General features: G+C 40.4%; 1 protein-coding gene across 3 annotated transcripts; it reads right to left on the reverse strand.

Annotated features, from left to right (window-relative positions):
- Nucleotides 1-1,010: 1,010 nt before the first annotated feature.
- On the reverse strand, nt 1,011-98,727 carry SLC25A13 (solute carrier family 25 member 13). 3 transcript variants are annotated; one of them, XM_032181341.1, is made up of 20 exons: nt 98,676-98,727; nt 96,863-96,877; nt 93,101-93,115; nt 76,161-76,214; nt 72,105-72,247; nt 65,218-65,333; nt 50,842-50,981; nt 43,996-44,142; nt 42,070-42,208; nt 41,148-41,241; nt 40,888-40,972; nt 38,571-38,655; nt 37,946-38,104; nt 31,743-31,795; nt 30,749-30,829; nt 18,264-18,404; nt 6,815-6,953; nt 3,207-3,365; nt 3,033-3,123; nt 1,011-2,228 (listed from the first exon to the last, which is right to left on the reverse strand). In XM_032181341.1, exons 1-20 carry the CDS (start codon nt 98,685-98,687, stop codon nt 2,039-2,041), a joined length of 2,058 nt encoding a protein of 685 aa, XP_032037232.1. In that variant the 5' UTR covers nt 98,688-98,727; the 3' UTR covers nt 1,011-2,038. The 3 variants fall into 3 exon arrangements, with proteins under 3 accessions (XP_032037232.1, XP_032037233.1, XP_032037234.1); XM_032181342.1 differs by lacking the exon at nt 93,101-93,115; XM_032181343.1 differs by lacking the exons at nt 93,101-93,115; nt 96,863-96,877 and having other exon boundaries at nt 98,676-98,719.
- Nucleotides 98,728-144,179: the final 45,452 nt, after the last annotated feature.

Genomic DNA, 144,179 nt, shown 5'->3' on the forward strand with positions numbered 1-144,179 from the left:
CCATCCCCTCAGCTGGCCCTGAGGAGAGGTGTAGGACAGACCCACCCCCAGGGGACAGCTAATGGGGGAGGCTGGGGCCTGGTGGGACAGAGCTGTGAGGGGAGAGCTGCTCCCAGGCCTTGTTCCTGGGCTGGGTGGCAGGCACACAGGGCACAGGACCTGCCAGGCCGGGGGAAGAGGGGCAGCACCCAGGGAGAACGTTTAACTTTTATGACAAGATTCAACCAAAACCCCTGATAGTTAATTCTGGAGAGATACAAGAGGCAACTTTTTTTTTTTTAACCCGTTTTTGACAAGGGAGCTGTCAGCTGGGGAGAGGTGGACAGATGGGGCTGAGGCCTTCTCCCTGCACCTCCAGGTATGCCGGTACCGCGGGCTGCTCCTGACACGGCGCCATCTCACCGGTAGCTTCAGAATATAACTTTGTCCAAGAAAATAATTTTTATGATGACTCGAAGACAAACACAGCAATATAGCACTTTCCACATCAGTATTTCAACATATTGCAATACAGTGTGATATCATGCCCCTTATTTTTCTGCAAAGATATTGCATCTAGGTATTCTCTCAGTTTAAAATCAATATTGCAGGCACCAACACCCCCTGACCCTTCTGAAGAAAACAGCATCCTTCTATAAAGGCCCAATCCTGGTCTTCAGAGGGATCACAGAAGACACCCAACATTATCTTCGACTGACTGGGCAGTCAGATTGATTATAACATATTAACAAACAAACAACATAAAAAAGGGGGAAAGGTCAAAAAAAAAACAAAGCTTGCTTCAATCCTGTTTTCTGACTGAAGAAAAATCTCTTTTTTTGTGCAACAACCATACCAATGCATTTCTTTTGTACATGGGGGGATACAGGTAACTTTGTTCTCGAGCTGCAGGTGTTCCTATAGCCTCCTTGTCCCAGTATTAGCTTTAACTTGAAGCTAACTTCATAAATGAAGCCGAGCGAGCCTTTGGATGTACAATGCCATTTGTGTAACAGAATACCATGTGTGCATCTGTTTGAAAGGTTTATTTCTATCTTCATAAATACATCATTTTCTAAACACTGTGCAAGGCACCAAAAAATTAAGTAAAATCTTTTCTTTTAGAGTATTTTAATCTCTGTTGACTCAATGAAGTAAATAAGAATCTGAAACCACCTATTTGCCAATTACAAGCCAGCAGTTAAGGCAGGTACCATTGATACAGTGCATGAATTTTCTATTGCAGTTATTTAAACAAGCAGCGTTTTACTAGAAGTGCATATACAAACTGAATTCCAAACATCAGCAACCCAAGATAGGCACCTAGTTATGAAATTTCCTTGTATGTGTAGTAGAATGCCAAAGTACTGCCATAAAGTGCAAAGACTATGGACAATAACACTTTCTTTTGAGCATTTTGATACCAGTAACATAATACAACGGCTAAACATTTATAAATGTGGTTTCCATTACAAAAACATGTTCCACATAAAAGCTTCATAATACAATCCAGAAACAGAACTTGTGCGTGTACATATTTAAAAAGTTGAAGCTGTCCTGGCAGACTCAGGTACCGGGTCTCTATTCGCTGACCTCTACAGCCACGCACTAAGTTTATAACCAATTTACACGTACAGTCAGAATCATTCCGCTTCGAGCACCGTGATATCCACTGAGTTTTTCCATTTGAGTGACGATGTGTGACATCCGCCCTGGTAATCTGCAACCGAGCATTGCCTGTAAGATGATCTGGTTCACAGCTCTCACCCAACCCTCCCCAATAAATGGAACCTAAAATTAGTGTCTTCCCAACACAAGCACATGTCAGATGTGGACAAATACATTCATGGTCCCAAACTTAAAACAACTGGTAAGAATTTCACAGTGATCTGGTTAAGGAAGCACAAAGACAAATGATTACGTTTAAGATGAAAATTGCTTTAAAACTCAAATGAAGCTAAATTGTTTTATATGATGAGAAGCTAAAGGAACAAAAGTATTAACCAATTAGAAAAGTGGCTCTTTCCCAACTAATAACAAAAAATCTACAGCAATAAACTTAGGGTCCTACTGCTGCAGCAGCCTTTGAGGTAGGTGGTGATGGCTTAAACCGAGGTAGGTAAAGTCCAAACTTATTTTCAATCCCTGCAAAAGTGGCAACTGCCAATTTGTAACCACCAACATGGTCAGGGTTAGGAGCAGGGAGCGTGATCCTAGATTTCGGAACTGGCTCTGATCCGGCTGGTTTTCTGCAAAATAATAATAATAATAATTAATTTCCATAGTGCAAAACGAGCATTCACAAAAATCTCCTCCAAAAATCAATCTGAGTGCACCTCCCAGTGAGTGACTAAATTAAGTGCTGCTATGTACTGACAAATAGCAGCCACGGGCCTTCACCTTCATTGAGACAGGGGATGGTCAAATCCAGATAAAGCTCGTAGTCTGCTAATCAAAACTGCAGCGTGGGGAAGCTGTGCTCCAGCAGCCTCTGCTACAACGTGCAGCCAATCTGGGAACTTAGCAGAGTTTAAATAACTTTTGTGGTGGCTTTCTATCTATTGTCCCCAAAGCTTCCTAAATGTTCTGCAGCTGCTGCTGGTATGTTAAAATAGCAACGTGTGCACCCACATGAACTGCCCACAAAGGAGACACAGCTGAGGCTCCATCAAACAGTATTTGGGCCTGGTAACACCTAGAGACTTTTTTGGGTGTCGAAATGCCCTTTACCACACTAACGAGGATTAATGCAGAGTGTGTCCTGACCTGGTAGGTGTCACGCATCCCTGGCAGCTTTATCCCCACCCCATTATTTAGCCTCTTGCTGTCTCCGTAACCCAGGTCCCCAGCTCAAAATGGTGACATAAAACGTGGTAACGTCTTGCTGTGATGCAGGTCCTGGAACATCCAGCTGTGGTATGGCTTAAATAATATGGGCAAAACCTTTGCGATGTGCCCTACGTGATGGTAAGGTCCTCCCCTGACATATCCAGGACACACAGAACCCAGAGCAGCTGTGGGGCCCCGGGCAGATTCGGACACCACATACTTACACTCCCCCGAAGTCCACGTAGAACCATCTCTGCAGGAGCTCGTAAGTCACCAGAGTTACACCAAACTGAGGAGATGATCGGAACACACGAGCTTGAAAGAAGAGCAAACAGTCTCTAAGTGACAAAAAAACACACAACTAAAGCTCCCTCAGTGATCAGAGCTGTTTCACACACCTCCCGCTCCTTTCCACAGAGCCTTTGGACCTTCCTCTCGAAGGATCTTCACAAAACAATCCACCACGCCGCTGTAGGTGGTCTGCCCTGCCCGCGCTGCCACCTGCAGCCGGGTTTTGATGACATCCGCAGGGGTCACCAGAGAGGCCGCGGGCATACCTAGGAAGAGAAAAACCATCAGGGGGGCACTGCTGGCTTCTCACAGGTGCCACAAACCCCAGGGGCAGACGTCTCCCTTCAGCAGAAGCTGGGAAGGCAAACAAGCAGCAAGAGGCAGCCGTGGCGGCCGCGGCTCCCCTCCGAGAAAGCCTCTCCTGGAGGAACACCCCTCTCACACGCTTCCTGTCGAGCTGGGAGGCACGGGCTGCATTTTTCGGCGCTAACCAGAAACTTGCATAGCTAATGAGCACAAAGTTTTGGGAGGTGAGGTCGGTCTTTCCTTTTCCTTTTCACGCCTCTCTGCGGTTCCTGGCGCTCTGGCCACACGCTGTGCTGGAATAGCCTGCACACACACGTCCCCCTCAGCCTCACACAGCACTGCCACCACAGCCAGATAATGCTCAGCAAGGCGCGAGGGCTAGGGCTTGAAAAAAAGGTTCATTTTCCTCGTTAGGGGTGGCAGATTGCTCAGCTGCAAAGCCACAGCTGACATCCCCAGAAAAACACTTGGAGGAAGATTTAAATTTACCCTGGCAGATCATCAGCCAAAGGCAAAAGCTACCAAATTACCAACAGGCAGGACTTCTAAACTCATTCCTGTCCAAACTGGGGCTGCCCATGTTTAGAATTAAGGAGAAAAAAAAAAAAAAGGCACCAAGACTGCACCCAGAAGACACTGTCTCTTATGGTTTTATTACTTTTCCATCTTGTGTCTGTTCCAAACCAACTTGGTCAGATGTAGATGCATAAATCTCCTCTCCTTTTTTTTTTTTTAGGCTTAATAATTCTGTAACAAGTTTTGTCCAAACCAGCATGGTCTGGCTTCAGGCACCAAAGCACCCTTCTTGCAAACTGCTTCTGAGAGATGTAAATGTGCGAGTGCCACCAAAATCAGAACTCCCCCTCCCCTCCTGGTCCCCCCCAAGGATCACACACATGCTGAACTTGCACAGTGATCAGCCTGGCAGGCAAGCGCTAAAACCCAGCGTAGGTTTCTCAGCTCTAGAAAGGTTGAAATTCCTCTGTGCTTATCCTTACCCACACCAGGATATTGGCTGAGTCTTCAATTTAAATTTGGACTTTTGTCCTTCAAAAGCCAACCAGTGTTTTCAAGGAAAACCAAAGGACGTACTTAGAAACAATTTTGCTTACTACACATTGACTTCCCTCTCCTTATTCCTCATTCCTTATTCCTGAGGATAGTTTGCATTTAAAGTTGTTGGTATTTTTTTTAAATCCTGTTTTCAGAGCTATTTATACAGCACAAAAGACTTCACAGACAAATAAAACTTTACAGGTCGCTGCCCCGAGGAGCTCACAATTGGAACGAGACAAATTACACAGCGGGAGCCGACAATAAAAAAAGAGGAGCGCTGGGAGGAGGAGGAAGTTCGGGGAAGCAATAAGCAGATGGAGCAAATTAGGGAGATATCCTGTAGCTGATATTAGCAGCATCTCTTCAGAACGCGCCGTGGCCCAACAGGTTGAGACATCTGGCGAACAGCACGAACCAGCGGCGGATCCAGCCGGGTGACAGCCGCGTTGCGTGTCCCCAGCAAGAACAAAAGGGAGGAAAACACACACAGCAACGCCTGCTGGCCAGAGAGGCAGGTGAGCAGCTAAGCCCCAGCTTGAACGTCCCAGTACGGAGGGCTGTGGAGAGCTGGTGTCCTTTAGAGCCCCAGCCAGTAGCTGGGAGGTGGCGGGGCTTTGGTTGTGTCCTCCCCTTGGCTTTCTCGTGGCAAACGGAGCTGATGTGTGCGCCCCCCACCACGCTTTTCCTGCATCCAGTCAAGATGTTTCTTGTTTTTGTGCGCAGCATGATGAGTGCTCCATCTTTACTGCCGTAACTTGCTCATGAGAGTTAACTTAGAGTGGATTTCACAGGAAGCCCTGAATAAAATTGGCGTTATAGCCAGTTTGGGAAGCCATATCAGCAACAATAAAGGCTGCTTCTGTGCCTGAACTTCAAAGGGGCAGTTATCTCAGTCTGCAATCACCTGACAATGGCTAGAAAGAGAAAAATAGGAAAATCTAAGAAATGACTTGGCTTAAAAATGCCAGCTTATGTTTCAAGTCTGTAAATATGATCTAAAGTTCAAAAATTGTTTTGTTCCACTAAAATGGGTGAGAAATAAGCTGGATGTAAGCTCCGTCCATGAGGGGCTTGGAGGCTGGCTCTGTTTTGGGCTGGGGGAGGGTAGAGGACAAGGATTTTTAAGCAGCAGCCGTTTGAACACAGCTGTTTTTCCTGGTGCCGGGTTGATTCCTCTGGCCTACGAGCTACTGAATGCAGAGCCAGCACACAGAGCCGAGGCCACGCACTTCTGCAAGGCACACCGACTGATCTGCATTGGCCTCGACCACGGCCAACATCCAGTTACTGCCTGTAAAAGGTCCTTGCTCTTCAGGAGGGACAGCCCCGTGTGTAATCCTGACCGAGAACAGCTTCCCCCCAGGGAGAAGAAACCTTGCAAATCAAACAACAAACCTTATAAATCAACTACGCAGCAGACTGAAACAAGCAAGTGCTCAAGGTAAATACTCAGCACCTCTTTCGTATCTGGATAGTCTAGGAAGCAGCAGCTTGTGGCACACAAGACAAGAAGCTACACCTTTTGCCTTCTTCTGTGCCAAGTCCCTGTTGCAGTGGGAAAGAGAGCAGGACCCAAGCTGATGACCCCTTCTGAAACTGTTTTCCAGCACAACACAGCCAGACAGAAACAAGCACCCATCCATCACGCAGCTTCGTAGTGCAGGCAGAACCTTTCCCAAGCCCTCTACATTTTTACCTTTTGTCATAGTCATGGTTTCAGCTTTATTTTTACATTCCCTCTTCTACGTTATCTTATACCTTCTACTGTCAAGTGAAAGTCTTCTTCTAAATAATCAGAACTATTTTCAAGCTTTCCTGTTCTGATAAGGATGAAGTCCTCACAAAGCCAAGTAAGTGTATCAAATACATGTACCCTGGATAGCAAGTGAGTTTCATCATTTTGTCACATGTTCTGTCTGTGTTCATACAGCTGTACCGCCAGCATGGCTGTTGGATTCCATACAACAAAATTCAAGATTCCTTTGATCACAAGGAATTTCATGACTGCCGTGATTTTAGTTTCAGTGATTTCATTTATGAACCATTTCAACAGGACTTTACCAGTTGGCCAATGAGCCAAAGCCAACAGCACAGTAACTTCACAAGCAACGATTAGAGATGATGACAAAACATCAGAACATAAATCTTTCCGTTCCTTTTACCTCCTGATCATTACGAATAAATCACGAACTTACACGATCTTTATTTTTAACCCCAAGTCATTTCTACAGCATGGTAGAAATGCCATTGGGCACAAGGCTGCAAGTTCTGAGCTTTTCAGAGTTCCCATTGCTGTAACTACTGCTCTGCAGGTGTGACATAATGGCACGCAGAAAGAAGTTGGGGCACTTACCAGCTATAGATCCAGCCAAGAGTAGATTTCCAGGGCTGACCCTCCCATCCTCATTTGCGAATGAAGATTTCAAATGAGCGTAGCAGGGGAAGTAAATAGCAGAGAAGGGAATGTCACGCAAAAAACACGCCTTAGCACCCTGTGTGGAAAAAAAGAACAGGTTTTGAGAATGAACAAATTTAACACGATGAACTGTGAACACCAGAGAATGGAGCAACATCACAATTTTTGTCTTATCACAAAGGGCTTACAGGAAAAGCAATTCCTCCTCTCAAAATTTTGTGAGATACACGTGTTTCACTCTGCTGAGTTGCGTCTGTGCATTGTCTCTTGATTCAGTGATTATTATTGTTATATTTATCTTGTCTGCTTGTTCTCCCTTACTCCCTAGTAGTGTAGTTATTTATTGGTAATACAGGAAATGTCATGTGCTGGCATAAACTCTGAGAGTACCTTTGAGAAGTAGTAAATAGTTGATGCTTTAGCCATGTGCCTGCAAAGGAAGTTCAGGGTATGTCTGAAGAAAAGTCACAGGCCAGGTCCATCCCTTATTGTTCCCACTTACAATAAATACCTCAGAGAAAACAGTGCCTGGTCCATGCATCTCTGCAGACACTGCAATTGATATTGCAACATGTATCAAGGGAGAGGAAGAGGGCCAGAACACCGGCCCTTTCACACAACAGTAACGGGGTGATTTATTTGTGATTTTTGAAGTACAAGTGACCTGGGATACAGCTTGTTTTCAAGCTTCAGCTCCTGATACCCATTTGATTAAATGGTACAAACAGCCAACGTCGTTAGTAGCAGCGCAGAGGGTTTCAAATTGAGAGGGCAGTAAACAGGCAAGGAAAACTTTGGGGTAGCAGCAAGCAAGCAAAGCTTGCTAAGTTTTCTACCAAGAAGAGGAAAAAAAAAAAAAAAAGCCTCTATAGGAGGTCAACCAATGTGTAATACCAAATAATATCCCCGCTCCAACAGCAAAATGGCCTTGCAGCCTGCTTTTGCCCAACACAGAGATCCAGAAGACACCTGAGCCTGGACACACCAGGGCTGAGACAGGCGGGCAGACACAAACAGGAGGTGGATTTAGGAAACGGGTAAGCTCAAGCTTCAGAAAGACACGCTTGGCGGACGAGGCTAAGCCTCCTCTCTTTGAAGCCAGGGTGGAGTTGTGGTGAAACTACTTGAGGTTCATCCTCCAGCCCTCCTGGGATGCCCTCGTTCCTGCACTTGGCTGCACAGTTCCGCCAGGGCATGGCTCGCTGCCAGGCATTTCGCAGGTGACGTGCTAATACGCCCAGAATTTAATTAAACCTAATGATATGCCTGCTCCTATCTGTGAGCTTAGCTTGTACTGTAACAGCAGTGAAAACAGACTGCTGATGCAAGCTGGATGCTGGTTATCCAGCAAACACGCAAGGGTTGCAAGGTGTCAGGAATACTGCAAAGCTTGCAGTGCCTTCCAGAGAGGGCATTATGGTAAAATCAGGTCCTGTAAGCCCGTCCGCAGGAGATGCCAGTATGTGTATATTGAGAACACCTCTGAGAAAATAGAGATTTTATCTAAAAGCAACCACTAAATCTCTGCTAGTCACTAGGAAGCCACTGGGAAGCTTCCTCAGCTTTCTTCTTGTCCTTTTCAGACTGGGAGCTGCCCGTGTTCCCCAACAGTCCATTCCAAAAAAAAAAGAAAACCCAAACCACTGGGGTTTTACCAAGCTCTGTATGAAAAAACAACTTTTTAACGATCAAATGTCTGCACTGTACTTACCTCACAGAAAAATTATGAAATTCACTAATGAAACATTCCCAGCCCAACACAGTTTCTTCCAAGGTTTCTTTTTAGAGCCTACTTTTCCTCGGAGTAAATCTCCTCGCTGCCTTTGCCCTCAGGGCACATTACTTTTATTTTCCTTGCAGTGTTGCCATTAAGCACCGTGCACGCTTTTCCCCCTGAATTTCTTTCATACTCCAAAGTATCTCTACATAGCTAAAATAACTTATGGAAATCAATAAACTCCAACTGCAAGCAACTCTTAGCCAAACCTGGGTTGCTAATATTCCTCCCCCTTCGTTAACAGGCTCTTCTTCAGAGGACAGAAAGAGCACATTGCTGATATCACCAACAACACGCGTTCGGGGACACCGAGAGAGAGGATGTCCATCAACTTAGTTGGCCGAGTGTAAACAAAACCCGGATCAAAACTTGGATCCACTTGAATAATAACCCGGATTGGCTCCGTTCCAGTATCACAACAGTCTAGAGTTTCCCCCCATCGCCCCGCTTAAAGTCTGGGAAAGCGTGTTTAAAAGCAGGCCTCATTTAACTTCAAGTTAATCATCCGCAACCGGCCTAGGCCAATTAGGACGGCTTAGGGAAGTTGGCCGCAGTATCTTGAAAAGCAAAAGCGACATTTATTTTGCCTCTCGCGCCTTTTTGATGTGGACAACGTGCTGAAAGCCATACGGAGTTTTAATCAGTCCCCAGCTAGCCGTAAGGATCGCCTGCCCGGGGTTGCTCTGGCGGCCGAGGCGCAGCCCGGCCAGGCGTGACATGGGTGGGAGATCCTACACGCCTCTTGGCTCCCACCTTCCATCCCTTTAATAACCCTAAAGCTCCTAATCTGGGATACTATCTCACTGAATACACCAATGGAGGGGAAAAAAAAAAAAAAAGAAAGAAAAAAACAAAACAAAACACAACGGATTGCCAAAGATTCTGATAAATAAGCCCAAATCAGTGCTGGGGCAGGTTCTTTAGCATGCTAATTCCTGCTTATACCAGCTCTACCTGCAAAGAAGGTCCTAAACAAACTATTTCTACTACAAGGGGAGGGTAATTATACTGACAAAGGCACCTCTGTGTCGGGTTGGGCACAAGGAGCCGGCAGGTCTGGGAGACGCAGGCTTAACCGAGTCTCCTGCAGTGAATGCACATTGTCTAGTGCAGGGGGAAAAATGCCAGACTGGGGGGACCCAGCAGCATTCAAGACAACAGTGGTGCACCTTGTCTGCGAGGGTTATTTAATGCTTCTGGCACCTGTACTTACAGCCACCCCCTCTTTTTCTCCTTTACAGGTTTAGAATTTATTTGGCATGTATAATTGTTATTTTGATCCTATAGCTACAAACAATAGGCAGCATGTCATTTCTTGATCATTTTGCATTCTTCTTGGGTTTTACTACCCGGTTAACCCTTTGGAACCGGAGCCGTGACAGCACCTAACAGGTTTTGTAGCAGTCGGACAAATATTACTGGCATTTGCTTCCAAGGGCTGTAATTTTTTCTACTGTAAAATGACATTGCCTTAAAAGCCGCTGTAGGTTTTTATTCACACGTGTTTACCCCAACCAGCACACAAAACTGATTTAGCACATCAAGTTGGGGAATAAAGCACTGGTTTCTAACGCTGTGCCAGCAATTCACATTCACTTTGCAGACAAAAATTCTAACACTTAGGCGGAAGGGCTTTTCTTGGAAATAAACTTTCTGAACAGCAGGTTCTCACGTATGAGAACACAGTCACAAACGAGCGTGCTGGATGCAAATTAATATAATTCAAAACTTTTCCTGCTCCGTTTCATATGTTTATCATCTTGCTGCAAACCCACAACTTGAAGAGGCGAAATACCTCGGCTGTTATCAAAAGCTGCCAGGTGGGAGCTCGGTACACATCCTGTCAACTGAGATTACACTTTCCAGGTCAACACACCAGAAGCCTGTTTATGCAGTTGTCAAAGAATCATTGAAGAACAGACTATTGGGAGCTTTTCTCACTCTTTCTGGAAATGCAAGCTCTGTTGGCAGTATCAGCCCAGGCACGAACCTGAGCTAAATACCTTCTAGGAATTGTAATCATGAACATTACCACAACCGATGTATCCTTTCCTCACAGGATCTTTCACTACCATATTAATTCCCATCTTCTCGGGAATCACGGAATAACTTTGTTGCACAAAATTAGGAAGCATCACCGTGTGTTATGCTGCAAAGCATTATCCAGAGTGATTATGTGTAAAAGGAGCAATAATTTATTGCAAAGTTAATGTTATTTTTTTTATATATGTTCATATGGTGTACAAAATAAGTAGGTATACTCACAATGCCAGCATTGAACAGTACGTGAACATTTTAAAGATGTCTTTGGAAACCACTGTGCTATAAATTCAACTGACTTTAATAGGACATTATGCATATTGCTGTAAAAGATAGGCAAAAAACAGATTACCTGATCTTGTACAATCACTTCAATGTTCTATTGTGATCAGAAATTACATGAAATCTATTAAAAACAGTGAAAACCTGAAATGTATCCTTTCTCACTTCTGCCAACATAAATGGTATTTTGCGCTAGGTTAAATGATATTTTCCCTGACTGGGATATTCTGTCTTTATATTTTTAAGAATAGCTGTCATCTACGGAACATCTGCAGCTGAAGAAGGATTTACCACCCATACGCTTCCATGCCCTGGTGCTTTCACAGCAACAATTACTGGCAGAAATAAGACAAATAGAGGCAACAAATTCCTTCTGCAAAAGTGCTGCAATGTGCTCCCCAAAGGAGCAGCTGGGTTTTGAGAAGCACAATGGCCTAAAATTGTATTTACACAAGCAGTTCTGAATTTTAGACAAAGGTAGAAAAAACAATATTTGCTTTCTAGCTTTAAAGAACTACAGGGCTTCAAGCCAGCAGTGGGCCTAATGAGCTGCATGTATCAAGTCTTCTTTCTGCTGGAATTAATTTTATTTCAAACCTGCATATCATTACAGAAATGCTAGTAGCTTAACATCTAAGGTAGAGTGAATCTGGAGGAAGCTTCCATTTTAAATTGTATTTGTGATGAAGGACAATTAAATGACAGGAAAAAAATCTACTTGTCTGTAGTTCTTTGGTGGGGAAGGAAGATGAGAGGAGATCTGAGTGATCTGACCTGGACCTCTGTGCACCATGATAGTGCTTTCCCTCCAAACAAAAACATTGAGGGTTACAAGGGTACGTAAAGATAATACTGGTCTTCAAGGATAACCTCCTGAAAGCACAAGGACGGTCTGCTCTGCTGTGCAGAAAGCTGAGCAGGCGTGTCAGGCCAGCACGGATGGACAGGGAACTCATGAGCGAGCTCCAGTGCTGAAAGGAAAAAGGAAGCAGAGGCTGGGACAAGGTACCCGGGAGAAAGGCAGAAACACTGCTTGGGTGCGCAGCAATGGAGTCAGCTGGAGCTGGATCTAGAGAGATATGCCGAGGGAGAGTAAAAGGGGCTCCTGGAAGCACATCAGCAAAAGGACAACGAAGGAAATTATGAGGCTGTTGCTCAACGGGGCGAGAAACACAGAGGCAAAGAACATGAAAGAGGGTGAAATTACTTCTTTGCCTTGCTTTTTACTAGTAAAATCCGCACTCAGGCTTCTCATCTACATGAGCCTGCTAGAAATGCCTGCAGGAGCACGGCATTACCTCCAGTAGGCAGAGCACTTAAGCCATCTGCACACAGAGTGTGTGAGGCCAGCTGAGACACCTCCGGTGGTGCTGTGATAGCTGGCTGGTGTCACAGGGAGCCTGCTATTACTGCCAAAAGGTCGAGTCAGTCAAAGGGGTTCAGATGACTGGAAAAAAAAAGACAAACATCACACCCACCTTGAAGAGGAGCAAGAAGAAAGATCTGGGAAACTATAAGCTATTTGGACACAGCTTGGTCCCTGGGAGATTTACAAAGCAAATCCTCCTGGAAGCTGTTCCCAAGCACATGAAGGGTGAGGGAGATGTTGGGAACACCCAGTACGGGTGTACCAAACCGTGACTGAACAACCTGACCTCCAGACTTGTGGATAAGGGGACAGCAATGGATGTTGTATACCATCCTCGACTATAGGCAAGGTTTTTGAGATGATCTACCATAGCATCTTCATAGCTACAGCGGTGGAACACGGGCTGCACTCTCAGCAGATTACTGGATGATACTGAATTTGGAAGGAGTAGCTAGCGGGCAAGGCTGCTGTGCAAAGGGACCCTCACAGCATGGAGAGATGGGCTGACAAGAATATCATCAAGTTCCAAACAGCAAATGCAAAGTCCTGCATCTGAACTGGAAAAGCCCCAGGCAGCAGGACAGGCTGGGGCTGAGTAGCCAGAAAGCAAATTTGCAGCACAAGTCCTGGGGGTGCTGGTGGACAAGTTGAGCATGAGCAAGCAATGCCTCTGTGCAGCAAAGACGGCCACACCCTGGGCTGCATTAGCAAGGGTGCAAGGGAAGTGATGTTCCCCTTCCACTCAGCACTGGTGAGACTGCACTGGAGTCCAGTAGCCAGTTCTGGGCTCCCCAGTACACCAAAGACATTGCCACGCTGCCACCAAGGCGGTCAGGTAGCCTGTGGCACATAAGGAGAGGCTGAGGGAACTCTGCCCAGCTCTGACACCTTACTGCTTTCTTCAGCCACCTAAAAGGAGGGTGCAGGGAAGACCCCTCCTGTTGGAAAGTTTTTTTGTTTTGTTTTGTTGTTGTTTAGAAGCACGAACGTGGTCAAACACCGAGTCAGGGTGCCCAGATGAACTCCAGACCAGCTTTCAACACAAATTACTCTAACATTGTAAGTCCAGCAGCGCACAGAGCTGAGATCACAGCAGAGCACTCCCATGAGTTGTTCTGACATGAGCACAGCAGAGCACAATGTTAACACACCAATGAACGGCCCCAAAGAATATTAATTTCCCTATAACAGGGGGGGCATCAAAACCGTGTGACCCAGCTTCCCACTGATCACCAGCTGGCTCTGCACTTGGACTAGAAAACTGGGATAATTGCGACCATAATCAATACAAGATTTGCTCAGTTGGATGCAAAAAAGGTTGACATAACATTTCCTTTGTTAATTTGTTGACATGTGACACAAGATTTATTTGCCCGTGCATTAGTTTTCTCCGTTAATGGACAACGGGAGCACTGAAATTACCCGTATCGGGGTGCGTGGAAGTTTTTTATTTGAAAATCTACAAAAAGCGTTTCACGGTTAGAAATTAATGCAAAATGAACTAATTCAAACAACAAGCAGTAGATCTTGTTAAGACACACAGGCATTCGCCTTGTGAAGCTAGGACTGACGTACCCTCAGTCCTTCTGGCTGCGGGTATAATTAATGGCAGTGCATTCTTCCCTGCTGACTGCTATACTGGACTCCCAGATTTTCACCCAAATTTTAGCAGAAACGTTTCTTAGGAAGTAAGCAGAGCATGCTGGATTGATCTGTTGTGGTCAGAACAGCTTTCAAGTTGATTTATTTCTGAACTGGGAACACAGAACTGTAATGCAGTCTCCCTGCAGTGTGGTAAGTGAAACAGCACCAAAGCACAGACAGAACCAGAAGAGCCAGTGTGCCACGGACTGGATGACCATTCCTGATTTAAGAGCTTTGTAACTTATCAACACCGAAGTAAACTTGCATTGACAAGCAGTGGAAACGCTTCTGCTCTACCATGAGCTGATGGACTGACTGGTAATGTGCTCGTTCATCACAGAAATACAGCTGCTTGAAGATACCTGTGCTTCTGTTTTGAAAAGAATATCATTATGGTAATATTAGTTTCAACATAACATCACAACTTCTGGAGTCCATCTTTCTATTAAGTATGTGATATATCCCCATTTATTTCATCTCTCTAGCAAGTCTAGTTTCTCCACTGGTAGCAGTACAGAAAATCAGTAAGCAGTACAGAAAATGTTTGCTCTCTGTGGCTTTCACCAGCCACCTGCTAGGCTGAGGGAATCCCTTTCCATCCCCTCTCACAGCGAGACCCCTAAGGAGGTTCTGCAGGCAACAGGGGATGGTGTCACTTCACAGCTTCTTCTACCATCCCATGGCCTCCTCCAGACAGTGGCCATCTTCACTTTTTCCTGTAGTGCCATCAGACCTGATGCTAGAATGGAAACTTCACCTGCTGTAGTGTAGGACACAGCACTACGGGCACTGGTTAATGGCCATTTGGGGGTTGGAACCAGCTATCTTTAAGGTCCCTTCCTACCTGAGCCTTTCTATTAATCCAGTCATCAGAAGTGAGTTATTTGGCTGGTCACCTTCTCATGTTCAGATACTGAGCAGTGGTGGAAACCACTGCAGAAAACTGTGGTCGACCCTTCTCAGAGCAGTTTTACAAGAGTTTCTAACAGGTCAAATGGAAAAGAGGGAACATTATGCTCTCGAACCAAAGCTGATAGAACAGTCAATTTTTGTTGGGTTTGCTTTCTCTGGGCCACAAAAGAAAGAAAAAAAAAATCACAATTATTCAGAAAATACTTCATAGCAAAAAGAAAAAAAAATGAAAAAAGTATTGACTACAAAACGAAATATTACATTTAAGTTTTGGACTGTTAAACAATTAAAAAAATAATTAAAGAAAAAACATTTCAAACAAACAATAGAAAAAATCCTGAGAAGTCTAGAATTTTGCTTTCACTTGCAAAATTAAGTGAATCAGTTGGTCCTTAATCATCACTAGCACACAACAGTGTTTAAACATCTGGAATATTTGCATGAAGGCCCATCAAGCCTATAACTTCAAGATTCATAAACAAAAATATTTTCTAAAATAAGTATCTGTTTTTGTTCTTCTGCAGTAGCGTGTATACATCATTATTTAGTTCTACTAAAATAAATACATTTGGGGCATCAGATATATCTTTACGAGGACATGAAAAACAAAGCTAAACCAAAGTGTTAAGATGCAAATGAAAGTCCTGTTCATCTGACCAGCACGACAAGTACTGAGATAGACACAAAATCCTCATTTCTATTTGATAGTTTTATAGCTAATTTGACTAGTTAAGAGTACAACCACTCCAAATTTATCAAGATCAGTTCTCTTCAGTACAGTATTTATTATCTGATATTCAACTGCTCAATACAGCCACTGAATTAATTTACGCGCAGCACCAGCCACGCAGATAGCACCTTCCAAATCTGGTTTAGGCTGAAATTCAGTTTCAACCACTGGTGCCTCTGGGCAGTGCTTTCAGGGGCTGGCGACTTACATGCGATGCACTGAGGTATTAATCCCTGCCTGACCTCGCCAACGCTGACAGCTTCAGCACAGGCCTTCAGATAAATGATGCCGATGCATCTAGCACTGCTGCTTCCAGAAGCACCTCAAGGCACCGTGAAGCTTCTCTGATGCAGAACGATGAGTTCCCCATGATGTGAGGCCACTCTCCTCCCTCTGTGCGGACAGACCATTGTGAGGGACTACACAGCGAGTTTATTGTGTTCACGAAACTAAGCTTTTTTTTTTCAGTTTTAATTAATTTCCCATTCCTGATTATTATGTGGCTGCACCAATGTTCACAGTGGTGTAAGGAATGGACAGCAGATAGGACTGCTCTTTTTTTTTTTTTTTTTTTTGGCTCCAGCACTAAAATATTTGGTGAATAACAGCATGAGCGTGCCCAATGGCAGAGCTAGCAGTGACTAAGGGTGCACTCGGACACGAGCTTTCTGATGTGGGCTGTGCTCTGATGGGTGGATGACCGTCTCCTGGGTTGTTTTCTAGTTTTGCCAAATCTGTCCAGTGTTTGCAGGCAACGAATTCAAGCTGGACTTACAAAAGGATACGAACACAAGGAGCAGGGTCAGGGAGAGAAGAGAAAGGGGCAGAGAGAGAGAAAAAAAGACAGCAGAAGAGTAAAACCAAATTAAAACCCCTTCTTTAGCTTTTTTTTTTTTTTTTTTTTGTGCAGATAAATGGACTTAATGAATGAACCAATGAAACCACATAGCTTGCGATTAAACAACACTGCCTGTCTCAATGCAAAGTAGTGATGTAACAGCTCATGTTCAGGTGTATTCCTTAAAAATATTCTCATAGTATATATGCTAGAAAACACAAATAAGCCATATAATCTCAGGTTGTATTATTTAAAAATGGAAAAAACACAGTGAACACCGTTGGACAACTGATAGCAAGTATTCAGGAAAAAAAAAAAGTAGAAATGCTACCTTGAGTCAACTAGCTTCTCATCCTTTCTCATTTTGTGTTTTATTTTTACCAGTTCATGTAAAAGTCAGGAGCTGCCCTCCATTCCTACACAGCCTCAGGGATGCAGACTGTTTACCATATCCATGTTTTCAGTTGTAAATGTTGACCTGATCGACACCATAATGTCATTTACTAGGAGTTTACACAATGGCATCAGCTTCAGTAAAACACCTAAAAAATTAGCAAGTCGATTTAAAGGGAAAAACAACTCCCCATTAAATCCTATTCAGACCTGCTACTTCTCTCCAGGCCAAAACATACATACATCTACTCCCCGGGCAGGCTTCCTCTTTGTAATGTTAAAAGAACAATTTAAAAGGATTGTGAGCTTTAAAATGTGGATGAAATTTAAATATTGTGGAGGAGGGGGATGGAGCTCATTTGTTTTTTTTGAAGCATCTTCAGTTTACAGTTGCACTGCTGTAAATAAGAAACAGAGGAATCCTATGCACTGCACTAGAAACACTGGGACAAACAGCCAGTGTGAAACCTTTCTCCTGTAGAGTAAGCTGTGAAATTTTAAGAAACACCACATGATGGTCTGCAGTGTATGGCACTCATTACAATTTTTGTTTCAATACCTAGCGTAGTGGCTATCTCAAAGTATTCCAGGACCTTCCATACCCCTCCGTATCTTGTCTACTTCATCTGAAAGTGGAAGGCAGTATGTTTGCCCTTTAAATTATACACCCAAGCATACATCCTGTTAGAATCTACAAAAGATGTTTTTAATCCTGCTGTAGTCTGTGTGTGTGCATGTGTGTTTATTGGTCTAACATTAAACCTAACTTTATTTTCATATAAGTGTATTTATATATATGTATGGAGGATAATGGAGAAAGCACAAGCATAGAGCACATTCATTAAAGCAGCTTTTCCCAAGATTATTTGTTACGAAGTTCTTCTAAACTAGTAAGAGGAAGCTTGCTTTAGGAGTTTACTTTTACGCTGGGCTCCCACTGTCTGTATTTCCTCACTCCTCATTGTGCTGTAATTAATTCCCACCACCAGATTAACAATGACATCTGGGAAAGCTGCTGAATCAAACACAGAAAAGCAAAAGCATTGCTCCACAACTGTAAGCTCTATATCATGAAAGCAGATGAAAATAAGTCTATTTTTACACCAGGCAGAACATCAGGAATCATAAACTAATCCTCAATGAACAATACTTACAGCCAGATCTGCTGAAATGATAAAAGGAATTTTTAGTGAAATTCAAAAGAACCACACAAACACAAGACAGTTCCTTCCCTTAATTAGAAATGAAAAATGAAGATACAATATCACACACACACAAAAAAAAGAATTAAAAAGAAGTACAATTATGTTCATTCATTAAAGTTTGAGGGAGCATTGAAATTATCTTCCGGTTTGAAATATTCATAATTGTCTTTTAACTTTTGTATAAATAAAAAAGTACCTTGTAGAGACCGAAGAAGCCCAAGTCCCGTAGCACAGTAAGGGCACTAACTCGTGGTCCAGTAGTAATTTCTCCAGCTACCTGTAATCGAATCTTGACAATTTCTAGTGGATTGGTAAAGATCACTTGAGAACCTCCAGCCTGAAATTAAAAATAGAAGGCAGCATGTTAACTCATTAAATTATTTCCAACATAATGTCTCGATACATTCGAGAGAAGATATTTTTAATCCTGCTGCAATCAGTTGAGTTATTAGCAGATGTGAGTTTTAATATTAGCTAACAAACTGCATCTCACAAGGCAAGAAACCTACCCCACAGGAGATGAATGGTCAGAAAACAGAGAGGAAGCAGGCCAGCCACTGCAGGACACTGCAGCACATCAACCAAACGCTAGCTCAATTCTTGCTGCAAGGATATATTCACAAACACCAATTTATGCAATACTGACAAGCCAAGAACATTGTAAAGCAAGTAATGAAGCAAAAGAAAGAATTAGTAACTAAGGAAAGAATTTGAGATGAACCTGTCAGTACTTAGAAAGTGAAAACACTATTGAAGAGTAAAACTCTGGCAGAAGCTTTTTCGATTTTGGCAAGAATTCATACAACAAAGCACCCAGGGATTCCAAAGACCAGAACTGCAGATAACTTTTCATTTTTTAAAATCCCAGTGAAACACCACTTTCAGTGTCATTAAGTGCCGTTTGATTCAAGAATCCGAGCTCCACATCGTTATTTGTGCAGCAAGTAAGAGAGAAGGTCTACAATACTGAAGGATGCCATTAATCACGAACTGTTCAATGTTTTTAGAGTGTCAGCCTCCATTTGTTGGTAAGGTATCGTTCAACAGATCTTGAAAGTTAGTCCGATTTAAAACGCAATGGTGGGATGCATTTTAGACTATGAACTAGTTCTAGCAAAGCTCATTTCATTCACAGTATATAGCATAAAACATAACCTTTTTGCTACACCAACAGATCCCCAGTTAAAAATTAGAAAAAATAAAAAAAGGTTACATAACATAGCCTGCATGTATTCAAACCTTCAAGCTCTATCTGGCCAAATTCGTCAGTGTCCTTCTAATTTCTGTTAATTTCTTAATTATAAGGCCTAGCATCTATGCTCTTTCTAGGTTCAGAAGTCACAGACTATCCAAAGGGCAACCTCCACACTCCCCACAACAAAAACGACTAAAATAAAATAAATTCCCCTTAAAAACACTTCCATCCAGCCATGTCTAGTATGCGCACGGTATGTGCACATCTTTTTTAAATTATCCAAATGTTAAAAGAATTAATCACAGCTCAGATTAACTATCATTCAAAATAAAAAATAGGCACAGTAATATGGTTTAAATAATGTGCTGAAGAAATGGCAAATCGCACGAACAACTATTCTTGTCTACCACTTAGACTGAGCATACACGGTGTGGTTACAAATTAAAGTCTTTACATAACCCCCAAAATATCCCAAATGTTTCCTATTTTGACCAGAAAAAGCATGCTCTTGTGTAACTCAACTGGTTTTGACTTTCAAATTGGCATAATTTAATTTAACTGCATTTACCAAACCAGAATCCTGGTACATATAAAATTGCTATTCTTATTGCCATCAGAAATTAGAATGATAAATTATTTGGCACATGTACTGACTTCAGTTTTGCACTTAAAACATATTAAGTAAGCACTCAAAACAAAAAACGAGACAGTTTCTTTTACTTGTCTACTCATCTTGCAAAGTCTCAAAATAATAAAAAAAAAATCTTGGAAAGGATTTTCTGGTGAATTTTAAATTCCTATGTAATAAACAGTATGGTCTATGTATTACAAATATTAAGTGTTCCCACATGCCATCACCCTTTTCTTTTTTATTCCTAAAAGGATAATATCCCAATTGCAAGGTGCTAATATTCATTTGCGAATTTGCTACACCACAGCCATCCCCTAAAATACACTATTTAACGATTCGTATCAACTGATCTAGGTTAGCACAAACAAACTGCTTTCTCTCAGTATGATTCTTGCAGTTCATTGTGCATGACTCCACATGAAGTGGTTCTTTAATACTCACTATGGGAAAACCATATCAAAACTCAAAAGATGACAGCAAAATTGAGTTTAATTTATGATTATTAATGCACCAAAATGTTGAGTAATTTAAAAATCTATAAGATGTTTATAAGTGAATTCCATATTTAGAGAAAGGAAATAGAAACGTACCTGATTTTAAAGGAGAATAAAGGCAAATAATTTCTGAATTTTAACGAATGGGAAGTGTTTAAAGTGCTGGCACACACCAGTGTTTGTGTTTGCATGTCCAACCTGGCTGCGGTGATACTTGGAGCGTCCCGTGCTTGTGGCTCTGGCTACATCACACAAGCCTTTCTCTGTTTCAGCTTGCCGTTTGAAAAATGGGGATGCTATTACTGACCCACCTCACACAAGCAGGCTCGCTGTATTCAAATTTTTAAAGCACTGAGAGCCGTACGCACCAGCCATTACCAAAAACACTGGAACAACTGATGTGAGGACTCCTGGTTTCGTTGCCCACAGAGGACACCTAACAAAAGAGACTGGAAATTTCCAATGGAGTCTTTCTACAAATCCATCTTGGTACTAGCCCAGCACACTGCACAACCTTTGCCATCCCCTGAATTTGACCAAAGGTTTACCCCCAAAATCAAATGATGAGTAATTGAAAGCGATGAGGCAGACGATACCTGACAGAAGGTCTGGGGAGGAGGGTTTCTGCCACCTGCCTACTTGGCGATGGAGACGAAGGCTGGTTTGCCATCAGCCGGTGCATGGGCAGTTCCAGTGGTAACAGGGACAGCTGCCTGGTGGGGAGCTGTTATCACCCTGTTATTTTACCGTCTATGCTGGTAACTGCAGATCCTTACTCTCAAAAGGGAGGGGAAGCAAACTGGAGATGGCTACTATACTCTCTAATGAAATGATTTCTTGCTTGTCTGGTACTGGTAACTCCTATTGTGTTATTCATCATCATAGCATGCAAGTGTCTCTCTCATAAATATTAATGGCCATTTCCTCCCGGTGCTCCTGTGAGGAAAGTACAATGACTCCAGTTTTACAAGCAGGGGATTTAAGGTAAGGAGGTTAATTGTATGCCCAGTGTGTGTGTCCCCCTAGGTTGACTAGTAACAGTCTCCAGATACCCTGATCTCCAGATCAGTAGCTTGAATCACAATAGCATTGTTTCTCCCTTCCGTCTGAGTTTTTACTTAGTGAATGCAATGAAAGAAATCTCATTCATCTATTTTTTTTTTCAGTCTCTTCAAGGTACTGGTATAAACTGTTGTGGAGAAAACAGACAAAACATAACCAACATGTTGTATCATACCGGTCATTTTATTTGGCAAAAAGTTTAACTTTTTATCTGTTAACTTCTGCAGTTAAAAGTTTATCTCCTCATTTTAAACTTCTAAAGTACACTCCCAAAGGTAAGAACTGGGATACTATTTTCTTGGCCAGAATAAACACAGTTTAAAGCTCAGGCAGCTTAAGCTTAATGATTTCTCCATTAAACATCACAAAAATCATTCTGGGATAACTTTTATCAAATGTTTGATGTAGGTAGCTCCCAGTAACACCAATTTTTCTAGACTGAAGTTACAAGCTTGAATACCCCCAACTCTGAATTCCTTATCACCTCTTCCAATGTGTTATTTTTTGTTGGTTTTTTTTTTTTTTTTTTTTTTTTTCCAGCTTTTTAAAGAAACAAACGATCTAATTGGAACAGCAAATCCATTGCTTTTATTATCATGTGATTAAATAAAAACTACAATTTTGGCTTATTTACAGGAGCGAATACCTAGAGCTGGTGCATAATTATCTGAAGGGGCCCACAGAGGGCCCATATTATTTAGAAAGAATTTAACATTTGACCTGATCACAAGCACTTACGGTCTTGTTTGATGTAAAGCAAGAAAACAAAAGAGATACATCCCTCCATCATCCTAGACCTGATACACGTGTTACTAGAAATCTGCATGCCCATAAAATGTTCAGCGTGTTTTAACACGTGGACAGCTAGCATGCATCCATATGTATGTGAATGTTTATAAATATATTTTTTGTCACTTCTGCAGTTCTTTAACTGTGTACTTGGTATGATATCACCCAACACCTCTCGATGGCAGTATAGCCTTGTACAGTAGCACTACTATCTATCACATTCCTCCTTCTACTTTCCTACCCCACAGAACAGAAAGGAGAAGCAGGAATAGTTGAGGTGTTCTGTTGCTTTATTTTTTTGTCCATGGGGAAATACAGCCCACCCTATACTGAAATAATAATTTTTAAAAAGTTTAATAATGACCAGATTAACAACACCCCAGTTTTAAGAAGTCAGAATGTTTTCTTCTCCTTCACATGTCTAAATCACCTTGTAATAAATTTTATTGGTAAATAAACAGGTTTTCACCTGCTTCATTACACTAAGACAAGAAATTTCCATTCTTTTTCATGTAACCACATTTTGTGTCTCTCTGAGTCTAGATAAGAAATCAACACACCAGATCTAACCCTCCTGAAGCTTTCAAATATCCATCTGAAAGCTTCAATGTAGGTTCTGAAAATAACCCAACTTGCAATTCAGGAAGGAAATTCTGTTTTCCATCCCAGAAGAAAGTACTAAGTTCTTTGCCTTTCATTACTATTGCTCATTAACTCTTCTAGCACATCTAATTAACCTTATTTACTACTTTGAGCCCTAGCCTTTTTCTTGTTTTCAGCTAAGAGCATTTAGGGTCAGCCTGGACCTTTCTTCTTTATCCAACTTGTCACATACCATCTTTTAGCGTTCATGGATGAAGAAAGGATTACTACTGCTATGAGAGTGTTAATATTTCCAACAATATCACCCAAGAATGTCAATTATAGCAATTAATGCCAACCATTAAAACACATAAGCAACATATTATACAATTAACCTCTTGAAAAGAAATTGTCTGAAATGTCTTGCTTACTCAGTGGATTTACAAGACGACAGACTGGTGCAAGTTCCTAAATTTCTAGACAACTATTTATCATATCCAGTCATATGGGATATCACACTCGGTTCCAAGCCTTTACTCCTTGCTGCCTGCCAGATGCAACTTGTTTTCTTGTGCAGTTGCTAGCATACATTAATCCTAATTAAAGTCAAGGTTCCTAAAGTACTGAGCATTGTACAGACACAAAATTAAGATTGTTCCATCATAAAAAATAAATAAATCTAAATTAAAAAGGCACTCAAGAGATTCAAGAATCACCATCCTCAATGCTCAACAAAGGGCAACATTACTAAAAATAAATAATCATAAATGATTTAACACAGAATCACTAACTCTAAGGCTTAGAACGGAGATTTACAGAGTGCCATTGCAGTGCTCCAAACTACCTGTAAAAGTCTTGGTGTTTATGTATCAAAAGATACCAAAAGATATCATCAGATGAATTGTGTCGAGCTGCTGCACAGGTGATTTCACTATGGACTTGCCTGTTACCAGAAAAGGTACTGAGTAACAGACATATGTCCAAAGTGACTGTTTTTCTTATATATTTCAAAGGTGGAAACCTTAATTATGTGGCACTCTGTGTCAAAGGTAAATCACACTGGGTTCTCAAAAGGTTGGTTCTGTGTTACCTTTTTTCAGATAAAGCCAGGCTTCAAAAATCCAGACAAGCCATCTTGTGCTATTTTGTGTGCTCTCATCTGCGGTCCTATCTATACAGGATTCTGATAATGCTCTTTAGCAATGGGAGTTCATATAGTAAATACCTTTTCTTCAGACCACGAGGAGATTTCCTGAGCCCTCAATCATCTGCTTTTCACTACCCCGACCAGGCTAGCACAGAAACAGCTTTCATGCTGCTCAGGCAGAACTGTGTTTTTCCCCAGCTAATCTTTCTTGTCTTCCGAGGACAGACTTCTCTTGGTCTGGCAGAGGTTTTAGTCTGAAGCAGCACAAACAGCGAACGCTGCTATAATCACGAACTCTTGTTAATGTCCACATGTACATAAAACGTAAAGCAAGCCTCTTCAAACGTTCCCGTAAATGTGCTCATAAATAGAATTGTAATTAGCCTGAAAAGAAGAACATTCCTGCTACTGCTTCGTACAGATTTGCAAGACTCAGATACAAGTTGTGACAACTTCCCTACAGTAGTTTATTAATAACCGGGCTAAACAGAAACAAACAGGAGTAAGGTTTGTTTATAAGCACTGACCAGCTCCGCGATGGGAAAATAATTTAAAATTGTGGATTTGATATTTTCTATGTTATAGGTAATTCAGTTCTCAGAAGCCCAGCCAAAAAAAATCAAAGTGGAGCCTTCTTGATTGGCATTATAAAAGCAATTAAGCTACAGACCTGTCAAATATGTTAACATTTGGCTCTGTCTGCTCTACTTGTCTATTTTGACTAGTTGTGGAATCGTTTAATGATTTACAGACCTTTCAAGTCTTAAGGCATGGTAGCTGTATTAAAACTGCGACCCATTATTTCTTGGTCACATCATAAATTACTGTGACATCAATAAATATCTTCCTTTTTCTCTTAGAAAGCTAGATTTTAATTCCTGATTTGAACTTGAGGTTTTGTTTTCCTTTTTTTATTTTATTGCTATTTTTGAACTTGCGCTGGTAAACACTACAATATTTTACTGCCTGTAAAAGAAGTAGTAACAGGAGAAAGAGATGGGTAATAAAATATAATTGTCAAAACAATTATGTTTTAAGCTATAATGCATCTTCATATAAACTTTTTCAGTCAATATTTCTAATAAAATAGTAAAAAAAAATAATGGAAAGAATATGAGGTATGTTTGCTGGCAAAAATGCGCTTTTTAATAGTTCTGAACTGCTCAATAATAAGAAATATATCAGCCTACATCTATGCACCCTTTTTTGTTTTACAGTTTGTAAAAATTCCACCCCTAATCTGTGTCTCACTTTTTTTCTTTTCCCTGAGGAAGAAGAGATGTGAAAAGGAAGAGGAGAAGGGAAGGAAAGGGGGAAAGTAAATGTTAGCTGTTATGGGAAAATACATTTAGAAAAAATTAAAATTGAATGAACTAATCTAAAAGGAAAATTCAAAGTAGAGCGATATCATGTTCTGCATAACTTCTGAATGTATTCAGGAAAGTCCAGTTTAAACAGGTATGACCGGGTGAAAGATGCAGCGAACTATTTTTTAAAACATCCAAACCTGCAAGGAAATGTGGGGTGAGGTCAAAGAAAAGCAGGAACCCTACACCAGGAACTTCCCCACCCTTTGGTACAACCTCTGGGAAGGGCTATCATGTTACCCTATGTTGCCTTCCCAAACTTTACTGTAAGGCTTTAAAATAAGATTAGTTGAAAATTTATCCCAGACAATTAAAACAAAGCAGCATTGAAACACAATGGGTTTGCAAACGTGAAGTTAAATTTAAGTCCATATCGAGCTGCTCTTTTTTGTATCAGTTTAAAATTACTTAGAACCAGCATGCTGAAAATAACTACAATTAGTGGTTCAGAGAAGAAAACTATACTTTAAAATATCTAATTAATTACAGTATACTGTTACATTATATTAATTAAATTACATATACTTTTAATCTGATTTATTTAACAAAATCAATTATTTGCAGTAAATACTTTTATTTTCATCAAGAAAAAAAAAAATATTAGGAGCCTTTTGAACCTTTTTTTAAACAAGAAATGTGACTGCTGGGCTTTTATACGTGTATGTAGAACTGCTCTTTAAAGCACTGGAAGTTACAGTCCCTGGCTACAGGGAGAATAGACATCTTACAACAAATCGGTTAAGAGTACAAGAAAAGAAATGTATGCCATTTGCTTTCAAAGCTACTGTGAGTAATTGTAAAGAAGACCATTATTACTTAAGCATCTCAATAAACTGTACCAAGACTTTACTGTGGTAAGAGTTGTTCAGATTTTTTTTCAGATATACACGCAGGGATTCCGTCCCTGCCTTCTTAGTGCTCAGTTTCATTTTTATCCATAGCTCACAATTCCTTGCCAAATAGATCAGAATTTTGTCAGATTTAGGTTTCTGAAAAATGAATACAAGAATAACACCTTCAATATCGTTTAGCCTCCAACTTAGAAATGTCTGAATTTTTCTAAGTTAGAGATCTAGGAAGTGTAGCAGTTGTAGTCCATCTCTCTACCTCAACCACAATGCAAAAGAGAAAATGCAGCTCAGATGTGGACTTATCTTTACTGCTCTCTCAAACATAAAATAAACGTTGTAAGTAGCTTAATAAAACTATTTGCACTGGACTGGCTATTTGGCACAATTCATCTGGAATTTCACATCGTATTCCCTCATAAAAATTAATTCTGGACAGGATTTTGCACTTTCTAGATGAACTCCGTCTTAACCATATCTAATTTTTATGTTCCATGGCAGAGTTGAGGTTGTCCAAGCAGGTCCAATATGTTTCAACTTTATGATGATTACTATAAAGTCTCTAGAAATATGCCTAAAATTGTCTTGACAGCTTAAATAAAAGCAGATCTGTACGGGGTCTGTAATTGTACTGTGCTACATGATTTAAACTAGCTAATAGTGAGCACACACTGAGCAGCTGGGAAGGAAAAGACTGCGTGCACTTGGAAAGAGGAGGGAGAGCAGAAGGAAAGGTTACAAAGCAAAACGTTTCTCCCTTTTCTTGCAGAACATTAGGTCTCCAATTTACCTATATAATTGTATTGCTATAAGCAGACAAGTCCATGTATATTATATCGCTGTTTCTTTTCAGCCGCGCTATAATACTTCTCCTGTTTTTCTTAATGTGTGTATTTTCTGATCGCTCTTTATTTTCAATCTTTGCATTTCTTCCACTGTTAGTTCCAGAAACACGGTGTGTGTTTTTCAATTAAACGTGAAACTGCTTCATATATTTAAGGAAATAAGCAAAATGATTGTCTCATCTAAAACCGTAGTGGTAACTAAGTAGCTAACATTTCAAAACTCCAAAAATAACCTTTATGACACTTTTACAGATAGTTTTAGTTGTTTAATATAACCTGACAACAGGAATAATAACCAGTGCTGTACCAAAAAATATCAGATTATTTTTAAATGAAGCTTTTCAGTAATTAGGTTGAAGAGAGCAACTAAAGCAACTAAAATCAGTTGGAGTAGGGTTTTTTTCTTTTTTTATATATAAATTAAAGACCATAAGAAAAAGACTACAAGATTATTGCCACTGTAAATAAAGAGACTTTAGGTTGCACTTAGAGCTTACCCAAACTCATCCTTTTATCTAAGAATCCCTGAAGGTAAGTTACAGCATCAGCAGAAATCAAGCCTAATGTTTTTTGCACTTTTTCATTCGAGGAAGTTAAGTCAGATTTGTCATTTAGAGGCTTAGCAGATCATAGCCCTACAGTATCATTACACTACGTCTTGGAACCAGAGCTTTTTACTGGTCTAATAATGGTAAGGGCTATATAGGATTCGCATGAGTGATAAGAGTCCTAAATACACAGGAGAGACCAGTGTTCGCGGTGGGCTTCAGTCATCGTACAAATCTTTTCTTATATATTTACATAGGTAACAAGTCCTATAGGCACTAGGAAAAATTCTTACAGAGGAGATGGAAATTTTGAGTCAGCGATTAACATAACAACCCTCCTTAAGATTCTGTATAAAAATATCCAGGCTGTACTTTTAATTGTATTCTTGAGGGTCTCAAAAAAAAAAAAACAAACAACAACAAAAAAAAAACCACCTCAAACTATCACTTTCATCTTCACATAATAAAAAGCTATGAAACAGGCTGTTAACTGAACTAAGTGCCACGAGGTCAGGGAGTAAAGGATCTTTCTATTTTCTTCTTTTCTTCTTTTTTTTTTTTTTTTTTTTTTTTTTTTTTTCAGGAGAGAAAACAGTTTACAAAACAGAAAAAGACTTGTTCAGTGAAACAATCAGCTTTAGTTGCAAGTGCAAAAGTCAGCCATGTGTACTAATTCTCAGTAATTATGATGCAAAGAGCGCTCCTTAGGGACTTAAAAGTCAACGACTGGCAATGGTTGGGCGACCAGCAGAGTGGAGCTGCTCAGGTGATACTGACCCCTTCAAAGCCCTTTATGTTACTAAACAGCCAAAACCATCCAAGTATCTGCTTGGTTCTCCCTTTCTTAAGTAACAATGCTGTAACGCACTTATAGGACTGGAATTTAAACCATTAAAACCTAGCACGAATCCCCCCACAAAATCCTTGCTTAAGCGATGAGTGCACTCTGGGGAAATATAAGCAGAGAAAAAGGAAAATTTAACATCTGTGTTTGTAACACAATCGCAGCTGAGAACTGGATGTGGAGACTGGAAAGATGATAGGGCAGGTTTCTTTTAAAAAAATTCATCCTAGTTGGCTGCCCCTTTTTAGACTAACACATCGTGCTCTCTTCTGTCTTCTTGCCTCCCACATACGTGATTACTACATTTTGGAATGAGGTAAAATCCAAGGCTGAAAATTTTCAAAAGCATTCAACAGTGTCCTTACTGTTTCCATCGAAATCACAAGCTTCACACCAACTTAAACTGGGACAAAAAGTTAGGCCAGTCCTACACTAAAAGCTTGAGGTAAAGGCCTGCCTTTGGCATCTCACATTTTATGCATATATTTACACCATGAGAGAAAAATTCATCTCCTTTCCCCAAAACGCTAGGCACCACTTGTAATGACAGCCTCTGTTGCCAGTCTGAATTCAGTTTAAAATTACAAACAAATAAATAAATAAAATAAAACCACAAAGACCACCTGCAGAAGAGACGAGTCGCAGCCTACCTGCCTGGCACCAAAATATCCCCTTAAGCAGAGCACTCGGATTAAAAGGAAACCCGGGGCACTCTGCCACCGCACGTCTACTGCCAGAACCTTATGCAGCATCCCATGCCTAACGTGTATTTCAAATACCAAATATGACAAGCCGACGCTTACAGAATGTTTAAGACACATCTCAAGCCACCTATCTCTTCAAGCAGATCCCCAGTTTGCAGTGAACTACTGGCAAAAAGCTTGCTGCAGTACTCGTGAATGACAGGTCTCTGTAAAGAGTGCTTTTTCTACCGCATTAAAAAAATTCACAGCAGTCTGTAAAAATAAAAACTCTAGATCAAATGGCATTTTAAATGAAAATTTTGCTGAGTTTCTATGGCTGCTATGTTCATAAGATGTTTTATTAGTGTAAGGGGCAAATACTTTTTCCTCTGCAAGTACTTTATTGCATTTTTCCTTCATTTACAGCATGCGTTTTATTTAGGGCTTTAGAGACCCACATTCTTCTTCACTCCCCCCGCCCCCCTTCTTCTCCCCTGAATGCTCCTAAAGTTACAGAACAAGGGATCCTACCTGGCAGTCTACAACAGGTCAGTGATCAAACAGAGGGAGCAGTGAGACAGCAGCCAAATCCTGCCCCATCTCCTGAGAATTACAGAAAGCCGGGGTTTCTCAGCCTGCAACGTAATCAAGCCACTGCACCCCGAGGCTTAGATAATCGCAGCATGCTCTCCGCAAGCACACACACAACAGATGTCTGCACCTACTGAGGCTAAGACACAAGCAGTTGTTTTTAAGTTGCTGCTCAATCTACGTTTTCAACACAGGTAGAAGCTGCTTGAAAATGTGACCTCATCTGTCTTATGACAACAGAAACAAAGATAGATTGAAAATATACCAACATTGCTCTGCCCCAGTGATCAAAGCCAGTTTAAATAAACAGTGTTCTTTATCTGTAAAGTGCACTGGTCTTTGAACAACTATTCATTTTACTTCAAGTATTTGCATTTGCTAGAACAAAATCAATATGCCAGATAAAGTAAGCTGTAATGTGAACAGACAGAACGAGACCAAAATGTGAAATATTATCATTTACCCAGTAATATACCAGTTGTTCATTAAGATACTACTCTGTGCAAGGAAAACAATCTTAAAAACGTAGTGGGTTTTAAGTACAGCCTACATTCAGGAATGCATTATGCACTGAGTTAACATTACACAGCCTACGTCTGCTACGAACTCAAAAGAAGCATGAGTAGTTTTTGCCATTTCAAAAAGCCAGTATCACTGCAAAAAGTGAAAATTAGTGGGCACAATAACACATCAGGAAAGAAGTGACGTGGCAGAGTGGGTGCCACAAAGTAGTAACTAATTATTAACTTCTGGAAAGGTTAGCATGAATCCTCTTTAGGCCATAAGCTACAGCCAGCATTCATAAAGACACATTCTTTATTAAGGAAACAAACTCTAAGCTGTGAGAATTATACAGTGCAGTTAAAAGGCACGATGCACAGAAACATTTACCCTTTCATCAAGAGCGGCTGGCCTATCTAGGAAAGAACTGAGATGCTCTAGCAGAGTCTGCTCTTGAACCGGATCTGTGGTTAAACAGAAGCCTTAGTCCACATAGTTAACCTTACACACTGTACTTTCATGTATCTCATAGGAAGGAAATTAAAGATACTTACACAGCCACCAGCAAGAATTTCTGCAGCCAGCGGGACAGAGCCATCTTTACTCATAAACTTATCTCTCACAAAATCATTAACCTTAAAAAACAAACATTTATGAAAGTTGATAAATTAAAAGGTTGGAGAAAACACTCATGAGCTGCAAATTTTGTGCAACTGAAAATGCAAATACAACCATGAAGCTACCAAGCTAACAGATATTAGATAAACCAAATGACATATTGCAAAGTTAGCTAAGATTTTCTTTCCAACAACGATTTTCAGCTTTCAGTTAATGAATGACTGGAAAAAAATGGAAACTCAATAATTAAATAATATAATCACTGTCTAAAAATTAATGATAAACTCATTTAAGATTTTTTTAAATGTTCACTACATTTGGAAATTTAAGCATAAATCCAAATTAATATCAGAATGTTTAATAATTTTTAATGCAATAGTAATTCCATTAACAACAGTAAGTACCTTTCTGTTTTTAAAATGCATTCTACTAGTTTTTATGAATAACCAGTCATTGAAATTGGGATATAATGCTATTTTTACCAACACTTCACTACATGTTCAAATAATTTCCAGTAGTGCAAAAATCAAACATTAAACTACACGAAGAAGCAACAACTAAAGCCCACAAAATCCAATAAATAGTTACCAAATTTTTGCTCAGGCCTGAACTATTTACAAATAGGATGATAAGATGAAGAAATTGAGTAAGCTTGTTATATTTTGGAGCAAATCCAAACAATAAGTTTTCAGTAAAATTCTTAAAATATACATGTAAGTATGTGACTTGTGTGCCACCTGTAACGTTTGCAAGTGAGATATAAATAGTTGGTTTGTGCGTTTGTAATTAAGTTTCTATCAAGCAAAAATGATGGAATGCAGTGTACCATGTAGCTGACACATTAAGAATAAAAATCTTTAACATGCTAATTATAATTAGACAGATTTTAAAATGTGGAGAAATGTGAAAATAATCCGTTTGCAAACTTACGGTAAGTTTTATGGCCTTCTCTGGTGCTACTCCTAATAGCTGTGGTAACAGACCTGCAACGTGGAAAAGGAGAATTCAATGCATCAAGTAACTTGGTATTAACTAAACAAATCAACAAATGTATGTAGAGATCACCACCTAGAAACGGGCAATTTTTGCAGCGATTTTGTGTTATTAGATTTAATGAGAGTACTTAAACATTCCATTTTGAGAACAAACTTTGTGCTACCACTTCACTTCAAGTCAGATTAACTTCCTACATACACCATAGCTACTTTAGCTTTTTTAAATCTGTGATATTAGCTTGCTTTACGCTTAAACACCAATACAGATTTTGCCAACTATGTTTCAGTACTTTGTGCTACACTAACATTTATTTTTTGCATCTTCACAGAAAAACGTTTGAAGACCTTCTAATGAATTTTTAAGATATAAGATGTATTTATTTTAAAAGTCATGTGTGCATTACCTTTTTCTGGCAAAAACAGTAGCACTAGATGGTAGGATCCAAGGGGAAAAGAATCAAAATAATGCAAAACATTCAAGCATGTATGACTGCATTCTTGAGCACTTTGCCCAGTTAACTCACCAGTTCTTAAATTATGCTACTTTCTTCCCGGGTATGGAATTTCCTGTTTTATTTTGTTAGAAGTGATGCAGTATAAACTGGAAGTGGGAATCTGACTACTGGTTTCACTTGCCTGAAGTGAATAGACTGTATCTCGTTTGGGCAACACAACCCAAAAACATGCAGAGCTTACCAAGTAAGCCTGGGGCTAGAATGATGTTGTAAGCGTTCACAAGGATAATGAAATTAAGGCACCATTCAAATCACACAGGCTAGAATAGGCTGCTGGTGCAGACCCCTTTGTTTTAGCAGCTCAGGCAGCACCTCTGGGTACTTTCTACTAAGTCTGATATTTGCAGGTCTCCATGGTTTTCTTTTTGGAGAAAAAGAGACAACAATTAAGGTTCCACCTCTAAGAGCTCACTTGCTGAAAAGCATTTTCCCAAAAAGCTAAACATCAGAATAACAAAGAAAAATGAACATGCACCGGACTAGCCTATTCTTCCATTCTGCTACCATCTATCAATTTACTGGTTACTACCAGTTACTGGTTAGTTTCCTTAACAAGGAAAAGATGGCAGAGAATAGCACCATTTTGCTTGTGGGAGCCAAAAAGCCAGACATATTTATAAACTATCACCTTTAAAATTTTGCCCCTGTATTAGTATTTTTGTTTTTAAAGTGTCAAAAAGAGTAATTAATTGCACATACACCTGATACACATACACACCTAACAGTTACCTGAGAAAACCAATTTGAAATATGATCACATGGCTGAATATTCAAACAAAAGAGTGCAGTAATACTAAGTTCACATACAGTTGCTCAGAAGAAGAGATTTTGCTAAGTATAATTTCAGAATTTGAGTTTTGGAATCAATTTTAGTTGCATAGTTGACTTGAATTCAAACCTCAATGAAAAAACATTAAAACCATCACAACTGTATGACTGAATATTGTACATCTGTCACACTAAGAATAAAAGCAAGGATATACACTGAATATAATTTTTACAGCTTTAATCTTATAAAGACCAAATTCTCTTTGTATCTGCTACAATATTAACCTAAATTTACATCTATGGGACAGATGTGGTTTTGTTCAGACATATTTGCTAATGAATTTGTATCTTCGGTGATTAAAAAGACACTGTCTCCAGCTAAGACAGGTAGAAGAACTCTTCATTTGCTCTCATACCTATGTAATAAAGCTATTTCCAAGTGGTACCTGTGCATTCTATACATTATGATTATCAAAACTCAATTCTCTTTATTATTTATCCTTTTGATGGAAGCCCTGAAACACTGTTGAAAGAGTTCTGAGGAGAATAGAGATGCTAGGCTTGAGAAGAAAGATAGCACATCTAGGGACACGTAAGAAAATGCTATTTTTCTGTTGGGGTTATCCTGACATGCTGAGCATTTTTCAATATCACTGTGCATTAGCAGATCAGCAATGTGTCACATGCACAGATGTAGGACAGGCTCAGAATTGTCTTAAAAAACTGTATGCTCTTGTAACATTCCAGAATAACATTTTGCACAACAGCAGCCTGCTAGTATAGAATATAGCAAACACATTATACAACCCATTTTTATATATCCAGTGCTCTTTCATAGCTCTTTACGTGAGAAAGATTACTGAAAGCTACATTCAGAGTTACTTTCTGAAAGCAGCCTAAATATAACCGAACAATATACATGCAAGAGCTCATCCAGCTCAGTTGTGGTGATGGTATTGAGCAAGTCTTATTTGGTCAAAGAATTTTTCAGACTTAACAGTGAAACTTCAGCTTCACACTGTGTAATGAACATCGTCTTCCCGTGGTATTAGAAAAACCTACAGAGTGAAGGAGCTGTTGCTCAGTGTAGGTAAAATAGTTGAAACCATTTGGACATACGATGTTAAGGTGGGAACAGAATACTGCAACATTTTTCTATTACAGGATTCATATGAGAAATTGGACAATTAATTTCCAGTTGCCATTTAAGCACAGCTCGATCAGACTGCAAACAGGGTATTTATTTCATGAAGATGTTGTGCCGTGACAAAACTTTAGGGTAGGAGCAGGCTTGTATTTCCACTCTACAAAAGTGCTACTTCGTTGGATATTCTAGAGGAAAGCTCCTGCCACGGTCTTGTATCATTTGCATGGGAGTCCATCGAGAATAATGAAGTTGGATCATGAATGAATGAATGGATGTTAAGATCTAAGATCAGAAGGCATCTGGGGTCACTGCAGTGTTAGAAGCGCCATCTTAAGAAATAAAACTAACAGGTTCCTTACCAGTTAATGATCACAGATAACAGTCTTCCACAGCATTTCCTGTCTTTCTCATCCTCTTGGTGAAGTGGCATTAAGCAAAATGAAAACCGCTACTGAACATTTTAATGAGCTGCATTTTATCTCTGGTATTTTTATTTTCCATAAAAATTCTATCAGGTATAGATGAAATAATCTCTAAATCTCACTGCTTAAGACTGTGAAGCATTCTGTGACTTGTTAGGTGGACACAAAATTAAAATAATATTAAGAAATATAGGTGACCTCATCAGTTGGAAGAGATGTTGACAGATCACAGCTTCCAAAATTTTCTTGTATTTGCATATATATAAATACCTGCAAGTTTCTAAATACATATTTCAGGTATAAATGTAGCCACAACAGTAAATTATAGGTACCTGAGATGAATTTTCTTTTAAGCCATGCAGAGAAAGAGAGATGAAAATTCTATCTCAGATGCACAGTCTTAACAAAAATTAATCTAACAATGCAGCATTCAAATAATGGATATCATAAAGTTAACGATTCTAAAGCGGTTGATATCACATTTGGTTTTTTAAAAAAATCAAAGCATCTTCTCAGTAGAAATGCTGATTATCCTTAGAACCAAATTTGCATTAAACAGAATTTAGCGCTCTCTGTACATCCACAAGATGGTGTAATTTATCCTTATCTGAGATGGTGGTTTACAACATGGTGGTTTTGCCCTTTTCCAGTTTGGAATAAAATAATTATAAAAAAAAAATCAGTTCACTTCACTGGATGTAACTATGTGCCTTGTATTAAAAATATCCTCTGAAATGGCTGGGTTCAGAGTAGGGTTTGTAATTCCTGCTGGCTATCTTGCAGTGTGGTATGACAAACAGACCACTGCTCCAAATGTTTCTACAAGTTTTTTTTGTTGTTCTTTTTTTTTTTTTTTCTTAAAGGTTTTGCATCACTATTCAGCTAAGTAGGAGAAAACTACCAATTACTGCTCCCTTCTCCAGTAGAAGAAAAAAAATGTGCCTAACTCTGACTGCCACACAGTGTAAGAAAGAACAGCAGTTACTGACAAGGAGCAAAAGGTGATGTACTTCAGTTTGTCTTAGCTAGCCTGGTAACTAAGATTAGAATTACATGATTCATGCTATAACTTTACTGCCCTACATTGTGTAAACATACTGATGTATAAAATGCTCCTTGCAAATTTTCCTGTCCTCTCTCAAGCTTAACTGGAAACCTTTATTCTGCACGTGGTTGCTCAGCTTTCCCCGACATGATCTACTTAGAAATTAGGCAAGAGTCTGAATTTATGGAAATGCGCAGAGGAAGCTCCAAATTCTTAGGAAGCTTTCAGCATTTCACTCTTTTTAATGAGAGAAGTTAAATCAGGCTGCCTTTTAAGTAGAGAATCTGTACAAGCGCAGGTCTCAATTTGCCTCTGAAATGATGGTGTTCTTTGCCACTGCACAATTTCTCTTATATAATCCAGAAATGAGATTATTGTCTTGGGTTTAGAAGACCAGCACCACCAAACTGTCTGGGATTTTACTATTCTGTATGCCTAGGAAGACTGAAAAGTATCAAAGGGGATGCAGAATGGAAAACCAAGCTATACTGATGGAGGCTTCAATATTTTCCTGATTTTGGCAATGAAAGATCACTCCAAAACCACAACAAACAAATTGAATTAAGAATCCACATTTTTGACATTTCTGAGTTTTTTTTTTCTGGGTGAAAAATCACCATAGTTCAGAATTTACATAAGACAGGAGTGGATGGTTGTGGAGTTCTGTGTATTTATTCTTTCAGGATCATGGAAAAAGCAAGCATACATTTGCAGGGAATATATTTTGTTCTTTAGCCAATAACTGAGACTTTTTATGATCCCGATTGCTATAAAATGGAAACCATTTCAATACCCTTTATTAAATTACTAGGCCTACTCAAAAAATGGTCTCAGTCACAATTGATAACAAGACTCTTCCCATCTCCAATTGTGCTGAAAGAATGACGAAGTCTGTATTTTGTGGAGAAGCTCTTTAGCCAACTTCCAGCAAGTCAGATCATATATTACAGAGTGCCCATGTATCACAACACTTACTTTTAGAGTTGTTTCACACTTTGTCTTATGCAACTGTTAGCGTGTTTTGTTTTGTTTTTCCATTTTGTTTGTTTGTTTTCCCCTTTCAGGTGCATACAGCTTTGCCACACCATAACTTGTTCTACTGAATCTATTCCTCTTTCCTGACTCAACTGTTTTTAGAAATTCAGTTCAGTCATTACAGTATTCTCATTTTCAAAAATTAAAAAAGTTCCTAAGCAAGATCGCTAAAAATAAATAATGCAAATTTCAAATCCACCCCAATAAACATGGCAGATGGGGGAAAGATATCTCAGTAATGCAGATACTAGAAATATAATTTGCTTTATCTCTTCGACAGAAAAGAACTACAGACAAATGCACAGAATTCAGTAGTTTATGTTTCTTTATAACTACTTTTGACTTACCTGAACTTACATCACTAACACCATAACGGTGACAAGGACAAAATAAAAAATCCATCACTTGACTGTGGGCAATTATCTAAGATGTCTAAAGTGAGGATGATTTAGTTCCTGGACCAAGTAGACGAGCTTTTGGAGCTTTCTCCATTGACTATAAAGGGAGCTTGGAACAACTAATTTCATAACTTGGGAATAATGGTTACGTATATTAAGCTAAGTGGGTTGATCCCAGCTAATCTCTCTGGCTGACTCAACACTGACAAGCTCAGAAGAGGTATACATAAAACTTGATAAAGATGACAATTCCCAGTGATCAGTGAAGCACATGGAACTGGTTCAAAGAGATTTGATTTGTCACAAGAGATATCACAAAAGGAGATCTGGTTAATAACAAGGTGCCATATTTTCAATACAGTTGTATGCTTTTAATAGTAAGAAAACAGATGAGAAAGAACACTGAAAAAAAACAACAGAACAGAACAAAACAAAACCAGAAAGGATGATCTGTCTAACTTCTTACTAAACAGGACAAAACATTCTTGGTACTAAGGACTGCTAAGGGAATGAAAACTTGACTAATAATATAGTTTCGCTACAGGAAATTGCTGCTGCTACCCTATTGCAGATGAGGAAGGCAAGGACAGAAAGGTCCCACAAAGACATTCTCATTACAATGTTTTAATTATCAATAAGTTCACAGACAGTTCAGCTAGAATAGGAATGCAAATCAATATGAGATTTTAAATGAAGCAAAAGTACAAGCCAGACAAAATTGAAGTCTTTACAAAATGGTCTTAAAAACTCATTGTTCCCCTGAACTCTTCATTGTATCTTATTAGTATATGCCACCTTTCAAACTTACCTCTATAAAGCCCAAAGAAACCTTCATAACGTAGCACTTTCTTGAAGCAATCAAAGCTGTTTTTATACATAAGTTCTCCCACAAAAGAGCCTGTAGAGCGCTGGTTTTGCATACGAGTTTTTACCAAATCAATTGGGTAGACTGCCGTGGCTCCAACAGCTGCAAATAAAAATCAAGCTGTAAGAAAATAATGATTTGTGGTGTTTGTCTGCAAGTGTCATCTTCCACATTTCTCTCTCTCTCTGCACTTGGTTTTATCTTTTTTTTTCTCCTTACTACGTTTTGGATATATAAAACTACCACCCACAATTTTAACCAAAAGCATTTCTTGACCCTACTTCATTATTAATCTGATTCTTCTGAAACTGGTTTGGTGACAAAATTAAGTAGAAACACCACCCGCAAACTCCAACAATTTTCCATAAATTCTTGTAGACCAGACCACCTCTTCCCTTTCTATCTTATAGTCATCCCAGTCCTCAGATGTGGATTCAAGGGAAAGATGGGGAAACCTTCCACAATCAATTGAAAGGCAGAAGTGGAGAAGGGGAAGAAGTGCAGAAGAAAAAAAAATACAAGCAAAAACCAGTGAAGATGAATTCTATTTTGCTCAGCCATGACTAACCTCCAGCTACTGAACCAAGGGCAAACCTGTACGCTGATTCTGCAATCTGGATGAGAACAGGTCGAGACACATCACCCGGAGCTTTCTGTTGAGACAGGATTTAAAATAAAAGAAAGAACAAGAAAAATAATCAGACAATTGTATTTCATAAGGGAATATTTCATGATTAGACAGTATACAGATACCTGGAGAAAATCCCAGAATACATTGGAGATTTTGTTTTTAATTATTATTTCTTTTCAATACATTTCTAAGCATCATATAGTACAGCCTCTTCAGTTTGGGACAGAAAATACAAGAAAGACTGATGCTACAAGAAATTATACAACTCTAAAATCAACAATCCAAATACGCATATAAAAGGGCACACATATTACACCTTAGGTTATTAATTTTCTACAGCTAAAAGCAACTCCAGTTTGGAATTGTGGCCAAAAATAGGTGTGCCTATTACCTCTCAGGCTGTCAAAGCATGTATGCGAGCATTATTCATATACATTTGCTCAAGGACAATAGGGTTTCATAAAATACCCCTACAATTTCAGTTTTCTTACACTCCATGAGCATTAGATTCAAGTGAATGAAAAATAAATTTCAGAACTGCTCCAGATTAAAAATTGCTATCCAATGAGAGAATATATATATATATATATAAGTAAAAATATATCAGAAAATATATCTGTATAACAAAAATTATGCAGGTTCCTTAGTACTTCATAGATTTTTTTCTGAAAAATAGATTATACATATAGATTTTTTTCTGAAATATATATAGATTTTATATACTTTTTTTTTAATTATTTTTTTTTCTGAAAATAAGTTTAGGTTTAAGCTAATACTCCAATCTATCTGGAATTGGCCAAAAAACAAGATGAAGGCATCAGTGTTGCTTAAAATCATTTCAGTTTGAGCATCAAGCAGATGACATTAAAAAGGAACTGGATGGGAAAACCAAAAGGTAGAGGCAGATACGGAGAAATGGTGAGATTTTAAGCAGGTTCATATGTCCTAGCCTCTTAAAATGGCATAAATTATATTGGCAAAGACAGTGGCCCCAAAGCAAAAATTGAAGATGTTGCTCCTTTCATAACTCCGCATTTTTGGCTACATTTTACTGCCACCTATTGTAACTTATGTTACTTGATCTTAGGTCCAAGCTTTTAACTCCTTTAGGAGTCTTCTAGGAATAGACGGCCAGCTTTTGGGAGCCTACTCATTTGAATTCACCCCAGCAGAGTCAACATTTAGTCACTGCTTAAACAAACAGAAAACCACCATCCTAGATACTGTCTTGGAGTTGTGGTGGTGGTGTTCAAGTGTAGGGGAGGGAGGAGAAAAAGAAAGAGAAGTGAAAGAGACGCATGTGTACACACATACACATGCAGGCTTGGCTTATGGCCTGGTAGCCCTAAAAATGTAGCCTGCATCAAATCATTGTGGTCAAACTGGCGTCTCTGCACAGACCCAGAGTAGGAAAACAAAACAAAACAAAAAAAGTTAGTCTCACAAGACACAAAGTTAAGACTGCCTTAAAATAGACAGAGAGAAAGAGGAAAACAGAAACAGAGACTTAGTTTTAAATCTATCTGTATAGTAACTTGTATCATGAAAAAATAACATATGCTACAATAATATAAAAACTAAAAAAACAGTAAGTTTGACATTTAAATCAGTAAGTTTGACTTCTTTTTTCCTCTAACACAACAGAAGTTCATCTTCTGTTATACCATCAAGAGAAGACCTTTAGTTTTTGTACATACAGAGAATATTATTGCTTATAGGGAAATTGTGATGGTAGACCAAACATAATTTCTCCTATTTTGATATTCAGCAGAGTGTAAAGCAAAGCAGAGAATACTCTGAAGCCTTGAACATGCGTGCATTTTCAGAACAAGGGCTGTCATTTAATAGACTAGATGCTGAATTTACCATCCATACTTAGAGCAGGAAGTCTTTCCTCATTAAAAAGAACAGAGAGCAACAGAATCATGAAACATAAACAACTTAATTAGGTATACACCTAATATTTACTAAATGGCTGGATAACACTCATACATCTTGTTTTATCTTTCCAAAGTAAATTACATTTAACCTGTCAAAATGCAACCCAAGAGAAAGGGGCACAGAGAAGAGATGGAAATGACATGATGCAGGTTAAAAATAAATTCTAACAAGAAAATATTCCTCACAGATATTACAAAACACAAGAGAAAAGCAACTCAGCTTTATGACTACATAGAGAGGTGGGATATCTATTTATCTAACACTGAGTACAGAACACAATACATAACAGCATCTTGCTGGCTCCTGTTCTTACCTGCCTCTGGGCCTCAGCCAGGTTGTAGGGCAACGTCCCTTCCTCCAGAGGAGCAATTCTTTCTATGTCAGCTAATGTCATGCGCCTGAGGAAATTAATTCAGCTTAGTGATTGCTTACAAATAGGTTTTGGATCACAAGGAGTTACCTGCACTTGACCACTACATTACACCCTTCTGCTTCCCACCGCCACCTCCCTCTCCTTCAGAGTATGAGAGAGGAGGAAAGAAAAAAGGGAAGGATAGATAATTCTTCACTTACCCCCGCGGCTCATATAAATCTGCTAACTGAAACAAGATGTCAACTTCCATGGGTGTAACCTGACCAAATTTCTGAGCTGCCAGAACAAACTCCTCTGCAACAGAACAGAAATACAGAAGAGAAAGAAAAACTAATCAACCCAGATACATGTAATCCAAAGCACTTCGGAGTTACTTTATATTTTAGTATTAAGCAGAAGATGCTGGTGTGGAGGGGAAGGGGGAGAGAGAAATAAAAGTGACCCACCACTAAAGCGTTCCTGCCGCTACATAAATGTATGTTTGAAATGGTATATCCATCATGCAAACGAGCACTACTCTCTGGTCTTAAAGCTTAGTGCTATCAGCAGGATTTAGGATATTTGACATACGGTATCAATCAGTTGCGGGTCAGGGGGAAAAAAAAAAGGCAAAAAAAATCAGGAGTCAAGAGATGTGGAACTTTTCATGCATAGTCAGGGTAGGCCACATTAATGAAACTTTGGCGTTGCACAGGGAATTCTCTATAAAAGTGGTTAGATATAGCAGATAACATCTTGTTCCAAGCTTGTAGATCAGCTTACTGTGCCGCCAATACAAGTTTATGGAATTCTTCAACTACCCTTGAAGGTCACTTTAATAGGCTGCCAATTTGGCAGGAGTCCTAGGAAGTTTTTTAAACTTTTAAATATCTATACATACTTTCCTCACCCTGCCCCCACTGCCAGTTTTACCAGGACCTTTTTCTGATGGAAACAAATGAAAAACCTGGAAGGTGGACTCCAGCAGGAATGTACAAAACTACGGATGTACCAAGAAATGGGAACAAAGCAGGCTGTCTCCCCCTCCCATGGATTTAAAAGCATACAGATGAAGTCTTCCCCTCCACCCTGCCCCAGCCAAATGCCCAAGGAAACTTCCAGACTGCAAACATTTATACCAACCCTTAGTGACTTCCACATCTTTTCTATTTCCAGCCAGAGTACTGTAGATCTTTCTAATGAGCTCCATGTTGTTAAGGAGAGAATTAAATCCATTAAAATAGGAAAAGCTGACCTGATGGGAAGTGGTACCTCCAGCAGCCTAGAGTAGAGACAGTAAAAGAAGAAAAGAGAAGGGAGAGTGTTAAGATTTAGAAAAATCTTGACATAAAATTAATGTTTCAAAATCTTTGTAAGAGTGACAGTAGCACAGAGTTGCTTTTTAAAAAAAATAATAATGTGAAATAAAGAAAACTATGAAAGATTCTTATGTTACTGAAACTAATCATGACCAGAATGTAAAACTCTCCCCACCCTACAAACCTAAACAAATACATATGCAGGATTATAACAACATAACCAGTAGTAATTTACAAAGTTCAAGTTTCAGTACTGTTTCAGTTGGAAATGTTTTATAAGTTGGCTTATTTCTAGTAATGAGGAAATCTACTTCTACATGTAAAGTATATTACTATATAGAAAATTTCAACAAAATCAAAACATATTCTGAAAAAGGTCAATTCAAACGTTTAAATTCACAGGCATTTCAAGTTGTGGAAAACCAGCAGTAAGCTCTCAGGCTTATATCAGGCAGTCAAACCAAATGGGAACAATGAGGTTCAAACAGTTATTCATTCTCAAATGAGTACTGAACCCAAGCCTTTATTGTGAAGTGGTGTTGGGTCTGCACACAGAAAAAAAAATATTGGGCCAATTCACTAATTTAAAGTTTAAGATTGATGATCTACAAGATTTCTGAAAACAATGTGTAAGCTTGCCAAAATTTAATTGACCTTGAGGGAGAATCAAAAACCTCATCTGATATTTTCTGAGAGAGTATATGACCCAGGAAAGCTGCTAGCAAGACTGGGGAGAGAACAGAGGAAGAAGGTATCAGAAATCATTGTCCATGAGTCTTCTGGCTGTGCTTTTCACTCTATGCTCCTTCCAATATTCTGCACCCAGTTTGCAGTTCTCATCACTTCACACATCTCCCTGGAATTCTCCATTACAAATCAAAGAAGAACAAATTTCTTTAAACCTGGATATAGCCAAACTTCATATTATTTGGAAAGAGCTGCTACAAATTTCCAAGATTAGAAACTGTGGTCAAAACCAAATGTACCTTTTTTTTTCCCTCTTCATATTTATCTAAATATGAATAATATTTAATTTGGCCTATCATGCTGTAATAGAAGTTCTGCTTTGTGAGAAACACAATTCACAAAAGACGAATCTCATATGTTCTGAAAGGCCATCCTTCCTGGAAAACTAGAGACTTTCCTCATGAGATACAGCAGAAAATTAATAAATTACTAAAAATTAAAATTATAGATTCTGCTTAATGGATAACAGAAATATAACAATAGGGTCTAGAAATCAGGAAAATGTCCACTAAATAATAAAATGTATTTCAAGCCAAAAAATGTGTACACTGATGCGTAACTACTATCAGTGAATGCACTTGGATGGTGTTGCAGTTCATACACACTCTCAGGTGTCTGGAAATTACCCTCCAAAGACCAGAACTGATATTACAAAGCAAGTTCTTTGAGGATGCGTTCCTAAATAGGGTGCAATAGTGTTGTGCATTTTTACTTTGAGGAAAAAAAAGAAAGGAATGACCAGAAATAGCCACAGAACTCCACATTTGTAGGTCATTACTAAGATCCACCTACTCGCTTTGTCTTTTGTCTCAGGAGACCAGGAACATTGAGAACACATAATGTAATGAGGGTTAACTTTCCTATGTGTAGAATGACTGCTAAGCTTACAAACATTCATTTGTAATGTGGACTATGTGCCACACAGAGCAGTCAAGTTACATAAAAAAGGAACCTCAGCCTTGTATCCCATGTCTTTCCCAATGGTGCTACCAGAGCTACTCACAGCTACTAGACATTCTTCAACAAATGGCGTCAGCATATGTGGTCGGATGGTGACCATAATGTCCCTGAAGTCCATAGCTGTGACTCTTCCAGCCTGAGCATTGTCCCGTTGCACAAAAGCTTGTTTTGCATGTTCTAACTGTATCTCCTGGAAATATATGAAAAACAAACAAAGCAAAAGGTTCAGAATTATTACCTTAACAGTTAGATTTATTTAATGGAATCCAACAGAATGTCTCATACTTAATAAAACACAGTTACATGTAACCCAATTTTAATTGATACTGTATGTATAATTTTCAGCCTTTTCCAACTGTTTCCAACATATATGGCCTTTGTCACTGATCTGAGCATCTAAAACAACAGCTACGATTTTTCTGCCCTGGGGGCATTAGGTCATGCAATTAATTTAACTGAGAAATGAAGGGCATGTTGATATGCCACAAGTGGAGGCAACCTCCCATGCACGAACATTAAAGTGTTCCATGATGTGCATTATCCAGTTTATTGCACATGTTGCTGCAGGTCAAAAAATATTCCATAAAATTCTTTGCTACCATTTGAATTAAGACAATGCAATGACCAGAGATTTCCACACAGACATCCACTAGTACTGAAAGCATTCCCTCAAAAAGCATCCTCTTTAAAAATATATGTATCTATAAAGGACAGCAGCAGTTTAATTTAAAACTCATAGTATCGTGACTGGTTAAAGATCACCTCTCAATATGTCAGCTGCAGTAACAGGCAGAAACCTATCACAAGTACTATCTGACACAACCACCTGATAAACTCAGTCTGTGATTCACTGAGAGAAGATAAAAAGGCATTAGACCACTCAAAAATCTGTGTCTTTTTCTACCGTGACCTTCTCCACTTCTTCATAAATTACTGTTAGGATTCTTTCTTATTTTTTAATTAAAAAGAACATTCCTGCAGAGATGGTAACTTGACAATGTGTATCAAAGTTTTATGTAGTTCTACAGATTTCCTTAAAGCAGAATTACATTTTGGTGACATAGTTTGACTTACCAATCAGTGTTTCTCTACTGACTAGAAGAAAACAACTCATTACCATCTCCTTCCTTCCAATTTCAAGGCTTAAAAATACTTCACTGGAAATACAGTGCCTCGTCTGAATACAAATTCATAATCAATTACTCAGAAAATGGAATCACAGCAAAAGTATGCCAGTTACACTACGCCAAGTCTTGCAATGGACAACGACACTATCCTATTACTTTAATTCCAGTTGCAAATATGCCTTAAAAGTCACATTAATCCAAGACTCACACTAGTCAGGAATCACAAGCCCGATGTACTCTCGGTGAACACGATCCTCTGTAAGTCGCCGTTTATCTCTCAGCAATACTCAAAGGGGCAGAGAGTGAATGGTGAAAGGCAAACTCAACAGGTGCAGGACCAGGTCCACAGAAGGCCTGCAGCCACCACCCATCCTACTCACCCACCTCATGCTGCCATTCAAACCATTTTTGCCTTTTCACTTCAGTCTCCCAGCCTCTCTAATTTTAGACTTAACTCCTAATTAAAACGCTATACCCTGAACTGAAAGGTATGATGAAAAGCAGCCCATATATTAGGCAGAAGAAGGTAAAGGCGGGGGGAGAGGAAAGGCCCGATCGGTGTTTCAACAGGGCACTTCACTCCCAGAATTATTCAGAAATTTCTGCTTTTAATGAGAAATGCTTGTGGGGTATAATTTGCAGTGTTACAATTTCAGTTCTGTCACGTTTCCTTTACATTACAGCCCCCTGTGTGGAGGTGTTACAATTGAGCAATCCAGCTGGATGCGGCCATGCAAGCTTCTGCTTCATTCTGGTTGTGCCTATAATTTCAACAGAATTTGGAAGCAGGCAACACTGGGAGGTTTACAGTGGGAGGAGCACAGGAACACACACAAAAAACTTGTCAGCTTGAGGCAGGCAGGTACTCGGGAGGCACGCAGCTCTGAAGAGGAGTTAGGTGTAACAACCCCTGTCTCCCTAAATGCTCACCTCCTGGCAGATGGGAACACAGGAGCAAATGAACAAAAATATGAAGACATTAACAAAAACAACTGTCATTAAGTGGCAGCATCATAAAAAAACGCCTATATTTAGCAGAAGAATAACATGGGAAACAGTGAATGTTGCTTTTCTTCTCTCTCTTGTTCCATTTGTTTTAACCACCAAAATTGCTGACAGTCCTGTGGTGGCAGAAACCAGCATTTAAATGCAGTTAAAAACAAAAAAAAAACAAAAACAAAAAAAACAAAACAAAACAAAAAAAACAACCTGGAGGACCACTTGCAGAACATAAGTCCAGTTTGCTACCACCTCTGCACAGCAGGTGTTGGTGGGCCCTTGGCTGAGAGCAGTGTCACAGCCACGGAAGCAAAGCAGCGCTCACGATCCAGAGACATATGTTAAGGGCATGTTTCTTGTCATCACTCGGCTAATTACAAAATGGCTTTAGTACCACAATCAAGTACAAGCCAAACCACCCCATCTTCTCCTTGCTTACATGATTCCTTTCTTGGTACCCATGGAATTAACTAGAGAGAATTAATTATCCCACTTGGTTAAACACGTGGTCAAGGCCTCAGTGCTGCCACTTGCCCATACTCTCGTCAGCTAGTAAATAACTGCTTAGCTGTAAAAAGACAGAAAGTCAAAGCTCTGAATAGGGTGATCTCCATCTTCTGGAGCTCCCTATTCACACCCTTAGACCAGAAATGAAAGAGTTTAAACAGACTGCAAATAGTTAGTGAAGACATCCCACTTTCTCAGCAAGGTTGGGTCTTTCCAGGCTGCAGCTGTTCTGAGCTGTGATAAGCACTGCTTTGTTCGGGTTGCATCAAATGGAAGGAAGCACAAGGACCTTCTGTCACAGGACAGTCCCAAAATGCAAACAAGACAGTGATAGGGCATATGAGAACGTTCAGACATTATATGCAGAGGAGACTTAGCCTCAAAACCAAATTTCTCATATAAAATCCATCACAAAACAGACAGATGTCACTTCTCTAATCACTGTACATTGCACAACAATGCAATAAACGCCTTAAACTCCTTAGCTCCAAAGAAAAGCTACCAATTCCAGCAGTCCCTGGTGAGTCTCAACGTTAAGGCACCTCACAGCTTGACTGTGTTTCAAAATGAGGGTCAGTAGCTATGAGCAATTTATCAGGGAAATCTGATGAGACATTCATAACATGTCCTATGCCGCGTACATGCAGTAATATAAAAAATACGACTTTAAAATAAACTCAAAAAATGCAAAGCTGTAGTAGCATTTACAGACGCTATCTGATCTGCAGAAACATTTGCTTTACCTATTTGTGTCCAGTATTGCTTACTGAGACAGATTATGTTTAAAAGGAATACAATCCTCATTGCTTTGCAATACAAATTGCACATGCTAAAGAACCTTCTCTGACTAGACTTGTTGTAAACATAGATATACTTTAGAAAATAAGCTTCTCCCTTGATGCTGTGAGTCCAAAATTCCCCCAGCTAGTATAAGACATTGTGAAAAATTAATTTGCACATCATGGCAGGCATGCTGGCACCAAAATGTTCATGAAATTATTTCCCATCTACAGATTTTACCTCAGCTTTCACTTACAGCTCATTATGAACTTCATTACTTTCCAGGTAGATAGAAACTTATGCTTGGGTTCCATCCCAATGGATCTACAAGCCATCATATGCAGCACAATCCTTTCTACCAGAGCAAAACCTGGGGTGTCAATTATAAAGAGTTTAAAGATTACTACTTCATCAACTACTATGCTGGGCATGAATAAATCCCCAGATAACACGGAAATGGATTTAGCAAGTCCACATATAAGCATATATTAAAATCCATTCTGCAGAATAGATTTCACATGCTGGGAAAGGGGCCAACATCGCGCTTCATGAAGCAGACTTGCCGTTTAAGTGATAATAGAACAGGACTATATCCAAACAGATATAGATATGACTGATACGCAGCAGAGACATCTGAGCTAATTTTAAGCTAGCAAAAATGAGAAGTGGGGTAAAACAACACACCTTGAGCTCTGCATTCATGCAGATAGACTGTTAAGCATACTTGAGCTAAGTAGTTTGGAGGCTATACTTTTGGACTTCTCTGTTACTGTAGACAAAAAAGGGGGTGGCTGGATATAAATATTCAGAACACCAAAAAAACTCTTCTTATTTAAAGCTAGAAGATATCTGTCTTGTGCATGGATAAAATATACTAATGTTATTTTCCGCCTAGCTTCAGCTTTGCCAGAAGTGATGATTAGCCCAAATGCTGCAACAGATAATGAATATGTAACAACTTTATGTGGTATAATAGGAGCCAATATGAATGAATTTGACTCTAGCTGGATTATTCCATTAGAAGTGGCAAATTACATTGTACTTACAGAGCAGTACCTGAAGCGCCTTACACAACCATCTGGTCCATGTTAAGTGCAATATAAAGAGCATTCACACATCTGGAATGCAGAGAGGTAATCTGGTATCCACTGTGGTCTCCTGCTGTCTAAGGTCCAAGGTCTAGGCATCAGAACAAGGAGACTGACTCATGCAAAGGCAGAATGTCAGAAGGAAAGGCTGAGTACCAAAGGTTACAGAACTTAAAGGAAGGTTTCTATGCCTGTGCCCCAAATTCACTATCTATAATATAGAGCTGCAAAGCAAGTCAGTAAGAAAACTCATGTTCCTAGGATTTACAGTTACAGAAAATAAGTAAATAGATGTACCTAATTACTGCGACTGAGCATCCTAACGAACTGTACTGATAGCAGACAACTGTTTCAGCAGTTTTAGAACAATTAATTTGCTTAAAAGTTTCTGCTGTCTGTGCCAATGCTGAGAACAACTTTATTTGCAGCCTTACAACTTTTCCTGAATGCATCTCACCCCTCTAGAGGACACTTAAAATTGTTGATCTTACTCTCCATGTTTATACTCATCCTCCCTCTTTCTGTCATATGAAGATCATGACTGAAAGGACCACCTGGTTCGTGAGAGGATCCCTGATGTGTTCCAATACAACCTTTTACTCTGCACCGCTACATAGCTAGGATATGCTTTTGCAGTATAAAAAGGTTTAAAAAAAAAAAAAAAAACACAAAACAACAAAAAAAAAACCACCAAAAACAAACACAATTCTCCCCAGAAAATTATCACATAGAAGGAAGTCCTTTTAGTCAACAAAAGAGGATCACCCCTCTGCTAGGATGAAAAAGCCTAGTAGTTAGGACTTAAATCCAAAGCTAGATGAGTCATGCCTCAGCTCCTGCTTGTCCTAATTCAAAGAAAGAACATGAAAGAACCCAAAATGGAAAAAAAAACAAAAAACAAAAAACAACAAAACAAACAAACAAAAAAACCTTAAATCTTCCAAATACCCAGCCATGAGGTTATATGGTATTTTAGGCTGGTGGCTCTGAAACTCTTTCGTATGCGCGTATGTGCATGCAAGTGGACACCTTCTTTTGGAAGGTGTCTCTCCCTGTGGCAGAGAGGTTGGAATTTGATGATCTTTAGGATCCCTTCCAACTCAAATCCAATTCTAGGATTATACACGTCTTCCTTTCATTCTGTGTTTTTCTTCAGGTTTTCCTCTGATCTCTGAACAGACAGATACATGAGGCAAACAGGACTGGTAGTCTGTTAAGCCTGTGATTGTAATCCAACAAAATCAGGATACACATCCAGGACTTATTCTGTATGGAAGGAGGTACTGGAACAACCAAGGAACACATGTGGCCACAGGCCTTTTTTCAGATAAAGTAACGTTTTGGTTCTTTTATCCAGAAGAGGTTCTAGCTCAGCATTGCGTCACAAAATCGGTGCATATCCAAGCTACTTAGGAGTTGCAACAGTCAATACAAAACCTAAGGGAATACAATTTAATCATGTGATACCTGACGTCCTCTTCATACAAAGTTAATTAGGCTCTGTTCTACAAAGTCAATTTGAAACATTTGTCTCAATAGCATTATCTTAATTATTCCTCATCAAAATGATACCACCCCCTACTGTGAACTAACATACTTGTGTAAACAAGAAAAAAAGAAACCTTGCAGTCTTCAAGCAGTTTCCCATTTTAAAACTCTCTAGTGTAAATACTAATACAGGCATTAAGTATTCAGACAGAATACAAATAAGAATCTCACATGTGCACCACTTCAAGGATCACTTTTCCTACTACAGAGTATTTTTAATAGTAGTGCTGAAATGCAGATAATCTGTTTATTTTTTTATTAGCACAATATTTTGCTTTCTGTAACAAAGTACCCCAAAGTGTATATAGGCAAGAATTCCTTGTAAAAGAAATACAGTATTTTATTCTTTATATACCAAAAGCAAAACTAAGTGGTATTTCCCTATTGTACACACAAAAAAATGAGGAAAAGGAAAGAATTGTGTGGAAATGGCCTGCAGCAATTATCATGCAAAATATCATCTTATTGGATAGCAGCACAGAATAAAATACCAATTTGGTAAACATTCTATTTATGGACAAAATTATTTCTTAATACTAGTCTGGGTCCAAAATGTTCAATACTGTTATTTAATATTCTTTGACTCATGCAATATAGGAAACTTTCAAAAACTACCTGACTTTCTGCACACAGGGGCCAAAAACAAAAGAAAAAAGAAGAAAAAAAGAGCTACCCAGAATCAGCAACTTTACCGCTAGCTTATCCTATTTATCACCACTATCAAAGTTCAGCAGTCCAACTGTAAAAACCCACACAGTCTTTCTCACAACTTTCCCACTAGCACGGTATTTTGCAAGTACTTTGAATCTTATTAATCTTGATAACCTGTACTATACCCACCAGTAAAAACTGGGTGAACTCTGCGTATGTTAGGTGTCTTTTTCTATCCTTTCCAAAATGCAGCTGTACGAACTCTGAATTCCAGTTAAATGGAATGTGCTGATGAATCGTGGTCTGGCCAAAAACTTGCTTAGCATCCTCTGGAAAAAAAAAAAGAAAAATGTTAGTCTAATAATAAAATAAAATAACAATAGAGACGAGCATATATTTACATAAACAAAACAGAGCATATTCTAACAGGAAAGCAATATTGTTCATTTAAAGCAGTAACATATTGTAAAGCTAACCTAGCTTTTTTGTTAAACAAAATCATAATAAATGAAAAGTTTTGAACACCCTCACTAATACAATCTCTGGAATAATCTTATTTGTGAAGTTCTACATTCGCAGCATTTGATTGGAAGAGACTCAACTAGATATTTCAAGTTTCAAAATCAAGCGAGAAAGGATAAAAAATTAAAAGACAATTTATGAAAAGATGACTAAAGCTAACCAATTTTCAGCATAATCTTTTCAAACTGCTAACAATGAAAGTTTTGTGTCACTATAATTCAGGCTTTCGTATTATTCCAAGAGTTCTCCACATTCAAACAAATCAACTATAAAAATACCAGTATTTCAAGATCCACTTTTCTGTAGTTACCTTACAGGAACAGTCATATGTGAGGCAGGGGGTGGAGGGACATGGCAGACAGAATACAAACTTATCACCACCTCCAACATAAAGCAGACTTTACAGTCTCATTTTTGCTATGGGATGCAGGGCGAGCAAGTTTTGTTAATCACACCTAAATGCAAGATTGATAGTTTAGTTCAGATTAGTTTAGTTGTCCTAACTGGCCATCAGTTTATTATGGGCTTGGCAGATGTTTTGATAGTACTTGACATTTTTGGCAAATGAATACTATTTGAAACACACCAACCTGTATCATCAGTAATAAGGGCAGTATGTTCCTGGAATTGGACTGTACGTATTTTAACTCACAGAAACAGTAAGAAGACCTGAGGAAGTACTTGTCTTTCAGACAGGTCTCTCATATGATGAAGCCCACTTCAGGGCAAGAGCAGTTGTTGTCTCAGCCAAAAATAAATGGCAAGCACATCTTCCAAAGACAAGCTCAAAGCCAGAGGTTCCCAGCTGCTGTATTCCTCCCTCACGTCTGCACAAGCCTCCAGCAATGCCAGCCAGGAGCCAGTTCTTGTCTCCTGCTATCACCTGTGGGCACGGAGAGCTGTTCCCAGGAGACGCTCCCTACCCACAGGTAGGGCCAGGAGGAGGCTTCCTGCTCCCTTCACACTTCGCAGAAGAGCAGGAACCCAACCTCTCAGCTCCTGTCTGTCTCTGTGAGCCACAGAGCTGGAGGCCAGTTCCCAAGCATGACCAGAGCCTGGGGGGAAGGAAAGAAGCACAGCTGTCTGTCTCCCTGCCTGCAGAAGAAGCTGGAAGCCACCTCCTTGGAGCCAGCCTCTACCTATGGGCAAGGCCTGGGAGCCATCTTCCTGCTCACCCCAGCGCCACAAGTGAAGTGGGATACGCCGCTTTGGGGCCATGAGGTCTCATCTCCTGCACAGGTTCAGCTCTGTTTTCTGGTTCAGTCCATGCCAGATAGGTACAGTGGCTCTGCTGACCTGGGGAAACCCAGCCAGGGTGAAATTCACAGTCAGACAAAGAAGCAGGAAATGGGTGAGAGCCAGGATGGAACAGCTGAGAGCTTGGAAGCTGTCAGGAAGCACCTAAGTTAATGAAGGACTACGACATACATAAAATGGTTGTGAGGTGGTGAAAGAGGCAAGTGTCCTGCCTCACACAGACCCAAACTCACTGCAGCTGGTACTACCTGCAGGATAAGGACAGCTTGTTCTAAAGCAAGGGGGGAGGTCATAGTCTGGGATTCGTGGAGACAGTAGAGATGATATCGAAGACCTCTTCACATCTCAACAAAGTCAGTAGTTTCATCTTTAAAAATGCACCACCCACCGATCCCTGGGATCAGTTGTGAAAGAACAAGTTGGTTTTAACTTACAAACAGAAAAACTGACCCTAGTTAACCTCAAATTCTTAAAATTCAGATCTTCAGGCCCTAACGTCCTATGAGAATTTTCTCCAAGCAACTTGAGACACTGCCCCCAGGGCAGCATTGTTCATTCGTGTCTTCAAGCTCCATCACAACTGGCTTGGGTCTTGTCAGCCAGCATTCTCCAGTGGCAAAATTCTGCTCTCAAGGCAACTGGGAGGAAAAGTCAATTGGTTCAGATTGACTGTCCCACTACCAAATGCCTGTTATTTAGGATGCTTCCTACCGACACAGCTTAGGGCAGAAGTCACATGTTGGAGATTATCTTCCTGATTTCTGCCAGACTTCCTCCCCCAGCCCTCAAAGAAAGGAACCTGCATGAAGAAGGCAGCCAGTTTTGTCCACAAACAAAAGGACTGTAAAGCTGTCTCCTCCTGCTAGCAACCACTCCGCTTTTCCAAAGGAGTGAAGATATTCCCAGGACAGCTACAGTACCTATTTAGATGCCTGTCTCCCACACAGCATTCAGATGCTCATCAGTTTTCTTTGTCCCTCTCAACCCATCTCCCAGATTTACACAGAACAAGACACTGATTCTGTTTGAATGAGTTTAGAAACATTGACATTTACAAAAACTAGGTTTGGTTGGACTCCAGACTTGTCATTGTCAAAGAGAAAAAGAAGCGCTTTCTTACTTGATGTGAAATAAGAGATAGGAAAACCGTAGTTAATATAAAAGCAGTCTCAAACCTCTTTTGATGACAGCAGGCTCCTCACAATCTTTACTTATGTTTACATATGAAAATTACAGTGTCCTGTGATTATGCCACTGTGATTTTATTTTGATTAGTTATCACACATGAGCTATGTTGCAAGTACAATGTGTCTTGCTCCCCCGAGTTGCCTTGTAAACACTCCTTGGTTGTGGCATACAAGAAAAATTACCACTCAAGAAAATCAAAAAACAAAAAGTGAAAAAAAAAAGCTAACTTCTGACAAAAGGCCAAAAACAAACAAACAAAAAAACCCACCTCTTAATATTGGCACTACAAACAAGAAAAGGAACCTTACGCAAAGGAACATAAAACCTGATCAAGCCTGCTAACCATCAGAAGACATCCAATTGTGTGTACTGGAACTCACTCCAAATTATTACTCACTTCTAAATATAACCTACTAATCATCTAAATACAGAATTAAAATAAAAAATGTACAATTTAAAAATGTAGTTTGGACCTCAAACCTGGAGCTGTGAAGTTCCACCAACTAGCTGAACTATACACCTTAAAACATAGAGTAGCAGAAAAGTTTCTCAGTAGCCAGGTGTTTTTTTTGTTTTGTTTTGTTTTTTTAAGGAACTTTTTTTCAGAGTCACTGAATAGTTTGTGATGGAAAGGACACCTGGACCTCATTTGGTCCAGCCTCCTGTCAGAAACAATCCAGTCAGGTCAGGTTGCTCAGGACCATATCCAGCTGAGGGCTGATTATCTCTAGGGATGGGGATACTTTCAAACTATATATATGCACAAGTACCTACATGTCTCATAGCTACAAAAAGAATCACCATCTACAAAAATCCCACTTAGAAAATAGCTGCAATTTTTTTGCAAATAGGCTGTCAAAATGGGATTTGTTTTATACAGTTGTATGTTGCACCTTTATGCAATTATTATTTTGCTTGGTGTAGAAAACCTGTACTAAGAAGTTGAACCTTGAGAAAAATGAGATTATCCTGATGATATTGGTAGTAGCAACTCCTGTAAAGAACACAGGCTACCTTCTGCAAAGAGGAAAGCAAAAGACAAATTTGAAATTACATGAGCTATCATAAGCTAACAAGAGTTCCACATGTACCAATAAACTTTTCAAACCCTTATGGCAGTAGCTGCTTCTATATTCATCATACTCAAGGGCCTGAAGAGGAACATATGAGCATTACAGCTACAGCTTGGCTCCAACAAAGTAAAATGAATACAAAGAGTGTCAGACAGATCCTTTTTATACAGAGATATGGATTTTTAAAAAACAGAATATGCAACCCCCCATCATTCTGCTCAGACAATAGATGATATCTTTATGTGTTTTGTTAATGTTGCACTACTGTGATCTAGCATTTGGAAAAAGCTTCCTTTAAATGGTTGAAAAAAGTTCAATGTTTTCAATTACAAAGTCATTTAGATAAAATCTTACATTAAAGAAAAATTAAAGAGGGAAGTCCCGTTGGTCAAATTAACCTATTTGTGAGTAGCCGTTTCACCGTCATGACTGGAAACCCTACCACCTTGCCAACCAGTAAGTAAGGCTTGACCTAAAGCCCAGTGCAGATGAGAACAGAATGACTTCTACAGGCTTTCCACTGAGTCCTCATTGACCATTTGGAACTACGTTCTTCCATGAGGCTCTTGACCCTGTGCACACCACCAGATTCTGCAACCTCTTCCCCCTGCCCCATCTATGAGCACTTAGATCAGGGTCTGGGCAAAGAGCTGTGAGAAGCCGCATATCTCAGGTCCTTGGTTCTTGCCTGAACTAGTCCATATGGACACTTTTGCCTGCCCACCTGCCTTAGTGATCCCAAGCCTGCTGACTGTGACTGAGGCCTGTCCTTGAACCTGCCTCATCACCACTGGCTTGTCTGGCAGTTGCTGGGCTCTTGGCTGACCTTGGTCACTATCACCAGACCTGCTCTGGTCTCCTTGTTTAGGCAGCATGGGGCTGTGCCCTTCCTTGGTGAGGTCTCTGCCTGTGCCTGCCCGTCCTCTTGTCACCTCTGCTGGCTGCAGGCTCACCCGCCCTGTGGAGCTGCCGCCCTCGCTGCTCCTGGCAGCAAAAATAAAGTATGACGGACCTGTGCAAAAACGTGTATGTCTAGAGACAAGTACATATATATGTCAAAAACACTCAAGCAATAATATTTTGTATTATCTTCTTTGACTGAAATTGTTGGGTTTTGTCCAAGGGTTCTTTGTCCCTTTTTTGTCTTTTTTTTTTCCGTTTCCCTTTCCTATTTACTGTTGTGAACTTCAAATATGCAGCACAGAGTTTATTTCCATCCTTCCACGGTTTGGCACTAAGACTGTTCTATAATTATGCCTTTTTATTTTGGAAAACATATGCTCACATCACATCTGCTCAGCTAAGATGTGAACTGATGTTTTCCTTATGGGTAGTCCAAGTACATGACTGGGTTGTCCAGTCATCCACATTTACCCAGAAAAGCTAGAGCACTCTGGAAGTACTAGCAGTACAATCACCTTCTTGATCTCCCTGATGCTTTGTAAAGGAAGTGGGTTAAAATGGTTTTATACCTGGCATGCTGTGAATTAATAATATCTTGGAATACCTAGATTACTATGGATTGCAAAGGAAAAGTACTCATCCCTCCAACATCCCTTAGCAAAGAAGAGCAGGAATAGCTGTCACAGCCACCTATTTCCATGGGTGAGAAGTCCTGACACAGTACACTAATGCTGTATTTTTCTACCTCTTAATTCCTTGCAAAACATGGGCTACAAGCAATTCCACAATTCGGAATCAAAAAAATAAAATAAAATTATGTTAGGTTCTTTCCTTCTGAAAAATACTATTAGGAAGATATCTGTTAGAACTCTCACGCTGAAGCTGGCACGGTAGAAACCGAGTACATAATTTGAAGATAATGGGATTGTATTTCACGACTCGAGAAGGGTGGGGGTTGATCTGAAAAAAGGTAGCAGCTCAGGTCAGTGCAATTCATCTGCACTCCATCACGCGGTATGCTTCTGTTTTAAAACATTCATTCAAAGGAGTGCAAAACCTTCCATTAGTGCACCCTGTATATTTAGACTAAGATCAGTTTCACCTGCACCTAAAACGTGTGGCTGTACATAGATATTTTGGTATAAACACCTTAATAAAAAAAACAAACAAACAAAAACCTCATTTTGCTTTTGTTAAATTTTTGTGCATGCATATACGTGTAAGTGGTAGCTTATGGGTTTTTTAATAGGACTAGTTACTCCAAATTCAGAGAAAATCCCCAAAGATGCAATTAAACACAAATAATAAAAATGGTAATTTTAAACTAATTTAGCCGTGTTGAGCTAGTCCAGCTGTGGACTAGTGCTGAATTGTAGTGGACAAGCAGAGGTTTTGCTGCCTAACATAAGCCAGTGCTGCTTGTGTGTAACCAAAGCTGTTGCTTCAAATTCAGTGTCCCAATTTCCACATGGTAAGTGAAATCATCATCTGGACTCACTTCTGTTATCCCTGTCATGGAGATGTTAAAAGCACAGGACTTTCAGAATCCAGACTGACTCAACAGCTTTCTTGACACTGGCAGGGGCTGACTTTGCTGTAGCTGTCCAGGAAAACAAATTTCCTTCAGAGTTCACCTGATTGTTTCCTACAGCAGTTTAATACACCAACCAAAGTGATAAAAGCAAACTCCTGGCTCAGAGAAATTATTCTAAAAGAGCATAAAAGTTATTACACTTTACTCTCCAAATACAGACTTGAGAGCTCTATTTCTTTAACAGCTATTTTGCTTAGATAGATGGTATTAAAAAAAAATCACTTTCTTGCAAAGCATTAACATACATTTTCCCCCACTTAAATACTTCAATTTCAAATGCACCACAAAATGTACTCCCACAACAGTACTGTATTAGTATAAAACTATTTTAGTTCAATTAAAATGTCTAACTATCTACCCCCAAACCTACCTAAACTGTAATTTTCACTTTGAGCATTTCCAACATGTTCTCAGTTTTGTTTTCTTTTATCAGCTTATCAAATCAGGTCCTGCATTCCAAATGTTGGAAAAAATAGTTATTAACTGCTAGGTAACAGCAGATTTTCCAATTTAGAAAACTGAAGTACACACACTCTGAAAGTATGTGTATTTTGCCATCTGAAATTTCATATTAAAATTTGTAATAACAAAATACCTTGCTAGCTTTCAGGGCCTGCTGAAGTTTTTTTGCCTTCTAGTTCGTAATTCTAGGACAATTTGAAAAGGGGATGGAAAATAAATAAATAAAATCAAGCTTAAAATAGTATACTTCTGCTGCTACAGATTAAATATATTCTGGTGTGGAAGCTTCTGGTTCCTCTCCAAATGCTGCCAAGTAATCATGTTGTATTTTTTTCCCCAACAGCATATACAGCTGCATGAAAGATGGCTAACCCTGGGCTTACTGTTAACCAAAGAGTGACCTCATATAGTTGAGATTTACTCTCAAATTGGCTTTTTCCCACCTTTTCCACACCTATTTTTTTCTTTTTAAGTACCATGAAGTAGCAGCAGAAAGCACAATATTTTAGCCATTTGAGCATGTAGTATTCTTGAATTATCCCACCAACTGGAAGTGCTCTCTGTTACCTCTATCTTTTAAAATTGAAGCCATTATAGTCAATCGTGCAAATCTACAGTTAGCCTTTCATAAAAAGTGGATTTTTGACCCACTGAACTGGAACAGCTTTCTGAGCCGTTCTTCCGTCTCTGAGAAGATACCACACAATCCATGCATGTCAGTCTGATATTGGTGTGCACCTGCAGTCAGTTGTTCAGAAAACATTGCTCATGAGTGATTAAAAAAGGTTAAAAGTTCTCAAAAAATCATGGTGTTGGCTTTGGGGTCTTTTTGGAATGCAAACCGATCATTTAAAGAAGTGCAATAAAGCTCCACTTCTATCAAAAAGTGGCTGCCTTCACAATGGTTTATCACCTTTTATTACCTCCAGGTAACCTATTAACATCTGGAGCAAATCAGGGGAAAGCAAAAGCTTACAATGGATCCCGAGACGCCTGCATAAAATGAACTGGTTGACTCAGCACATCTCCAGGCAGTACTGCAACAGCACCAACCGGAGCATCAGCTCCCTTAGAGGCATTCATAGCAGGGAAGAGAAGCAGGAGGATGGAGTCTTCCTTTGCTAAGAGTGTCTGCTTTCACTAGGACGTGAAACATATCCATTTTGTGGTTTGAAGAAGCAACAAAGGCTTTATAGCACATACTCTGCACAAGGGTGAGATTAAGAAAAGTACCACGAACCAAACATCATTCAGATCTATTAAGAAGACTGTAATGAGAATGAAAATCACCAAAAAATCCCCCCAAAGACCCCACAAAACCAGGAAGTCTGATACAAATCCTAATAAAAGTTCAGCGTGCCTTCTCTTTTAGATGAAACATGCTATTTACTGAACAAAATTCAGTGGTTATAAGTTTGTTGCCCTATCCAAACTTCTCAACAAGGACAGAGCAGTAGTACAGATTAATCTTACTTCAATGAAAACATCACAGAGAACATGCTTCTGTCTCTGTGATTTTTCATCAATCACAAAAGATCCATGATAATCTTCACGTTTCACCCCTCTGCTGAAAATGTGCTCACTTTGTCATCCTCTTCACCTTCCCCTGCTCTGGTTGTTTTTACTCCGGTCACTTCAAAAACTTTGAATGTGCTTCCTTGTGACAAACCCATGCATCATCCAATTCATCTTGGCTGTGATTTCTGACTGAGACGAGCACATCTATTACCTCTGCTAAATATTGAAAATACCCCCCAAAAGAGTTTCTTTTTCTAGAGTACCGTAGCTCTCAGCATTTAAGATCCTGCATCCAAACTTCTCTGCTTCTTCTGCCCTCCTTGGATGAATTTAAATCCTTTAAAATATTTCTGCTGGAGAAATATATCCATAATTTCAGCTTATTGGCAACAACCTTACATTTCTTTGGTACCTTTCCTGGCATCCTTAGAAGTGAGTGACAAACTGCCAGAGCCCAAAGACCAGAGGTTTGGAAAGCACTAGGCCCCAGGAGGGCATAAAAATTAAACTTGCCCCTTTTGCCCTGAAGAATAATAATAGTTAAAAAAAAAAAAAAAAAAAAAGCAGAGCACTTTTCACTTCTACCAAGACAAACATAATATGCTACCTAAAATAAAAATAAAATATAACTTTATCATCTCTATACATCACAGTCACAAAGACAGTTGGGTGTTGATGCACGTGACATGAGAACAGGCTGAGGAAATGGGGTTTTCTCAACCTGGTGAGGGGTGGGCTAAAGGACAACCTTGTGGCTGTCCACAGCCACCCAGCAGGAGGGTGTAGGGAAGATGGAGAGGCACACAGGAAGCAAAAGAAGCAGTGGATGCAAGCCAGAGCGTGGACAATCCCCATCAGGAATCAGTAACTTCTTTTTTGCCATCATGATAGGCAAGCTCTGTAAGTCACTTGCTCACAGAAGCTACAGGGTCTCCATCCTCAGAGATATTTAAAACCTCCACTGGGCACAGTCCCCAGAGCAGCCTGGCCTTGCTGGCCCTGCAGTTGGCTGCCACTGTCCCGTCCAACCTCAACTGTTCAGTGATGCTGTGATCATTCCTTGTTTTTTTGCTGAAGAGAAGAGAGATGCTCAGTCTTTGGTCTGACTTTAATTTAAAAAGCAAATTAAAAAAAAAAAAAAAAAGGAAGAAAACTAAAACAACAAAGATCAAACACCAAATTTCAGTTCTGGATGACTTAGGAAACGCAGTTGTATTTTCTAGACCCAATGAAACACATCTGCATGAACGGATGGAACCTCTCCTAACACTTAAAAGGACAAATTGGCTTTGTGACTAAACACGCTTTGTTTCACTTCAGATGCCTTCATGAAAGTCTGCCTAGTTATGTAACATTTCAGGCAAAAGAAAAAATAAGAGAAGCTTGCCAGTTCGACGTAAGTTTAGAAAGGAAATTATATGAAAATAATATCAAGTATACTTCAAAAGTTGTTTTGAAGAAAAATAAATATACTTACAAGTCTTCCTTACATCCTCTTTTAATTAAAACTAGCTGTAACTTGTGCAAAATCCAGTAGAAACAACAAAAAATATCAGAGACTAAACACATTTTGCACTTGTAATGCTGCTGTTGGGATCATCATATCCAGGCAACTGTCAGTTATAAACCAACAAATGCCTCGCTGTGTAGGTGTAAGCTAACACATCACTAGCTACAAATGGTTTCTAACCAATTTCAACCTGCAACGGAAAACTTGCTAAGAATTACTGAATATTGCAATTTAGCAAATGATCAAAGCTCACAGCCTCGGCAATTTAAGGTTGGTCGTTCAGATTTAGCTTTTCCTTGCTTTCCATGGTTTTGAGCGTACCAGGCTGGGCATCATTAAGCTAAGTGTTGTACAAAAATAAAAAATAAAAATCCCAAAAGAAGAGCCAGGTCACACTGAGCAAAGCATAAAATAGGGCAAAGCATAAAATAATCCTCTGCAACAAAATCAAGCTAGCTCATAAAGTCTGAACCTAACCCTTCGGTTAGGAAAGCAAGCGTTGTACTCCTGTCATAATTCTTAGCATATTGACAAAGAGTCAGAGCGTTATCACAGAGCAAGAACCCCGAAGCTCATCACAATAGCTGTATATACACCTTCAAACCTCAGTGAAGAGCTACATGTTTTTATGAATTTACAAACAAGTGTTCAGGCAATTCAAGTATCAGATAAGCAAGCAGGAGTGCTTAGTAAGATGCATCATTAATTCATGTGTTCCTCTAAGAAATGTGTACTGCTATAATTAATAACAGGAGCACAGAGCCACAATAGCTGCTGTCTGCATGTAAATAGAGTTCTGTTTTGAGACAAAAACAGATGCATTGCTTGACTCTGCAGTTGTTATGCCAAGCAAGCAACAATTTAGTGTTTGGGTTCCCCATTCCCTTTGGGTTTTTTTGCTGTCTAGGGAGTGAAGGGTATTTTTTGTTTTTGTTTTCTTTTTGTTTTTTAATGAAAGGCCTAACGGGTTTTCCGGCGTATTCATATTTCTCAGGGCAGCACAGCATAGCATCCATTTTGAAACAGCTTCAGGTCGAATTAGAAGACTTTAGAAGAAATAAATAAATAAATAGAAAACCACAAACTATACCACAGCTACATTTCAATAACTGTGAGAGTTAGAACTTCTGTTTGCAGGGTAAATCTAGTTCAAAAGAAATCAATGAAAATCTTCAAAGTCAGGTTCAATGCTGGTCATCAGCACAGACTTGGGCAATCATTTTTCTTTTTCTGCCTTTCCTTTATTAATGAGAAAAAATGACATCTACAATGTTAATTTTGCCCTTCATTAGGGCTGTGAGAACCTGTATATGAGAAATAAAGTTGCAGTTCACAGGTATCACTGCTGTGTTATTCACAGCTCAGAATTGTTAACTCTCATCATTTCATTTATCCATCCAAAATTAAAGATAGAGGTTAAGACAACTTAGTTTTTAAACACTGACATTTTTACCCAAGCATCTCACCTTTTTTTTTAATGCCATCTAGTAAAGAATTTCAAAGGGCTTTGCTTCTTTAATGAGGCATTAAAATACAGTCATACGACAAAAAAGCAACTCTACTAAGTCTCTTAAACCCCTGGACTTACATTATCAGCTTTTATGTGCCTGTCAACACTCAACAGTAAGAAGCAATGGTTTGCTCTTTGCCTCGAATTTAAAAGCCAGCTAAACTTCCTCCCACTTTCCTGCTGAGAGCTTTAACTCCTTGCAAACTGTCAAAGCTTTGACACTTCAGCAGCAGATAAATCTACAAGGTGATGCAACGGCCAGGTGTAGTCTCAGTCAGCCACTGGCCACTAATTTACTGCTGGCCATTTCATTCATCTCCCAAAAGCAATAAACTAGAAATATTCCCCCCCACCTCCACACACACACTGCTTGTGAATCGGTTCTTTTAAATAGATGCCACCTCTGCCAAAAGAAGTACATACGGTTAACTTGTAACTTGAAAGAATAGAAACATTTAAAATTGTAGAGATGTCAAGGTTTGGCTAAAATGCAAAAGACTTGCCAACCCAGAAGCTAAAGATGTAGTGTTTTGCAATAAAAGTGCAAAATATTGAATACCAAAACTTTTTACCCACAACATTTCCCTGAACATCCACAGCCTGGAAGTGGCATTCAGTGTAAAAGCTCATTGATGTAAAACCCATTATTAATCTGTTTTACAAAGGTGCCATGCTAAGCACACATGTGGAAGAATATGAATTGGATGACTTGCTTAGTAGAAAACGGGCAGTTCACAGCCAGGAAGCCCTATACTTCGTTCAGTATAAGCTAAAATATTTACACCATTATCTCATTATACAGAAAAACAATGACTGCAAAGATAAGCCATGCTTTACAACAGTAAAATGAGATACACATTTATAAAGGGATCTTTGAGATAGTACACTTAGCAGCAGCATAGTGAAAAATGATCCTTTCCCTTTTCTCCTTTTTCTTTCACACTGTAATTCCACAGTACATAAAACCCCTATTTAACTCTCCTAACCTTGATAAGGACTTGATCCCACTTTCATTCAAGTCAATGCAAAAAGATCTCATAATTAACCTCGCAGATGCATGTCTGAGGCACTGAGTGGCAAAGTTACAGGAGAGCATTGTAGTAACTAATTTGTGAAAATATTTGTTATTTTTTACAATAGGAAAAAAAAAAGCTTCTCCCTTATGACAGAAAATGTACACTAGCTTTATCTAAAGTTCATTTGGTTTTGCTGAGAACTCACAGCACTGAGACAGCTCTCACATCCTTCCTACTCCAGGCATTTTCTGGGGCGGTAGCTACAAGGTACTATGCAGAAGTTACAAATGCTTTTATGATTTTAGAGTAGGGGAGGAAGGAATTTAAAAAAAAAAATAAAAAGATATCTGAGGTTCTGCCAATGTTGGCATGCTTCTTCTTTCAAATACCTTAAATACAGCCTGGCATAAGAGTTTCTCTTATTGCTAAAAGGACTTCAATGGGCTTCACATGCCAAACGAATCCCTTGACTCACTGTGTCGAACCCCAAGGGAAGCATTTGCCAGCAGGAAAAATATGAACGAGAACGCCAAAAGTTAAAAAGCTAAGTTGGACTGATTCAGCATTCAGATCAAACAACTACAGTTCTTCCTAGATTATTAACAAGTGCTCCAAGCGACTGGGGGCTCTGACGCAGACAAGAACCTGCACATCACAGGCATTCCAGGAAGCCTGGTTTGCCTATGCTGGAACAAAACCATTGCAAAATATCTGAGCCTTCCTGATTTAAAAGCATGCTGCCTCTCGTTGTCTCTCTGTCCATAAACATGCACAAGACTGTCAGGCACAAAATACTTCCTTCAGCAAGGTTAGGATCAGCAGAAATTTATCCTGAAATTCTTTCAAATCCTTTAGAATCCATAGTAATTTTTTTAAAGCTGTTCTAACAAGTAGTATTGTACACAAGACATGTCTTTCACAAACTCAACAGACAACCAAAATAATGAAAAAACAAAACAGACACAAGAAGAGACAGTAAGTCTTCTCACCAGCCGCAACTTCAAATACAGATTTTTGGAGATGGAAGAAGGAAGATAATGATGCTTCAAGCAACCGTAACAGGAGATCTTGTCAGTTTAAATGGGCTGGAAAAGAGCTTTTTTAACTAAGCATATGGTATATGCAGGCACTAGGAGCAAAAGACAAAGGACATATGAACCATATAGGGGAAGGTGGGAAAGAGAAAGGGCCACTGTCATTCAGATTTCCTTTTATTTAAAGATGTTTAATAACCAATTAATGAAACTTGAGACATATGGATAAACCTCTTCAAATATAACAGATTAGAAATAACATTTTTATCCAATGCAGGTGCTTAGGGTGAAAAAATGCCCCACACTTTTTCATGTGCAGCTCAATGTCTGAAGTTCTTGAAGCCTGCTAATTTCTGATTCTTCCAGACGTAATGGTCTTTGTCACTAGGCAGGTGGCAGATAGTCCCGCAGATACCAAAAACTCTCTGTGCTGTCTAGAAATAAATAGTCCCCATAACCATGTTTTAAACTGTCCTAACTATGCCACACTGTCTGTGCAAACACCACACCTCCGATGCACAGCTGGATTTTCTGTGGGGTTACAATATATTTATCACTGAAAAATCTCACAGAAAAAAAGTATTAAGCCTTAAAAGGAAGCCAGCTTGCAACATAGCCAATATAAACAAAAAATAATTCAGGGTAATTTCAAACTCAACGTTTGCCCAAGTCCTCTGGCAACTTTTTTGTGGTTTTACAATCATTTCCTATAGCCACCTTTCACTGCTGTTCTGAAGACCTGCACAAACATGCTGGGGAGAAGAAGAAGCGACCAGTTTTCCAGAGAAAGCCACGAAGATAACTGTGTCCTTGACTTCATATTATACATGTGGAAGTGATTAAAATAATTCATCCAGAAAGTGGCACTTATATAGTTCTATTACCAATCACTATGTTTGCTATGGTAACAAAAGGTAAAATAGTTTGGTACAAGTAGGGATAGTTAAATTAAGAGCGTGCATTGCAGACCATTCTTACCAAAAGTAACTTCTCCTTTGCCAGTCTTGTCAAACAGCTGAAAGGCTACTATGAACAATGCATCTGGAGCACACAGGACTGATTCAAATGCCACAAACTCTTGGAAGGATATCAACCTGAAGGAGGAAGGAAAAAGCAAAAGCTATGAAACCACCTGCCTGCAGAAAAGAAAAACACAATATAACACAGATTATGCAAAAGAAGACAAAAATGTATACAAGTTGTTATCAACAGGGATTAAACCTTATCCTAAAACACCCAATCAGTGTTAGCAGCCCTTTACACTGCTAGATGGAAATGACTCGGTTGAACGAGGAGCTGTTCTGCTTAGCAAGTCACAACAGGCCATAAAATCAGCGAGGCGCTCAGTGTGGCTACTCACCTCGGCTTTAATGCCTACCTGAACTGCCCTCTGGGGGAGCCTGCCTCCCTCCAGCGCCAAGCCAGCCAGCCAGGATATGAATAACTTCCCCTGGGACTTGGGATTTAGGGCTTTTGGGAAGCAAATCCATTCAAAACCTACATGCTACCACTCACTCCTGAAGGAAAGGACTGGGGAGTGCTACCTGTTTGCTAGCACATGTTAGTCACCCGTGGCAGCCCTCGAGTGCTGCGTGTGGAGTCACGGGTTTCAAGCAGCAGTCTGCACAGCCTGCCTCCGCCCAAGAGCACTTCAGTCAAATTCATCATCGTAGCCAGCTTCCCAAGACACCCGTGCATTAGCAGAGCACAGATAAAAGCAGAGGTGCCTTTCTTTAGGGTAGCTCATAAGCAGAAATACATAATGAGGCAACTTGGCGTCGTTTCCAGTAGTAGGTTTGCTGCAGCAAAGGCCTTGAGCAGTTTTAATTTCTCCGGGTCACGCCCAGGAGTTTAAATGGAGATCAAACTCCTTTTCTTACAGGGACAAAGGCTAACCATTCTTCTGTTCACTGCTTCTTTAATGACTGGGTTGTACAGCTCAAAATCATCTTCAAATGTGTGGCTGCAGGGCCTGCTGCCAGCCGCGGAGCTTTAGGACTGGCTCTCTCTGGGCTGCTGTATGCCAGGGCAGCAAACGTGTGGCTTTAACAGCTCCACAAGGCAGCAAATACCTGGGGAATGAAGATTTCTTTCCAAGATGCACAGAATTCATTGCAACAAATGTTAATAAACAAATTATTATTACTATTATTCTACTTTAAAAACTAGCAATATCCTCAGGACTTTCACTCAAAATGGTACTGTAGCTGGTTCCACAAAAACTTCCACTCGGTACGCAGTAACAGCAAAAAATGATGTGTTTGAAGAAAAAAGGCATTCTTTTCATCCCATCACGTTACGATGACCCAGAACTGTATACCCATTCCCAGTCACCCTGTCTCAAGGGAATTATTTTTTAAGTCACAGAGAAGCGTGCTTGCTGTCAGCAACTAAACAGCCACAGAGTACCATGAGCTGATTTCCATGAAGAACATGAAAATAAGAGGATGAACAGAAGAGTACTATTAAAAAAAAAAAAAAAGTAATATAGAAAAAAAGCTGTTCTACTTTACCTCCCTCAATACGCACACACTAAATAAAAGTGAAAATAAAAGCGTATGTAGAGTCAGAAATACTCTAACAAATAATTAGCTTTGGAAACTTGCCACCATAAGTAATTATGTAGCAAGAAAAATAAATAAAAAGAAACCTCCTCAGGTACTCTTAATATTAAACTCACAACTGATGATGCCAATAAACATATGAGCAGGCCTTAAGTTTTACTGGCAAAGAAGCCAGTGACCTGCAACATGAGTGCACGTTATCACACGGGCAGGCTGTGAAATCATTTGTTTCAAGTTCCTGAGGAGCTCACGGTACCACCAAGTGTGAAACCCAGAACGTGCTGCAGATACTCAGTCTTTAAAAGGCAGAAAACTTCCATCTCTCCCAAACCAAAAGGCTTAAAAAAAAAAAAAAGCAATATTTAATTTAAGTTTAAACCTACTCATCACAACCTACTTAGTTTTGCATTTACACATATTTGTTGTTACTGTGTGACTTTGAGGTTATAAAAGCTCATTATGATCCATTATTATTTGTTACGTACCTGACAACTTCCACAACAGCAAACAGCTGCAAAGCACTGAATGCTTCTGTCCCAAATATTATAAAGCCCAGACAGAAGGAACAAAATAGCAGGCAACGAGACTCTTGAATAGGATTGTTTAGAATTGAAACTACCTGCCAACACCGACTTGATACAGCTGCTGTTTGTATGAAACAACAACCAACCTATGTCCTTATCAAGGGATCCCAACACGTGCAGCAATGGTGACACAGCGCCCTTCCCAGCAGAATCCCAACGCCATGCTACGAGCACATCCTGTGCCACTACGCCGGGATTCGATGAGGACTCCAGCACTGCTACAATATTCGATACTGGCAGAAGCATTCTTTGTCAGTCCTGGCAAGTAATAAACCCCCCTAATAAGTCAGAGAGAGATGATGAAAATAACCCCGTATCCATTTTTAAAAACAATTATTCATAGCCCTAGGAAGATTAAAAGTGTACAAATTGTGTGGTTCTTGCCAGACTATTAAAGAAGAGACATTAATATCTGCTGTGCCAGCTGAATTCAAATTAACCCAATTTTTACATGTTAATTAAACCCGCTATTTTCTTCTTATTGTATTTTTGCTCCCTAAGTAGACTAGCCTGCTAGTGATTCCCAACAGATCTATTCTAACAACAATGACGTATTCATTTACTTCTATTATGACCATACAATACAGTAACTGAGCAGTAATTTTTCACAGTCAATTACACGTGTGATTCTTAATGCTTAAAGATGCTGAAATAATGTGTACTACATAGCCATATGCTCACTTCTCTATACTGCACAAGGGTAGTTGCCTGGGTAACACATTTTCTCTGTGGTTTAGCATCACCCTTTTGGGTTTAGCATAACCCTTCGCTGAATATCATTAGGTGTCATTAAACAGCACATATTAACATGGACTTCAATATACTACTTAAGAGTTATTTTATCTACCTAAACAAGTGCTCATTTATGTTACAAAAGCAGAGAAAAGCCTAGCGATTGTAACAGCGCAAAGAGAGGAAGCTGAAATGTTTACAAAAAAATTTACTTTGGTGTTAAAGACATCCTACCCAACTGGTTAAGTCTTTCTTCACCTTCATGACCTCATTAACAGTGCCAACATTGCACAATTTATTCAGGAAGACTGAAAGACTGATATTTTAAAAACATCCACACACAAGAGCTACAAGCCAAAAACAACAACTGTGTATGGGGCAACACAACTGCTATTTATTACTCCCTCCTTTCTTCCAAACTTCACTGGCACTTGTGCCCACAGTACCTGGGCACCAGGCAGGTGTAATCCTTTTCCATCAGAGGAAGTCTGCACGTAGCCATATAAAGAAAAAAAAGCCATTACCCACTGCAATAATACATACAAATGCAATGATGAAGAGGTTTCTTCAGAAATCAATGCATATGTTTCTACTGTATCAGCAATTTGAACATGATAACATAATAGGACACAAATTGAAGCTACATCTATTATTTTATGCTGCAACCTAGGTAAACTAAGTATAGTGTAAATTGGTACATTAGAGAATAAATTTATATCCAATAATAATGGAAAATGCTGGCACTTCCAACTGTTATTCTTGAACAGTTTGTCCTTTCTAAAAATAAAACGTATAATGTTTCTCAGTAAAGTGTTAGTTACTACAGTCCAAACAGAGATGTGGAGTAAATACTTACTCTGTTAGACAGATATTTAAAAGTACAGCAAAAGGCTGAAAAGCAATATGTTACAGTAGGCGAGATGGAAAATGCCTGGCCTGTTCTGATAGGCCTTGAGAAAGCCGCAGTATTTCAGGTAAGTTTCTAGTCCAGCTGAAGCCAAGTGAAGCATTTAATTAAAAGTAAATTTTCCTAAAAAATCCGAATTTTTACACAAAGTAAAATTAGGAATGAGAAGCTTAAGATCTGGAACTAAGCAAGGCTCTCAAATCTGCTTCATGCAAGCTACAGCCACGCGATACAAGACTTTCAGAACCTGTGTGATTACCGTCCCACTACTTTGAAATGCTTCTCTGGACATCAGCAAGAAAGGTATTCCCTTTTCTCAAAGGAAACCTTAAAAAGATGCCCCAGTAAGAGGCAAGAAGATAAACCCACCTCCAAATATTCCTGTGCCCTGACTTGAGATGGAGACAAGCCTTGCTCCCATGGCAACAGATACTCACAGAACCCGAGCCTGCCTTTGAGAGGTCTCATGTCTTTGTCACGCCGACAGCAAATCCTGTAGGCACTGTCAGATCCTTAACTCCTGGCAGTGCAGGAACTGTGCTACAGCTACACAAGAGATTTTGTCCATGGCAACCACAGCGAGATCACGTGTAAAAGATACTGTTCTCTGCTTGTGATTTTCTCTTTCTCGTTCAGGTCTCTGAGGAAAAATATGCAAGAAGCAAATTCCCAGCGTTGTGTCCATTTCATCTGCCTTGCCTGCTCTACATCGCCCTTACACCACACAGAATTTACAGAATCTGTTAAACGCTGATCATTTGCTAAGTAATCCTATCTAGATGAGAGATGAAATGAAGCATAAAGTTCATTTCCATGTCCATTGTTCACCCTGAGGACTTCTTCAGCTCTGGAGTAAGCCACCCTCCACCTATCTGTGCGCTCTACTAATGAGTCTGTAGGTCTCATGATGTCTGTCTGCCCTTCACCCACCTGAGTTACAGCCTTCAGTATTTCTCACTGACTACACTTGGTATCTATACGCAACTTCTCAGCAGAATCCAAAGGAATTAAAACCATATTAACAAAGCCAGGAACAACCCTGGTGGTTCTGGGCTCAGACTCTGCTCCTTCAGAACAAAACCTGAGATCCCCTACAGTGCAAATACACTTACAGAAATACTGTAGTAGTATTTTCAGTACTGCGCTACTTTAAGCCATTAACACTAGAACAAAATTAACTTGTCATTGCTATTGCAAGCCACTTCTTTTTTTCTACTAGAAATAAAGCCAAAGTACTGAGCAGACTCTAATGACCTTAGCACTGACCAGCCTCACAAAAGCAGTTTTGTACTTCACTTTGAAACCAGGATCTCTGGACTGCCAAGTTGGAAAGAATTCAAGAGAAGACCAATAGGTCCTGTTGACATTCTTAGGGGATTTCATTCTAGCAACCAGAAAGCAAGTTGTCCCAGCTTCCAATGATCACTCTAAGAAGTACTTTACGCCCCATCACCACAAGGTACAAACGTCTGGCCACATGGCAAAAAAAAATAAAATGCTACAGTGCCAGATTAGAAAGATGAACGCTAATCACTTTCTGAACTTGCTCCATTCTTTTACATAATAGTGCAGCAGCTAAGTAGGAAGATGGCCTGAATACCAGAAGAGACTCTTCCGAAATGGTGGTAGGAACATGCAGTCCCCTGTCACTGCAGGCTGGACTGCAGAAACAATCCTTACCCATGGCAGAAAGTGGCAATTAGAAGCTTCAATACTACACTACAAAAATGCAAAACTCTTGCAGGTTCACTGCAAATTACAAAATCCCAACATGTCAACAAGTTCGCATAGGTTACAGCTTTCTATTTTGCTCATTCTGACACCATCTTCTGCTTGTGGAGGTCCAAATTACAAGGCATGTATCATACTCACAATCGTCTTACTACAAGATGATTTTGAATCTGTGCAATCCAGAAAATGCAGTTTTTATAGACATCAAACCAAAGGAAGAAATCTGAAAAAAAGCTTAACGCTTTCTGTCAAACACTATCTGAAGCCACTACTTTCTTGCTGCCATTATGCCAACATCACCAACGTGACCTTTTACAGAATTCTTTTGCCATGGATAGCAATCATTACATTGACTTCTCTACGAGGTTTAAGGTGTGCAGCTGCCAAATACCTGAGGCTGCCTGAGCAGAAAAGAGAACAGAGGAACTATTTTAAAAGTTCTCAGTTATGCGTGCATCTGTTCCCTAGGAAGCCTGCATTCTCTAGTCATGCTTTATTTATCTCCCATTTTACTCTCTGCAACCACTGATATGAGTCATGCCTGAAGTTTTCTTGGTTTCTAAAAACACCACAACTACAGACTTTAAGTCCATAGCTAATTATTCTAAAGTTTCTCTAAAGATACTTTAAAGGCAGGGTTCAAAAAATGCATTCATATGGGCAAAGAGACAGCCTGCCTGGGCAGGTACCAGAAGCAAAGGCTAGGGTTTCATTAAAGAAGGGGGGAGGAAGATGGAGGGGTAGCTAATCTTGCCTATTGGCAAAGTCAGCCTTTCAAATGCAAGCCACGTGCAACCAACTTCACTGCTGTCTTCCCATGTTTGCAAGATGGCTCACTAAATATTGCTGTTGTTCCTCCTTCCTCTTGAGGAAAAGCAATGGCAAAACCCCTTAACAATGCTATGTCAAACCAAAGTGGAGGCATTTGTTTTCCTACGATCTCTTTCTGCATCATCTAAACTTGTTTTGGATTGCTATTTGAATGTGTTTGTGACAAATACATGAAATAAACAGAGACAGAAAGACTCATGGACAGAAAGGAAAGCAGAAGTTATAGGAACCGGCCAACAAACATGAAAGGTTCAATGAATGAAAAATACACAGTGGACAGAAAATGGTTTGTTCAGCGAAATGCTACAGGCAGCCCAAAACATTGTTTCTACTCCTTCCACTTTAAAGATGCTGTGTCCCTTTATATATTTGCAGGCAAACAAATATCAAAACAAAATAAACAAAATAAAACAAACAAAAACAAGACCCACCAGCCTTGTTCTGGAAGGAATGGTTTTACATTTTATAAATGAACAACAAAGAGAAAGAAAACAAACAAACAGACAGAAACCTTACCCATCTTTTGTCTGATCCACCACTCCCGCCAGGAGCTGTACCGTGTTTGTATTAGGCACACCATCTCCAATTATCTTCAGGTACCGAGTGACAAAGTCATTAGGAGACATGAAGAATTCTCCATTCTTCTCCACGCTTGCATACTGTTAAATGAATACAACATTTGGTGACTCAAATGCATCTTTCTCCAGGCACTTATTGCCACTATCCATAGCACCCAAGCAGCCCTAGGCTTACAGCAGATAAAGACCGTTCTGCCATGAAGAACCTCAAATCTGCACCAAAGCAGGACAGACTAAGCGGGGAATGCTAAAACAGCCAAAGGCTCTGCTTCCCAGCCAGGTGAGTGTCAGCTATGTGATTATTTATTTATCGTCTCAACAATTTCACCATGTTTAGTCTAGAAACAGTTCACACTCCAGTATGGATTGGATTTGTTGTTAGTGGTGGGTTTTTTGAAGTAGAACAAGAAACACACATGCATTTGCAGACATGCCTACGGCACTTTAGGTCCACTGAAAATGTAACAACTATGGGATATTCCACTGTATTTTAGTCATCTGAAACAACTCCTTTGTGCAACCATTCCATTTTGGCATGAAAAGATGCCAAAATGTCAGGTTACACCTGACAAAATGACTTTGCCGTGCTAGTGGAGTAAACGATCCCACAAGAGCGTCCACCTGGGGGTGCTGTTTTGGAGCAACTCCAGCACACCAAATTCAGCCGCAGCTAGTCCCTAAGCAAAGGAAAACCTACAGCTACTCCTCCTTGGGTGAGCTGCCGAAAGAAAGGAGGTCAGAGAACAGTGATTTGCAGAAAAACATACAGCAAGAAATGGCAGTTTAGCACAATGCACAAATAAGCAGAGGGATCTGAGACCTCACCAAACACTGCTGGCACACAGTATCCAACGCCAGGTACTGGCAGACTGCTCCAGATACAGTGTTCAATATATCCAAGAGTATTTGCTCCCAAAGGAGGCTTCCAGTAACAAGTTACATATTCCTTTTCCTTGATATTAAAATATTTTGAAGATAATGCACAAATAAAATTGCCTTTTGTACCACTCTTAGCCTGATTCCTCAGCATTCCCTCAAACTTTAAAGCTCTCACCTTCTGCAGAAGAACAAACTTGAAATCAACCCTAAATATTTTTTTAAGGAAGGGAAAAAAAATAAGGACAACAACTAAAACAAAAGAAGAAGGGTAAGGTAATCTAAAAACATTAGCAGAACTGTTTGTTAGCTTCAAGGGAAAGGTCTATCCCAGGATAACAAACAAGCACTGAAAACAGGAAAGTAACTTGTTAATTCCTCTAGCATTTTTAAGGTAGGATAATAACCATTTTTGAAGCTCCCCACAGAGCATTATCCACATCGAAGTAATAAATAAATTAGTTGCCTATTGATATTTTGTAGCGTGCTTCAAAGACGTGTTTTGTTTTACATTGCTGTGCCTCTGCTAAGGGAAGGAAACTGCCAGTTTTAATTTCACAGAGCCACGCTGGTGCCTGCCGAGTGCCGTGAGACCTGCAGTAGGCATATAACTCTCAGAGGGATGCCAAAGTGTAACAGTAAGTAGATTATTTTCTTCTAGTGCTATATAAATACAGTCTTCAGGTACGGCAATATCTTCAAGGATCAAGGCTTCAGAGAAGCAAGCCCAAACAACACGTAACTTGCTTTGGCATCTATATATTGGTTAGCATTTAGGGACACACGTTTCAGTAGGCACTGTTCATAAGACAAGCTTTCTAGGTGATACACTGTAAGGAATTTTCAATTGTATACTTCTACAAGAACTAGCAGATCAATTGATTTCAATGTAATCATCTGCAGGAAGACAGAATCTTTCAGAAACCCAGCTTCAAAAACTTTTAACACAGCTGCTATTGAGAAACAAATCAAATAAGTCAGACAGTCTATGCTTCTATATTTCATTTTTTTCTTCCAGGCTAACCCCCTGCTAGGGCACTCAATAACAGAAAACAGCACAAGGTTTCAGTGTCCCCCTGTTTCTTGTCATTGTGATTTACTCAAGTGTATTTGAAATCCAATCACGTTCTCTATACTACATATAGAAAATGACCTTGGAAAATGTCAGCTTGATCACTTTCACTAAAATCTAATCTCTTAGGGGTTATGGTAGAAGACTTTGAAAAACTAAGCTTACTCTTGGAAATTATCATAACAAAAAGAGAAAAAACATCAATTCTATTGGTTTTGGAGGAGAGACATTAAAAAAAATGGTTCTCTACAATTGTATTTTTCCTCACTTTGGCAATTATACCCACAGAGAATTTGATATTATACAATAGTACTTAATGGCTTTTTGGTAACTTATTTCCATACATTTTAGATACTCAAGTATTAACCAGTTCAACCCCATTTTAAGTAAGATTTGCAAACATTTTATTGGGATCTTGATATATTTAAAATACTGGAAGCTTATTGTAATCAACTGCATTGAAACTGCTAGCCTCATCTTTATTTCTACACAGTGGGCACCATTCCTATCAGGGAATCTTACTTTCTAACTCATAATTGAAGTAGAAAAATGGCTGTCAAGTTATTTTACAAGTGAAGATCCCACACTCTGCAGAAGCAACTGTATTGGCTTCACCATTCATCTGAAGCAGTTTAATTACTGCTCTGGACATAGTTTGCCTGTAAAACACAATCCTACATACCTCACTCATTCATCCTTCCTTCTTGGTGAATAGCATGACAATTTCTGTACTGCACTGAACAAAATGTATACTTTATTACTGTGCTCACTGAGACCCCTACTTTTCAGAGAAAACTAGAAAGACGAGAAAGAGAAGCTAGAGGTGGCAGTTAGAGTGCTAATCCTCAGCCAAACTCCTCATATTCCAGAAGGGACCAGTCTTCTCTCTGCCACTTGTACCCCCTTCCTCAATGCTGCTATCTTCTTGAGTCAGCAGTCTACCCCATCTGCCTTTTACGTTGCCTTGGTCTTGCTGTTCCAGTACTGACCTAGGAAAATCCCATTCTTTTTCAAGAGTCTTTTCGGTCTGACAGATAGCAGTTCCAGGGCTTAATATGTTAAATCTTGGCTTTCCCAACTGCAAATCTAATTTCAGAGCTATAAATACAGATAGTATATGATAAATCTATAAATACTGACAATATACATAGTGACACCTACACATACTGTTAATAATAGATCACAAGGGCCAATGGAAAACATGCCAAGAAGTACAGGGAGACTGAAATATGACATTGGAGAGATGGAAGGAGGAGGGTAGAACTCAGAAAGGTATCAGCTCTCTTAGGCACTTAACCCTTTCATAAAAAATAAAATCAGATTTAAGAGCTCCCTGCAGCACTGCGGCACTTACCTTATGTACATATTCTTACCCTGACTTCTGTATTTTTCTTCATATCAGAGTACTGAACTATTCTAGGCACTGTACTTATAAATCTTCATAGGGTTAGGAATATTTCTTTAAATTTAGGAAATGGGTCAAAGAAAGCCATATACCAGCAAAACTTTGTAGCACACTTCTCCAAGTAGACAAAGCGAGCACACGACATTTAATCACTTGCATACATCTATAGCAGGTCAACACAGAAGGGATTTTAATTAAAAAATAAATAGGGCCACCACTTCAAAAGGTGATCTTCCCAACACTTCTACAGACTACAGAAGCAGGAATAACCCTGACTGAGGGAAGACAGCAGGGATGGGAGAAGAACATTTACCAAATGGTCTAACAGCAAGGTGTCTACACTAACATTTTACCACGTGTAGGAACAATACTGAAACTCCCACCCCATTCTCTGAACAATGCATTTTTTTTCTCTAAGATAGTAATACTTCTTCTGAGTCAATACAATAATCACTCAGGAATGTATCTGACTTCTTGGTGAGCATTGTTCAATTCTGATAATGGTATTTAAGTCTAACATGGTAATAATACAGTGAATGATTAATGGTTGGAAAAACTATCAAGAGTTGTATGCGGCAATAAAGGAGCAAAAGATATGAAAAATTTAAGCAGAAAGAGTAAAATATTTACTTTATACATACCTTCAAAAATATTGTTTTCAACTCAGCTGGATCAGCTCTCTTGGTTAGAGCCACCTACAAGTAAATACAATTATATTAATATCCATAATTTATAGAAAAGATATCAAAGTGTCATTTAAAAGAAAGAATTCAAACAACAGAATGAGTGATGAAAATAAATGTTCACCTTAGATAAATTAGGCACTGCTTTAGCTGGTCATATTTATTTTACTCATTTCAGTTATGCTAAATTATTCAAAATTTTTGTTGTAGCTGCTTCCCTTCTGCAGCCCTGCAATTCTTAAACAAACACATGTTAATAAGTCATATAGATAATCCAAGCATCAAATCTTTTCAACATCCCTCTCTGCTGAAATTCAGCATTACACCATCTTTACCATATAGCTTCTTATGCTTCCAGCGTCCTTCATCTAAGAACTTCAGAGTACCACATGCAGCCCCCAGCTGACAGATGGCAAGAATAAAATACTCAGACTTACTAACCTGTCCAGGAAAGCAGCTCCCTAGAAGACTGAATTCCAACATAATTATTTGTTTTATTAGTACACCCACCTCCTACTTCCAACCTTTTAAAGTATTTAAACTTACAGTGTAGACATTTTTGACATGGTAAAGTCAGAAAGCACCGCGTCTAGATTTTCTGCAGATCAGACAAGCAGTCACTTACAACTAAAACACAAAATAATTAGAAAGGTTTTGCTGGTGTGTGTGTGTTTTGCTTTTGTCTTCCCAAAACAATCAATTAAAGAATATTGTATATGCACTACGGAGTAAGCCCAACAGGCTTATTTTCTTCATTTACATACCACGCCATCCATTTGCTGGTTTTGGCAGTAAGTGGATTCATCCTTTCAGTCTGTGCCTGCTATAGAGTTTCCCATTCTTTCTTCAAGATAACTTGATAAAACCTTGCTTGCCAACATAAAAACCATCATCTGACAGTCAACTCAGCACATCAATCTATTTCTAATCCAAAAAAATTACTGTGTAAGCATACCTGGATTTTCCAAAAACTTATGAAAACATCTTTAGCAGTGAACAAAGAGCCAAAGGGCAAGACACCAAATCTCATCCTCACCTAACAATTAAACATCAAAAGGTTTATCAATAAAACATGAATAAAACATGTCTACCTATTTTCTTGGCTTTCCAAAGCAATAGTAAACTGTAAATGTGAATGTACAAGCTAGACTGCAAGTGCACTTCCGTACTAGGCTACTGATGCAAACGATAGAAGGGGAAAATAGAAGTCTGTACAGCAGGATTATATCCTCAACCGTAGATTTATTGAGGGATCTTTACTATGGTCTTCCTCTGCTTAAATGGGTCATTGAAAAACTAAAAAACAAAAGCCAGAAAATATACCAAAATAACACAGAATATTTTAAGAAAACTGTATGAAAAAGGATTTTTATATATACTTAAAAAAAAAAAAAAAGGAAGAAAGAAAGAAAAAAAAATTGCACCTGAAGTTATGCTAGGACTTGACTGACAAAATCCATAGCAGGAGTTCTGATTCTGCGTTTGCACAGAAATCTGTGTGGAGGCAGTTGCAAAAAATCAAAGTATAATTGTGAAGCTGGGAAACTAAAAATGTGTATTTGCTACAGTACAAGCTGTTCTAAATATACTCAGTGTGTAATAAGCAGACATTTACTTTAACCCCATTTGCAAAAATCCAACACTCTAGAGCAATTGGGAGCTTTGTGGAGGGAAAAAAAACCCACAACATTTCTATACTGCTGCAGCACTGAATCTTACCTCTACATGGGTAAACAGAAGACACCTCAAACATCTGTATCTATTAAAAATACTATCAGGACCACTTTTCATCCACCTTGAAGTTTTACACTGTCCCAGAAATCTAAGCATAAAGAAAGCAAGGATGAGAAGACCAAAGGAAAAGGGTACATGCTGATAATTTTACTTCCACTCATTTTTGTTTTGATTTCACTTTAATCAACAACCTTGGGAAACTCCAGACAAAAACATGCTTATGGTCCATCTGCTCAGGTCAGTGAATGCACAGAGGCCCAAGCAGTGGCTGCAGACCATGGCTTCTCTGCACTTCCCGCAGCCCATTTCCACATTTTCCTATTTCCTGGGAAACAGGAGAGGAAGGGGATGGCTACCTCTCCATAATGGGGTTGTTAGTGCATCACCCACCAGCTGCTGCTTTGAAAGGTCCGTGTGGCCCCAAGCAAGGAAAAGATCCTCCATGATGTCCCAGCTCAGAAAGGCTGGTGCAAATGCAGCTCTACCGGTGCTAAGAGAAATAGTGAATTCAGCCTTCCATCCACATCAACTGTGGGCTAAGCTCAGGCTGCACACACAGACATAAGAACTGATCCTGATGCCGCACGTTGCTAGCAGATTTCCCTTCTGGACAAGGTCAAAGAGCTGCTTTCAGGACCACTCTGAAAACTGTTCCTGGTTCTGCAAGCAGCTGAGCAGAACTGCCCCGCAGGCACAAGCTGCTGCTCCTTCAGGTGATGTTTCAACATCCACACAGCCGGTCTTACATGACATGTTTTGTTACTGGAACAAGGTATCTATCTTACTCTGTTTTCTCACCATAAAGCCAAATCCAGCTATGAGCTGATAGACGTGACATCTCTTTAATTGTGTGAGGAGGCATTTGACAGAACAGGCCTGAGGGAAATAAGGTTTGCTGTTGCTCTTCACAAAAAGATGTTTTGTAACAGACATTAACACTTGAAAAAAAAATTTACTTTTTAGTTTAGTGAAGAAAGCTCTCCAACAACTGACATTTATTAAAAAGAAAAAAAAAAAAAAAAGAGAAAGACAACACAGCATACAGGAATTACAGCAAAGTCAGAACATGCTGCAGAGGGGACTGGGCAGAAACATCAGAAAACATCAACAGGGATTTTCATTCCTAAGGTGGATACATGAAAGGTAAGAAGAACCAGCCAGCACTGTACGCCACACACAATGTAAGAACAGAACTAAAAATGCCTAAGCTCTTCCATTTGCAATACTGTTCAGCAAAGGGAGACAGAGGGAGCACAGAGAGAGGGAAAGCTCTTTCAGTGAGGGACAGCAACGCCCAGGTTGATTTACACGCTGGAGCTGTTCATATTGTTGGACTCATTGCACATGGATCTTAATTTCAGTCCATTTTCAGAGAACCATAGAGTGGTTTGGGTTGGAAGGGACCTTAAAGATCACCCCTGTAGGCCCCTTTAGGTACTGGCAGGCCACTGTAAGGTCTCCCTGGAGCCTTCTCTTCTCCAGGCTGAACAACCCCAGCTCCCTCAGCCTGTCTTCACAGGAGAGGTGCTCCAGCCTCTGAGCATCCTCGTGGTCCTCCTCCTGACCTGCTCCAACAGGCCCACGTTCTTCCAGTGCTGGGTGCCCCAGAGCTGAAGCAGCACTCCAGGTGGGGTCTCAGGAGAGCAGAGCAGAGGGGCAGAATCCCCTCCCTCACCCTGCTGGCCACGCTCCTTTTGATGAAGTCCAGGTTACGGCTGGCTTTCAGGGCTGCAAGCACCTGTTGATGGCTCATATTGAGCTTATCAACCAACACCCCCAGGTCCTTCTCAGATCTGCCCTCAACCCATTGTCCACCCAGCCTGTATTTGTGCTTGGGATTACTCTAGCCCAGGTGCAGGACCTTGCACTTGGCCTTGTTGAACCTCATGAGGTTCTCACAGGCCCACCTCTCAAACCTGTCCAGGTCCCTCTGGATGACATCCCTTCCCTCCAGTGTGCCAACTGCACCACACAACCTGGTGCCATTGGCAAACCTGCTGAGGGCGCACTCAATCTTCTCCAGTGGAGATCGTTTCTCCTTGTTGACTTATGCTCAATTTACATTGACATACTTTTTCAGACTCCCTTCCACCCTCAGCAAATGAACACAGTTTCTTTCCACAAATATGTAACCATAAAACAATGCAAGGAAATGGAATCCAAAATCAATTAAAACTATATTAAGTTTCCAGTCAACTCTATTGATATACTTGCCATACATAAGACAGAAGAAACAAGTTAAGGAACAAGATGTCAAATGGTATGTGATATCAAAAGTACAAAAGGACTGTGCTTCACTCAAAGAAGAACATGGGCAACAAGAAAAAGGTCACAAAAATTAGAATTGATAATGCCAATATAACATTATCCCAATGGTAAATACGAAAACATCTGAACTTATCATCATCATAGTAAAAAGATCACTGTAGCAGACACCATTTGGATGTAGAGAAGTGTAGATAAGTGGTAAGGATCCAAGAATTGGGATTTGCTACAATATTACAGAAAGTAATACAGCAAGTCCCAATCAAAGATAAAGAGAGAAACAGCTTTCTTCCTCACAGTTTAACCTCAGTACAGCTCGGGTGAGAAGGAGGAAGTTGATGAAGGTGAAGATGCTCCTCTCTACCTCGTTGTCTTTAAAAGCTCCTGACTCCAAGCAGGTAGGAGGCTGGCGAGCAGCTCTTCCTCAAGCACAGAACTGGAGTTGTGGCAGGGCTGCCTCACTGCCACGCTCAGTCTAATTAATTCTGGAGCACGCTATCTACAAGCACGTACTGGGAGATGTTTGCTGAAAGGCCTAAGAAATGATCGCAGACTCTGGTAGCATCATGTTGAAATTAGAGTTGTTTTTTTTTAAAAGTACTTCCATTCTTAAACATGACTGCAGAACACGATGTACTCTGCACCACTAAAAGTCCTCAAGCCAAGATTGAAACCTCATGTCTTCTCGAGATATTCTTCGGTTTCCTCACAAGTTATTGAGTCCACCTGTAAGACTTAAACACATGTGGCCCAGTTGATGTAAGAGGTCAGATTAGCTCATCATAACCTTTCCTTCTGGCTAAAAGCGCACATATACACTCAAAATCTGCAGCTCCAGAGGAGATCAAGCCAGGGTTTGACCTTACGTTCTTGTTTAAATGAGTGACTGGAATATCAGAAACCGGGTAAAATGCAGCTACTCACCAAGTCTGAATTCACACTAGAAGTCTATTAATACTGTGTAAGTATTACGCTGAAACAACACCCAAGTTTTAATTTTGACACGTCTGACTTGCTTACATAGATGAGAAACATTCTGCTTCCACATTTCCATTAATGTTAACACAAACACACACAAAAGCTCTTCTAACCTAGCAACTCTCTTTGGTCGCTCTCCCTCATCACGCAGAGCATCGCCAGCAGTGTTCCGCACCAACATCTGTCAGGGCACTGTTTCCTATTTCAGCTTCCCCAGTCATCCTTTTCCATTAGCCCAGCATGCTTCTGCCTATTCTCACCTCAATAAAAGCACTGTCATTCTTTCTGCACAGACTCCAAGGAAAAGGACTTGTCTGTGATCTGAAATGGAAAGCCATCTGTGCAGAGTTCAGCAGTACTGGGAAGTCTGCAGGCAAGATGTGGACCAACTCACTGAGCAGGGAACCAGACAACTGCAAAGAGAGCTGGCACAGCACGCCGGATCAAAGCGACCCTCTTGCCAGACCTCCTTCATAGCACGCTGCATCTCTCTCCTAGGAAAATACAATCAGCATTTGGCATATCTACTCAAGGGTTAGGGTAAGAAGGAAAGTCAGAGAAGCTGATAAGTACTAGGCAGGCAGTCCTATTGCATTCAGTCTGATCGGTGAGAACATGGTCAGCCTTGAGACAAAAAATATTATTTTCTAAAAACAGCTTTCATCCTCACAGTTGAACATACTGGGCTTACAGTTATATTCTGCAGAAGCGTAGGTTTACCAATCCAAGTAGCAGTTACTGTATTCCTTTGTCTAGTAACGCATAAGGTGGACCATGAAGCCAAGAAAAATAATTGTTAACACTAATCAACAAAGTCTTCTTGGATTCTACAGGCTGATCTGGTATGCAGAGCTACTGAATAAAGCTCCTGAAACCAGAGTTGTGCTGAGCCTACCTCCCACCGTGCTAAAGGAGAAAAAAAATTTGCTAGCTGATAGAGACAGCAAATCTCAATCTCAAACTATTCTCGTCCATCTTCAGCCTGTCACAATTACAAATCTCTGGACAATGCCCAGTCCAGCTTCTGCACGATGGTAAGTGGAAGCCTCACTTCCCCAAGTGCATCAAAGCCAGCAGATCTACTTTATTGGGCAATTACCTGCTACCTTTGATCCTACCTTCAAAGTCCCAAAGCTACTGCAGCTGGCTTGTTTGTAAGCTGGTTCTTGCACAAGGACATTCCCAATAAACGATAGTGTTTTTAGATACAAACCGATCAGGGGACCAACATACAATTACGTACACCCAGGAAAATTCTCGTCACCTTGCAAATACAGAACTTGTCCAGTTCCTCAAATGCTTCCAAATAGGTCCAGAAACAGAGGTGGGAGTAGGAAATACCTTATGGAAAATTAGTATAAGAATTTCAAAGAATAGCTAATTATTTCTTTGTTAAAAGGCATCTAGACTGTGTACTTCTACAGATTTCTTAATTAAAGGCCTGAAAAACAGATGGACCATACAGCTGGTCCAATATTAAGGTAAAAATAGCTAGGCACAGTCACTGCTCAGCAAAAACGTTTAGCAAAAGGGACAAGCATCACACTGCAACCTGTACTATCTGCTTCAAAATTTAAGCACATACTAGACGATACACTTAGGAACAAACCGGACTATAAGCTGGTAGGCAGCCTTCGGACTAGGACAACGAAGTAATTGCTGTAATTCCTGTGATACAAGGTGAAGCACTATGCTACGGCAAGAAACTGAAGCTGAAAACAACTCTATGAATAAATGAAATCTCTCTTCAACTTTTCGTGTTGCTAGGAGGGAAAGGTCAGCTCTTCCACCACTTTCGCCACCTACCATAAAGTGCTCATCAGTCCATCTTCTTCCTCAAAGCAGTATCCCAAATTGTCTCATACCTCTTCTACAACACGTTTTTACTTCAGTATTGCAATCCAAAGATCCACAAGCAAGCTGTTTTATTATGGCATTACGTACTATTAATATATCTCACTGACTCTTAAACTAGAGATCACTGCTCACTTGAACAACTGCAGTAATTGCACATGAGATATATTGGGGGTTCTTCAATAAAAACAACCTGTTTGTTTCCAAATGATAGTGGTCAAGTGACCTTTTCATCAACTCACATGTGTTTTTCAAAAATCCCCTTCTCCTGCTCAACACATGTGAATGATACATGATGGATGCTAATACTGTGACTTTGCTTCCCTTTCGCTTCCTTACACCTTTCAGAACTGGAGGCACATCCAAGCATCACAAATATCAGCCTGCTAACACGTCTTTGGCAGCTCCCTCAGTCCAGTTCATAGACTTTACCTTTTGGTTCTCCCAGGGCTTGTTGGCTTACAACAGTGCCATTGCACAGCCAGTGCACTGACCATAAGCTCAGGACGACACCAGCCTCACGTTCAGCTCCCAGCAGCAGTTATCCCAGCGCTAGCAATTTATTTCCTAGAGGTAAAGCTCATGCTTATGGGCTTATGTTGAGCAGGAACATAAACCCAAAGAACTTTTAACCCAAAGACAAAAAGGGTAGCAAAATTCTCCAGTGTAACAGCAAGACCAAAACAAGTTCCTGGAAGCAGCAGAAAAAGACACCAATACCACTCAATAATCAACAAGGAGAAGTGGCAGACTATTAGGGCAACATGAATTTTACCCAGCCCTCAGCCCTCTGTGTTTTGCCAGAGAACAAGGGCATCCACAGACACCCCAAACAGTGTTTCGAGAGGTTTCTCCTGGCTTTTCTCTCCCGACTGTCAGTGTTGCGGAGGTTATGCCGTGACACAAGGTCTCTGTGAGCTGGCAGAACTGTTTTACAGCCACAAACGAGAACCTGCTGCTCTCTGAAGAAAACAACACACAGGGACAGCAGCGCCGTAGAGGGGTGTCAACACAAAATGCTCTGCTTTTAGGTAACTCGTAATCTCATGATTATAAAGAAATAAGAAAGCATTACATGGATGTGGCTATAAACTTTTGGAGAGGTCGAGCTGAAGGTGTTGCGAGAGTAGCTGCTGTTATTTGTGACTTCACACTCGTGAGTACCTGCAAGAGGCGATGAGCTGGAGAACAGTTCCTATACATTTCATGCCTTGACTAATAATTGTGTGACAGGAATTATGCAGGAATAACTGACAGGTAAATGTATTTTGTTTCAGTGTTGTGTTTTCTTCTTTGAACACAGAAGTTCACTTTCCAAGCTCCTATTTATAACCACATCCATCTATTCAACTCTATTCAAAATGCTACACCTCAGTAGCTCGGAGAGCTGGGAAGGGTGTGGGAGTGGGCATGAATCCCTGTGTATGCATGGATCCAGTTCTACACTCTGTAAAAGAACAAAAGACAACTGCGTAATGGAAACAGGCAGCACCACATGCACAAAGCAAACTTATGGAAGGCTGTAAAGGATGGGAGTCAAAGAAAACCTTCAGTCCTGTAGTCAGGAACCTTTCCTCATAGCTAAGAAAAATAGCAGCAGCCTTCCAACAGGTACTTGGGCAAATAATAACACCATGCTACTGAAATATGAGAAGGAAAAAGAAAACAAGAATCTTCAGTATTAACCATAACCAAACTGTTGCTGCTTAAATATTGGCAGGTTACACGGCTGCTACAGGCTACAGTGGGAATGTGACCTTCCTTCTTGATAGGGGCCTGCACAGAGGGCTCCAGCTACTAACAAGTGTACTTGGAAATAATTTTCAGGTTCACATGTGAATATCAGATGATCTAAATCAGTCACATAAGGCAGATATTGTATTACCAAAGGTTGATCCACTGTTGGCTTGCAGCAACTTGGCCAAAATTATCAAAGAGTTCACAATAACTTTACAAAATTTGCAATATTTGTAAGGTACCTGACAACAACTCAAAACCTCTCATTTCTCCTTAAGAAACTGGGGAAACATTTCCAGCATTTTAATCCATTTTAATTAGAATCAATTCTGATTTTAGCTTGCATGATTTGGCTTCTCCTCAGCGAGTCTCTGTTATTACATATATTTGCATAAAGCAACAGCTGTTCCATTAAAACATTACATTTACTTGTGCTGCATAGTCACATCACAGTATTTTTATGAGATCATTTGGTTGCTGTGGAAATCATGATGATGTCAAACCGAGTACTCTGATTTAAAGACAGGAAACAAAATAAAAACAAAACAAAAAATCCTAAGATTACTTTCACACAGGCATCTTTAGCAGAGAGAAAAAATTAATTAAATCATTTTGATTTGTCGAGAAAAGGATTTCCTTTTTCTTCAGGAACACTGCAGTTAAACTAAAATCGAAAAATACATGATGAAACATGGAAGAGAATGCAACAGTGTGGTTCTCTTCTACCACTGACTGACGTGAACGTGGTAAAACTCCCAAATAACCTTTCTGGCCAGTTGATCCAGGCCTTAGAAAAGCAAAAACTGATGCTCTGCCTCATGAAAGCACTGGGTGATCAAACCGTGATTACTCCTCACGGCTTTCACAAACTGTGTCAGCCCAGGAAGCCTTCAAACAGTGAACAGAATAGCCAGGAGACCTTACACTAGTTTTTATTGTAGATTCATTTGTTCGTCAGGATATGACTTTATATTTAATCAAACTCTGGGTCACACACAGGACAAAGCACCCCCACACTTTCTAAGCCATACAAGAACTGCAGACAGCAATTGTGTATAAAACTGTCTAAAACAGAAAATAATGCATTTGAAAGTCTTGTTCTCCATACTATGCTGTTTCCATCATTTTTCAGCAGTTCCCTCTTCTCCTCTTTCCCTCCCCACACATCCGCAAGAAATAGGAAAAAGCTGGTTTACCATCCTTGTCAATGGCATATAAAATAAGGAAGCTTTAATTGCTGCATTAATTATGCAGTATTTGAGTTGAATGGTTACACACTTCAGAATTATGTCTTCTGGTTTGGGTTACTCATAACCAAAATACTGAATCTACAGGAGCATCAAAAGAGGTTAGGGTTACTCTCATTTTCTTTACTCTGAGAGGAAAGGAGAAGTCCAAAACTTCTGCAGTACAGCATCCGAAAGCAGGAAGGACCGCACCCACTGCTTCCCACCAGTCAATCTTGAGAGAAAAGATGCAGATCAAGAGATTCAGGCGTGTGAATGGAGTTAAAAGCAACTGCAGGAAGTTTGTTGTTGCCATGTTTTTCTTCCTTTTGTACAGCATCAACATGGGACTAATTCATGATCTTCACAAAGTAGCTTCCAGTTAGACTGACACACAATGGCAAGCAGCGTTAGACAGGTGAAGTGACAGGGAGGAGGAAGGCTGACTTGATGTCAGTGACAAAAACTATTTTAATGGAAATGCGAAATTATTCAAAAATTTCTTCCCCTAAACACGTGAAGATTTCTCTAGTCAGATTCAGCCTGCACAATGGGCTGGGAGCAGGAATCAGCCAGACACGGTATTTTTACATACCGCTTTTTTTCCTAATGGCTTTTCAGACTCGGTGCCTTGCTTAAAGGTTTCTTCTGCCAAAGCTCTGTTAAATCAGTGATGTTCCACCAAGCAGGAGTTGTCAAACATGATAAAGCCTTACAATCACAGAGCACGTGACCAAGAGGTTTTAGTAGCCAGGGATTCGGGGAAGAGTAGACCCGGGTCATGTTTGCAAGGCACAGAAAGATGACTACACCAACAAATGGCCCGCTGTTTGCTCAGCGATGTTAATTTTCAGACCTATTTTCTTCCGTCCCCAAATTAGACCTAGGTAACAGGTCGTGCGATGGATGGATGCGACAGGAAAGTCACGGAGCAAGGGACAGATGATAATGCTCGGCTGCTGCTGCACAACCTGCCTCTCAATCAGCTCCTTCGGGAGGGAGCCTCCTGCCCTGCTGCTGAGAGCTGGCAAATCCTAGTCCCTCTCCTGCTCTGTAACATCACACACCCATCCAGAGACTCAGCTAAGAAGCTGCCACAGCACAACTGCACAGAAATGGAAAGAAATAATAAGGCAGAAGACCTCATATTCTCATTTCTCAGTGCAGGAGGCCTGAGGGGGCTGCGCTATGCACATACACGCACGTTGTACATATTTATATGCACACTTGGATTTGGAGGCACCATGCACACGTTTGAATGCAGACCTCCCAACCAGAGTGGCTTGCACAGACATAGAATTTGTGTGTCGTGATCCTGCTGATGGCTTTTGCTGTTTTGGAGATGGTACCTGCATTTTGATTAACTGCAAAGCTCTCAGTCTTTGATGAAAGATGCAGTCAGATGCAGCTCAAGCTACTCCAACACTGAATAATTTGCTCTAATTTATTCCTTACAAGAATTATTCTACTTTACTGCTTTACTTAGATTAAATGGGCACATTTGCTAACTTCCCAGAATTAAATATCCATTGACTGGAAAAAAAAAAGAAAAAAGAAAAAAAAAAAAAACTGACGGTTCTATTGGCTGAGAGAGTTCAGAGAAGTTGGGATAAAACCCAGCAACTTAAATATGAAGACAATTACAATTTCTTCCTCCTACTGGCGGGATGATTGGCATTTGGCTCAGGATCATCCTCGTGAAAGCATCCTCCGCTGTTGACTAAGTGCACTTTCAGGCAGTATGCAAACACTATCAGGAAGAAGGTAGAAAAATGTGTGCCCTTCCATGACTCCATATTCTCAGATCTATAGATATTTTTTCCCAGTGTGCAATGCCAGAAAGAAAAACAAAAGAACAGAGCGTGCTAGATGTTGTTCTCTCCTCGTCTCCTTGCAAAGCCGGCACTAAAAAAAGACTCCAACCTGCCAAGGAGCCTTCTTTGAACCTTCTATTTTGTGAGGAGTTTAAACTTATTCTCTCAGATGGAAATGAAGCTCGGTTCCAGGAAAGAACATTTTAAAATCTTCAGTGAATAAAGATCAGGTAACAGTCAGCTGCAGAAACTGAATTATGTGAAAAGATAAATATAAAATTGAGCACAAAGCTGGAAAAATCAGTGTTCCAACAGAATTTTACACAACAAACCTGAACTCCACCTAATCAGTTTCTTATGGGTTTTAACTTATGAAGTGTCAACATCATTACAGTGTCAGAAATGGGCGGGAAGAATAATTTGTATTGGGGAAATAAATTGAATTCAAATACAACATATTGCTATTCTCATCCTTCTAGACTTTTCAATTTAAGATAAATCTGTTCAGCTGTATCAGAAAAATTCAGCCTTTGATACCCCATTCCCTCCCTCCGCAGCTTTACAACTGCTCTGCGATATTATGCTTTACATTTCCTCAGTGGCTGTATATCTCTACAGCCAATGCTTTAATACACCAGGACACTAATATAGATGCTTCCGAAGGAGGAGGAAGAAAAAACATCAGCTACCTACTTATAAGGCTGGCAAATAACGATGGTCATCCAGCCACACAGCACCTTCTTCTGTGCTCTAGCTTTGGACTGATGGCTGCTCCTTACAATTCTTCGATTGCCTTAATCGTAAAGGACATCAAAATCATGGTTGTACAAAGCGCATATATTACTGTTCTGGTATGTCCCCATAACTGCAAAAATAGTCCTTAAAAGCCTTTAAGTTTTTATATTGATATATATATATTTATAAACTAGATGTTAAGAGTTTGAGGGTATAATACTTTCACATGGACTGATTTACAGTCGGACCTAAAGATTGAAAAAATATATTTATTTAAATTTCTTATTAAGAGGTATCTTAATATTTTTGTTTTGAACGGAAGACCACCAATAGTTCTAGGGGTAACTACGGTTCTAGGATTATTGCTGCTGGTTTACCCAAACCTACCCCACAGCAGGTCAGTCTATCTGTGCTCTGGCACCTTTGGGACAATGAGGTACACTGGTTAAAAAGCATTTAATGTGCTTCAAAAAGGTCACTTTTTCAGCGACTCATCTTCAATTTATGCTGTACTGCTTGCCTCCCTGCTTACCTGATACCGGCTTTGCTGGTACTTCTCAGAGAGCCAACATTTAGAGCAGAGGTGCTGGAGCAGCGCAGCCTTTATCTGTGCTCAGTGAAGCACCGCACTTCAAAAAGCAGATGATCCTACATGCCTGAATGAAGACAGGCATACCTCTGTGTGCTTCCCTCCACAACACAGCAGAATTAACTAAACTATGCAGTAAGATGCAGTGTTAACAGCTTTTTTTTTTTTTTTTTCTTCTATGTTATCCTAGTTTTAACCAGAGCAGTAATTCAAACAGTACTCAAATGGCTGAGAAGTCTTCAAGCCTGTCATAAGGACTGCTTGTGGAGCAAGAAGTAACACTTTCAAGGGTGGTTATCTGTCCTGTTCGTTGCCACCAGAGCCACCTGGACCATTAACTGCAAGAATGTTGAAAATTTGGATAGGCCTAGGAGACGAGATAGGCTCATACAAAAATCTACAGCTACTGAAAAGGAGAGGCTATTTCGGCACTGCTTGATCAAGAGCTTGGGTGAGAACCAAAATTGGGTTCACCTCAGCTTCCACAGCTAACATTTTGGTGCAAAAGCAATCAAAAGTCCCAGATCCGCCCCCCCCAAAAAAAACCTACATCTAAATTCAGTAAACTCAACTGCTTGACGAGGAGAGCAGGCTGACAGGCACTAGAAAGGCTGCTGCGGGGACAGAACCTTTCTAACTACGATATGATAAATAAAAAAAAAGCTACAATAACAAAACCTGGAGATCTAAAACCAGACAAAACCAGAAAGCAAATAAAAGTACCTAAAGAGAATCCAAGAAACAGCTAGCAATAATGCCTATGTAAATATCAGCTGGTACAAGCCAAAAGGCTTATATTGCCAGCCTGATGATTCAGAGCCCTAAACACCATGGACAGGGCTGTGCCTCCCATCCCATAACATCTCCCAGCACAAACTCCCAGAGGGACACACACCTCCCCTCCCTTCAGCCCTGGTCCAAAGTTTTTGAGATTGGGGCTCCTGTGGAAGGGATGAACAAAGCAAATAGTTATGCTAACACGGGGGTGGCAGGGAGTGGGACCAAGGGTATGTGGAGTGCACTGTCACAAAGGCAGCAGTAACCTAAAACCCAGCCTCATTGTAACTAGAGTTTTAATTTTTACCTTTGTACGTTTTATTATGGATAATTCAGAAGAGGTCACAGTGTCTACCAATTCAAAGGTGTATCAGTACTTCAACAACTACCAAGCTAAGGGAAAAAAAAACAACACCGGTCGTCTTCTGTGTGGTATTTCCCTCGGTGTTGAGCTAGAGCTGATCAGCACTGTCAGAAAAATGTGTAGGAACCCACTAGGCTAATCAAGGGAAATGCAGCTGTAAACTTGCCTAAAAGGCAGTAGTTATTCCTTCCACAGCAAAGTCACTTCACATTCGAATATATAAATAAGCCAACCAGAGAGACATCCTTAAAAACAAAACAAAAAAAAATGCAACAAGGGCAGTCTTGTTTTTTATTTTTGCTTCTGTGGAAAATTCACGTCAAAATTTTCCTTTTCAACATGTTCCTGTGAGTGCAGTTACTGGACTACAGAGAGAAAATGGGACAAAAGACTTCCAAAGAAACTAATATAAATGTTTAAATGGAAAGTTTCTTGGTGTTTCAGTTCCATTTTTTTACTTTTGCTCTTCTAAAGATTTAGTCTGATTGTTGCCCACTGGCATTCAGCTAAATGCTAGGGACATGAGCTAAGCAACTAGTTTCGTGACAGCCTCAGCTTTGTCCATGCAGAACTTACCATTACATCCTTGGGTCTACATTCTTGCCCTGTGCATCTCACGTTAAGGGAAAAAAGCCCTGGCACCTGTACAGTTACCTCATCAGGGCTGTCAACAAATGAATTGCCTGATTCACAGAAAACAGGACAGACCTAATTTTGGTTTAAAAATATATATATAAAAAAAATCCTTCTCATTTCTGTGCTGTTTTACTGTGAGCTGTATTAGGGAGCAGATCTGACCTAAAACAAGCTGAAGAAAAACCACCACCAACCAACCAAACAGGTACCTTACATTACCCAACTTGTGCTACTAAGTGCCTAGTAATAACATCCAAGGCGAATGGCAGCTTCAGGGTTAGGCTGGCTCGTAAAACACCATGGCCTGGAGGTTCGGGAAGCACAGAGGTGCCTCAGCCAGCCGAGGGGCACCTCCCCACCGGCAGAAGGGCCACCACGGGTTCAGTGCCGGCATCAGTGTGGAGGCACTGCCAGGCGATGAACCAGGCCCCAAGGCCTGGGCCAGCTTAGCTGAGGGCTCCAAAAACGAACTGACAACCTCCTAAACCACATAGCAGTGATGACACTAAGATGATTTTTAAAATGTTTTTGAGAGGTTTTGCTGTCTGGCCAGAAGCCTGCCCACCTCAGCGCTCTCTCCCCAAATCAAACGCTTGTTGACTATTTGCAAAATCCACGTTGCTCAGCCCCCGAGGGCCAGGCCCATTAGCACCCTCCGCTACCGGTCAGAGCATGATGCAAAACATGGTCCATCCACGAGCCAAAATGCGGTTTTAAGACCTTCAGGATTGCCAAAGCCCCAGGAGCGTGCAGAGCCGGCAGCGCCACAGCGCAGGGGCGGCCATGTCAGGAGCCAGCCAGGAGCCGCGCGCGGGGCACGTCCCGCCGGCGCTGCCAAAACCGAGCCAAGCACCACGCACAGCAGCCCCCCGAAAGCGTGGCAGGCCCAGGCACCAGGCATGCAAAATGCAGAAGCTTGGTGGCACCGGAGAACCAAACCTCCCCTCCCAGCCGGGTGCCCCCACCACCAGCAGCTGAGCGGGTCCTGGCCTGCTCCCCCAGCCCTCGTGTGGCTAACCAGGCAGCAGCCCTGCCTCAGGCAGAGACGTACGGCTTGCTGCTTGAGGATCTTCCTCCGAGGTCCTTATCTTGTTATTCCCCCCCACTAGCTGAGATGCCCACTGCTCAGCACGCTGCCTGCTGCTGATACCTGGTCCTGCACGCCTCCGATAGGTTTCCTAATTCTCCTGCCAAAGCCAAATGGCTAACAGTGAGGTGTGGAGGTCTTGATCTAGAGAAGGCCAAAAGGCATTCTGTGCCTCAGTTCCAGGCTCTGGTTTTCACAGGCCCTAGAGGTGAGCCCGTGAGCAAGGCAGAGCTGCAGGGAGACCCCAAGACTGAGCCAGCAAGGGAGCAGTCCTCACGGGGCACCGCAGGCTGCAGGACACCAAAACCACGGCTCCAGCAGCCGAGCTGAGGCACCTCACAAGTATCCAGCAAGAGGAGTTTGTCGTTGTCAGCCTTGTGACAAGCTCTATTTCTCCTCTTTCTTCTCTAAATGTATGTAGTTTGCTGTACATGTGTGCACACCTCCATTCTCTCAAATGTTTCTTTTTTTTCTCCTCCTCTCTCTAAAGAGAAAGAAAAATGCCAACAACCCACTCCCTATGAGCAATTTCATCCTTTAACACACTGGGTTTTGTGCAGGCCGAGTAACATTTTTGGTAAAGAATATAATTGCAATTGCACGTTTCTAAGGTATGGTAAATAGCATGAAATTATTTTAAAATGTTATGAAAAATGCATTTGCAGTGTTCCTTTAAGTGTTTTAACAAAGCTTCGGTTGAAATTGCTTTATTCCAAAGCAATCGAAGATAGAGTATTTTTATAAGGACCTCTTTATCTCCCTACAAATGCCTGAGATACAGATACTTTCCAGAAGGGGAATGCACCAGAAATTATGCAACCTTACATCTTACTAGCTACAGTTATCTAGCACCATAAAAACATCGGCTGCTACGTTTCTGAAGGCTGTGCAGCAGCTCAAAGCAAAACAGCGTTATCACAGAAGTGCCCAGCAGCCTTACACAAGCTCAGGTTTGGTGCCACACAAACATACAGGGTCTGTTCAGCGCTGTCGAGCCGTTCTATAGCCAAAGCAGCAGCAATTGCACAGATCAAAAGCAACACTGAAGCTAAAATTAAGCAGCACATTCATGCCATCTTCCAGGAAACGCAGTATCACATACCTCCTTGTCATAGTCCTTGGACAACATAGATAAATAAAATAGATATTGGCCTAAACAAGCTGGTCAGAAGACACATTGTTATCATTCAGGGACGTAAGCGTGTCTAGATTACAAGGTCAGGGAGAATGCCTTTAACGTGTCATTTGAAGCACACCTTGCAAAGCATCTCTAACTTGCTGGGACACAAAGCTGCATAGGAAGAGGAGTTCATTTCCTGGTGTGACAGGATCCAGGTAACTTAAAATACTTTCCAGTGGCTATCACAAGGGAAGAGATGCACGTGAGGGTATATGCATAACTGCTGGGTCCAGCAGCACTTTCCCAGAGCTATCCTGGAAGTGAGGTTACGCTGCAATTGCTCTCTTAGAGAGACACCAGAAAGGAAAAGAGCAGGTTTCAAGAACGTGTTAAAACCCCCAGCAGGTGCAACATGCGATCCCATTTCACCTATGAAAGACACAAATCCACAAACTGGCCCCCACCTTGCTCTGGTAAAGGAAAGGGGAAAAAAACAGGAGTACATAAAACAGACAAACACATCTAAGACAAAAAAAAGGAACAAAGAAATAAAGCTCCTTTTCAGGGTAACTGCTCTCCCAGAAGGGAGCTCTCTGCACTTTTTCCAGAAGAGTCGCTCCCTGGGTGGCTGCCTCCTTGGGATTATTCTTGTCAGTGGGTCTCACAACTCACCTTGTGGGATCAAGCTGTCCCCAGGAGGGTAAATGGCATGAGCAAAGAACTGTGCAGTAAATGAAACCGAATGAAACCAAATGCGTAAGAATGGTGGAGAGGAGGGGGAAGGAGAGTAAGCTGCCTGCTTCCTTCTTCCTTTCTGTCACAGTCATCACGTGTGCTAGTCTGCACTTAGAAGAGGCATGAAGTTACCACGACTCCCACATAAATTTAGTGTCCCTTTACCAGGCCAATTCTGGTGCCTTAAGAAGTCAAGGCACAGCAAAAAGTCATTAGCAGCATAATAATACACTTTTTTTTCTGAGGGGAGAGAATCATGCATGCTACATACAGAATTTAAGAATGTACACGCTTATGTACAGCTCCAAAAGGTTAACCTACACAGCAAGCACTGCTGGGCCCGTACAGACCAGCACTGGGAACTTCCACTTAGCCCTCACACTGCACTATTATGACCAAAAAAGTGATCACGATGCAATTAAGTGTCATGACACTACTAAACCTACGGTACACAGACTCGGTGATGCTTCCAGGAAACAGAGCTGCTTCTCTCCTTACTCACCAGCCACCTTCCCCCACAATTTCGTTGACCTTGCTGGGTGGCTGGCATCTGTCTGTAAGGGGCTGCACTCCCCTCGTGGACACAGCACCCATCGTGATGCTCGGTTCCCTCCCCTGTTTCCTTCTGAGCGTCCACTGAATCCACATGCAATACAATGCCATTCTGCACTACCATTTTGCTGGAGGAAGAATGGCATCATCTAGGGCAAGAAAAGTGAATTCGTCCCGTTCCCAGACACATCCCACCCTGCTGCTAGCACGAGGAAAGGAGCACGGGAGAAGGAGCTGAATGAAGAGGCACGATGCAGCTGGATGATGCACAAAAGGAACACGCTAGGTACCCATGAGAGCAAAACAACCCTTATGGCATGGTTGCAACAGCATCGAATAGTTTTGGCATTGTCTAGAATCGCAATCTTTTTGAATCTTACTGCCATGGTGTTCGTATTTCAGCCACTGCTCATCCAGACCCCAAGGCCTAAGGAGCCAGGGCCAGCGGCATCGCTCCTTCCCAGAGCTCCAGTGAGCTCAGTCAAGGTGACATACCTCGTGTGACTGGGGTCCTCAGGGGAAATAAACGTCTGACTACGTGAACACCACGAGACACAGGGAGTTTGTGATGGGCACTAACTACTTTTGACATGACAAGGTTTAAGATCTTTAATAGTAAACACGACAGTAACCAGAAACAACACGTAACTCCACTGACACAGCTTCCATAGTTAACAGTTCAGAACAAACAAACAGAAAACCAACACAAGCAGAAAGAGAATAAGTTGTTAAATATACCCAAACTGCATAACAAAGCTTCTTTCCCCAGCATTAGAGACATCCCCAATATCGTCATGTTGGTAAGGTCAGCAACAAATCTCTTTGTGTTACCTCCTTACTGATGTATTTTTGACAGTCAGGCACTCAGCTCTTCAACAGATTGATGCATGCACTTAAAATTAAGCATGCAAGGAGTCCCACCCGATACTGATGTAAGGTTCATGCCTGTACTCGAACAGTCATTTTACAACTAGTTTTTTTTAGCACGTGACATTTGCGTTGCACTTTGTTGGTAAGACAGTAATCTTTAAACAAGCAACTTATACATTCTAGACAATTGAGGCAACCGGCTTGCGCCCAATGGATAAAAGTTCACGCATGCACAGAAATGAATTACATTAGAAAATGAGGGAGATACCACGGTACTTAAAGATCTTATCCTATATAAGTACTATGCGGTTCAATACAAATGCCGAAATTTATTCACATGCTGTCCATGGCAGAGGTGAAGTTTAATGGTGAGCAAGTGCTTTCATGCAAAGCCCATGGTGTTTTACTGTTTCTAAGCTTTAATGAGTCTACAGAAATTAATCAAGTTCAGAATTTGCTTTAATACAATTTTTAGCTTTTTAATGTAGCTTGTTGGTTATGAAATATAAAGTTTATATATATACGTATATATATATGCATACTTTCTCCCATTGTAAATATCACTCCCTGGCCTGAAGCTGAACAGATAAAGTTGCAAAGGAGCAAAGGGAAAATCAGGTGTGGGAACAGGTTTCATTAAGAACTATCTCAGAACCTCTCCCTGAAAATACGTTTATATTTTAACAAGCAGTAGGGCTTTTAAAAAGATACCAAGTCGCACTTTGCACATGTCTGATACAGCTGCCAGGGCCAGCACCCTGCACCAGCGTGCGAGCCCGGGCAGCTTACATTCACTCAGCAGGCACGGCCAACTTGGCTGTAGGACACACACCGGGAGAATAGCAAGTGGCATTAGCTAGATTATGTAACCTGCCTCTTTAGATGTGACTAAAGGGCAGACAAAACATTGCGCCTGCATTGTTAAACACTCAAAAATGAAGAAATAAAGCACGAGACACTGTGTACACGTTCCTTGCTGCTCTATACGTGTGCTACCATAAAGGTCTTCCACATAGCCTGTGTTCTGTGCAGTTCAGGGAATGAAGTCAGTACTTAGGTTGATAATTTAGTTATCAATGGGGTAAAAGTCTACTGAAACATCTCAACTATAGTTTTCACTAGAAATTTGTGCCAATATAATTAATAATAAAGTTTTTTGCAAAACATTTTCAGAAAATGTTTCCAAAGGCTCCCAAAAGCCATTTATGTGTAATAGGTATAAAAACTTATACACTGTATAAACATTGTATAAGTTGTATGACACTAAGTAGCAGTGGTGAAAATTACATGGCCCTGTGATCCACATTAAAGATTCCACACAAAAAGCTCTGCCCATTTCTTGATACCTGAGTGCTTAACTATGCAGCCTTAACAGTATCCCACTTGGGTTTTCCTCCTGACAGACCGAATTCCTGGAGTCCACTTAAAATGTCAACAGTGGAATTTTGCAAGTGAAGAACAATTACATTCAGTTTCAAAGCCTTGTACGCCTAAGATGGTGTAATTAAAAAATTAAAGGAAGCGGTCATGCAGGATACTGGCAAGGAAAAGGTACCGAAGGAATTTTAGAAAAATCATTCAACTCACCAGTCCATTGTTTGGCTGAGGTGAAAAAGGCAAACATTACTGAGATGCATCAGTGAGGAAGTTAGAACACAAATCAAGGCCCATGCCTGCAAGCACATGTGAATAACTTCAGGCCCAGAAGCTGTTTGTGTGGCAAAGTTATTCATGTGTGTGCTTGCAGAACCTGAGCTCAGACGTTACCGTTAGAGCACAAAACGCTACTTACATTTTGTCGCTGACTACAATAAAAATAGAAAGTCATCTGTGTTTAACAGTTTAACAGCAACCATTTCACCTCAAAAAGATAAAAACCCTTCAAGTCTCCCAAGGTAACTTAATAATTAATCCATTCTAGCTGCTCCCAGTTCTACCATGTGCTGCTGCCTTTTTTTTTTTTTTTTTTTTTTTAACATAGGTCATTCAAGACCACACGTAGAAGCTTTCCTCTGAAGCTACCTGAGGGCTGTAAAACCTGCAGTACGAAGTGCTGTATCTCTGTCTTGCAATGCACCAAGGAACTTTATGACGCTAGTAACAACTGAGTATTTGTTTTATTAGGTGCCTCTTTGCCAAGCTGGACGTAATCTGAAACATACCGCATTCAGCCCAGTTTCTCCCTGAGCGTTTAGCCTTTCCAACACGCTGTTGGAAAGATTTTGGTGGTCTGACCTCTATGATAAACCAAAGTGAAAGGCCACCATGCAAATGCGTGGCATGAGGTACCTGATTAGACAAACACTAGCTATGCATACAACATTTTAAAAATATATTTGAGTAGTATAGGTTCAGTTGGATCGCAGATTAAGAGGGAGAGGGAAAGATGATGTAGGAAAAAAAAAAGTAGATGTTTCATAAATTGAGTGAACTGAAGACTCAAGTGTTTGTACAGCTAGAGTTTCATGGTATAAGTGATACGCTGTGCGTATGGACCAGTGGGCAACTAATAATAATAATAGAAAGCTTAATACTAATAATAAACGTAAGGTTGGGGGGTGAGTATTTTGTATACCATGGCAAAGAGGAATCGTGTGCTGTCCAACCACTAAAACTGGCTGTATTTCGGACAAGCCAAGTTCCTAGAGAGTTGGATATCGCCAGGAGCAGCTCTGTCATGGCCTTGCTGAGCGGGGCCGGGCACGTGGATCTCCGGCCAGTGCCTGAGCAGGCCTGTGTGTGCTTGGCTCTGCTGCTCAAAGCCTCACTTTTTGATGTTTCTGCAATTTAAGTGTCATCACTGGCTTCAACCGGGGCAGGATGCGAGCTGCTGGGTTTTAAAACGCCTCTGTATGCGAAACCAGATGTGTTGGCCACACGGTACTTTATGTAAGTCAGGCCTAGCGCTACAGCCACAGCTAAACCTGCCGGCTTCCAGCGTGGCCTTCACCCGGCTGCTACCTCACTGCCTTTTTATTTTTGGGGGGGTGGAGGCGTGTGCTTAAAGCCCCGATGAAAAAATATTTCACCCATTTCCCCTCCTGCAGCAGCGCGAGAGCCTAACCCGGAGGCACCCGGCCGCCTGGTGCGGGAGGGAGCGGCGGGACCGGGGGCAGAGCCGCAGGGAGCAGCTGAAGGGCACCGGAGGCGAGCGGCCGGGCAGCCCCGGGCCGGGCCCCGCCGCCGCTCCCCGGGCGCTGCGGAGCCGCTCGGGGCCGCCCCCGCCGCCATCCGGCCCGGAGCCGGAGCCGGAGCCGGAGCCGCAGCCGGGCGCCCGGCGGCCTCCCCCCGCTCCCCGGCTCCCCGCTCCCCTTCCCCGCTGCCCTCGCCGGCTCGGTGCCGAGCAGCGGCGGGCTCCCTGCGCAGCCCCGTCCCCGCCCGCCCGCCCGCGGTGCCTTACCTTGGCAGCCATGCTGTGCCCGGCGCAGCCACCCCCTTCCTTCCCTTCCCTTCCTTCCCTTCCCTCCCCTCCCTCCTTCCCTTCCGACCGCGGCAGGCGGCTTCCCCGCCTGCGCACCAGCCCGCCAGCGCCGGCCCTCAGCGCTCTGCCAGGCACGGCTCGGCCCGGCCCATTGGCTGCACGCCTCGGCCCGGCACGGCCCGGGGCTGGTTTTACTCAGAGATGCCCTGGGAGCAGGCAGCACCAGCCGAATTTTGTTGATGCCGGAACGTGGCCTGCAAGCACCCCAGTGAGAAGCAGTGGCCGTGCCCAGAGCCACCACAAGCACAACGTGCTCGGCCTCGAAGGCGGTCTGCACGCTGCCTGCCGCCCGCCTGTCGAGGCAGGTTTGGCAGCACACCGCTTAGCAGCACGCCATTTGGCAGCACACCGCTTGGCACGCCAGCCCTGGCCACCACGGGGGTGATCGCTGGCCCTGCCGATGCCCCTTCGCACTGGCTTCGTGGCCTCCGGCTCCTGGGGAAATTTTAGGCTGGCCGCAGGTGGGTCCTGCAGCCAAGGAGCTTGAAACATGCATGAAACTAACAAAATATAAACCAGAGCGATTAACCCGTCAATTGATTGTCGTCAATTGTCTTAGAGTGAGACAACAGTGAAATGAAAGGGATTCATAAACTCATCTGCCCTTCCCCTCTATATATCTTTGGAGAATGGCTCTTTTACTTCATTTGTTTTCGGTAAATTAATGACTTTTTGGTTTACAGCAAATGCTACAGTCTTCTGTGTACCTGAGAAGTTTCTTCCATCACCTGTGAGACCTGACAGCGTACCTCCTTTACTTCTCAACAGTCTTCCAGTTTCTGCTTGTTGTCAAACCCTCTCACTTGCTGGATTCTCTCCCTCTTCTGCCTGCCCTGCATCCTTGTTCCTGCTGCGTGTGCACAGCTCTCTCTGAGAAAGCCCAGCCTTTCCCTTCTTCCCAGTTCTCTCTGACCTAGAGAACAGCAGTTAGGGCACAACAGACTTGGAGCCTTCCTCCAGCCACACCTTTTCAAGTGAACACAAAATAAAAATTATGTAGTTTCTATCTGCAAACAACTGGATGAATAAATACTGTCACCTTGTCACAAATGAATAGATAATAGCAGTCCATTTATAAACAACAAAAACAATCTCAGATTATTTTAATAATGCCACTAAGGAAGGAAAAATTACAGAGAGAAAATAGCATAACAATCGTCTTAGAATACAAATATAACATTTTGTGAATATACAGAAGCCAGGATATTTAGATGCAAGGCTGAAAGTCTGTCCTATTGAGCTTTATTTTTGTGAAAACAAGCCTCAATGTGATGTTTTTTTCAAAACTGAGACAGCTAAGAAAATTCCTACAGTTCTCACGTTATACTGCCACGTGGTCTTGAGCCCATTATCAAGGAAAAACACAAACAAACAACCTGCACATGTTTCAAGTAGACTGGCGGTAATAGTCAAGTAAATAAAAAGCAGTGACTCTGGAAAGCCTCTTTCAACTGTTCCCTAAATGTGAGAGCACCCAAGCTTTTCTAGCACTTCATTTCCCAGCCTTTCAGAGCTCCAAGTGCCTGAAGTCCTGAGCAAGCCTTCAGGAGTGTCTCGGTCGTGACAAGGCTGGAAGGTCATTCCCTGCCTTGTATGAAAACCTGAGTGCAATCAGCATAAAGGTTTCAGCAGGTATCTGTCCACATCTAGAGCACATGCACAGGCCCAAGTTCTTTATCTTCCTATAAAAGGCAGTGAAGGCTAATGTTCGCTTTTGAAATGGCATGTGATATGGCTGTGGTAGATTACAGCATTCTCTTTGGCTGCATAAGCAACTTGTTTTCAAAGTCCTCCGTTGACTTAGGTTAGATTCAGGCCCATGTTTCATATTCCTTTCAGTATGTTTTAACCACAAAACCATGGACTGCTCTGGGGAATAGGGGAGGGACATTTATCATTCTTCTTAGCGAAGCTGTGTCATTGTATGGAAGGGAATCCAAGATCAGCTGGATCAGAGAGAAGCATGATTATGCTGTATGGTAAGATGTGATGTGAGCAGATGTGAATTCTGAGTCAGTTTTCATCACAAAATATATAAGTATTTCTCAAAGAAGTTAGGAGGTCATGTCTCCTGAATAAATGGCTTTTTCTGTTCTTGTAATAGTCACAAGACACAGCACATAGTCACACCCAGGCTCTTCTCTTCAACAGGACACAACCTAGAGTTATGGTCCTGGTTGTTCCCTCTTCTGATATAGGGTAAATTGAATTTGTTTATACATATGGGCACAGGTTCTGCAGGAAGATCTGTAGCTTGTTTCCAAAGTAAGTCACAACCTAGTATCTGGCCTCTGTCCATGAGCTGAAAAATGAGGCTTTGGTTGTTTATTTGTAGAAGAGAATGAGAGCTGATTCACTTCTTGGTGTGTAGTAGGTTATTATGTAACAGAGCAACTGTATCTTAATTGACACACAGGATTTTGCTGAGTTTATTAAAGATCACCCTGGAGAGGCTGACAGCCTGGTACTCATAGGCTTTTTTAGTCTTCATTAAGGACTGATACAAGTATATGCCATACCATCAGCATTTTTTTATTGATTATAAAGCAGAGCTCAGACTTCTAGCCGTTTTGCAGCTTACTCTGACATTCATTATTCTTTCCATGAAGTCTCTTGCAATGTTCTGGATTTTGCAATGGCAACTTGATGCCTAAGCTGTAGGCATTGCAGTATGTAGCCTGAAGGCAAGAAAGTTTCTTATTGGTTCTGTAAAGATCTGGAAATAACTGGATGTGGGAAAATCTGATCTGGAAAAATCTGAGTGCACCAAATACGTCAGTGAAAGACCAAGGTAAAGCAAAGGCTGACCCAAGACCCTCAAGACTATTAGTGAGCTGTTTCCCTCAGTATACCTTCTGCCTGCCCCACAACACAGTAATTTTCTTCCAGATGGCTTCTTTTGTGTTATATTATACATACAGTAGCACGAATAGTATGGCGCATATTAACTTACCACAAAACTTGCACCAAGTATGTCTTCCTGTAAGTACAGCTTCTCCTAGAAATAAACAAATGGCCTAATTCCTTGTGGCAAAGACCTAAACTTCCAAAAGAAATGAGCACAATTGATTCAAGGTTTTCCTGAGCAGATTTTGCTTGAATAGTTCTTAAAAATCCTTTATTGATTCCTTTCCTTCAGTGAAGCCTCTAGGAAAGACATGAAGCAGTATCTCCTTCCTTAGGCTAAGGGTTTGATTTTGTTGTTGTTGTAGTTGTTTGGTTGTGGGTTCTCTTCCCCCCTGTTTTTAGTTTCTTTGTGTTTTGTTTTGTTTTGTTTCTAATGAAGGAAGTCTGGCTGGTGTGAGTTAGCACATCGGTCTAGTGAATCTTAGCCAAGAATTTGTGCTCACACAGTAGGCCTAACCCTGAGAATTTTCTAATAAAATCCAGTATGACTCAGTCTGAATTAATCATTCACAGTCCTTTCTCTCTTTGCAGAATATTCACAGCGGATCATGATTTCTTCACATATATTTGCTGTTCTTCAGGTTATTTTATAATGTTGTCTGAAGATTGTCAATGCTTCTTTTTTTTTTTTTTTTTTTTTTTTTTTTTCTTTTTTTTTTAACACACAAGTATTTGTGATTTAAACCCTGCTGTTTATCTGTGATTGCTGAGTAGGCCAGCCAAACATATTGTTTCCCGTCCCTTAGAACATAAGATTTTCAAATACTTTCACGTTCCTATTTAAAATTCATTGTCTTATCAGTGCTCCTGTGAGTGAAAAACCAAACTGGTCATTTAAATAGTTCAAGGAAAAGTGAGCATAAAAGCAACACACATAAGTATGGATTCATTTAAAAATCCATACAAATGGTAGTATATTTTCATGTCTTTCCCATCTCAAACTATGATGCTGTCCCCCACTGAGTGCCTTGTGTCTACCAGGAGATGGTGGAATTCAGAAAGCTGGGGAGAGATGGCTATGATTCTGACTTAGGCTGATGATGGCATTTACACATAGATTATTGTTAAGATGGAACATTTGAAAATGCTTCGCCAATGCTATGTTTTAGAAATGCATCTGAAACAACGCAGGAGATGGAACCATCGATATTACAAATAGGGGGTTAATTTTGTTGGTGTAAATCAGCATAGCTGATAGATTTGTGCTGATTTACATGGGTAAAGCCCAGAAAATAGAGGAGATAATATGACAAACAAAGGATGCTATATTTATTTCATAAGTGAGAAATACTTCATAACTCAGGCACACCATTGGCATGAATAAGTTATGAAAAATCTTCACAGCCAAAAGAACATAATCATCCTTCATGTATAACAGATTTGTTTATTCTGTAAAGATTCATTTCAGTTGATTAATTATCAGTATCTGCTGATGGTGGAGGTAACAAGCCATCTCTGATGAGAGAATCATTTTAGGACATGCTCAGAATATTTTATCACCTAGCACAAGTTGTATATGCCTGGAATATTTATCATACTGTGTACTAATACTACCCCATTTTTAAAGCGAAGTACAGAATGTAAATTATATTATAGATACAGGAGTTACCTATGTTTTTCCTGTCTTTTTTTTTTTTTTTCCATAAGGAGTATTTTTTTAAAAACAGATTAAAACACAATAACAGCATGTCAAGTGCTGAACCGTGCTGCTGCATTAAATCATTGTTATTCTGAACCAGTAAAAAAAAAAATTTGCATAAGTGCAAATGCCAGCTTCTAACAATGCCAGCAGAATTGTTTCATTTTACACCAAATCCAATCTGTACCAGCCACTGTGCATGCTCACTGGCCATTATTCACAGATGGAAGTTAAGAAGAGTGAGGTTTGTCAAAGGGTAAACTAGCTTCTTTTATTTGTAATTTTAATTATTAAGTAAGGAAAGTTGCAACACCAAGTTTAAATATATATATATGTATATATATATATGTTAGATATGTTAGATTTTCTCCATTCTGAAGCATTTATGAAGAGAAGAAAAATATAATAAATCTGTCAATCACTGCAAAATAGTGAGCAAAAGTAGATCAGATTTTCAATGCAATATATTAATTTGCTATTTAACCCAATCAACAAAATGTCTAGAATTTAAAGCATTGTTATAGTATCCCTAAAAAGATTGGTTGAAATCCATTAACAAGTCGGTTCATCAAAATTTTTATTGTACTGGAATAGCCATGCTACTTTTAACCAGACTTTCCTCACAGATGAAACTAGGCTTCACTTTATACATATGTATGGCTGTGAAATGTATGTGTTGATGTCTGCACTGTATGTACACACTGTACATACATTGTGTGCAGGAGGACTGCTGTCTTTTTGTTAGCCAAGACTCTTCAGAAAGCAGTGGAACTTCTGCAAAGTTTTGTACAAGGCACTGAGTTTCTCTTATATTTAACTTACGTGTCTGAAAATATAAATATTTGATCATCTTGAAATTGAGAATTTTCTTTGGTTTTCCAGCCAAAATAATTAAAAAAAAAAATATTTTCCATGGAGATTCATTAATTATAAATACACATTTCCAGAGGACCCAGTATGAGTTAGTCTTTTTTCCACAGCTTGAGAAAGGTGGTCTAGCTCAAAGTCCATTGAAGCGGGTGGGAGCTTATCCATTAGTTTCAATGTTTTACATAGACTCCAGGAATATCCCCCACCTAGGTATTTACAGCTCTCCATTATCAGTGTATCCCAGCTTTGGTATTAGTTTTGTTAAAATGAGCTGGATAAAGACAAAAGTTCAAAAGGTTCTTAATTATGTACAGAACTGGAAGCATTGATAGCAAGTGTGTTTACCTAGAGATGATGATAACTTCTAATTATTTTGAGCACTTGTTTTTTGTTTGATTACCAAAGAAAAGCAGTTAATATGATCACATTGCTTTTTATGTATCTGGTCAAAAGTCAGCTTTTAGCCAGTTTCAACCAGGATTGAGAGAAAAGTAGCAGTCTCAGAGGTATTGAATTCCTCCAGATTTTGTAAAAAGCAGCAGCCTGATAAAGAATAAAGGCGTCTTATTGCTTCCACCAAAGAATAGACTACATTGTAAGTTCATCCCTTAATAGACTCCAAAGAATCCATATCCAAGAACAGACTACAAAAGTCTAACCACAGGGGAATGTGTCAGTCCAGTTAGTGATCTCTTAAACTTCAGAAGCATCCACAGGAAACCAGACTTTCTCAGTGGCTCTGCTTGTTTGTTTTGCTTGTTTCTTTCCTCTTTTTTAGCTTTGTTTGTTGTTGTTTTCGGTGTGGCTGGAATAAACCTTGGGGAGGTGGGAAGAAACCATCTGGATCTATGGTTTCATTCTTCAGAAGCAGGCATGATGTTTCAGGATGAATTGTGTGATCAGTGGTGAAAAATGTGTCATGCAACTTCTGTGTTCAGTGTCCCAGAGCTTTTCCAGCTGAATGTTCACTCTCTGCATATGGAAGGGAGATTTTAGGGACCTTCAGTTGAGTTCCTGACAGTTGGACTGCAAGAGATGTCTTGTTTGTGTTTAGCCACTATTTCTGCTGGAAACAAGATTTAAACAATAAATACAGAAAATCCATTGCTATGCTTACTGAAATCAATGGGTAAATTCCCATCTGAGAATATGATTTGTCTAGTATTGGATTTTGTGGGCAAATAGTAATGTATGAAGCAGAAAGAAATCTAGTTCATCTCCTCCACAGCATCTACTACAGTGACAGGGCTAGTCAGACTGAAGTCAGCAAAGAGTCCTTTTCCAGGGACAGAGAGAGAAACCTGCAAAGGGAAAACATAAATAAAATTGTCTCTGCTGCAGTGGAGAGAAAAACTTCTTCATGTACTGCTTTTCTTGTTTATATTCATACAGTGACTTAAAGTGTACATTGCGAGGTGTCCATGGTGAGGGAATCCATTAACTTGGGCTTCTGTAGGGGCATTGGAGAAGTAATCATAAAATGCACCCACGTCCTGTGTACTTAACTCTGCTGGTATTTCCCTGTCAGTGCAGAGTACATGAAATCAGCACGAGGGTCATTCCTAGATTCAGCCAGTTAATGCAAATAGGTGGAGTATATTGATTGAGGGAAAATGCGCAACTTTTGTTTGAAAGCAGTACCTTTCTTGATTGCTAGGCCACCACTCAGAAGCTAAGGTGATAGTCACAAGCAAAGAGCTACAAGCTGGTTGCTCTTCCATAAGAGGCTGGCATTTTCGTTGGCTGTGCACCCACTCACTTCCATTTTTGACTTTGAGATTGGATTTGATGAGGTCTCTGCAGAAGCTGAACCTGAGGAACATTTGGAACTCAAGAAAATATCGCTGCCTACTTAATAGGAAGGCCTGTGGCAGGAATGCTAGCTTTAAGGAACTCCTGAAGGAGCATGCTGTTATTGCTATATTGTTCAGAAACTCATATAGTATAGTATGTAGCAGCTGGAAGTCCCACAGTTGTATCTTTGAGTCTCCTTAGCTTTGGGAAGTTTCAAAATGACACTTCTTATGCAACACTTATCTCCTGAAGGAGTTCCTAGTTATATAGTGGGGATTAAGGCCTTTGTTTACTTGCCCTTAAAACTAAGCAAATTGACAGCCTTTTCTCTATTCCTTTGTTGTACTGGATATGAAGTAGAAGACTTATAAGCTGCCAAAGTTGGATGTGGACAGAAATAGCCTTAATTTCCAGGGCATGCTCTCCTCTTTTCTCTGCAGGGCCTGAGTCTGCAGGGCCTGTTGCAGAGCCCATTTCCTGGTGCTTTTTGGACAAGAACCGAGAAAATGAGATCATATCAGTTTTTGTGGGATTGTCTATCTCATTTTGCATTGGTGCATTTTAAGTTAAGCTGTAGGCATTATAGATGAGTTTTAATAGCTTAACTAATCAAATCTTACGGAAGTCTTATTAGTCCAAGTCAAAGCCTTCTCTCCAGTGGAAAATAAAACACAATCCATGTGTGGTTATGTAGAAGCAGCTAAGCCTGGGCCACTCTATATTTCACGGAGATACCACTCTGAGATACTACTCTAAGATAACAGATACCACTGAGACACCACTCTATCCTTCAGGGAGAAATGTTAGGTACTTAGGTCAAGTATCATAACAGCTGAACTTTCAGTTTCCCTTCAGGCTGTTCAGTCTCCTTACTAAAATGAAAGATACTTACCTCAGTGCCACCAACATTGAACTGCTTATGTAAATCATTAACACGAACCATTTATTCTGACCACAGCTACATGGTCTAAAGTTGATATTTGGAGTCTGTTAATCATTACTTGTCAGCTACTTGCTATGTATCAGAAGGTGATCCCAAGCTCTCTTGCCAGCTCTGCCTAGCCCAGTGCCTCTGGCTGTCTTTACATAACCGACCTGCACCTAGCTTCTGTTCAAGTGTCCAAAATGCCTAGTCAGGTCTTTTTCATAACCCCTCTAGTGCTGCCTAAAGAGAGGTCCTAAATTTTCTGGATCAGATGCATGAAAGGATGGTGAAATGGTAGGGAATGTGACTGCAGAAGTGTGGTGTTTTTATTTATTTATTTATTTTAAAATTTATTTTCTTAAATAGATTATGGTGGCACAAGCCTTCCTATACAGGCACCCAGAGCAATGCCACTGCTTATGTCCTCATCTGACCTGTTCCTGTAAGAGCTGAGGAGCTTAGTTCATAGCTCAGCCATGGTTTTAAGGACATAAATTGGCATTCCTTTGCCTCAAAGGCCTTGATCCGAGAGGTACATAGGACACTGAACAGATTCTCAGTGTGGTTTTCAGCAGGGTATAGGACAGCCAGTGGAATTTTCAGAAACACCTACGGAAGGGAATGATGGTGCTCTCCAGTTAATTTGGTGTCTACTGTTTGTAATTATTTCTGTCGCATTTTGTTGTGGTGCAGAAAATAAAATTTGGGATCATTGGACACATTAAAGTATTCCAGTTCTTGTAGGTAAAGTAGTCCAATGCTTGTATTTTTAGGTCTTTTTTGTTTGTTTGTTTGTTTTTGTTTGTTTGTTTGTTTTTTGTTTGTTTGTTTGTTTTTGTTTTTGTTTTTTTTTTTTGCCCCAGTCATACACAAATCCACACTGGCCTTTCATCTACTACCTCATCATCTAGTCTTCCTCCTTTTCATGGCTTGATCTTTGCCCAACAGATGTTCTATGGCCTCAGCTACTCATGAAACCCCTTCTCAGGCTGATTGCCTTTCTCTTCTTGGTCCTCATTGCATTCTCTCAGCCAGTGAATGTGCTCACTCATCGAAATGAGTCCTAGCTCTGACTAATTTCTAATCCTCGTGTTTGCAACCTCATCCCTCTTCAGTTCTAGTTTTCTTCTTATGCCAGTTTTTGAACTCATTGGACAATTCCTTTACATTTTTTCAATGGCTCCTATTCCTCAGTCTCAGTTTTCTTACTGCATACTCTGCTAGTTTCACAACACAACAGTTCTTACTTGTTTCTCCTTTGCCCTAGTCCAGCCATTTTGTCCTCTTTTGTGCACTGGAAGCAGAACAGAAACTCCCTAATTTGAGTTTGGATCTTAAGTTCTATGTAAGCCAACAGTAGCAAAGAACAGTCATTCCATGGGAGTGCAGAGAGTCTGCAGCCCTCAGCTGCTGGCTCCATTTAGAGCAAGTATTTGAAGAATTTAGGTACCAACCCTGAGCAAAACATTGCTAAGAATTTGCAGATTTCACATTTTCCAAAGTTTTAATATTGTGCAGTTTATTTCAGTGGCATGAGATAATGAAAAGCACAGAAAAGCACATGCCTGACTGATACAAGCATGAACGGTCTATTAGTCTTTGTTCATCTGCTCCAAAGTATGGTGGATGCCACAGCTAAATTTCTGAAAACTTTCTAGCATTGAAAACAACATTCTTATTTTCTTGTTCTCCCAAATGACTGGGTAATTTTTGCTAAAACTTTCTTAAAAATTTCACCATCAGTTAGCCAGATAGCATGCAAGATCCTTGACCGGATTGATGGGTTAATATATAAGCAATTGAAAATAAGATTTTATAATTGAAAATGCCAGAAAAATAAAAATTTATCTTGAGTTTTATGATAATTAAGTTATTTGTGTAAAAAAATAAATAATTGCTTGTTGTATCTACATGCTAGATGGAAGATCCCACCTGCTTGGAAGAAATAGAGAAGTTACAAAAAATAACTCAGAGAAAAAAGAGTATTTTTTTCCAAATTAAAATGCTTCATATGCTTACTATTCTAGAAGGGTAAAAGACTGCACAGAATGGACTGTATAGACAGCCTTGACATTGCTTGAAACAATCATTGATAAGACACTGTAAAGCCTCACACAGGTATACTGGTCCATAGAGAATGATAGAAATTAGAACAGATAGAAATATTTACTTTGGCAAGGTAGAACCAAAGTCTCTGAAGCAACATTGTTTTTGACACAGTTGTGGAAGTCATTGTATAACATTAAAAAGCATTCTGACTAGAAACGAGATTTGTACAGTACATCACTGATTTCTTCATTGTCTTTTGCTTCGGAGGGCATCCTGTATTATTGTTGTAACTATTCTTTAATTTAGAATTAATTGTAGATGTAGGGTGCAAATGGGCTGCAAACTTATATATGCAAATGCAAAAGAAATATGAATTCTACACTGCTGGGAAAATTAAAAACTTTGAATACAACTTTTGATGCAGAAGTTCCAGTCCCAGATTGAACAACAAAATCTAATAGACTACAGGTCTTACTTCAACATTAGTGGTTGAAATAGCATTGGTCTGTAGAGGTATACTGTTTATGATTTTTTTAATATTTTTTTTTTCAGGGAATTCGATCTGTGCCATTCATGATGAGCAGTACCCTAAAGGACAAATAATTTAATTGGCAATAATGATGCTGCTCCTGAATTTGGAAGTCAGTATGAATGAGGATCACAGATCCCACCTTTAGGTTTGCACAGTCCTGTTACTAACTCAAGAAAATAGGTTGCATAGCAATATGCACCACTGATTTTTAGTGGGAACTGAAATTTTCATGTTCTGCAGTGTATTCTTACAGTTGTCAGGAGTAGAAGTCACATATATGTGGCTGTTTTCTTCTGATGCCCTGGTGGAAATTCTCAGTTCAGTTTGTGGCAGTCATGCTGGATTAGCTGGAAGCTGAGGGAAAAGATTGTGAATAGATACACAGAAAAAAAATGTTTAAGGTTACTGCTGTTGAAGAACACATTTAATCAAGAATTAGCCAAAGGCTGAACAGAAAGATTTAATTGGTTAATTATAAATAAATTATAAATAAATTTAATTATAAATAATTATTGGTTGTATAATATTCACTACTCCTCCAGGAACAAAACAATACAGTGCTCTAATTTTAACCTGAAGTCTTTGCCATCAACTGTAAATTCTAGTACTCATTAATGCAAAGCAAATAAACACAAAAAGTACATTCATTACATGGCAGTATATGTAGCTCTGAGAAATTCAGTTTATCTTCAATGTATCCCATTTTGTAAAGGACCACTTTTTAAGCTGAAGAGCATTTCTGAAAACTCATCTTTTTCCCTGAATGTTTTTCTGCAATCTTTTCTGTACCACTGTGACATTTTTAAGCTGCAGATCTCCAGTGTTGTTTTCCGAGGGAAGCTATTTCTGTGGCCTGAGTGAGTGAACTGTGCAAAACAGGCCACAGAGCAGGAAAAGGAGAATGAGTGTCCAAAAGAAAACAACCACAGCTACGAACAACAATTGCAATGAATGAACCAGGAGGAGTCTGAGGTTTTGTGTCTCTCTCAAACTAGCCTTTAGAAAGCAAAAGTAGATTCAGGTCACAAACATGTTTACTCGATGGGATGGTTTTGTGATGTGTATTTTCCTTAAGGTCCCAAGCAGCCAAAAGATGTGTGACAGCATAAGCAATTGCTTAGAATTCAAATTAAAATTAATGATGCCTGGGGTAAGATTTCATTAAGGAAACCAATCACGCTCTCCAGGAGCAGATCTGGTGGTCTTGATTCATGTGAGTTAGAATCCTTCTGAAGTCAACCGGATCATTTGCTGGAGTGGAGAAGACTCTGAAGAGAAATAAGCCATTGATCCAAACCCTGTATACAGTCTACAGCACTTAGTAAAGTGGATAATTTACCCACACTTTATGTTCTGGCATTGATGGTGGTCAACCAGTGGCTATGAAAATGCAGTCACAGGGGTATCATCACTCTCCTTCTTCACTCAGGTGTTCCCATAGTCATATCTGATTCAGGGAGCAACTTACAGAAATGTCTCTTCAGCTGGATAACTGTGAGCTCTAACTCTGAGCAGTTGCTATGAGCTTTGTGACAGATCCATATTCATATATAGGATTATGTCTGCTTGTCAAAAAACTGTCTTTTGTAAACTATAGAAACTGAAGATAGCAGAGTATTTAAGCCGTTTTCATCCTGTGGACAAGACCATTCAGTGCGTTTCTTACTGGTTTGTCCAGTCTTGCTGGAATGGATGCAGGTTATACAGATTTCAGCATTTTTCTTGGAACCAATAAGAAATTCTTGTATTAGGAGAATATTCATAATATTACACCTGAATTTTCTTTTGCTTATGTGCGAATTTATTTTGTCTGTTTCCAGCTATGGCTAGCTGAAACTTGGCATCTATAGGGATTCCTTTTAGAGGTAAGGGGAAGGAAGAAATATGCATGGAAGGAATAGTGAGGAAATCCCTTCAAAAGTTTGTGAACTTAAGTCCTTTGGGTCTACAGGAAAAAATGAAAAACAAAACAAAACAAAACAAAACAAAAGGAATGATGGTGAGTAGGAAGGATGTATTTTAAGCACTGGCCTGTCTACTTCCTCTCTCTCCATACAGGCTGGTGTACAACACTTTGTGAGATTAAGGGAAAAGCAGAAAATTGTTGCAAAAGGGTACCTGCTCCTTTTACCCCTTTCCATCTCACCTAGATTCCTTAGACTGCTTTCAGCATCCTATTATAAACATCAAAGTCCATCAGGGAGAAAACAAAGCAAAAGCAAACAGCAGGGTAGGTTATTAAGAATGAAAGCAGATAATAGGTCTTATAATATAATTGGAATGATAGCAGTAAACAATTGTGACATTTCTGATACAGTTGCATTCATGGGTATCTGCCTGTAGATATCAGATTCGATTTCCATCACGTTAATCTCAAAGCACTGATCAAGTGAAACCAAACAAAAGAGAAGGTCAACAGTTGTTAGAGGGTGGAGAAGAGTCTCAGGGGGCACAGAAAACAACTGAAGGTGTTTCCTTCACTAAGAAGATGGCAGTTATGTTGTAAGAAAAGGATTGTTCTAGCAAAAAATGAGTTTCGTAGTCTCAAAAATGCAAGAACAGACTGCTTTTCAAAGAAATTGAAAGGCAATAAATGTAAAACTACAAAAAGAGATGGCCTTTTCCACTGCGCATAATTACGTTTTAGAACACACTACTACAAAATGCTGCTGCATTAAGGTAGTCAGTAAAAATCCAAAAGAATTGTTTGTTTTTTTTTTTTTTTTTTTTTGTCATGAATACTAAGGATCTGATCCTGTTACATTTACTAGAATAAAACTGTGTTGAGCCCACAATTTGTGTCTGAATTTTAGAAAACGCTGCTGGAGCCAAGAGAAGATAACTTCTGTTCAGTGATTTTTCCTTTCTGGTCTGATTTTTTTTTTTTTTTTTTCATTAGAACTGTGGTGTGGGTATTTTTATTATGATTTGAAATAATGACTACTTTTGTGTAATAAGAATGCCATACTGCCTTAGATGGAAAGACTGTAGTGCTATGCATACATTCTGAAATAAAAACTTCTCTTTTTGTATTACTTCACCATTTTTCCCTCTTTTGGATGCTTTGTTTATCTCCTCGTTTAGATTTGGATTCAATTTCAAACTTCTGCATTACTTTGAAAGTGCCTTTAACTTTATGACCATTTTGGTTCTTCTTCTTCCTAAAGCCCATGGGTTATTAATATTTGAATACACCAGTCTAGGACTTCAGCTGTTCTTAGTTATTGGTCTTATTGTTCATTCATCCTATATTAATAGCAGTGGCTCCAGTGGAGATTGGGCCCTCAGTATTAGGTGTGATATAATTAGCAAGATTTTTCAAATACCTTTATTTATTTGTTTATTTATTTATGTTTAAGGCAAAATGGCAAGCTTACATTAATGTTCGAGATCTACTTGTCATTGTCTTTGTCTTTGAAAAATCACTCTGAGAATCTCTTCTGTGGAGCGTTTGTCCCTTTGGTCACAGTTTTTGTTCCTTCCTGGTTGGGCTTGAGCCATTCTGAGGGGGCAGGGATGTCTTAATGCTAGCATCAATGCTGAAAAATATCCTATTGCTTTTGACATCCGAGTTAGCTTGGTGAGAGCATGCAGGCATCTCTCAACCTGCAGTACATTGTGCTATGTAAGAATAACCTTTGCATTGATATAAAAGTGATATCTTTTAGTGGAATTGTCAGTAGATAATTATCATAATCTGTGTTCAGTAATGAAGAACTGGTGTGATACATCTGCTATGGGCACACATTAGCCCTTCTGTCACGTTTTCACATCAGATGAGACATTTTGTAGCCATGAGTCTTGTGCAGCCCCAGTTTGGCTTGTTTTTTCCCCAGCCTTGAGAAACCTTGGCTATTTCTTTTTTCTTTTTTTTACAAGATGCACTCAGTTTTCAAAGGTGCTCAGCATTATGAAATACCAGACTGGTTTTACAGCACGGGACAGTTAGCCTTTCACATATAAGATCTTGAAGGCAATGTCAAAATGGTCTCCAGCATGGTCAGAAGAACCTGCATAGGTAGTCCGCTGAGGTCTCCAGAGGTCATTCAGGATTGCATCACTAGTAGAGCTTTTTATAAACCACAGAAGAAAGATTTAAGGTTTCCACAAAAGTCCAAGAGCAACTTTCACTGTAAACTAAGAGAAACTATATAATATATCTGCCATTTTAGTGGGCTTACTATTTTGGACGTGAGTATGAAAATGATGCAGTTATTCCATTTTCCCTTTTTTTAGTCTTGCATTGGTTACAGTGTGGTAACTAGTAGACCAGAGCCTTTTCTGTGTAAAGTGATGAACATTCAAAGACCTACCACATGAAGTCTCAATCCTGCACTCAAACACGTGGCGAGAGCTTCCCGTGTTTCCAGAGGCCCACTACAGCCAACAGAAACAACACAGATCACTTTGGAAGGTATAAGCTCAGGAACTGAGACAGATTTACTATTATAGTTTCCTTCCATCAAAATGCAGATGTATTTTACATTTATTTTTCACTAATCTCTTTAATTTTTAGTATTGTTAATTATCAAAAATATACAAAAGGGTCTAAAATATGACATAAGAGAAGTGATATAAAAATGTATTTTATTTCTTAATATAGAGGATTATAATTATGTGATTCTATGATTATTTTTCCTTCCCTGATGTTTTCCAGAATGTGCTATAAAAATAAAAACTTACCACTGTCTCCTGGCATGTGGTAACATGGTACTGGCTTTCTTTATTTTTCTTTTCCGGCCATTTCAAAGTCACTATTTTGAAAAATCAAAGTCTTTTTATTTATCTTCCTCTGGATCACTTTGTCCAGAATAAGTGTCCAACATCAACAAAGAAGAGCCGTGGTAACTTAGCATGTCCCTTTGTTCCCTCTGTGAAAAACGACAGTGCTATACATCTTTCCTCCCACTGGTTGAATGACTGTCAGATATCAGCAGCCCAATATTTTTGGAGTAACTTTCTCAAGTGTAGTTCATATTTATACAGACTAATTTATGTGTAACAGAGGACTCTTACAGTAAAGGAAGCGCAGCTCCTGACTAAACCAGCATCTCCTATTCCATGGAAAGCTAGAAAGAGAAGTTAGCCTTTTCTTGTCAGCCTAGTTTATGGAAAACAACAAAACTGAATTTAACTGTTAGTTTCTATCAATACTTTCTTGTTGGCAAGGTGTGTAAAGTCATGTTGTTTCAGAAGTAGGTCATTTCAGACACTTAAAAAATGTATATATATTATGATAAATAACTTTTTTTTTTTTTTTTTTTTTAAGGGAAAAATAATGCTATGATTGGTCAGTGAAATGATACACAGGTATAAATGTCACAACTTGCAATGTATCTGAGTGTTATACATGGCTTACCATGGTACATAACCCAACTGTTACATACCATGAGACCCTTTAGAAGGCAAGTCCTTCTTCATCTTGAGTGCTTCAGAAGTCTGGGTTTACTGACTATTCACATTACTGAGCCAGCCTAAGCACAGAACTGGGTGTTAATAGTGCAGCACAGTGTCCATGCCCAATCTCAAAAATAGGCACCTGCCCCAAAGAGCTTCCAGTTTTAAAAGGTCTTAATTTGCTGTCATCAAGAGGGCTCGAAATCCAAACACTTGATTACGTGATTAGTAATTATACATTAAGAGGTTTAGTAGTAATTGTAACATACAAATAAACCTTTAGTCTTTAAGTATATGTTGTTTTTATTATCCTGTAACCAGTTTGCCATTATGTTTTCATGTGATGGATTGTTTTCTTCCCCGAGGGACCCATCCGTTGCTCGTATTTCCATTATGCTAATATTCTATGGGCCAATTATTGATACTGACATCACAACCTTTTTGGAAAAAAAAAAAAAAATACCATTCAAGAATCCATGTCATTCATGTTCCTGGAATGAGTTAATTTTTTTACCATTAACATGCCAATTACTTGAGGCTCCATTGATTACCCAATTCCTGTGGATACTGTCTGTCATCACTGCTGAACACTGATTTACTATTCAAGAGGCTGTCATACTGTAGAATATTTTTGCAAAACCAAACTGGTTCACTTCAGACACACAAGACCTAGGAATTCAAATGGCCAACCCCAGTCTCCAAGAGCTAAACAAACCACACAGCTGAGCTCAGATATGGAAAACCCTGCAAACCAAACAACCAACTCAGTACACACAGAGAGCCGAAAAGTCTCCCCGACAGAGCCAAGGCAGCCAGCTGAGAGTGGCTAAACAGGAAGGCATGCAGGCAGGAGCTACTTGAGCTAGCAAAAAGTAGGCAAAGATATTTAAGATAAAACAGGGCTTAGCAATGATTTAGTCTGAATTACTTGCAGTGCAAAATGTTGCGCGTTACCAAGCTGCTGCTTCTTTTTCCTCAGAGTTCTTGGAGGAGAAATCCTGCAGGGAGCCTGCAAAGAAGTTGGTGTAAGAACAGCAAGAAGTCTCAGGTGGAGGTGTCCCCCCAGGTATACTGCTCCTCTTGCTTATAGTACCAGCAAATCATACCAACAGGTAAGTTTACCAGCTTCTTGAGCTGCCTGGCCTGAAGCTCAGCACTGGGATCCTCTCATGGTATTCTCATATTGGTCACCTAGGACTAGAAAGCCAGGGGAGCAAAAGAATAAGATAGCTAGCATGTGTGAGCGGCTGCAGAAGAGGCCTAACAGAGGAGGATTAAGCAGTGGATTAAGCATTGCCTGTTACCTTGAAAAGCCTCTGAAGGGAATGGTTGCAAGGATTAAAAATTAATGTGATTATTTTAACAAATAATGTTTTTGAGAATGACAAGAGTGAGTTCCAAGCAGAAGTGTCTGTGAGACCATGAAACAGCTCCCAAAGAAAAATGTTTCCCAAAGATCCTTTGTTAAGAGTTATATAAACTCCTTTGGACAAAACAATTATAAACAGGGAGGAAATAATCCATAAAATAATGAATACAGTTTATTTCCTAGTAAAACAGCTACCTAGAAAACAAAAACAAAACAAAACCATCAAACAAACAAAAAACCCACCATCTTTAAATATGTGAGCTTGAAAAGAAATGTTCCAATTTTAAGATTTTTTATTTATCTATGTATGGTGACAGAGGTCAATAACCCTTTACATCTGTAGGATATTTGCAACATTGAGATTTCTGTCCTGTGTGAATGTCCTGCAGACCAGCATACCAATGAAACATTTTGCAAAATGTAATGATTTCCTAAAAACTACAATATGTATCATTTCCTGTGACCAACACATAACTGAGCAAATAACTGTCATATTACCACAACAAATATACCACTCAGGTGTTGAAAGATTCTTGAAGACTCACTCTTTTTTTGACATTGATACTTGTTTGCTCTACTTTTTCTGACAAATTTGATTTCATAGCTTAAGAAAAAAGGAAATACTCATTTCCAAATTCCTTGGAATTTCAGAGAAGAAACAGCATATTAAGGTGGTTGTTTCATGGCAATTCCAGCTCTTATCACAGTGTAGCACTTAAAACACTAACGTTTCCTGAGGCTGTTCTACACTTAAAAATATTAGGCTTAGAAATATTTAAGTATCATAACCTTGTTAATTCCTTGTTAATTGAAAGTCCCTATCACTTACAAACCCATAATAAGAAGAAAACAGAGGTGCCCAGTTCCTGTAGCCAAACCACTGGGCCTTTCCTTAGGCATTTATTTTCCATGAATGCTGCTTTAGGAAGTTTGTGTGCTTCAGAATGGGTGTCTTTATGTCTTTTGCATGCCCAGAGCAGTACCTTTTGCCTCTAAAGCATTTTAAGAAAAGATAAAAATTCAGACCTGTGTGTTCTTTAGGTGCCTCTGAGGTTAATCTGTAGTTGAGCAGGAATTGGCAAGATTGCAGTCTCGGTCATAGGTACTTAAAACCTCCCTAAGTTTCATTTTAATCACATAAGCCCTTTTATAGATCTAGGCTTAATGTCCAAATCCCTCTTGGAAATTTTATCCTAAGAGAATGTCCTGAGGTCATGCAGAAAACTTATGAGAGAAAGAATTGAAATTAGGTAATATCCTCAGGTAATGCTCTGCCTCTCTGGGTATCCTCCATAGAAGTTGCTTTGTGTTGTAAGAAGCTAATGGTGGGTTTTGGTGCTCTAAAATTGTTAGGAAGTTCCCTATTTTCAGAGCAGACTCAAGATGCCTTCTAAAAGGGGTACGTATTTACACCCAAAGGCTTTGTGTGTGTGTGTAGAAAAGTAGGAAAGGCAGAAAGACAGTAGGAAAATGCCCAGTTCCAGATCATTTAGGGCACATCTCCCTCTCATGGAAATCACTGTTAGAAGGTCAGATGGCATCAGGAGTAGTGGATTTAGAGTGGCTCAGCATGAGAGAGTCACTGTGACTTTCACAGAGCCTAGCTGTGACTGTGAATGAAAAGGGAGGTGAGAAGACTATTGGGAGCTGGATGGCGATATTAAAAAGGGCAATGACTTCCATGGTGCACATAGCAAAGGGAGTATAGAGCAACATTGTTCCCCTTGCCCTGAATATGAAGGATGGCTGAACACAGAGAATGAGCAAAGTCACTTGCCATAATTACAAAACATATTAGATGTGTTTTATCTCTGCTTTCAACTAAATTAGTGTAGCATTCTCAGCACTGTGTGGTAAGAATATATAAATGATGTGGTTCTTCACTGAGGACAATATAGAGATGGCACTTTATAATTTTATGGGTAAGCAAGTTGGAAAGAAAACCCTGAGCTGGCATGAATTTTTCCTAGCTTAGCGAGGTCAATGAATGGTGACAATTACAATGCTTGAAGACTTTCATTCTCTTTCTGAATAATCTGTGTTTATGAAAACAAACATCTCAGCATCGTGAATTTGACAGTAGAAACAGTTAGCTACCCTGCTTGAAACCAAGAAATTAGAATCAATTCATCACAATGCTGTGTCTGCATAAAGTTGGTTATTCTTCTAGGCAAATGGTAAATTGTTTCTAAAACTTGTAATTAGATGTTGTGTGTTCAATTAATGCAGAAAATTCCATTACTGTATTTAGGTTTTCCCAAACTTTCATTAGGTTCAGATAAAAGCTGATGCCAACTAATAACATTATATAAACAAGAAAAAAAAGGAAGTTGCAATAGTTTGATTTAAACTAAAAGGAGAATGAATTGTTTTTCATGCTCTTTATTGAATAAAGCTACTTAAAGTTACTTTTAAATATAGCCTGTGGATTTTATACCTTTAATCTTTCTTACTCACATCCTTTTCTTTCGAGTCCTGTGTATGAAGCCATAAACACTCTTTTATTAGAGAGAGGGAAAAAAGTAAAAAAAGGTGCAGTTAAGGAAGCCTTTGCCTGCTGTTTACTCTCAGATCTCTGAAAAGTAGCTTTTAAAATAAAACAGAAAAGATGGCTGTCTGACATGTAGGGAAGATTTATCATTCTTCAAATGCATTTTAATGAATGTGAGGGGTTTTAAACTCTCTCTCTGTGACTGTACAGCTTGCCATTCCCTTTGAAAGTAGTTTAACTTCTGTAAGCATGCAGAGTCTGCTGAGACTCTGAGACTGCTAAAACAATTACAAACATACTTTGACTTGTGATACTACAGGAGGAAAAAAGTCTAATTTTATAAGGAAATCTGTTCCAGTATCTAAATTATGTTTTTATTAGTTGCTTATTGCATGAGATCACAGGTCAATAGATGCAGAGACCAAAGTAAAGGCTCTCCGTGCCACGGTTCACCTGGTATTGCATTTGAAACTTCAAAAAGTTACATGCTGAATACATCAAAGATTTTTTGTTTTAATACAGTATATAATAGAGCTTTTGTGTTTTCTCCCAGAAGTTAATAAGCATCCTGAACTTTTATCATAAACAAAATCCTGATATTAATTTGGTTGGGCAAATTGAGCAAATCCAATGTTGTGACATGAAACAATCTCTTGTTCTCATCAGATGGAAATGAATATCCCAGCATTTTAGGTGCAGGAGCTTGAAAATGTCAGAGCAGTTCAAGCACGTGGAAAGGTATTAGGAGGAAATATCACCAATAAAGAAATTCAGTGGACTGATTTCTTAATACACTCAGTTTTATTGCTTCACCTTGCCCTCAGATATACAGCAGTTTATAGACTATGCATAGATCCTGCATCCCAAATTGTGCACGCTTCTACCTGCAAAGCCAGCCAGGGCATTTAGGAATGGTGGGGAATATCTCATTGCACTGCCTCAGATCCAGTGGTGGCACCTTATTATCCGGCTGACATGACATGTCACCATGACATAACGTGTACGTGGCTTGATTAGGCAAATGTGGAGAGACTTCCCCAAGAGACCGAGGAAGTGCCACAGCTCGTTGTCAGCCACTCCTCCACTCCTCTCAGTAACTGCAGGCACAGACAGCTGAAAGCTTGAAGACTGATGAAAGAAGAGGTTCATGTGGACAGCTTGCACTCTGGCAATGTTAGATGGCCTTAAACATGTACTTGCTATATAGTGTGTTAGTGCAAAAAAGAACTGTCTTTGTACTGGGCTTAACACCAGACAGTCTTAACTTTAGGACCAAGTCAGGTTTCTAACTAGGACCACAATTAACACAAATATGTAGTAATAACAAAGTAAACATCAAATGAGTCACATGTTGGGTCCTTCTTGGACAAGAGTAACTATACAAGCAATCAGAGAAATGGAATCTACTGTGTGACCTCAATCGAGATAAACCTTTCACACTGTGAGTCAAGGACAGTACAAGCCACTGTCGAGAACAACTGAAAAGTTGGCCAAAGTATGGAAGTTAAGAAAAAAAGAAAAAAGAAAATACATGGAAATAATTAGTTCCCATTGGCCGATGTACTATTAATATTTCTTTGGGCCTCTCTGTTGTTCCTGCAAGGTGATGCAAAGGACTCTGCAAACATAAAGCCCCCTTCCTTCTGACACTGATTGCTGCTTTCTTGTCCCACATGAGTTTACAAGTGTGCTTGTGAAACAATGAACTGGGTGCTGGGACTGGTGTGGTTAGGCCTAGCCATCTCTTCTGAATAGTTGACTTAAACCTGAGCAATTCTCAGATCTTTCTGAAAAGCAAGAGTTGGAAAGAGAATTTGCATTTCTAGCATTCAACAAGGCAGAACTTCTCCTTTTCCTGCAAGTGCTACTGAAACTATGAAGCTCTTGCTAAAGTTACCCTGATGCCAGAGATTTAACAAGATTAAACAAACAAATACAAAACAAAACAAAAGAAAACAAAACAAAGATTGGACATTTACATGAATAGCAGATCTATGTAAAATTTTAGTTGCATGAAAATATCTTTTAACTGAGTGAGAACTTCAGAAGTGCTGACCCTTTACGTGCCATTGCATGAGACATCCTTAACAAGCAAAAAGGAGAGGTGAACTGCCACAAGGACAAATTATCCTGTAAATGCTAATTGTAAGGATTTGTGCATCTCCCTTTGAGGCAGCTGGCACTGGTCACTAATGCGGATCAGACCAGCTGATCCCATATGGCCATTCTGCAATTTCCAGCTACAAAGCTGAGCTACCACTTTTTTGTTTGTTTGTTTGTTTCTGACAGCAAATGTTACACTGCATGTTCCCACCTGCTGGAATTTTTCCATGTGTGTATACAGATGTTCACACCTCCAATGTGCTCAGAACTGATTATGTCTACAGGTGAGACTCTGGCAAAAATCTAAGGGTAAGCCTGGCAAGAAAGGTTGTGGCCACACTTTTAAGAGGGAGGCTGTCTACCTCTTTTTCTCCTTGAAAATGGAAATATGGTTCCCCCCTCCAATGCATAGACAACTCACCTCCGTTTACAGCCCAAAATCTCAGCAGCACTTTATGTCCTCACAAGTTTTGAGTTTTAACAAAGCATGTTTCTCTCGTAGCATGTAGAAATGTCTTCTTGTGATGCCAGGAAAAAGTCTGTGACACACACAGATGTTCAGGGAGACCTGACTGACATTTTTGGCAGATTTTGCATAAATTTGGGTTTCCTGACCATGCTGCCACATTCACTGCTTCCTGGTGGACTCCATACAATGATTTCCCTCTGAACTGTTTCATTAAAAACAAAAATAAATCACAACTATCAAAATAAAGGGGAAAAGGGAAGCAAATTAAAAATAAAATGCAGTATGGTGATAAAAGACAATCAAAGCACAGGGTTGAGCAGTGAAATGGTTAATTAGGAAACAGCTACAAAGAAAGATCTCTGAAGTTATAGTGAGCTCAAGAAAGACTTCTTTCTGAAGGATGAAATTAAGTTGTGTTAGACCAGCACTTTGATTCTACCGATCTAACTAAGGAAGAGGTATTATTATTTTCATAGTAGGGGCTGATCTACTGAATTACACATTGCTGATCTGTCACTCAAAATGACAACACAGACAAGGGATCTTCTTTGATCTCTAGACAGTTGAGGTTTCAGACAGAAGTCCACAGGGAAGACAAAGTTAATTTTTCAGACCCCAAACCTCAGAAAAGCACACAGCAAAAGGAAGAAGATATTATAGAGCATATTTGTAAGTCATCACTGAATGCCACTGATTTGCCTCCTAACAGTTATTACGATAAGAATCTGGTAAAGCTTAGAAGCCAATTACCAATTGCAGTACTACCACTACATCACAGTTTAACTGAATTTACAAAACAGTTTAAAAATAAAATATTTAATCCTTCACATTGATTAGGCTGGCCAGAGCTTCAGCTCATTTATACAAAGGTCTCTCCTTTAAGTTCAGTGTAGTAATTCTGATTTATGATGCTTGAAAATACAGCCCTAGGATAGATCACCATGCACCACTGCAGATACTTGGAAATATAGAGACTTATTCAAAATCAGAAATAAACAGTTTTTACACAAATATTTGGCCGATAAAGAGTAAATGAGATTGTTTGAAAATGAGGCAGCAGATTTACCAAGGCAGTCCATTTAAAACAGTTGGTCAATTTAGCCTTGGACCCTGATTCAAAGCATCAGGAGTCACTATGTAGTTTTCCATTCCGCTGGCATTTGCAAGCAAATATTTATACGAGAGGCTCTTGAAGTGCGAATGTATTACTGACAGCACATAAAATAAAATAGAAGCTACCTGAACTCTTGACAGTTTTTTTTTTTTTTTTTTTTTTTTTTTTTTTTTTTTCAGCTAAGTTTGCAGAATATTTTTAACCTCTGGCATCTTGACTGTCAATTTGATTTCCATAATGTAAATAGCAAACAATGGAAGAAGCTCATAGCCCCATGTTTCCACACAGGATGTGTAAACCTGTTTATTCCCTGACCGCTGACATTTCTGTTTACCTACTAGCACAAATTAGTAACTGCAAGCATGTACGATCATTCATATTTACATGTCAGTTTTTACAATTGCTATATCAAAACAGATTTTCCTTAGCCCAGTGTGTACTCACTGAGCCACTCTCTGGCTCCCAGAGGTGAGCAGCTGGGGCTAAGTCAACACAAAATCAATGTTTCCATTCACCTGATGTTAAACGATAGGAACCCCAGTGTTTGGAGAAAAGGGACATCTCCAAAATGAGGAGGAGCAGCTGTGGCTTGGGCAGGGAAGGTGTGGGAGAGGAAGGGGCAGTAGTGGTGCATGCAGTGTGTGGGGGGCTCTCAGCAGCATCCCTGCCAGCTCCACCTCTTCTTCATGATGCACCCTGATGGTTGCTGTGAAGCAGAGGTGGTTCTGCTGGGAGGTGACGTTTTGGAGACAAGGAGGAGTGGAAATCAGTGTAGTGCAAGAAAAGTTGTAAAAAGGGGTGGTGGTGGATAAAACAGAAATAAAAGACTGATGCACGTTTTAGTGCCCTTCCTATTTTCTGATCTTCTTCTGCCACAAGACTGGAAGGATACAGTATTATGAGACAGTGTTAGTAGCCTGTGTTTGAGTAAATGAACAAACATATTCTTTTAATTCCAGCATGCACATTGCTGAGCCATTGCTGCACCCATTCAGTGTGAGAAAGCAAATACTCTACACGTGCACACTAGTAGCCTTTTAATGCAAACCATGCCCTGGTTATCTCATAAAGTGGAGAAATTCCAAAAGGACAATTGCCGTGTTCCCTAAGGTCCCACTTATTTTCTGTTATTTTTCCATAACTGTCTGCTTGAACTGAGCATCTGGCTGAGCTTTGCAGTCCTGGCCTCACACCTGGGTGTCACCAAGATCTCCTCCCAACCCCTCTGGTCCCTCAGTGGGTATAACCCTCTGCTCTATTTTCTCCTGGTCTCTCCTGCTGTCAGTAGCTGAACCCAAGCCCTGTATCTGGATGTTCAGTCATCCTGCTGGAAGTGATTTAAATATACTGTAGATGCAGAAATTTCCGCTCTTTGGGAGGTTAACAAACATCCCTACTGCTGCTCTCGGCCAAACAGAGGGTACGAGTACCCCACATCAGTGGGGCTATGGGTCATGGACCTTTTCCACTTCATATTTCTGTAAAATAAAGAGCCCTTCACACATGTTGGAGAAAACTCTTAATATTTGGATGCGAAATGTGTTTTGTTTTTCTCTCAGAGGAGTTCAGTCTCGAATGCACTGAGACAACATTCACATTTCTTCTGAGCTTTAAGAGGGATAAAAGGCAGTATTTAGAGCTTTTGCCACAGAGCCAGTAAAAGACGTGAAAAAAATAAACAGCCTCCAGTGGGTGCTGATGCCTCGATGGATCCAGCAGCTGTCTGTGGATGGGGTCAATCAACCAGCGGGCTTCTTCACCACTGTCCTGTTTTGCTGGAGGCCAGAAGTGACCGCCTGGGTGGGAGGCCTTGGCCCAGGAGCACACAGGCCTGCTGTGGGACAAGGTGTATGGTGGCGGGGAGAAGGCCCTGGCTGCCAGCCTCCCTCAGTGGCCCTGCCAGCCAGCCGCACCGTGGCCTTGGCAGCAGGCTCCAACGGGTCATTTAGGTGCATTTTTGTCAAACGATGACAAAAACACCACAAACTTTGCCTTGGTAATGGTGTGAAGAGGAAACAGGAAAAAGCAGGGCAAAACGGTAACTGGTGCTTTTGCAGAGGGAAGGAACAGCGCAGAGCGCTCCGCCTTGCACCGCAAATGTCTTTTATCAACACAAAAAGCAAATCATCTCCTTCCAATACTCTTCTCTAGGTTTAAAATAGTACTTATGGGATTTTCAAAAGCACTCAGTTTTTGCTAATCCTTTTCCCTTTGATGCCAATGAGATTTGCCATTGCAACAAGAAGGACTCACCTTTACTTCTGTGGGAGAACTGCTAAATCAGAAGTGAATACATGTGCAAATCTCAGGTGCTATTGTTCCATGCCCTTTAGATGAGCACTGAAGAGTCACAAACACCTCTACTGAAACTGCCTGATCATTGTTCCCCACTCATCTGTCTGGTTTCTATGGGAAGACTACCCAAATTTGTGTTGGTGGATGAAGGAGATAGCATTCTTTGCATTCAAGAAAGGAGGCTAAGGATAGAGCAAACAAAATGATTTCTATTGTACCATTAAATAATAAAAAGCAATGTGATATATAGAATCTAAAACTCTTTACATCTTGATTCTTTTCCAGAATGGAAGGTAATGTTTGACCTCCACAGTGACACACAATTTCTTTTACAATAGAAGTAGGTATTTCTCCTGGGGAGGCACAGGCCTGCCATACCCTGTTTTAACCCACTACCACCAGGAGTGAATGCCCAAGGATTTTGAGTAAAAGTGCTCAAAGAGTGTAAGCTTTTTATTTGCTTGAGGTTCAGAATCTTCTCTAAAAAATCAAAGTCTTTTGTTATCATTTGACTCCAGAGTCTGATGCTTTTTAAAATCCATAATCAAACTGAAAGAATTAGCAACATATTTAGCCCTCTTTTAATGTGAAGACTTCTGTGCTAACATACTGAACATATAAGCTATTACATAAAAGATAGGCATTTTGTTTTCCTAATGTCCAATTTTACAAGTTTACAAGTTTAAACTCATTATCTTTTACAGCCCTTCTTTTTGTAATAGGTTCCACCAAGCTTGAGCTAAATGACTTTCAGTCTTTATAGACATTCCAGATATATGCTGGGATACCTTGCTGGGACTTGAGAGAAGAAGCATTTAGCAAATGCATTTCATTGTCATGATCCAGCAGTTCCCTGTCCTTGCTTCACTTGCCACATTTTCTGAGGACTGGCAGTGAGTTCTGACGAGACGTTTCCTTCAATCCAGTGCTGCAGTGCAATGAGTGAGACTTGTGTGAGTGCTTTTTGTTGACAGTCCTCTGATATGTCCACTTTGAAGGTGAGATGGCACATTTTCCAGGGAGACGTCCAAGCCCTGTGGTTCTCCCGTTGCTCTTCCACCAGCCCCCAAGTGCTCCAGAACTTTAAAGCATACTACAAGCACATGGTTTTCATTCAATATTGTTTAAATTTGTAGCTCATTGATCAATAAGATTTTCTGCCAGTAGTAGCAGCATGAAAAGATTGCATACAGCCACACAGGCTGATTTATCTTTGTTTTCATTCAAAACCTGCAGACAATCATTAGGTGATGTAGGCCTTGAGCAAGGCCTGTGCTCAGGGTGGCCGGAGAAGGCCCTGACACAGGCGGGGGTCATGAAGGGAGGTACGAGGACAATGGCAGAGCTGGGTGACCTCTTTGTACACTCCTTCTGTCCATTAAGAAAAACTAAACATTATCAAAGCTGCTTCAGGTGGCAAATTGTCAGGACATGAGGTGACTGTACTTTTCAATGACTTGGAGTCAGGTCTAATGTAATCACATTATGCTTTTAAAGTTGTTCAGGCAGTGGAAGGTGGGGATTGGCATGATGATGGGGCACACATCTACAGGAATGTTCCTGTAACAAGTGCAGACATGCAGCTCCAGCGCTGGAGTATTTTACTTCTCCTTCCTCAGATGTTTTGTGCTGTGTTTTCCCAAGCTGAGCACCATTTCCCCCATGAAGGTCCCATGTGGGTACATAACCTCTATGCTTGCACGTGTGGGGCCGTCGTCTTTTGAGGGTCCTTTGGGAGACAGGAGTTTAGAGTGGTGTTTGATCCAGTGCTATTCGTTAATATTTAGGAGGAGCCTTGCAACTTTTGAATACCACATTCATTGTTTCCTACAATGGCTGGCAGTGGGGTACAACAATAAATGAATAGAATTGTATCTGCTGAAATACTGTATGACTTCTCATCACTGAATTGATCTGCTGTCCTTCTGGGTGGCTCTGCAGTGTTTAGATACTCCAGTAACAGACACTTCTGAAGCATTTCTAGCTAAATCACAGCTGGGAGTCGTGGCACCATGGTTTTGCTTAATGAAGTGCCTATTCATAAGAGCCTAGTGTTGAGATTAGCAGATTTTAAAAACCTTTGCTGACACAATATCTACTGACAAGAATTTTTATTCTGAAAATATCTTGTGACCCTCAGACATCACTTTAGAAGAATCCTACTTACTTTGGAAGATCTCATTGTCTTCTATTTCCATGTTCAGTTGCTGGGAACTAGGAAGTGAGAAGAGGACTTCAAGTCCTTTCTCAAAGACACCTTCTCCACCAGGCAGTGCCATGGCCCTGGTTTGAGAGGAGCCTGCTGGAAAGTCAAGGCTGTTCAGAAGTTAATCTCTTCTGGGATGCTGCAGCCAGGCGTTGTATTCCAGTAACATGCTGAAGAAGACAAGCGGCACCAAAATCCTTCGGCTGTCACATCCAGCAACTTGCTCAGGGAGCAAAGTATGCATCCACTTTGAAGTAAAGTTTTTCTGTTGCATTTGTGCCTGATAATAACAGGAATTAACGCACTTTCATCTGGAACAATCCTGACAAGGCTTGTTCAAACATCAGTGAAATATAGCCACACATACCACTTAAATATAGCAGATACTTCTCCGGCAGCACTATATGAGACTGCTTAGGAGAGGAAAAAGGAACAGCTTCACGTTTTGGAAGCAGAGGGTGAATCATCTGAGGTAGGAAGAGTATAATTAACCAGTTTGGGCTATGGCCAGGGATATATGTGTGCAGTAAGTCACTGCACAGAGGCAAACAGTGCAAAGTAAAGCAAGAGAAGGGAAAAAAAAAAATTAAAAAAAATGAAGAAAACAGAAACTGATGGCTGAAATATGGACTGAAATTATTATTTTCAAAATAATAAAGCAGTGATCACTTTGGTACACAAAAGTAGGAAGGATTTGGCAAAGGGAACAAATACTAACTTGCGCACATAAAGCCAGCTCCCAGCTTGCCTTCTGAGAAAAATCTTATGTAAGCTGAGCTCAGCACCTAGAGGACTTTTTGCTATTCCAGGGAAAACCAATCTCTCTCTGCAAATGCAAACCCTTTCTTTACTCAAATATCCAAAAACGCAGTCACAATGCCGTTGTCAGGAAAACACGGTGATGCCACTTCAGGAGCTAGCAAAACCTTTATCCCCTAAGACATGTCAGTTGCATATACACCATCTTTGTATTATCACTTATGTGAGTCAAATTCATTAAATAGTATAGTCATTGAGAATGTGTGTCAGTTAAGCCTATTTAGCAAATCCCACAGCCAGGCAGTTCTGCGCATGGCCAGTGGCAGAATGCCACTGCATTCCCACAAAGGAAAAAAGCAGTTATTTTTAAAATATGTGAGATTTAAAAATACGCATTGTAATTTTTGGTACTATTTTATTTATTAACTTCTAAAGTACGGTGAGTCCAACTGTAAGAAAAGAATCCATATTAAAGTAAAACTGGTGAATACATTTAAAACCCTTTTAAAGTAAATATCTTAATTATGTATGCACACACATACACCCTCCAACATAAATGCATAAATAAAAGCAAAGTTTTTTTTTTTTTTTTTTTTTTTTAAGATTAAAGGCATCTGTAGCAAGGATTCTAGCTTCTTTTAAATTCTTCTTAGTCACTTCATTTTATTTTTTTCATGCCAAAATATTTTTCAGGCAGATAGAGTCTAATTAATGTGTTTTCTTTTAAAAAGAATAGATTTGCAAAGCTCATAAGACCACAAATCCTACATATTTTGAATAGCAGAAGAGAATTTTAATATTTCTGCCATTAAAGAAGTTCAGTTCACAATTGGAAATCCCTTCACAGAGCTAGAGGTGTTTTTTTTTAAGGCCAGCATTTCTCTTTCAGAGTCAATACAGCTGCGGTGAAGAATCTAACTCAAATGCATTCCTGAAATGTCCAGGAATGCAAATAGAGGAGGGTGAATGAGTGGCTGCAGTGTTACTCAGGGCGATGCTGAACCAGCACTAACCGAAGTCACAAGCCTACCGGTGTGGGCTATTTGTAAATGTGACCGAGTGTCAGGCAGCTTAGTAGCTGGCTCCCTGGGCTCCAGGAAGCCCAGAGTGGGGCAGTATCAGACATTGAAGTCTATCCTTTAAGGAGTAGCTCATATAATTATGTTCTATAGAAGACAGACAAGAAAAATCCTAATTTCATTGAGAAATGCATGCTGGCTGACTATGAGTAAAAATACTGATTCTTTTCATCTCGGTGTGCATACAAGCTGCAGCTGGCAGTGCAACCTGGAGGAGTTTTCATTTTCATGTGCACTTGTGTGAAATACAGAATTAAGCCACGCAGCTGTGTCACTTCCAAGGTAGGGCACCCACTGAAGAATGGTCTGTGCCTCTCATTGTCCTACTACTGCCATCTAGGGCAGGATTCAGGTGCCTAAACCTAGTGCCAGGGAGATGCCTTAAGGTACTCAGGACATCTGTGTAGGACTGGGAAAATCAAGCAGCAAATCTGCAGCAGTTTCCTACCAGTCACTTAATCCTTCACAGTAGCCTGAAAACGGGAGCCCATGTCTATTGAGCTTTGTCCTGCTGCTGCTGAATGCAGCGCCACTCAGGACACATCACTGTTCACACAGACATGTCTGTCCCACCTTGCTGCCCTAGTGCTGTCACGCTGTGTCTCGTGCATCTCTGAGCATTGTTCCTGTCCTACATCTTCTGCACATCTTATAAAGCTTTTCTAGCTCTTGATCTCAGCCTAAAGCTTTCCTCCTTGCAAGGCACTCTGCCTGACCAGTAACATCATTCACCAGCACCTTGCTGTGAAAGAGGGAACAGGAGCCTGACTTTGAGGCTAGCTTTCTGCTAGTTTGTTCCTATACTTTGCAGTATTAATCTCTGGCTCGTCCCACCCAGTGCTTTCATGGACCAAGACATCTCTTCTCCTGCTCTGCAGGGCACTGCAGCCAGTGCATGCTGGTGCATCCCTTCATGTCCTCCATCTGCTCTGAGACCCACAGTCCAAGGTCTTCATTGCTTCTCTCTGGTGGATCCAAGCAGCTTGGCCAGAGCAGAATCCAGTGTTGCTTTAGAATTATGTCATCAGCCTTTTGGGAAGGGAAAGGAGGACTTTTCTGGGATTTTTGGAGGGCTGGGCTTCTTCAGGGATGAGGCAAATTTAATCTTGCTGAGAGCCAAAATTAAACCCTTTTTTTTGGATAAAAAAGTCAGTGCACTGGTAGTCTAGTGTGGCATCAATGCTCCTATGGTCCCAGAAATCCATCCTCCTGGCCAAGGCAGGGCTGGTGGGACATCTGCATGGCCAGTCCAGATGAGCAAAGACTCTCCAAGTGCACAGAGGCGTGGGCTTAGATGTGTTGTGGCAGGAGGTGTGTGGTGGTGGGTGGAGGTGGCTCCAGGCAGGGACGCTTTCAGCTGTAGGATCAAGGAGAACCTGGAGGTGCTGCAGGGTGCCTGGCATGCAGACAAAGATGCAAAGGAGCAGTGCTAAGTATGGAAAATATCTGTGTCCTGTACCTCTGTCTGTGTGGGGCTGTTTTTGTGAGCTCTGGTAAGGTAGAGGTGATGTGTAGCCAGGGCACATGGCCTTAACTCTGCTCCAGGGCATCAAAGCAGCATAGCTATGGACACAAGCCTCCTTCCCTAGTAATCTGTGGTGCAAGCAGCTCTCAGCTGCACAGCCATCAGGCTGGGCTTCATGTCAGCCCAGCATAATGAGGTACTGGTTAGCCTGTGGCAGCTGGGAAGGCCTGCAAGTTTGGGTGAAACTGGTGAATCCCCTGACAACAACTGCTAAGAGAAGATGCAAACAAACTAAAACCCAAAGCAAAATGCAGCAGCCATTCCAAAAGTAATGAGCACAGAGATGCTAGCAGGTGTTTGTCAAAGACACATTCAGAAATGTAATTAGAGAGTAGAGAGAGTGTTCATCAGAGAAATAACTTGGAGATGCAGATGAATTATGGGCTTCACGTAACATTCCTGTAGAAGCAAAAATAAAAAATAAATAAATAAAATGAAATTCACCATTTGTAGAATACCAGAACACCTTTACAATTATGAGAATACAATTATTCTCTTGGCATAGTAATGGATATGCATTTCTATAGGAGCATATTTTATTCTGAAATAGCCCCTCCACCCCAAGTCCACTGTCCGTATGTGATCTGTGCATGTACACTTGATCATGCAAAAGACCTTTATTCCATATGGGAAATACTGGGAATAATGCCCTGTTATATATTCTACCAGGGTTATGCCTCCCTGTGATGGCCACTGACCTCAATCTATCGACATGCAGGAACCATGCCCCAAGACGTGCACATTCCTGTTGCTTTCTATCAGCAGCTGCAAAATGCAGCCCTGAGTCCCATTGCACTTCACAGCACGAAGCCCAGGAAGCAATCCTGGCAAGTGTGGGATGGGTTAGTACACCTGCAAAATGTGGTTATGTCCAACAGCAACCAATCTCTAACCCAAACCCACCTTGTTCCCTAAAACTGCAACCCGATAAACTCAGGGACAGTTGGCAAAAAACATTGCTGTAGACTGAAGACAGAAAAAATATGCACAGGGTTGATGCTCATGCTGCCTTCCAGCTTCAGCAGCTGGCGATACCAGAAGGAAGTATAGGGATCAACACATCAGAAGGTGACAGGGTTGAGGGAAGCTGTATCTTCGGGAGGCTGGGGAGAGGTCAGCCCCCATTAGTGTGGTCAGATAAAAGTCTGTTGCTGAACGTAGCCTTTGACAGCCTGCATGGCCTGGAGTAACGGTGAAGAAATTCCAGAAAAGATTTTTCCCTAAAGCGGAAAATTCATCTCATTCAAAACCAGGGATCCACAAGAAGAAGGATGTGACCCAGAAGACTGTGTAAGTCACTACAGTGCAAGATGATAGTAGTGTTATGGTTTATTTAACGCTGAAGCTGCCACCAGGTTTAAGCCCTGTATGAAAGTGCAGTAAACAACAGAACCAGTCTCAAAGACCTTGCTGTCATTTGTATTGTGTCTTAATGTGTGCACAGTGGCTACCAGACAAATAAAACAGATATGGCTTCAGCCCAAAGGTGTTTTTTTTTAATTATTATTATTATTATATTATTTTTTTTAGACATAGCACACAGCATTAAATCAGAAGTCAGTGTGGGGCTGGGATAGATAAGGCACATGAAAGACAAGGAGGTGATCCGGGACAGCCAGCACGGCTTCACCAAGAGCAAATTGTGCCTGACCAATCTGGTGGCCTTCTGTGACGGAGTGACTGTATCAGTCAACAAGGGAAGACCGACCAATGTTATCTACTTGGACTTCTGTAAGGCTTTTGACATGGTTCCACACGATATGCTAATCTCTAAATTGGAAAGATATAGATTTGAAGGGTGGACCATCCAGTGGACAAGGATTTGGCTCAATGGCCACAAAGATGATCAGGGGGTGGAGCACCTCTCCTATGAAGAAAGGCTGAGAGAGCTGGGGATGTTCAGCCTGGAGAAGAGAAGACTCTGGGGAGGATGCATTGCAGCCTTTCAGTAATTAAAGGGATCTTATAAAAAGGATGGAGAAGGACTCTTTACTGGGGGAGATAATGATAGAACAAGGGGGAATGGTCTTAAACTAAAAGAGGATAGATTTAGATTAGATATTAGTAAGAAATTCTTCACTGTCAAATGGTGGTGAGGCACTGGCACAGGCTGCCCAGAGAAGCTGTGGATGCCCCATCCCTGGAGGTGTTTGAGGCCAGGCTGGATGGGGCTTTGGCCAACCTGATCTAGTGGCTGGTGTCCCTGTCTATGGCAGGGGGGTTGGCATTAGATGATCTTTAAGGTCCCTTCCAATCCAAGCCATTTTATGATTCCATGATAAGGGTTTCTGCAGGATCGGGGAGTAGTAGTAGCTTTATTCCCTCTACCTAGGGCATTCAAAATAATAATCTGGGAAATCTGTCAGGCTATAGGACATCTGAGGATATCCGCATAACTTTTATTTTGGTGAATGTTTTCTGAAGAGATGGGAACTCAAGAAAGTACTTTTCTTTGACAGGAGGAAAAAGTAAAGTTAGCAATTGCTGACCTGTTGGCCAGGCACCATTATTACTACAAAGCTGACAGGTCAAACTGGCATAGTGAACAGTTTCAAAACAAAAAGAATGGGCTTACACTTTGTAAAAAATGTCCAAAATGTAAGGAATTTATTTTCTTCCACTCATATTAAGCAAAATCCCATTGAAATAATTTTCTGATACGTAAAACATTTTCCAATACATTTTCCTAAAAAACACTTCCCTTAATGTTGTTTAATACCTAAAATCTCATAGAATTTTTCACAGGTATTAAGTGTGTTTTATTGTCTAGTTTTGGGAAAGAAAGTGTACTTTATTTTAAAAGACAACCAGAATTTCATAAATAGATATAACATTCTGGGTGTGAAGAGTATCAGCAGAGATGGTGCTTTTGCATAGAAAAAAAAAAGTCTGGAAGTAGAACCAAAAGAAAATAAGATTTTTTAAGAAAGCGATTTGCTAAAAATGTGTGTCAAACAAGTATTTTTAAAAACATACTCAAATGCTTTCTGTTTCTCCTCAGAATTTGATTCTAGTAGCATGCTTTTTTTCCTGAAAAGACTTAACAATCACACACTGATTTAATCTGTCTATACTAAAATACAGATATATTAAAATGGGTATAAGATTAAGAATATATACCAGTAACTTAAGGGTAAATAAAGAAATCACAGATACATCAACATTGTCTGAGCCCCAAGTACTCCATACACAGAAAACAATTTAACAAAATCACATTTAAAAATAAATTCAGGCAACTCAGGTTTGAAAAACAATGCTCAGGTAAGCACCCAGAGAACCTTACGAAGACCTCATGCATACATTTAAAGCATTTTATTGGTGTTTGCTCCTGCTTCAATGACTTTGATTTTTAAAGATATAGCCCTTCAATAAAATGATTCATCTTCCCGCTACCTTCACTATGTCGTAAGCATTATATTCCCTTCATGTTTAGGCATATGGATTTGAAAACAAACAACAAATCCTACCCTTCTTTATTCCTCAAATATAATTGCCATGTGAAACTGGTTTATGAAGCCCTCCACTATGAAAATTACAATTAACTTTTACTACAAAAGAATTTCTTCAAAAACTAATAAAGCCCCAATAGTTCCAGGAGGGAAGTAACAGAAGCTCAATTGTTTTAGGAGAAAAACCCACCCACAACGTCTTATTTTTAGTGAACCTATTTTTGGCATTCTAAAATTAGCGTTAAAATAACAAAGTAGTAAAGCAAGGTCCTAGACTACTTCATTATCTTAGTTATTAGCCTGACAGCCTAAGTGACTCGATTAAACATCAATGACAGAAGAGCTGAAGGGTTTAAAGGTCAATAAATACGGTGATAGGAATCCTTCCATGTAGTCTTTCTGGAGCTTAAATGTTGACAAGCTAATTACTCTTCTTCCCTAATTAAGCAAACCTTTCTTGATCAGCTGTTCATTGACCAGCTGATCACAATTGCTCATTTTGAAGTTCATAGAGGTCTAATCCCACCTAAATTTAATTAGTAAACAGCAGAAATGAAAGCCAGATCCCAACTACTTGACATTCTTAATTGAACTATTGTTGAAGAAAATGCTGTTCCCAACTTGTAAAAGCAATTACATTGGAGAGCCAAATTCTGGTTCACCATCACATGGGAATGAGCTACCTCACCTCGTATGTCTCCACCAAGGTGGATGAGTCTTGTAAGTATGTGTACTTACTATTTGAGAGCATCAGAGGAAACAGACCGTATCTTTCTCTGTTTCTCTTTCATAATCCTTCTTCTCCCCATCTAGTCAGAATCTCTGCAATTGCCCTGAAAGTTATAATCTAAATCCCCTATGGGTTCAGAGGGCTTCATTTAGAAGAGGGCAGATAAAGGTGGCTCCACCACCTCTGTGGTCAAGGCATAGCGTATTAATTGGCCAGGTTAGGAAACACTGACTCTTACAGTGTTCTGTTTTAGCTATGGTGTATTGAAGAAATGACTAGGATGGAAGAAATCTCCCAGTTCTCTCATCCCCTTCTTGTCAGGGAAGGATTTGAATAAAATCCTAAAAGCTTTCATGAGAAGCGTGAAGCCCCTTCAGCTCCCTACTAGCCTGTTATTAACACTGTTTGTCTCCTGTCCCTGCCATTAATGACCTTGCAACTACTGGTATCAAAAGGCAGTGTATTCTTTCATACAGATGTATGTCCTGTGGTGGCTTTTCAATAGCTCTGCTAGCCATTTGTGCTCGTTGCCCCTCTTTTATATAAAGGGAACTTGAAATGATATTTACATACAAATACAGATAACAAGTAGAAAATGCAGCATAGAAAGAAAATGAGCCACATGTAATGGAAGAAAAAATTTACATTCATTTCTCTAAGCTATAAGGCTACATGAGGAAAGCACAGGGGAAATAGAAAAGCAAAGAATGCACTGTGCAGAGCAGGCCAGGACACTCAGGCACTGACAGAAAAGAAGGGATCCTGGGGATGCAAGGACAAAAGAGTGCGGAGGATAAGATAAAAAATGGAGCAAACATTGGACAGGAACACCCTGCGAGAAAAAGGAGGGAAGCTTCCACTCCAGTTTCAGCCATAATTATTCCCTTCTCTTCACAGTTTCTATTCAAACTCTTCCTATGTTTTGTCTGACCCTGGCTGCTTTGTGGCCCACTTTCACCATGCCTGTAGGTAGTAGCTTGGGTGGAAGAGCTTCCAGCTGAGTGCCGCAAGGGAGAATCAGGCTAGAAAATGCCATATGTACACAAAGACAGTACAAGAAACAGACCAGCACAAAGAAAAGAAGAATTAGGGTGTTAGCTTCACTGGAAAGGCTGGAGTACTCCACTGGGGCTGTTGGAAAATGTTTTCCTAATGGAGAAGGCTGTAAGATAGGGTCTGACAGCCTTGTCATCAAAAATTTCTTGGTAAACTGCACTCCCATCATCATGAATTCTCCCTTCTGTTGGTTAAAACATGCATGCTGTAAAATGAGTATCAGGCTGGGGACAAGTGCTTTTTCCACATTTTTCAACAAATGTAGTTAATGCAATGGAAAATCTAGCTCTGATATTACATGGGTTTATTCCAAAACATAAGCAACAATAATCTAGTGGCTGGAGGTAGGGGAGGGTGGGTGTAAGCATCAACTTAAATGTTGTAAGTAATAAGCTCAGCCTCCATCCCATGTAATGAACCCAGAACACTGATGAAATGGCAGAGTGCTCACAAGTAGAACAATTCTCCACTTAAAGCCAGTGAGTCCAAAAGGAGAAGAAAGAAATTTGGCTGGGATAGGGGACAGCAGATAGAGAAAGGCAGCAAAGTTGGAGCAAAACTCCTTATCCCCCTCTTCCTGCCTCCTGGCTGTGGGTGGCTGGCGGTGCTCCTCTGAACAGCTGGACTGCAGCTCCTTGTCTGGACTTGGTTGTCAGTTGGTTCAGATCGACTCTGTCTGTGCTAATAAATTAAATGGGACTGGAGAATGTTTCCAGGCACTAGAAATCAATCATTCGTCCTTTTCAATGGTCTGGGGGGACGGACAGCTTAATAGCATGGACACAGCCCTCCCATGCCAGCCGGCCTCTGAGCCAGAACAGCCCTGGGCACATTTCCTGGAGGTCCCCAGCCACTGCCCCTTGCCCCTGTGGACAGGCTGAAGCCAAAGTAGTCCTGATGTGGAGCCTGAGCAGGGCGGTTGTCCCAGGCCTTCTCTGCCAAGCTGCACCTCTGGGGCTCCTCAGCTCCTGCTGAGTTTGGAGCTATGTGAGCCATCATGGTGGTGTCCTACTTGCCCCACCTGGAACACTGATGGAATAAGTCAAAACCAGTGCAGCCTTCTCTGCTTGGCATGCCTGAGCTAATGACCTTGCTTGCTGGGTGATGGTGGAAGAAGGTTGCTGGCTTCCAGATTAAACTTATCCAGAGGCCCCAAGCAGCCCTAGAAACAGGTACCAGCTCCCTGGCACGTTAATGCGTCATAGCACTTGCAGTCCTGTTCGCATGCACTCATATTTACACTGCCCATGGTTGAAATGCACATTCTGCACATGGGGGTCCCAGTAGGATGCTCTTGGCTTTCACCTCCACGGGCTGTGGCTGCCGAATGGCTGGCTGCACTCGACTGCTTTCAGCTGCAAAAATCAATGAAATCAAAAATCGATAAAATCAAAAATCAATAAAAATTGATATTTATCTGCAGCAGACAAAGAAAATGGCAATTTTATGTGGGAAATGTAAGAAAAGGGTATAGACAGACAGAATTGCCTGTTTGCTAAGGAATATTTGGTAGAAGTCCTCTTTGGTTCTCACATAAGGAAAGGTGTGCTGTAGGCTGTCCCAAGTCATGAAACACTCAACAAGCCTACCTAAGCAGATGCAAACATACCGATAAGAAACCATCCCTGAACTTAGAGACCATTCTGATCATCTTTTGCAGTGTTCATAGGTGCTGATGTGCAAAGCAGCTGCATCAGAGAGAAATTTTTGTACCACCTTTGCCTGCCCCACAGGCAGGAGAGTAGGGCAGTGACAAGGGGACCTCCATTGGGGTCACCTCCCATCTGCCTGTAGAGTGGAGTGGTAGAACACAGTGCTCAGGCCAAGACCGTGTCCCCTCTTGCACAGGCTTGACCAGCGTGTCAGGTCTCAGGTGCACAACCCAAGCCAGCATGCTGCGGCAGCATAATTTTAGGGCTGTTCGTTTGTTTTGCTCAAAGATCAGCAGTTATTTTCTTTCTTTCCTCTCCTTGGCCATGCAGCTGCTGCAATTCCCCTGAGTGCATTACTGTAACTTCCACAGCCCAGTGGGAGCAATTACCCTACCCAAAGTTGCATCTCCTTCCACCTGGATATACAGATGTTAAATACATGGCCAGTGCGGACCACCCCCAGCAAAAAAATGTTTCTAATCTGAATGTTGGATGCCAAAATCTCATCCCCAGACATTTTTTAAAGTGTTTCAGTTTAACTGAAAACTGACATAGAAACAGCAGTATTGACAGAAACTTAGCTCCTGTTGATACTGTAATTACTTTTGCTGATCATGTCATTCACACGTGGACTGTGCTCAAGGACTATTCCTCTAGTAAAGAAAAGAAAGATGGAGCAAGTATCAGCATCATTTCTGGGAAGAAGACATGTGAGGAAAATCTACTTTGTTTCAATGAAACTCAGGAAGCCAGCAGCCTTCACAGAATTTGGTACCTTCTACTGCTGCGTGCTTATGGTAAAAATGGTGAATAAAACTATTGACTGTTATTAAGCTCCCATTGGTTTTGTAAGGATAAAAGAATACTTTTGCTGCCTTAACCACTAAGCAGTGTAAGTAGCAAATCTTAAAGGGCTAAAAAAAGAAAATTAAAAAGGAACCTTCCCACATGCAGTTTTCCAAGAAATAATCTCACTTGCAGAATCACAAAGTTTAACCAGGTCCATTGCAAAAGAGCAGTGCACCAAATCTTTTTCTCTCCAGTGGTTTTGGAAATTGGTATTTTGTAACCCACAAATTCCATTATTGTTCTGATGTTGTATGGACATCTAAAGTGTAGAAGCTGTTTCGTTGTTCAAACTAGTAAATTAAAGCTTGTTTTTTTTTTCGGTCTGAAAGTGAATTGCCGGACAAACTCAGATTACTGTCTCACTGAGAATGGTTAACCAGACTCTGCTTTGCCTGCTGAAATGGTAGGAAAACTTTCAAGCAAAATACCTCCTCATCTTCTCAAGCCTGGATGTAAAAAAATCATACACTTTAACAGTCTACAATTAGAGAAAAACTCAGTCCGTTTTCTTCAAGAGCTGTTACAAAAGAGAATATGCAGCTGCACTAATAGTGACTAAAATTTTATTTGACAACCAATAGGGTAATTAGTAAATTAAAGTTTGTTTGTTTTGATGTCTGATTTATTTGAGTGACATGAGGATTTTTTCTCTCTAAACTAACTTTTTTATAATTTGTCACCCACTGGCTTTTTTTTTCATTCAAGTATACGACTTTGGAACACATCTCTGCTCCCCTTTGCTGCAGGTGACTAGCAGATGTAAATCAGATTTCAGTGGTGTGGTTTTTTTTTGCTTAATTTCTCAAAGAAATCTTGTATTTGTCAGCTTGTTTAACATTAAAGACTTCAATGCAAAACCTGACTACAATATGTCAAGGGAAAGTCTACTTAGAGAGGAAGTAAAGTTACATAATCTCATTTTCAATTACATTTCATTTAGGGCATATTCTCATCATCACCCACTATTAAATACAAAGATTCTTGACAAGGAACTCCTTGAGGAAAACATGTCATGTTTTAAGATATATAGCACACATGTTTTGTAAAGGGCCAGAAACCTTGTTTAAAAAATCCTAACAGCTCAGTGCTTTAATTATCCCAGGAGGAGCTCCTACAAACCCACAACCTGCCTATAGCTCACGTTAGGGATAGGCCGGTGATTACAGCTGGGATGCAATCCCCTCACCAGTGGGCCATACCTTAATGACGTGTGTAAATGGCATCTTGAGGGTGCACATTCACAAGTCGAATGTTGTCCCATTAAGTGACGGACATGTTATATTTGAGATTAAATGGAACTACAAGACATTTTAGACAAACTGAGCTTCTGATGTTGTTTAAGCGTTACAGGTTAAGTACAGTCCAGGGAGTTACGGCTCAGATGAACCTGACACAGTTTATTATTGCTTTCCACAAATGCATCCTTGCAAGTAGGGCTATGAAAAACTGCGCTAAGTGGGCTTTACAAACCATCACATTGTTATTCAAAGTAAACCTGGCATCCCTGAAAGAAGTGTCATCTCAGAAAAAGTCTATCTGAAACTGGAAACACTTTCCTGCTGGACTGGTCAGCTTGTCATAGGCAGACTAGCATCACACTTTTGTAGAAGAGGACACTCGAGGAAGGAATTTAATTCCCCTTTACTCAGCACTGGTGAGACCACACCTGGAGTGCTGGGTCCAGTTTTGGGCTCCCCAGTACAAAAAAGACATGGACACACTAAGAAGAGTCTGATGAAGGGCCATGAAGATGAGGAAGGGGCTGGAGAATCTCTCCTGTGAGGAAAAGCAGAGAGACAGAACTGTTCAGCCTGGAAAAGAAGGCTCGGGGGGAACACACCAATATGAATAAACACTTGAAGGGAAGGTGCAAAGAAGATGGAGCCAAGCTCTTTTCACAGTGCCCAGTGACACAGAGTCAATGGGCACAACCTGAAACACAGGAGGTTCCCCTGAGCATCAGGAAGCATGTCTGTGCTGTGTGGGTGACCAAACACTGGCACAGGCTGCCCAGAGAGGCTGTGGGGTCTGCTCCTTGGAGATCTTCAGAAGCCACCTGGACATGGGCCTGGGCACCCTGCTCTGGGTGGCCCTGCCGGAGCAGGGGTGGGACCAGGTGGCCTCCAGACGGCCCTGCCAACCTCAGCCATTCTGTGATGCTGTGGAGGAGGATGGGTTTGAAAGGAGATGGCTTTCCACCATCTCCTCAGTGCACTGATGAAAGACTGCAGAGATGAGCCCTGCTGGGCGAAGGGGAGGGAGCCAGCAGCGTGGCACCATAAGCTGCAGGAGATGGCGGCCGTAGCACAGGTGAAGCACAGGGAAGGCCATGTGGAGCTGCCAGCATTAAGACCTAACTGAAATGTGTATAAATTAAGCATGATTTTTAAGCACTTTGGACTAAATTAGTCTCTGGTGGAACTCCGCTGGTGTTTGTGGAGTTACACCCTGGATGAATCGGGTTCTTTGGCATGAAAAATGAGTGCTGCCTGACTTTAAATAGAGCATGAGTTGTTTGCCGTTGAGCCAGGCTTGTTTCCTCTTGGAAAAAATTTTCCTTGCAACCTTTGTACCCAGTGATTTCGTGTCCTTATAAATGGGCTGACTGAATGAGACAAAAAGTGGTGGGGTACCGTGCTGCGTATATATGACAGGCAGACTAATTTAAAGTCCAAACTTATGAGCTGGGTTTTTCCAAGGCCATAGATTTTCATTAGCTATTTGCTGTGTTAATAAGAGACAACCACAGCAACAAGTGGTACAAATGTTAGCTTTGAAATACAGAGCACCTCTTAAACCAACAGAACTGGCAATAAATGGTGTGTGTATATTTGCTCATTTGGCAAAAGTAGAAGTTCAAATTATGTCTCAGGGCCAGTTGACATATACCGGACCAAATCCATCCCTAGGGTAACTCCATAAGCTTCAGAGGAGCTACTTAAGGAACGAATTTGCAATTTTTCTCTTAAGGCAGCTTCATTCCAATCATTTTTATTTTTTTTTCCACGTGCTATTCAATATGCACCAGCTGGTACGATGCAGAAATGGAACTGCAAAGACCTGTATGTTGTTTCTGGTTCCTCCCGTGTGCCTCAGCGACTATTTCAGGTGTGTAGTTATTTGCTCCACATTCTTCGTGGGGAGCAGGTACTGTTTGTTATCGTGTTTTTTTTCAATACAGCTCAAGAAAGCAGGTTTTTGCTTCATTAAAAACATGTAAAACTGATCATATAAAAGAGAGCAGGGCACTAACAGTGCCTTTTTATCAGAAGAAAAACAAGACAACCTGAGGAATGGCCAGCAGGATTAGTTCAGATTGCTCTCCTGGGTGGGATTGTGCCCCTGAGGTGGCGTGAGCCCATCACTGTGGTAGCTGGCTCTTCTCTGCACATGTTGCCACGTAGTGTGTGAGGACACAAATGAAACAGCTAGGTGGTTCCACGCTTGTGACTCTTTTCTGGTTTTGCTTTCTTAGTTTAAAAAGTTCGACACCTCTTGGCAGGCATGGCACAGGGTGGCAGGAGTTCGATGTTTTTTCTTATCCACCTGTCCCACAGAACACATGAAGGAGATACCTTGGTGACCCAGCCAGAAGCATAGACCTACTAGTGAAATCATCACCATCAAGATCTCACCTGAAACTGGAAAATCTGGTACCTACTGATGTAATCAGCACAACCAGATAGACATCAAGATTACAGCTGAGAAACACCCTCCCTTTCTGGGAAGAGTTGCAGCACTATCCATTCTCTCTGGGTGCTTCCTCCTGCTTCTGTCTATTGCGATAAAAAAAAGTTCCAGCCGAGCTGTAGTTGTATGAATTTGGGTCACCACTTTGTGCCGCGTGCTCTGTGGCTAATCCTAGAGTCACAGCATGGCCTGCTGCCTGTATGGCATTGTTATTTTTGAATTTAGGTCCTTAGAGTGCAACTGGGTGAAGAACATTGAGCAAACCCACTGAATGTAATTAGAATAGCCTCACAACTCTAAAAATACTTTTTGTTTGTTTGCTTTAATTAAAAAAAATCACAGTCAAAATTTTTTTCATTTGTTTTATTTCCATTACAATTCAACACATTAAAAGAAAAAAAAAAGAAACAATTGATTTTTCTGTTATATATTCAGTCCTGCATGTTTAATGTCTATGATCTACTGGATCCTTCCTTCTTTAGCCCTGCAACAATTCCATTTGACAGGATGCAAATCCATTTTATTCTTATTCTTATTTTTATTTTTTTCCCCCTCAGGAACTTTTCTGGCTTCAGTTCTCCAGAACCGACATCAGATTTCTGAATTTCTGCCTATTTTCCATCCCCAGAGGAAGCAGGGTATGATCCCTACCCATTGGGCAGCTCTCGGTGGCCTCTCCCAGTCACGCCAAGGCTTGCTGGTCCCAACAGAGCTGCCTGCAGGGCAGGGGACAGGGCAGTGTCTTCGGCTTCATATACTTGCCTTTTAAAATTTCTTAGCTCCCAAGGCAATAAGGTGAGGGAATGTATTGCTTGGAGCTGTCTGCTGGCCATATCCTATGTGAGTTCTCCCTTCAAAAAATATTACATTCCTTTTTAAAAATTAATTCCAACTAAAACAAATCATCGGATGTCATTTCCGAGCTGCTGGTAGCTGAGTTTTTGCATTAGTCATGTAGATGTGCTACCGGTAAAGGAGACTTCTGCATAACCTGCCGCAAATATGTGACAGACAGCTTGTCAGGAAATGATCAGGATAGGCAATGATTTGGGACTAATTTCATGGATGTTTTCCAGTTTCTATTTTCTCCCCTGATCCTCCTTTCCCTTTCTCCGAACAAGAGGGCTTCTGAAATTTCCTGCTTAACATCTTTCACTTTGAATAAAGAATACGCTAAACATCCCCCCTGCAGCTGGTCCTGCTGAAATTGCTCCTCTGGAGGGACTCGCAGATGATGCTGCCCGCTTTGAGAAGGTCCAGGCAGGAGGGTTTAGCCCCCAGCGCAGCCCACACTGAAGCCTGCAACCTGAGACGGTGTGCCCCCGCCGCTGCTTCCACCCCGAGCACACACACGCTCGCAGGCGGAGGCAGGCCGGGGCTCTAAACGAACCCAGATGGCTGGCACACAGGGAGTAGGCATCCTGGAAAAGTGCCCCGGGGCTCTCTGGTTGCTGTCATCTTGGTCTACAAACCAAGTGCCTTCAAGATGTCTGTGTTGTTTCTTAATCTGAGATCACTCCCGTTTGGGCTTTTAGCCACTTCCTGTTGGGAAATGTCACCGAGGCATCAGGGAGATACACAAAGATTGATTTGACTGAAATCAAACATTCCCCTAACTCGGAGGTTGTAGATTATTATCCTTAATAAAGACCATATTGTAATAAAATCCAAATCAGATCCCAATTGATACACTGTACTTTCCCCTCTCCAGCGCCTGTACTCTTGTCGGGCTGAGTGATTTGAGTCTTGTGCAAAAGAAATTAATTGGCTACAAGTAATAGAAAATATCGATGGAAAGTGTGAATGTGATGAATGCTGATAACCAGTTTAAATCCTTCCTTATTTTCCTTTTCCTTTTCCTTTTTTTTTTTTTTCTTCTTTTCCTTTCCCAATCACACTGAACACATGTTTCCTTTCTTTATTTCTCTATAAAAATATGCAAACAATTACCTGGCTTTGGAGACATAATTACAAAGAGGTTCATCTCTAAAAGGTTATTATTGATTTATAGAGTTCTTTAGTTTAATGGAAGACAGACAGGAATAAAAAGAAACTTTCTGCTTTCCCCGCAAATAATAGATGAGCTGCAAGGGAAATGTAAGATTTAGAAGTAATTTTTACAAGACACACAAGCTACATGGTTCAGGGGGATGTTTCTTGTATGTGCACAAAGTCATTCAGAAATTGTAATGCAGCAAGTCTGGTGCAGGCATCCTCTCCTGCAAGTGACCGAGGCTGAGGCATTTCGGCAGCGTGGGTAGGCAGCACTCCAGGTAAAGCAGAGGGGATGAGCTGCAACTCCAGACCTAACACTAGGTCTTGAAGGCGAGATTCATGAGCAGGAGGCTGTCCAAGAGGAAATTTGATTGATTTGCAATTAGTATTTATGGGACAGTGCTTTTGGGGTGTATATTTATAAATAAGTCTTATTAAATAAATATACTGAGTTCAACTCAAGGACTCAAGGGAAGAGC

The sequence above is a fragment of the Aythya fuligula genome, chromosome 2 (assembly GCF_009819795.1).
Source record: "Aythya fuligula isolate bAytFul2 chromosome 2, bAytFul2.pri, whole genome shotgun sequence".
In the NCBI taxonomy this organism is placed as follows: Eukaryota; Metazoa; Chordata; class Aves; order Anseriformes; family Anatidae; genus Aythya; species Aythya fuligula.

What these genes read in the sequence shown, in the direction of transcription:
- SLC25A13 (XM_032181341.1), bottom strand. An exon ending in TTTCTTTGGGCTTTATAGAG is followed by an intron (nt 31,796 to 37,945) that starts GTAAGTTTGAAA and finishes TCCACGTTGCAG; the next exon opens with GTCTGTTACCACAGCTATTA. An exon ending in TCTGTGGAAAGGAGCGGGAG is followed by an intron (nt 3,124 to 3,206) that starts GTGTGTGAAACA and finishes TCTTCTTTCAAG; the next exon opens with CTCGTGTGTTCCGATCATCT.